Here is a 121,896-nt window from a genome sequence, read left to right as displayed (position 1 = left end):
TGAATTATGAATATTATCCAGCGTGTGGTAAAACAAATGTGTTTAAATAACTGCAGATAATACAACATGATTTTTTTGTCAAAGACTGATACATTTTTCAAAGACCTGACTGGTTAACTAGCAGCCATTTTTTGATCATGACATCTGTCAGAACTAGTAAAATGTGAGTCAGTTTGATCTCTGTACCAGTTTAAAACTGGAAATCTGTATCAAGACCACAGTAATATCTTTGTTGAGAAGCTACTTTTATATTTTGTGTTTCAAAAAGTAGTTTCCTAACACAGTGGTATGTACTAGTGATGCACAGTGTGGTAGTGTCTCTAGTGACATGCTGTCATACATATACTCAGAGGAAAACCACTATTAAGTGTTTAGTGATTGGTCTGTGCCCTGCGTTGCTTTTGTAGATTAACTTCACCTTAACACACTGTACCTTAGAAAGAAAATTACAGCTGAGATGCTGAATCTTGTCTTCAGATATTAATGCCTTTGCCCATCAGTCCCCCGCCTGACCCTCCAGCATGTATGATGTACAACCTGGCATAAGCTCATGCATTGATTCCTGTAAAGAACAGAGATCAAGCTGCCTTCTTGACTTTTTATTGCAAGTTCATAGCAAACAGGCCTGATTATGAATGCAGAGCTGAGTCTGCCGGGGCATCAACTGAAAGTATAAGGGGAAGCTTTAAGGGAGGGCAGAGGCTGAGGCAGCTTGAGGATGTGAGCCTCCACAGAGCAGCTGGCAAGTAGAGTGGCCAGTGAGACAACTTTTGTTAGTGATTAAGAGTAAATACAAACAAGAGAAGTAAGGGATAGAAGGTGCTAACTAAAGACAGAGCAGAGGAGAATATTTTATTTCTGACAGCTAGTCAGTATTTACAAAATAAAAAGCAAATGGCAGAGTAAACAGTTCTTCTGTAAGGCCTTGTTTTCCTACTAGAATAGGGTTTGGGTTACTTTAAAGGCACCTATTACATGTGAAGTAAAAACACAGAGAAGACAAGACATATTGGTCTTAAACCACCACAATTCCCCTGAAGCTTACCTTGCTGAAAAGCTCATCTTTTCTGTGTTTGTACTTCAGCACAATCCATACACATTATTTCTCCTCAAGTAAAAAACTGCATCCTTTTGACTGTGAAGACAAGCAATCTGAAAGAATAGGTTTGAGAGCTGACTGTTAGGTGACTGCCTCAGGAGTAACAGACAGACAACCTGAGTGACCCTAAAATATTTTGTAGCTGTGTAGCTTCTGCCTGATTTTATGCATTAAAAGATTCCTCTGCTCCTTATCTTTCTTTAGAAGAAGTGGAACCTGAAGACATGCTAGCCAAGAGAAAAAGTGATCTGCAATGACTAGGTGGATTATGCCTCCTATCAAGCTCTTCACTGATGACTCCTTCGCTGGTATGAAGTCCCTTGCTTCCTAATAAATACAACTAAATTTCACCTGCATGCAAATAATGGGAGGAAGAACCTGGACCTGTTTTAGTATAAGAAAAGGAAGCATTAATTAGCATTAAGTGAAGTCTAACCCCTAACCACAGAGAGAGATTTGTTTCTTTATGATGATTTCCCCCCCTGGTTTTGCTGCAACGATTCATCTGAGAACAGCAAAGTTGTCCTCAATTCCTACGCTTTGCAAACTGAATAGAACTCATCTGAAGTATGATTCAAAGTTACAGATGATTAAGATAGTGAGAGCACACAATAACTTGACAGATACCTGGCATAAAAAAAAAATATTACAAAACAGAATGACTGTATCCTGTTGTAAACAGCTTTACATGAAAAGCAGTTCACAGGTTTTCAGTTTAGCACACTGGTGTGGCATTGCTCAATTTCCAGTCTGCATTGCAACTGGACACATGAGAACATAAATGGCAATGGAGCACTCAGGACTGAAGCATATTTAATATGCCACATATTCAAGGAGTTAAGGGTACTTTTCCTCCTATTATTCTCTGCTACAATCTGATTGTTCCAATCATTAAAAGCCTGTTTCTAATTTCCAGGCACAGTTCATTCATACCCATCCTACACTCTTTGTACTTGTGCCAACCACATCTTTTATGTTAAATAGTTAAAAAAAACCAAAACAGTGCAGAAGCCAGAATCGGAAATCAAGGTTCCCTCTCTGCTGTGTGGAGCTGTCCTAGACTAGTTCATGCCTTTCTAATAGAGTTGGACTGAGTTCACCCTATTCCAGCACTTGTCTAATTATTTAATAGCTGTTGAAGCCATCTCATTCTTGCTGCTGTGCAGGGATGTATATCACCCACCATTACTAATGAATCACATTAGCTGATACATTTTCCCCCCTACACACTCACCTTCTTGACTCAAATTGTGTAAGTAATTGCACTTCGAATACATTAAATGAAAGAAAAGTGGTATAATGATGCTATGCTATCAAGAAATCTGCTTTTTCCCTGTCAGGACTGCTGGGGGTAGAGCGCAGCCCCTGTCACAGCCCAGAACTGTGTCTGAGGAAGCACAGGACTAGCCAGCAGAAAGGAGAGAGGCAGGAGAGCCTGGCAACTCTGGACCACCTCCTGCCCATGAGGTGCCCCTTGCTGGCCCAGCCCAGCAGCTGTGGCCTTGCAGAGATTTCTCAGCCCTGCCTGCATCCCAGGAAGGAGTCAACGCCACCCGGCTGCTGGCCACCCCACACCAGGGACACAGAGAACAAGGTAGGCACATGTCCTGAAGATGGTTAACCTGTCGTTAGTAGTTGTACTGAGGAGAAGGAGAAGGGGAGGGAGACAGCTTGGAGTTTAGTGGGAAGCTGGAACCTCGTCTCCTGCAGCTGGTGAAAAAAGCAGCAGGCAAAATCACATTTCCTAACTGTGATAGTTGGACACACACACACTCACATGAAGGGACCCCGAAGCCCACAGTCTGGTATCGTAAACCAACCTCATGAATATGAACATGCATGTTGTCATGTACCTACTGTAGGCTGTGCACTTCTGTTTGGGTAGAGGAGGGAGAGAGGGTGACTCACAAGTGCTGAACTTCTGAGGAAAGCACAACTGTAATCCCAGACCCCAAGACTGAGGAGATGGCTCTGACCAGTGCTTACTTATGTAGTGCTTCCCCTTCATCCTCTTCCATTTTTGTATTGCCTTACAAAGCAGAAGAGAAAAGATTTCCAGGAATAAAATTAGTGTTTTAAGCAAAAGCACTCATCAGTCCCATTACTATGTATCCTACAAAAGGGTGAGATCTTGTGCAGAACAGAAGTGGGCAGGTAAGATACTTTGGAAGATGATGACCCTGCAGTTGACACAGGAAGCTGGTTACTTCGTATGGTGCCACCTTTCCTAGCTCCCTTGCCTCAGATCAACCACTGTACGTTATAGGACTCCTGTTCACTTTTCCTTGTGGAAAAAAGCCCTGCAAAAATCTGTGTGTGGTGGTTTGGCTACAAGAGTGTATACTGCTATCTCCTCTACATCTTACGTTTGTAATGACATAAGGATGTGCTTTGCCTGGTACCTAAAGTTGGAAAGAATCAGAAAGAATTCAGTGCTGAAGCTAGCTTAAAAAAAACAAAACCAAAAAACACCAGACACACACAAAAAGAAAAAAACACTGAAAACCTGTGGTTTATTATCAGCTGAGAAAATTGTGCACAGATGAAAGCATTGCTTTCCTCTGATGGGGTGCTGGGTGAAGACAGCTCTTTTGGTCATAACATCTTTCAGTGATTCTTGTGTTCCTATTAAAGTCCGTGCAACTACCTGAGAGCTTGTCCTCGTTCCTGTCCTGTCCTGCCTCAAGTTGTCTTGCTGCAGCTTCCACTTCAGGCCCTGCTGTGGCAGCTCTCGTTCCTGCAGGCGATGGCAAGCACGTGTGAGTGATGCTGCTGCTACTACGGGGCACACGGGTGTGCTTCCGCATCAGTGTGCACCACAGGTCAGTTCCTCAGCCTTCCTCATTGCAAAATTCGAGAAAACACACCAGGATTATCCCTGTAACTTCAACTTGGTTTACAGAGCTCTCTGACTGCATCACCCCACTCTAACACCATTGTCACCTCGCTATTGCGACAGACGGGCTCGGGGCCGAGCACGCTGCTCTTCCGCGGCTCCACTTCCCGAGCCGGGGCTGTGCTGGCCTCGGGGCGGGGCGGGGCGGAGCGGGCCCGGCCCACCCGCTTTATAGCGCGGGGCGCTCCGCGACGGCACTAGCGCCGCCCGCCAGCACGGCCCGCAGCAGGGCCGCCACAGCCCGCCCGGACCAGGTGAGCGGCTCGGGCCTGCCCGGAGGGAGCGGGAGGGGACGTTCGACTGCGGCTCGGACAGCCCGTCTCGGGCTGAACGCGTCGCCGCGGAGGGAGCCGGGTGGGGTGCGGCTGCGGGAGGTGCGGAGAGCTGTGCCCGTCGGCTCCCTGTCCCCGGATCGATTTCACTTCAGGTAGTAGGGCTTGTCTGCCGCTTCCTTTTCTGTTCTTCCTCTTATTGTCTTTTTTCTTTATTTTCTTTTTTCTTTTTTTTTTTTTTTTAGATTTAAACAGTTATTTGTGCCTTTTTTTGCACTCAGGACCGGGGATGTGGTGTTGTTACGCTCTGAATTGCTGATTTTATAAACCGCGAGAAAGACAAAGCGTCCTAAGAGTTGTCTCCCACTAGGAATCGAAAGGTCTAACAGCACTGGTTGCTTAAAGGGGTAGATACTTCAGAACTCACGAAGTCTGTTCCTGTGTCGTGAACAGTTCGCACCTGTATTTATTAGAAGTGGGGAGAATAGCCTTTTTTCCATGTTCTCTTTGCAAGCTGGATGTGTACGCGTGTCACTCGTCTTTGTAGAGAAGCCTCTCAGCTTGGTTTTTGGATCTGTGCTTCTGAATTCAGGTTTTAGGGATGGGATCTGAAGTTCTCTTCTGGCACTGTTATTGCTGGAACTGCAGGGCTACTTCTGGGGAATGTTTGCCAGCCCTTCTGTGGTGCTGGATTTGGTTTCTTGGAGATTCTGAGAAAGTTGTAAGGCTGCTTTGACGTGAGTGTCCTGATTGTTATGTTTTGTGAGGTTGAGAAGGGTTTTTTGACTGCTATTCTTAACCTTGTGACGTTTGGCAAAGATATTTGTTTCCTTCCCTTGATTATCAATGGAAGATAGCAAGTCCCATGAATGCAGCTGCAGAGGGCTTGTGCTTTCACAAATGCAGTTTAGTAGCTTGTTAAATCTAGAGAGACTTAACTAACATGTAGAAAGGATATTTCTATTTTTTTAAAAGTATGCATGTTTGAATACTTTGTGTTTTTACAGAAAAAAGTGTCTTGTGCCAAAGAAAATGTAGAAAGATGTGACTGTTGTCTGGCAATAGGTTTGTTTTTACATGCTATGTGAAGATCTAAAAGGAGAGAAAGCATGTTTCTTGTGAGTGGCTCTTTGCAGGAGCAGAGCTGAGGCTGAAGCTCATCCCACAGCTCTCTGTGCATCGTGACATGCCTGGTTGTACTGCCTCTGTTCCCCTTGTCCTGTGTACCTGCTGCTGGTTACAGCTACCCTCTCCGCTGCTCTGAGCGTACACTGAGGTTTGACCGTGGTGTAAATACTTGTACCAGCAGCATCCACTCCTCTATTTGCATGCTTGTAAGCACAGAAATATTTGCATACAAGTAATCTGAAAGTAGCCAGGTAACATTGATCTCTGTCATCTCTTAAGACTGTTGCTTTTTGGGTAGTGGTATACTTCTGGTGAATCCAGTCTTTATGTATACTTGAAGAATTAACCACACTATGATTGTGAATGTATCTACTGCTGGTAAAGCTCCCTTACAGAAAACTGCTACTGTGTTGGTATTACACTACATGAAATGTGGTTCTTTGGATGCAGTGCAGTGTGGGAGGTTATTTCTAGTTGATATGACCAGCAAGCAATGTCCAAGGTTATTCTTCATGCTCAGCCTGGCAGTGGCAGAAGTGAAGAAATCCTCCCCCTGCTTACATTTCACCCTGAGTGGACCATGGCAAAGCAGCTGAGTCCTGGTGTTTGTGGCTAGGGTGGCTTCAGGGTGAAAGCTGTTACTGTTTTCATCTATTTTTGTCTCAAGTTTCTATCAAGGGCCATTTTTGGATCACTGCCCATAGGGTTGACTTGGCAGGGTTTTATCGTAACTGCTTGAAACTTGGAAGAAGACTGCTGAGGATCAGCATTAGCAAAATGTAATGAGATTGTAGATGTTCAAGTCTATGTGGATTAATATTCTGGATGTTGGTAGCGAGAGTTGATGGTTAATTTGCTCCTCGTCTGGAAGGTTTCTGATTAAGGCTAAGGAGAGGAATTGAGTTTGAAAAGTGCAAAGCATATCAACTTCCACCTTGGAGCAGGGGAGAGGAGCAAGTCAGTGTGATCACATCCCTTTGCAGGCATCAGGGCTAGGAACAGCACTCTGCACAACACAGGGTGGCAACCTTTGAGGAGGTTCATTCGCTTTTGGGGGGAATGAAATGACATGTTTTGTTTTTTTGTTTTTTTTTTTTTTCTCTGCACAACAGCGCTGTGGGGTTTTTGTTTTTGTTTTTGTTTTTTTTTTTTTTTTTAAAAAAAAACCCCTCAAATTCTGCATTTTGCGACAAGTTAATGTGCGGATGCAAAAAGGAACACTATAGAGGAGCAAGCCATGAGAGTGATGGTTTGGGTTTGCATAATAACTCCTGGCGTAGTTTGGGTAAAATAACAGAAAGCATTCATCTCAGTAACCGCTTTCTCTTTTCTCTTGGGGGAAGGTAGAGGCAGTTGTTTTGCTTTCTTCTATCTCAGTCTAATACTGCTTTTTCCTCACGTCGGAGGCAGCCTCCGAACAGCTCAGTGATCTTCATTTCCTCTGCCTCTCGTACTGATCTCTGCTCGCTTCCGCTCCCCGCTGCTGTCTGGATGGTCTCTGGAGGCTGCAGGGGGTAACTCCGAGCCTCAGGAAGCGAATGAACCTTGCTGTGCTGTGCTCTGCTCTCTGCTCTTTCAGTTCTGCAGTGTTGTTCCCATGAGCTGACCTCTGCTAGCGAGGTAGCGCTTTCAGGATTTTTCTTTGTGCCTGTTCTTCTTTTTCCTGACATGTCTGTGGATGTAGCTCATATGATACAGTCCCCGTTACCAGGAAGAGCCCCGAACGAGGCAGTGAGTGGTGTCTGTGCTGCTAACAAAACAGTGCTGCCTACATGGCATTTGAACTCTCCCTGTTACAGCATTGCCTCCTGCACAGGCTCCCCTTTCTGAGAATATACAGCTGCTTCTTGGGTTTTGTAAACAGGCACGAGTGAGATCACTTTGGAGGAAGACTTTGCTTTTATTCCCTTCAGCTAGTTACCAAGAACAAACGACATTAAGGAACATAAGATGCAGAAACAAGGACCACTCTGTTATGAGGTTGCACCTCAAGCGCCATCCCCACCTTAGTGGCAGCTGTGAGGTGCATCTGGGAGAGGAACTGAACTGATGCTTTCTTTGTCTCTGCGTGGTGCAGAAACACACTTGGCATTCATTTGTCACTTTTGGGGCACTTGGAGTACATTAAAGTGGTGCTTCTGTTGCTTGCTCTCCCCCAGGGAATCTGTGAAATACCATGTGAGTCAAATCACATCTTCTCAGGCTTGGCTGTAGGGCTTAGAGGTAAATGGGGCGTGGGTTCAGCCCTGGGAGCTTGACCTTGTGCTAATGACGGGGCTTCAGCAGCCTGGAAACCTCCCTTCCACTTCAGTTAAATCAGGCTTCATTTGTGTGACTCTGATGCTACAATCTCACTGACTGATCACAGAGGCTTGCAGGTGCTTTATCTGCTGTTGGTTTGAGGCTGTTGCACAGCTGCTTTTTTTCATTGGGTCAGTTTTAAATATAGATAAATAATCAAGTAAACCAAGAAATCCTTTTTAAATAATTATTATCTTGGGGGTAATGACACTTGGATCAGGAGGTTGTTGCTTTATTAGTGCAATTTGGAAAGTGAATAGTACTCTAAAGGAAACAAACACAACATTTTTGACCAAGGTGCGAATGTTGGGCTCCTTGGGCTAATCTAGCACTTGTCTTGAATTATGCATTTCTTCAGGGAGGAGGTGGAGATAAGGTGAAGTTCTGGACAGATGGTTAAACACTAGTGTTTCAAGCAGATGTGAATTTGGTCTTTGGGTCCTTGCTGTTTGTGCAAGGATTCTGTGTGGTGTGCTGTGGCCACATACCTCACTAAGCAACAGGGCCTGGGAGGGGAACTGGGGGTTGCGCTGCAGCCTCCTCTTGAAAGGTGATCAGATAGGAGGGATACAGGCACAGAGGAAACAAAATAACCTGCAGTTTAATTCCTGGGTGGTTTTCCACTTCCAGCAGCGCTGCAGGGAAGGGCTCTGTTACGGGTTTCTGGAAAAAGCAAGTGAGCTGTGTGTGCCACTGTGTTGTTCCTTGTGCCCATGGCTCTGTGCCTGATCTGATCACAGACTGCTTTGTGTGGGACGAAGGAAAACAGAGAACCTTGACCTGGTAATTTCTCTTGAATATTAAACCACACTGGTCCTTTGCCATGCCTCGTGAGCAGTGTGTGACTTTGGCAGCGGTGGAACACTACCAGCTAAGGCTGATCCGAAGAAGGAAAGCAAAGTATGCGTTGGTGCTACCCTGAGTGGGAGCTTGTGAGCCAACACTGTGGGGACTGCTGCAAACCTGGTGTGGGAAGCCAGGCTGGATGGAGCTGCAGCTGTGAGACACCAGTAGAGTGTGGCCTGTGCTCCCACACTGTGCTGTAGGAGCCTGGAGCAGTGGGTCTCTGTCGTGCTCAGGGGTGTGTGGTGTGTTCCGTGTCCCATCTGCATCAGTGTATTTGTCCCATGGGGGGGACAAGCTGCTGCTGCAACTGCAGCTTTTGGATGGCCAACAGTAACAAAATACTAATGTTCCTGAGAGTGTGAACCTCTGCTACTAAAGGGGAATTTATTCTGTTGATTATTAGGGTGAGGAGTAAGGAGGTTTGTAGCCAGCTCAATGTCTGATGCTTAATGAATGTTTCATCTTGCTTGGCGAGTTAGGGAGGAATTTTCTTTCTGTGTTAGAACTCGTTTAGTGTTTGGTTTGTTTACATGGCACAGCCAGACAGGTTGACCAAGGCACTCTAGAGATATGGACTGTGGTGTTTTATTAGCTCCTGCTTCTCAGTGTCTATCGTTCGGTGGCTTTGTCTTCACCATATGATTTCAGAAGGCTGGCCAAAGGCATTTACTTGTTTTCAGTTACTTGATTAAAGTAAACCACAGTCATAACTGCAACTTATTGACAGTTACCTAAGAGGGTAAATGAAGCTGCCAGAAAGCAAAGGAAAAGAATTTCCTGTTTACAAAGTTTACACCTGTTACTGAGGTGTAAATAAATGTGGATTTTTTTCACCCAGCGCAGCAAGGCAGTGCCTGTCTGTGCAGTGGCATGTCCAGACCAGGAGCTCTGCTGGCAGCAGCCAGGAAAGGCAGGATTTACTCAGCTATGTAGATTGTGACTCTTATCCGGTATTTGGAGAAACTCTAGCAATGGGGATTATGAAATGTGGTGATAGCCTTTTCCTAGAGCTTCTTTGTGATGGAGACTGGCAGGAGGAGTTCTTAAAGTGTTTCACGTGGTAGGTTTTTCATTTTAATGGTAGGGGAGAGGGTAAATAGAGTGAATATTTGTATTAACTTTCTGCTTTGTGGTGTTACAGTAAGAATGTCTGAAAAGTGATCTTGCACAGGTCTCAGTTTCTGAATAAACATGAGGTTTGTTTCCATGTTGAAAGGCTGCTTTTTCCTATCCCAGGAACTCTGACAGTGTCCTAAAAATTCTCACCAATGTTTAGAACAGAGGTTTCTAGAAGAGAAAATATGCCTTTATCTGTATCCGTGCAGCCCCACGGTCGTCTGATGCACTATTTTATTTATTTTCTTTTTTCAATTAAATTTCTTTTTTTCTTTTCTCCAGTGCTAGCTTCAGGCAGGAAAGGTCTCTCTCCCGGTGATGTGAGGTGGTGCACTGCAGTTCTTTTACCCACAGCAGGGACTTCAGGAAAGCACGTCCCTGCTGGAGTCAGGCCAGGCTGAATCTGGCCAAGCTGCTGCACAGGTAGTGCTGGCATGGTGGTCACGGTGTCACCACACTGCTGCCTGCACTTTCAGGTTTTCACATGCTGACCGTTCCCACCCTTCCGTCCCTCAGACTCTTCATGTAGACAAATGTCTAGTGAAAACCCTCTCAGAGCACTAAAATAAGAAACAAAACTAGTGCAGAGCTGACTTGGCATTTATCCCTACCTGGTGGGGAGAAAAATACTTTGCTTTTTGGCAGCTTCATTTACCCTTTTTGCTGGACACTCTCTAGGCTGCTATAATTAGGACCCAAATCATATCTGGTTTTAAATATATTAGTGAGGCTGGGCTGCAGTGCCACCCCTTCCCTGGCACAGATCCTGAGGATGCACTCTGTCTCTGGTACCCCTCCGATGTGGAGCCATGCAGCCTCAGATCTCCTCGCCACCAAGACCAGGGTGACCCCACCAGACATGCGTGCACCTGGTTTCCCAGTGCTGTGACAAGACTTGTTCTGGAATTACAGCTTGCTCCAAGGCAGGCAGATGTGCAAGCTTACCTGAAGTTTCTTAGATATGTAGCACCAGGTTTCATGCAAAATATCAGTCTAGGTAAAAAAGCATTTCCATGCCTTCATTTTTTCGCTGGTCTTGAATCTCTCTTGGTTGTGGGTCTGTTCCTGCTTCATGTCACTCCTGTGCAGGCCCTTTGTGTGTTGCATCAAACCCCTGTGGGAAGGACTGCTCCCAGTGCTGTGTGCATGGGGCTGCTATAAGACAGAGTAATCAGCAGCCCTTTCCTCCTGGCTGCAAATGTGACTCCTGCCTGATCATGGCAGGAGAGCCTGTGTATCCCAGAGTGGAAGCTAGGGTGTTGTGCTGTGTGTCTTGGATATCACCATCATCACCAAAGAGCCTTGTGTGAGAAGATGCCTTGAAAATGCATCTCCATCCTTGGCATTTCCTATAGTGTGTGTGCAGCGCTTGTTCCCTGCCAGGCCCGTGCCCTGTGTGTGTGTGCGTGCCAGGCAGAAGCCCAGTTTGTTCTTGGGTTTCATCCATGGCTGTCAAGACTGCCTGCTGGCTGTCAGTGCTCCCTGCTCGCCTGCACCCTGCCCTCACTACACATGGTTTTCTAGGTTTGGCTGGTTTTTTTTTGTCTCCTTCCACCAAGCTTGTTACAGGATCCCTGGCGCTAGCTAGCAGGTCTGGTTACCCTCCTGTGCTGCTGGTGTGTGGCTGCATGTACATGGGAGGCTGCTGTCAGCTCCCAGTGAGCAAATCTGGAAAATGGTCACTTCTTAAGGTCGTGTAACTGTTAGCCTGTGACCAACCAGGTAAATTGAATCAAAATACTCTTTCGTAACAGCAGTCACTGCCTTTGCTGTATGCAGTGTTTGCTTGGCTGCTGTGTCCTGTTCCTTCTGTTTGCAGAGCATGGTACTATGTAACCTGTGTATTTGCATGAGCATGGTAAGCATGAAGCTGAATGCAAAACCTTTAGAATTATGATAGTATCACAGACTGGTTTGGGTTGTAAGGGACCTTAAAGCTCATCCAGTTCCACCCCCCTGCCACAGGCAGGGACACCTTCCACTAGACCAGGTTGCTCCAAGCCCCGTCCAACCTGGCCTTGAACACTGCCAGGGATGGGGCAGCCACAGTTTCTCTGGGCATAGGGAAGAACTTCTGCCTAAGAGCTCATCTCAGTCTCTCCTCTGTCAGTTTGAAACTGTTACCTCTTGTCTTATCACTACATGCCCTGAAGTAGGTACAGGTTCTTAAGGTAGTGACTATTGTAGTATGATGCAATATTATCTTCAACATGTGCTTCTATATCAAGTTTTAGTTTTATACCTGAAGAACATGCATGTCTCAAGATTCATCTGCCTTTTTTCAACTACAACAGTTGATTTTTTTTTTCCCTTTCCTGAACAGCTGTGTTGCCTGTTCCCTCACTTTGGTCTGCATTGGCTTTTGAGCGTTATCACAGTAGACATAAACAACAGCAACAGATCTGTGATTCTGGACAGCTCTACCCTATTCAGTACACTTCCAGCACATCACTGGAGCCATGGCTCTCACAATCACAGCATGTTAAATAGTTTTGTTGACGTGTAAGTCGGCACGAAATCCAGCCTCACACACGTGCCTGTACTGGTGGTGTGGTTTTGCAGGCAGTAAAACACAATATGACTCCTTTTGCCATTTAACTGGCTCTCAACGCAGAGAGTGGATGTGCTGAGCAAGACAGACTGGTTTGTGCACACATGATAGTTGGGGAAAGCAATCAAACTCTCTGTGGGTCAATTTTCTCATTAGTTGGTTGACAACAATGCATTGCCTACAGTAGACTTGCTGGACTGTTGGTATTGTAAGGCTTTTTGAGACTTTTTCCTCAAAGTCTAAAGTGTATTTTCCAAACTGCCATCCAAGAGGATCTGATGGAGGATTTGTATGGTGTGTGGTTTCCAAAGAGTTCAGGGTGTTTATTGAGATGGCTGCTGTCCCTGAAGCAGCTGTGGAGGCTGTGAGCTGTGGGTGTGAGCTTTGACTGCATTACTGTTCATGCAATCACAGATTTGATTACACCATATGGGGACTACCTGTTTGTCAGTGCAGTAGGTCACACAGTTCTAGCAAAAGCAGCAGCTCGCAGTGGAGATAGTTGTGCTGCCAAGACTGAGCTGAGGAGATGTAAGGTAACAGGGCAAAGCTCTCTGGTTTGCAAGTAGTCTGATTGTGTGTGTTTGCTTCTGTGTTCTGTTTGGCAAATAGCTTATGTAAGAAAAACACACACACTGCACAGATCTGTTCTATGTAGTGCTTGTCCTATGGACTTTAGCCAAACAAATTCAGACAATTACAGCTTGACAGTCGGGAACTAACCATGCGTTTTATAGTGTTATGAAGCACTTGTCTCCCAGTGGAGCACAAGTGTGACTTTTGCTTGTGAGTGGTGTTCATGAATAATGTAGAGTGTGAAGATCCTTTGCCTCAGTCTCCTCTTCACCCTAAGCAGAATGGAGTTAATTGCAGGGAGGATTTTTCTGGTCACAAGCAGGCACCTTGGCAGTGGGTGTGCTATGTCCCACTTGCTGATGCAGGACATGGACATTGGGCTCAGGATGGGCAGGTGCTGTGATGGGCTTAGCAGGAATGAAGCCTTGCTGCAACTGGGATGTGGAGGCACAGTTGCTCACTGGCAGGGAAAGCAAGTGAGCATTATCTCCCTATATTAAGCTGCTTTGCAAGAAGTCTGTTCCTCTCCAGCACTATGATCCAGATGGGAGTGAGACAGACTCTGGATTGAAGCAGGGAACCAGGGCTGGCTACTGGCAGCCTGATGAACCTCTGTGTCTCAGTCAGGGCTTTGCATGCAGAGGTATGGACACAGCTGATCCTCACCATGCTACTGCAAAAGAGGTTGTTATCTTCACTTTAGAGCCAGGGGAAGGAGGATGCTGAGAGGAGTCTCAGGGTCACAAGCGCAAGGTTGATTGCAGCATGGTGAGATATACTGTAAATTGAGTTCAGAAATATGGTGAAGAGAAGAGGCAAGACAGAAATGCAGTTGCTAAATGGGCCAGTGTTTCTATAAACATATATTTATGAATTTCCTCTATTAAAATTTAGGTGTCATCCCATCTCCTGTCTTTAAATGTGTGTGTATGTGTAAAATATTCCCTTTTGCTTTATTTTAATGGAATGTGCATTTCTGTACCTTTGAGTGCTTTGTCAATTAGCACAAGCTGAATGTGTTTCATCAAGCTGTCTTTGTTGGACTGATAAAGGCAGTCACTAACTGTTCATTCAGGTGCAATATAGTATTTCAGTAAATTGTATATCTGTCGGACATTAATTGATATTGATGCAGCTTCCTAATGATATCTTGATCACAAACCTTTTAATTGATTTCTGAAAGATCTAATTGGAATATATTCAGGTTATTAGACTAGGATGCTTAAAAATAAAAATATGCATAGCAGATGTCAGGAGGTGAGACTGGGAGATGGCCAGTGCATTGGGATAACCAGAAAATAGAGCCAGGCCTGGCAAAAAGGAGGTGGTTCAGTGGGTGCCTCGTAGTACCGGTCTGAGGATCAAGTTATTTGTGGGGGGCTTCTGATGCTGTACCCTGACATCTGCATCTTGCTGTAATGCTGGCAAATTAAAAGTCCTCAGAGGGTTATTTTTTCCTTTGTCAATACTCGTATGCCTCAAATTTCCATGGTTATAGGTCTCTGTAATATGAACTGTTTTCCCCTATTCAAAATGTTGATTAGGGAGGAAACACAGTTAGCTAATTGTTCTGAGTAACACTTGAGCCACATAAATATTTTAGGGCATTTTAGGATTCATAAAAAGCTCAACATTGCACATGAACAAACTTCCCCATAATCCTGGCTGAAGTTTTGAGATGTGAGAGAAGGCTGAGAAAGGAACTTCTCAGAAGTGTCTAGGGATTTACATATGTAGAGCTATTCTTCATAATAGTGTCACGCTATATAAGCCCATTTGCCTTGTAGATGAGCTCTAAGGTGCTTAGACACAAGACACATGAGCTATTTCTCACGTTTTGATATAAATATTTTCTGTCAAAATGCAAAAAATCCTGGAATAAATTCACATGGAATGTGCCAGCGTGGAAGTAATGGCAGAGGGAGAGCTTCAGACCTGCAAAAGCACTGAAGGAAGAGCTGAGTTACAGAGCTCAAGAGCAGGCACTGGAAGAGACAGGTTGGTCCCTGTCCAGTTGTACAAATGTACTTCATCTGGGAAATACATAAGCTTGCTGTGATTGGGCCTGTGTAGCGAGAATAAGATGAAATGTATTCAATGTTGCCTCTGCTATCAAAGAGCAGAGTTCCCAGCCTTGGCTAATGGAGGTGCGATGAAGGGAGCAGGAGTCTGGAGTAGTATAAGGTGTTTCTTTTGTACTTAGAAATTTAAAAAGGGGGTGGTGGTGTGTGGAACACCAGAAAGATGCTTGTAGCTCCTCTTGCTCTCTATCCCATTTATGCGCCTTCTGGTGGAAAATATAAGGTTTGATTTATGAATAAGTCTGCACCCTTCCCTGTGTGCTCCTCTGAGCTAATGCTTCCTTCCTGTTTGGTCGCTTGGATATTATGCCCTTCCCTTTCCTTTTCTTCCCAATTTGCTGTGCTTTGACTTTTGATCTCACTGCCTTTTCTTAATTTCTCTGTAAAAATGGCCACTCCTCACTGTCCACTAAAGGAGATTCATTTGTTTTTTTCACATGACCTTTAAGCTGTGGAACTCCTTGCTTATAGAATACTGTAGGTGCTAAAAGATTGTATGAGCTCAGAAAATGCCCGAAAAAACTTAGTGGAGGTCATTAAATATCACCATACAACCTGTAGTTTGGCATTTATTTAAATTGTACATCCAAAATGCTGGAAAGTGAAGGTAAACACCATTGTGTATTTATTTACCTTGTACTTCACTCTGACCTAGGCAGCCACCACTGGCTTGCCGGCATCAGATGGAGTAAAGTCATGCTGATGTTCCCTCATGTCACTGCAAAAGTCCTTTTGTGATCTCCCTTCATGCTTCTCTGTCATAGAATCATAGAATGGTTTGGGTTGGAAAAGACCTAAAGATTATCTAGTTCCAACCCCCCTGCCATGGCCAGGGACACCTCACACTATTACTACTGTCCCTTTATTACAGCCCATTTGGGACATGTGAAGACTAAATGGGGAAACCAACACTTGCTACTGAAGGTAACATATGGTGTACTTGGCTCCAGGAAAAGAGCGCTTGGAGCAGGACTCTTGGAGTTGCCATATGTGCTTTTGCTCCTGGTGCTGGCAGCACTAGTGTTGCTGGAGTGGTTTTGCAAGCAGCTGGCAGTGCTGTGGCATAGCATCACAGTGCTGCTACAGAAACAACTGGGTTTATAGGCTGGCAGTTCATGCAGAAACCAGTTGGAGACTGAAAGCAGGGCAAGAGTCCTGTTGTCACACCCTGGGCTTGTGCTGACTCAGCAGCATCATCATGCTGGTCCAGGAGTGATAATTCATGACCTCCCTGCAACTCTGCCTTGTCCTGGTGCAGGCCTGGGCCACAGGCTGCTCCAGCAGCACATGGAAGAGGGTAACAGCTCCCAACTGCTCCATGTATGGTTGGTGAGAGACTGCTGCCTCCTGCTGAGGTGCAGGTGGTGAGGTGCAGGGGCTGATGTGTGGGTCCCTGTCCCAGACTTCAAGTGTGGTGCTCTGTAACCTGTGGATTTGCATGAGCAGGAAAATAAAGATGGATGCAAAACCTTTAGAATTATGATAGAATCACAGGATGGTTTAGGTTGGAAGGGATCTTAAAGCTCATATAATTCTAATCCGCTGCCATAGGCAGGGACATCTTCCACTAGAGCAGGTTGTTCCAGGCCCTGTCCAACCTGGCCTTGAACACTGCCAGGGATGGGGCAGCCACAGCTTCTCTGGGCACCCTGTGCAGTGCTTATGAGAATCCCCTCCTTCCTGCTCTCCCTGCCCTGTTGGGGATGTTTTGGTTTGTACTGGAGATAACCAAAGCAGAGTGAACAGCATTGCAAGTGATGGTCATTTAAATACTTGATCGCATTAGCCAGTAATATATGTGCACAGAAACTTAAGTCACCAGGCAATACTTGTGTTTGATTAGCTTGCAGTAATCATTACCATAATCTTCTTCATCTTTATCTTTGCTGGGTAAGAACTCCCATAGGAGGGTGCCTGCCTGGGAGCTGTCATTGCTTGTCCAGGCTTGCCATGAGCTGAGGAGAGTTTTCCATCTCTTTTAATCTGTTGTATAAACAAAAACAGGTAAGTGAGATTTTGTAAGCAGGCTGAAGTCTTGGACTTGTGCTGTGAGAGAGTGTGAGGGGAGGCGGCTGGTCTCAGGGCAGCTCTGTGCCCTTCCCAGCATTGTCTGAGTAAGTGACCTCCCTGCTGGGTGCTCCTGTGTTCTGCTCCCACTGAAATACTTCTTGGCAAGATATAGGATGAAATATGGTCCCCTTCGTATTATTGTGTGTGCTCTTTCTTTTGGCAAATCCTAGTGATGAGGGATGTCACCCTGGCAGCTGACACATTACAGCTGGTGATGGCCTTCTGTGTCAAGTGGAGGCCCCTGGCTAACTCTGTTCTGGACAACTGGGAGCAAGAAGTTCATGCAGGATCAATCAGTCACTGCGGATGCTGGATTTCTAGTGAGAGTCTCTTCTATATTTTTGATAGAATGAGCCACAGGGTATCAACATATATCCTTCAGTATAACCATAAAGCAATCAAACATGTACCTAACCTAACTATCCACTCTGTTCCTTAACTTAAATGCAGTTTAAGTTCATCTAGAAGCTTACATGATCAGTGTAAAACACAGGACTGTAAGAAGTCCTTGTCTTTACCAAGACACTGTAGAGGCTGCTGATGACTTGGTTCCCCTCTCACCTCCTTTCTGTGGTCTCTGCTGTGCAGGGCTGGTGTGTGCTGCTCAGGCAGCATTGATTCAGACACAGCAAACTGCTCACTACAGGAGGAGAAAGGCAGCTGTAGCGTTTTGGAGAAGGGGCTCGCTGCTGAGACTGCTTGGAAATAGCTGTTGCTGCTTAAACTCAACCCTGTGTTAATCCAAACTAACTTAAATGCACAGAGGAGCAATAGGAATTTTCCTTGTAGTGTTTGCTGACCTCATAATTAGGTTTTTACTGGACATGGGGGACAGTTGGGCAGTGTCCTTGTCCCCATTAACTGCCAAATCACTACAGAATGTGGGCATTCCTCTGCAGCCTCAAGAGCATCATGTTTATACTGTAATCCTTTGTGTGGACATGTGACATGCATGTTGCAACTCCTCTGAGTTTCCGTGTTAATTGAAATACCAGTGTTAATTGTGGAAAGTTAGTCATGCCGACTCGGCTGGAAGGGGAAGCTTTTGGAACCAGATCTTTCGTAATTGCATGTGTTCTGTCAGTGCTGATCTTTGCGACGTAGGAGTGCTGTGATGCTCTGTGGTGCTGGGATCCTTGTGTACACTGGGGTCTGAGTACCAGAATGTGCTTTGGACAGAAGCTGAAGGTGGGAGCAGTACCATGGCCGGGTGCTCACAGTCAGTGGGTGCTCAGGTGCCTTGGAAAGGTGCCAGGGAGACAGGAGCTGCTTTAGAATAACTGGGGGCACTGTTGGGAGTCAAGCACCCCCAGTTCCTCTCCTTCATCAAGACACAGGATGCAGAGAGCAGAGGGTCACAGTGCTTTCAGTCTTTCAGTAGATGAGAGCGAGGGACATACTGTTGGGAAAGGGCACTTTGGAGCAGAAATCAGTCTCTCATGCTCACTGTGTGCCATTGAGCCATGTTCTTAGCCTTGCTGAGATCTTGTAGCTGCCAGCAGAAGAGCAGGCAAAGCACAGGGGTTTATCTGCACGGCTTCCTCAGAGAAGGAGAGAAATGCAGGTGTGTAGAATAAATTTGGAAACCAGGACATTTTGAAAGCAAGTGATTTAAAAGTTTGAGTTCTTGACGTTGTTTCTAAATCCAAAGGAAGTCCAGAAAACAAGCATATTTTCAGATATCTTTTACAGGCTGAAATGAAAGAGCTAACTTCCAGGAAAGCTCAGCTGAGCGTGGCTGCTCTCAGGGTTCAGAATGTGGCTCTCCCTTTGAGGAAAGGGCCTTGTTTTCCAGATATGTGTGGCCAATGCTGTCCTCTTCGGAGACAATTGTGCTAACTTCTGAAAGCAGCTCCTGCTGACAGCACTGTTTCCAGGTGAGGAGACTGGGAAGAGCTTTTCCTCTGTGCCAGAGCACTGAAGCATGCTGAGCAACATTTGCTGAGGCTGAGCTCTGTGCCTGCTCACTGGAGGGGTTGCAGTGTCTCTGTGAAAAAGAGACCATTCATAGATGGAGGGATTTCCTGGAGTCTGTTGTGCTGCTATATCTGGTTTGACTTCTTTCCAGGCATTCCCTTTAAATAAAGTGAGACTCGATTTCCATGGTAGTGTTGTGCTGGTCAGAACGGATAACTTCCCCCAGACTGCTAATTTTAGGGTATTTTTAAAGGTATAGGATAGACTTGAAGCATAGAAAAAGAATATGTCAATATAGAGAGAACTGATGGCGGCACCTGTGGACCCCCAACTTGAATTACTTCTGTAGATCTTTCTGAGTAGTGTTTTTTCTAAGAATTTCAGAGATTTCTACTGCATGTATTGTACTCTGTGCTTTGTAGATCACCTGTTGGAGGTGGCATTTTGGGGTCTTTTTGTGTACGGAGTGCCCAATTGTTCTGATAAAAAAGTATGGTAAAAAAATATGTATATATTTGCTTTGAAATGTTAAATGAGTTGTTTTTTTTTTTTTTTTCTCTAATGGTTCTGTGATTTATTTATATTTTAGTTTGGTGCATACCTACAGTGTAAAACAAAAAATACACACACACACACACACACACACAAAAAAAAAAAACAAACCCCACACTGGTCAAAAATAAATGATGTATGTTGAAATATGGGCAGATTTAAGGGTCATGTGGCACGTGGCTGGAGTTTCCTAAAGAGCCTGAATGTACCTTGCGTCATGTTGCCTTCAATCTGTAAATACCTTGAGGGCAAATACTTTGCTGGCTCAAGCAGAAGAAATACACCATCTGCACTGTCCCTTGTCTTTGTTGTAGCTAGAATTGCATGCTGCTGGGCTTTTGTAGCTATGATTTCCTGCTGTGAAGTCCTGGCTGCCTTCACAAAACACAGCAAGCATGATGCTCATGGGGAGCTCTCTTAGCAGAGTCTGGGGTTCATGTGATACCTTCCTTGTCATAGGCAAGTGGAGGATGCTGGCTGGTCTGGAGGGACAGGGAAATTCATGGGAACAGGGTGGGAGCTGGTAGGTTTGAGATGTAAGAAAGTGGGTTTGTTCAGCTAGTCATGAGGAAGGGAAGATATTGCTGGCTGCCGAGGAAGGGCTGTTGGCAGCAGTCTGCATCCCAGGGCTGAGTCTTGATGTGCAGAAGGTCAATTCAGAACCCAGGATAACATCTGAAAAGCAGTCTTTGAAGACTGCCAGTAACTGCATTTGGAAGGCAAAGCTTGCGCAAAGAAGAAGGCTGGGACGTGAGGTTTCAGTTTGAGTGTTTGCTGTAGGCTTCCTGTATAAACACTGCACAGGCTCTGAATGCTTCCAGCTGCGCGTACAAGTGGGGATAGCGTGTCTGCTCCTTTAAGAGTGCTGCCAATGGCAATGAGTTATTCCCTGTAGGAAATGAGTTGATCCCTGTATGACAACGTCAAGACAGCGGCCACACCAGAACAAACTGAAATAGCCAAACTCCACCTTTGTCTCTGAAAAGGCTCAGATGAAGCAATCTTCTGCACTGAGCCGGCTGAGCAGAGGTTTGCAGGGGGCAGGAGCTGCTGTCATCTCACCATATGCAGTGCACACAGTGAAACTTGATCATTCAGTGTGCAGTCCTTTTCAGTGTGTCCCATTTTCACTATTGTCAGAGAAACCCAAGAGGCAAACAGTTGTGCTGGTGCACTTGCACATGCAGTGGCACAACAGACATGCCAACACGGACTGTTGCTGAGCTGTAGTGTAGCCACAGGCTTCCTACTGCTGCTGTTTTCATCCCCTCCTCTTCTGAGTTGTACTCGCTGCAGCGAGTGTGAAGTTGAGCATAGCTGCTCCTGGCTGCTTCCAGCTGCTTACATTTGTGTATCAGCTCTTACTTGAGCTCTCATCACAATTTAGGACTTGGTAATAGACTATGAGAGCCAAGGCCATTCATCTGCTTTGGCCATGGGCAGAGAATAAAAAGGGTATTTGTACAGTGAAATGGCACTGAATGTTCTACATCAGTGTTTTACTTTATGTTTACAGAGCAGAGGGCACAAAAATAACATAAATGGGAACAATAAGGTACATTAGCACACATCTAACTCCATTTAGCCGCCTTTATTTGTAAGTATTTTTGTGGTTGTCTGTGTTGTAAAGGGGGAAAATTCTCCTGCCTCTCTACCCTTGTTTGAGGAAGGTAATGGGCAGTACTTTGTGGCTGGCTCTGCTATATTGCTGTGGATGGGTGGAAAGCTCTGCATTTTGTTTGTCACCTGACAAGCTGGTTTATATTTAAATTAGGAGAGAAAGTGTGTGATTCTGAAAGCTATGTTTTCACTAATGCTAAGGCCAGACCGTGTGTGCTGAGTTCCCAGAATGGAGTTTTATTTGCTATTTGACCTTAGTAGTTACAGTCCTGCCATGTCAAACATGCATTCCTTGAAAGAAAGGCACACAAAGGAGAGGTCTTGTGAAGCCTGAGGAGACTTCCTTAGTACCAGCCAGCACAACAGGGTCTCTTTGGAGGGGCAGGAAGTTTGGGAAATCCTGTTCCTTTTGTGTTACCATCTTGGTCTCAGCTGAACTTTGTCATGGTGTTGGGCAGGGCATCAGCTTGTGATTGGCAAATGCCATCTGTATTTGAAACGCCATCCATAAAGCTGTGGTTTTGTTTCCAGCTAAGTTGTTGCTCTTGAGAACAGTGTGGAAAGCTCAAGCTGGTACATGAGGGAATATGACTATCCATTTCTACCTTCTCAGTACCCTGAGCAATTAAACACAAAAGCCTTTGTTCCCTTGTGATTTCATTCTTAAGAGGCCTCTTTAATTTTAGTCCTTAGTTTCAAGAAGAAATAATGAGAATTTGTCACTGACAAGAAGGCTGCAGTTCTCAAATGTCATGTGAAGGATCCACTCCATAATTCATGTGCTGTGGAGTGTGGGTGTCAAAAGGAGGGTGTGTAATGGAGATGAGAAATTTCAGTTCAATGAAACTATTGGTCTTAAAGTCAACCTTACTTGCCTTCAGGACACTTTCTTAACCTAGATCACCATGCTTTTTGCTAATTTATCCAGGTATCCAAGTAATTTTAGATTTTTGTGAGATTGTGATGGGTTATTGTTTATTTTTGTACAGCTTATTCCTCTTCCAGTGTGGACAGGGACTTGCAGAGTGAAACCAGAGCAGTGCTGACCAATTTCTCTTGTTCCTGTCGCTGCTGCGCCTGAAAGCCATACACTTGTGTGTGTAGAAGTGCTGCTGCTTCTTATCAGCCGTGGGTTCTGTGAGTTGTGCTTGTGTGATGGGATGCATATTGCTGTTGGTGTGCTGATAAAGGGACCTTCTCCTTCCTCTCCTGTAGGACATGAGTAGGAGCAAATCTGACTTGGGCTGTGGGGGTCTGAATGCAGATGGGGACTATTGGCTTCTTAGTTGTTGGACAATTGTAGCAGACACAGGCCTACAGAAGGGGGCTGATTGTTCTGCCAGATCTCTCCAGGCTGGAGGGGTCATCTCCTTGTGGTCAGCCACTACCTCCCTGCTTTGTCCGTTTTCCTGCCCTTGGCAGAGTAAATTAACTGTCTGACTCAGTCTGAAGTGAATTAAGGAGCCACTTGTATGATTTTTCCTCTTGCAGTCAAGCTGAAGGTGTTACGAGCTCTGACAGAGCTGTGCTAATAGCTGAGCAGCAGCAATGAAGTTAGCATTGGTGATGGCACTGCAAAAATAACCTCCAGCAGTGAAGGTGCAACTTTTATTTCAGCATTTCTTCTTTCAGTCTTTCATGTAAAGTGTGCTGATGTGCAGCTGCAGGAAGCTCCTCTGTGCTGTCAATGGTCAAACCCATCTGCCTGGGAGCTGCATGGAGCACACTGGTACTAGGGTGGGCTTAAGCTCTGTTTCGGGAGCCATTGCCTGTGAGTAAGGCAGGAGTAAGCGAATAAACATTAGTTGTTGAATAATCAGTTTTCAGTGGAGCTTCCTAGTACAGCTTACAAAAGCTGTGGGATTGAAAAATAAACAACCTTAATAAAAAATGAACTCAACTGATACAGAGCAGGAGCTTTTGATGCAACTGTGTCCATGTGTACGTCTGCAGGAAATGAGTCATATTCTTACAAAATCATCTTCTGAAGAATTTGTGACTTTTATGACAATTCCCATTTTGGGCTAAGTCAGATCTCTTCTTCTCTCTAGGCTTTTCTCAGGCATCAGGAATGTCTTCTGAGCCAACTTCATCTGCCTCGCAGCAGTCCCCCACCTCTCCACCCTTACCCGGTTCTCTCCATCTCCCTGAAACCCGCAGGGCAAGAGACCGCTCCCCGTCACCCATGAGAGGGTACCTCATTCCCAGCCCGCTGCCCACCCGACGGACCAGGACCTTCTCAGCGTGAGTGTGGCAAACCTGCACTTCATAAACACACATCAAGCAAGTACTGAGGTGAAGGGAGTCAGTGGGGGTAATGGTGGTGGGAGCGGTTCTATCTGGAAGATGCTTTGGTATTTTCCTGTTCTCCAAGAAATTCTGGTGCTGCTAGTCCAGATTGCCTGCAGTTTTTCAATGCTCTGTTTGTGTAAATGATGCTCAAAGTCTTTTCCACTCTTAAGATCATAGTTTTACAGGGAAGGGAAAATACACTGGGATTTTCAAAACGGAATTTCTTGTCTGAAGCTTTGTTTCACTTCAGACACTGGGTTATGGCTCTTGGGACAAGTTCCTGTTGGTGTTTCTTCATCAGCTCCACCTTGTGTTTTGATGTGACCTCTCTTCTCACTGGACCTGACCTCGCTGGAGGTTTTAGTTCTTTCAGTCTTGACACCTGTGCTACTGTGAGACAGGTTCCATTTTAGGGATGGTCCATGACCCTGTCACTTTTCAAAGGGCTTGTTTCCTTTTCCTATTCAGCTTTCGTATCTCCATCTTAAGATTGCTCAAGTAGACCTGTAAAAAGAATAGTTGGCTTTCAATGTATGAACCCTGGTCTCTCATTCTCTGAAACTGTATGAGTTTTTCCATGAAACGAGGTTTGTTGCTATTTGTAGTTATTTGAGATAGGGATCCCACAGCAAAGTCAGCTTTCCCTGAGCTTTCCTGTGGCCCAGGTGGTGCTGTGCAGACTCCTGGGAGCCTCCTGCCCGAAGGGGACTCCTCCACAGCACAGCAGTAGAGGATGATGTTGCAAGGATTGGCCATTGCAAAAAAGTCTCAGTGCCTGCAATGGGCCTCCCAGTGAGATGCTGACCTGCAGAAGGCAATGTGGGCTTCTTTCTTAATTTCAGTGGCCTTTGACTCAGGGTCTGAGAGTAGATTATGAAGCTGTCATCAGTGTGTTGCACAGTCTTGCGATTACTTCTGTGTAAGGGAGGCCTGAGTGAGACACTGTGGAAGTAAGATCTCAAACCCTCAGCTAGCTTATTTTGTGCCCCTTAATGTAGTTGGCATGCTTTTTCCTTTCTGCTTCTTGTGGTGTTACCCAGATCTTTTCTTCAAGAGTTATCCTTGCAGATTTAAATAGCATCTATCTTGATGATGCTTTGTATTATGGCTTCTGTATTCAAAATGAGGCAAAAAAGAACAGCAGCAGCAGCAAAATGTATGTATTGTCAGTTCCAGAAGCCTTCAAATGCCCTAAACTTTGTAATGGAAATACTTTGCTAAAAGGAACATAACTGCCTTGATAATTGGGATTGCCCTTGTAAAGCAGTTCCAAACTAGATTGCCTCAGTGCCATGTTAATAATGAACTCTTTGTAATTCTTCTCAGCTGTTAATCCTAGTCTGAGTCCTACAAAACTAAAGAATTGGTTATTTGACTTCCACAGTTCTTTAATCGTTAATGACTGTAGGAATCTTGCTGCATTTGTTTGCTCTGAAAATCAAAATAACTATAATTTTACTCTTTTTTTTTTTTTTAAAGTGTTCTCTTTATACAAGAGGAGCTCTAAGTAGGCTCTGTCCCCATAGTTGTATTGAAAAGATGAATGTGACAGGCAGTGGCTGCTTATTCAGTGGGATTATTTAATTTGGGCTCATTGCAAGTGTGGGGCCCTTTTCCCCACAGGACTTTATCTCCTTGAAAGCTGCAATTGAACTTTAATGGTTTATTTAGGGCAGTGAGTGCTTTTCTGTGTAACAAGCACTTGTGGAGTCAGGTGCAGCTTTACAGAGATGGAAATGAAATGATTTAATGTAATGGAGACTTCTTTCTTTAGCACTTTCAACTGTATTTCTTTAGTGCTAGTTTGACTTAAGGCACAGAGCTGTTGCCGCATTTTTTTAATGATTTTATTTAGACTTCAGTAAACTTTAAACATTTGGGAAGTGATATCAAAATTGCCATGATGCATGTAACCAGATGGCAACACAATCACTTACTGAGTTTGAAGAATCCTGCTAAAGACCTCTTCTAACCTACTGGATAGTCATGGCATAAGGAGGTCTTGATCTATTAATTCCTTTGTGTAAACCCTATAAGAAGCCTAAAACAGTTGGCTTTATTAATGAAAGTATTTGAGATCACATCTCTGGAGATACAACTCAGCATATTTGATGGGGAGAAGCATTCAATCACACAGTTTTCAGGATGGGTCATGCAAGTTGTTTTTCTTGATTGGTAGCAAGTCATTTTAAAATACAGGTCCTGTGACAGTGGAGAAGATCAATCTTGATCTTGGTGTTTTGCATACCAGCTACACTTTGTAGCCTGATGGAGTCATTTGGAGGTGAAATACTGACTTCACTGAATCCTAATCTGGCAGGGTAACAATAGACATGTATGCAGAAGGGGTGTGTGTATGTGTTTATACATGACATGTGTACGCATTATGTCATTATGCACTGCATTCTCTCTATACTAAGTGCATACCGATACTTCTAAGCTCAGGAAAGGTATAAGATGCTTATATTTAGCATAGTGTCCAGAGGAAAATTTGGCAGGGTGATAGAGCAGATGGATTCAAGATGGCAGCTGATGGATTCTAATGCTGGCAAACATCATCATCTTTATCTCCCTTAAAAAAAGCTACAGGCAAAACATGGGCAATGTATGAAACTGAATCGTAAGCAGTTGCTACAGAGGTGTGTACCCACAGGGAGTATTTGGACCATTGTGCCCAATTGCTTAGCAGGTTCTGGCTTACACCCCCAGAACATGTCGCATCCATGCTCAGCAATGAACCACTCTTTTTGTGCTTTCTTCTGCAGAACCGTGAGAGCATCGGAGGGTCCTATCTACAAAGGTGTCTGTAAATGCTTCTGTCGTTCCAAAGGCCATGGATTTATTACCCCTGCAGATGGAGGGCCTGACATCTTTGTACACATTTCTGAGTAAGCTGTCTGGGGGGCTGAAAAGGCTGGAGCTTTGGTTTGCTTCAATTACTGAATGCTTTTGGTGTTTCAGATACAAGAATGGTTTATAACCTGTCACCTTTACCTCAGCAAAGAGGAGTTCTGGTGCTTATGCAGATGTTACTGGCAGTGATAGATTATGCTGTTCTTTTCCTGCATTACTATAAATCTGTTGAGTTAAAACTGGAAGATGATCCTGTCAAATCTCTTGGAATAAGCTGTGTAGCTTCACCCAGGCCCAGAAACATGCATTTACCTAAAGCAAATAATCTATGCGGTATACAGTTTTAATTTAAAGATTCATAATTTAAAGATCCATAAAACTGAAAATTCACTACTTCTACTTTGCACTGCTTGTACTGTTATTAAACTAAAGGTTAATTACCTTAACTTTTAAGAAACATCATACTTTATTACTTTATACTTTATACTTTATTACTTCCTTGAATTTATCTAGTTTCAGTTTTGAGCAGTTTATAGCTAAAGCTTTCTCTGTTAAAGGGTTCATTAGAACCTCCACTGTTTTGCCTTGAGCACACTGAGAGCCATGACCTCTGAATCTACCTTTTGATAAGCTAAACAGATTAAGCTTTTCAAGTCCCTCGCTGAGAACTCCTTTTTTCCAGTCTAAAACACCTTCCAGTCTCTTTTCTCAGTGTGCTGTAGAACTTAAATATAATTTTTAACCAATACATTGTACATGTACTTCCAGTGTAGGGAGATGAAATCTCCTTCAGACTCCTTCTCTGTTTCTCTTTTTATCCCATAATCACATTAGCCCTCTTGTCCCTAGTCTTTTGCTGAGTTGTTTATTTCTGACCTCAGCATCCTTTGCAGTGTCAGAGTTTGGTGCAGCCCCAGAAACGGGATGGCACCCCCAGCAGTTGTGTTTGCACACAAAAACAACACAAGCAGTTGTGTTTCCTTGTTCTTAGATGTCCAAGTGCCTGTTTAGTTGTACTGCAGCAGCTCTCATTGGAACAGGCTGTGCTGGACCAAGGGGTCCAGATCATGCACTGTGACTGCACTGTCTGTTATTTAATGCTTGTCTGATCTACAGAGTTTAATAGGCAAATTTGTATTTGTTTCTAGATTGAGATATTAACCAGCATTGTGGTTGAAACTGGTCTTTGAGGGCATGTAGTAAGATTGCTCAATGTTTATTCTTTAATAAGCTCTCTTAGACTAAAAACTGGCCATAGATCTATGGTTTACAGTGTTGAAGCTGCATAATACTTATTTGTTGTTTGGAGTGGTTATCCAGTGGTAAGTCAACAAAAGCCTTACTGAAGTTGTTCACATTACCCCAGCTATCTTTCCTGCTTGTGTGTGTAGCACATGTCCTTGGAGGAGCACATTGGCCACCTTGCAGCTTTCTAAAATGTTGCTGTGTGATGGGCGCTGACAGGCCAAAGCTTTTTAGGACTCATAGGTGCAAATGGGCTGAGCAGCCCTACTCATATGTTCAACCCAAGGAAATGTTATTCAGTATCTTCTTTTTCTTGCGTCTAATACAAATGCACAACTTCTGATTTCCTGACTAACTTAAAAGTAACATTTCTTATGCCACAATTAAAAATTTAACTGTGAACACCTAGTCTGACCTATATGGTTACTGATCAGTAAGGGCTTAGTTAAAACAGAGCTCTCATGGAAACATGAATTTTCAGCCTTCTGATGAATTCTTTTTAAAGAACTGTCTATTTTCAGTCCTGGTTTTTTTTCCCCTACATTTTCTCTTCCAATTAGTTGAGTAAAATTCTCTTTATTCATGTGAAATTAGCCCTTTTAAAACCCTAGAGATAGATTGGTTCACATCTTGTATAGACAAACAAAGGGGCATACCCAATTATTCAGGTGTTCTCCAGTTCCTGTCCTGTGGCCCAACACATCTTTCTCTCTGGGCCCAAACCCTGGTACTTGGTTCTGAATATACTAACTACTTCTATCCTCAATCCCCCTCCAACCAGCTAGAACTCTTAGTGAAAATCACACTCCAGTGATCTTTGGCTATGTGAGACTCCCATTGTCTCCTATGGTGATACCCTGTATGACATTAGGAAAATGATTTTTTCTTTTTGTCTACTGTGATTTTTGGTGGTCTAAGAGACCCCCTTTCACAGGAGTCCCCTCTTGTGGGCTGTGCTAGTTGGTGTATAGATCTTGAGCTTTCAAAAGGCTTTGACTGTGAGCCATCAGTAGGCTAGATTGGAGTAATTGTGCCCTGAGTGTGGTGTGCTGCTGTTCCCTTTTCTTTCACTCACCCCATCTATCCCAAGACACTATTGAATGAGTCACCAAGGTTGTAAAAGCTCCTGGGCAACCACATTTGTGGTTTGTTTTTTTTTTCTTGATGTATTTTCAGCATGTTTATTTTGCTGAAGCACATCAAGTTCTCTGCTTGCTGTCACCCTCACCCACCTGTGCCCTCAGGCTGCCCCTGCATGAGAAAGCTGGAACAGATAAAGGATGAGGGGGAGAGTCACTGCATGAGCAGGAGGTCATGGGCTCTGGCCCACAGAGGTACAACCTGTGGTACAATGAAGTGGCTTCATTTCAACCTAATGCTCACACTGGTGGGGAGCTGTTTCCATACACTGTGACACAGTGCACCCAGACTTTCTCCAGTACAGCAGATCTCGCATGTTAACTGTAGATGAGAAGATTGGAGGGGACTTCTACTCCATCTACTGCTGGAATGCAGCCATGCCTTTGGCAGATGCTTTACCCAGCCCACTCTTAACAGTTTGAGTTCTGGGTATCCACTGCCTCCCTGGGCAATCTCTTCCTGTCATCAGCAGACCTGGCTCTTAGTTGTTTCTGATGTTTAACTGACATCTCCCCTTGCTTTCAGTATGGCACTTCACTACTTCTGTCTCTGCAGTTGGTAAATGATACCTTTCTTCTTTAAAGCTATCATTTTTGCGTTCAAAGACTGTTTTTCTTGCTCTTTCAGAAACATTTTGGTGAGGTTAGTTCATATGAATTTTGTAGGACTGAAGGATGTGCTTTACGCAACTCTGTAGGCAGAGTTCTGCCCTTCTGAAGCCAACAGGACTTCTTTTCTACTGAACCAGGACTGAGCCACTTCTTTAAATGTTTCTTATTCAGGTACCATCTCAGAACTCAAATTCAAAAATAGCTGATGTTTCTGCCTCAACCTGTTAGTAAAAGGTGCTATTATTGAAGTACTGAAGGTTTCAGAACATTGTGTCCTTTAATTAGTCTGATTGTATTGGAATTGTTGGAAACAGCTTTTAGTGCTAGAGGGTGGTGGTATCGCTGTCTCAATTCTGATGCAAGGCAGCACTGGAAAGATGACTTTAATAATGCCTTCCATTTCAGTTTATTTCACAGTGAATTAGAAACATTGCTCTTTATTAATGGGAGTTGCTTGTTGCAGCAGCATTCTATAACCATCACTGTGGCTTCAGGGACTTTAATGCCTCTGGTTTTCACAGTGTGAGTTTTGAGATACTGCTTATGTTTATCACATGATTCTTTTCTGCCTATATTACTCAGTTAAACCTGGATGTGAGACAGACATCAGTCTGTTCTCTCGTGTGGCGTAGGCATCTACTTGTGAGGTGAAAGAGGGTTGTTTCTCCTAAATCAGTTCTTCCTGAAAGCTAGGATTTCAGGAACGTGGATAAAATGGTTTGCTGGTTTGGATTCAGCAAGTTCCTCTGTGTTCAGCACTGAGCTGTGATGATTCGTGAAGGTTTCGAGCATTGGGACCAGGTGCAGATTATCTTGCAGGACCTATTTTGCAGATGAATATGATTTTAAACATAAAATTTTATGTTTATATTTTTCTTCCCTGTGCTTTGGGGGAGATGTAAGGTTACTCTTCAATGAAAATATCTTCCATAAAATGGGATGTTTTTTTCCCGTAAGTTTCCATTTAGTTTTGTAAGATAATAAAACTTAGCATGGCATTTCCATTTCTGTAAGTGAGCAGTGGTCTAAAAATAAGATCAAACGTGTGTCATTCGAAAGCTTCTTCACTTGGCATCCACAAAAGTTTCAATTTCAGTACCTGTGCAAGACTTTAAGCTGAATGTGGACATGTAGGCTTGTTTTATGAGTGGAACCTGCAGCAAAGCTGCCTTACTTTGAAGTAAATAGATAAGCATAAGAAATGCCAGGTGGAAATGCAGGTTTTAAAGGTATGTTTTGTCTCTGTGGCTTTGTTTGTTTTACCAAATGGTGTGATCTGGTGGACAGGTAAGAGCCAGCTCGTGAATTCTGGCCTGGAGATGCACAGCCTGGCACCAGGCGTGGGCTCACTGCTGCTCCCTGCATTGCATGCACAGCAAGTCCTGGTCCCTCGTGTTGATTGGAAACAGTTCTCAAGCTGGTATCAAGAACTGTACTAGGAAAATGTCACGGCTCAAGTGTGGTGAGATTTTTGTTGTTCTCTGTTTCATTCCTCACCCTTCTCCAGAGCAGAAAACATAATGTGCTTGCTAGTAGTGATGTAAAACCTGAGCTAGCAAGCAAGGGGATGGAGGAGTTGCTGAGATGGTGATTCCCAATAATGTCTCTGGAATGCTGGAAGCAAGGCAATTTCATGTGCCCGGAGTGAAAATTTTAAAAAGCCCTTTATGACACTTGTAGCAGTGACATGAGCTGGTAATGTTTTCATTCCCACCAGCCTGTGTTGTGAGCCACTACACCTAGCTGATGGTGTTATTGTAGCATCAGTGCTGAGAACTGTATCCTCCCGGATATCTGATTCCTCTGCTGCCATTCCATAGTGGGACTGAGTCAGCTCTTGCAAATAGCAGCCAGGCTGGTTGTTGCTGAAACTGATTGCTCTGGAGGCTTCAGTTTCACTCTCTTGCCACTCTTCCTGTGGACGTGGGATGTTTCCAGAGAGAAGATGGATAACCCCTGCAGTGCTGACTGTGGAGGCCTTGCATTGTGCTGCCTGTACAGGCTCATATCAGCTGCATTCCAAACAGGGTCCTGAGGGCACGGACTAAGGTGGGTGAGTTGAGGTGGGGTGCGGGTGCCTGTAGGGCCAATCAAATGATGCATTTTAGAGCACTTCATAGGAATCCCATTCTTCTGCCTTCCCAGTGTATTTGGGAGTGGGCAAATGACGGATATTTCTTTACTCTCCAGGCTTTTGTGCTTGGCTGGGGCTTGGCCTGAAGCCTGTGCACCTGCAAGGGCAAGCAGGGAGGGTAGTGCACCAGAGAGCAGTGACAAATGGATGACCACACTCTTGGTTTTTAAAGATTTTATTTTGCAAAAGCAGCTGATCTAATGGAACAGAAAAATCACGTGCAGTGCTTGCGGGTTTTCTGCAGTACTTGGCTCCAAAGGGGAAAATGCTGCATTGCAGAGGCCCTCAGGCTGGATTCCCAATCCCATGCTTAATGATGGCTTTGGAGATTTGACATTATACTTCGCCTGGGACACTGGCATGCAGTGCCTTTGGGTCCCTGGAGAGATTTGGAGTTTGATGTGCGTTGCTTTTGTGTTGTGATTGTGAGGGATTATGCTTATAGTGGAAATGAATAGAACAAGGATAGCCTTTTCATAAGGGCTTCCCACACCCGCTGGTTGGCTCAGAAAACTCACATTGCACTGGTGCTTGCAGGAAATCCAGCTTGCTGTGGTCATAGCAAAACCTTCCCAGGATCTCCACCTAAATCATATGAACTGTAATAGGTCAAAGCCAAGAGTTATGCTCTACCTGCTAGCCAGGCAGGGGGCATTCAAGAAGACTGTGGCCACCTGAAGATGGAGGTTCTTCGTGGTTAGTGAGCACAGAACATAACTGCCCTGGGCTTTGGTTTCCAGATGCAAAAGCAGGTATTATTGTGACAGGATCCAGGTCAGATGCTTGCGGGAACAGGCATTTTCTGTGCCTCTGAGTCCATGTAGGCATCTTTGGAATGCTCTGCCTCTTGTGATTGCCAGTTTCTTCCTCATAGTGCGTGATGTGCTGAACTAGCTGCTGAAAATACATATAGAGCTGTAAATATCCCTGAAGATGGATTCAGAAGGCACATCTAGAGATCTTAGCAGAGCTGACCAACAAGATGATGCATGCCCTGTGCTGGGAGGGTAGCACAGCTCCTGCCCTAGCAGGAGATCTGGGAAGATCTCTGCAACAGCACAAAGACCAGGAGGCAATCACATGGCAGAGACCTTGAATATTAACAACTGGGTTTCTTCAGTATTTGGATCTCTTTACACTTGTCTGTCCCCATTATGAGTGTGACTGGTGGGTGAGAGGCAGCCCTGCTTCTGCTTTGCCTGATGGCCGGCTTGATAAGGTCATGGCCTCTCCTTGCTGATGCATGCTTACCCCAGCACTGCATTCAGGATTAGTAACTCTTAATAGTTCATTATTCTGTTATGTCTTGCTGTTTAATAGAACTATGGGTTTCCTGGGCAGTGTGTTAAATCAGCTTTAAGAAGCCCACAAGATAAGACAGCCCATTGATCCATGGGACCCATGCAGATCCAGCTGCATGGTCTGATCCATGGCAGGCTTGTTGACCAGCAAGGCTCTGAATTCACTGCAAACTCTTATTCAAAAATGTTTCCATGTGACTTAAGTCTTTGTCCCAAGAGGTTTAACTAGAGCCCTGGAATATGAATAGCAGCTGTGAGAAGGAAGAACTAGAACATTCCTTATTTAGGTAATTTCCTAATAACCTCCCAGTTCCCTAAAAATAGTGCATGATAAAAAGCTCCCCTGTACCACACTGGCACGGAGATGGGAAATGGGAGTTGCTGGATAATCTAAACCTCACTCTATTGTGTCTCACTCTGACACTAACATCAGGAAAGCATTTCCTATTTTTAGCTTAATTTGTTGAAGTATCTGAAAGTTCCTGAATACATAAATATCCATTATTTTGAATAGAAGATGCATATGAATCTCTTAAACAGCAATGAAAATCTCCATCTTCTAGGTCAACATTTAATATATAGCTAGGGTAAAAGTAAAAAAAAAAGCAAACCAAACAAACATCTAAAAATATTTACTCAGTCTATAACATCAGAAAAGTCCATGTTTAACTTCCTCTACCAAATTATCCAGGTAGCTTATATTATATAGTGAGTGGCTATTGTAGGCTGAATCTGTTCTAAGATCTCTGTTTACTTTCTCTGATCTTTTCCAGTTCATTCCCCTCCCAGACTTAAGGCAATTGCTTCCTGATGGAAGATCTTCCTGAAGCTTTGTGTAGGGCTCTGCCTCCAGTGCCACACCCCCTCACCACCTTTCAGTGCTATTGTATTGTTCTTTCTTGACACCACCAGTACTGCACAATCTGGATGTTGTTTGTTCCTGCTCCTAAGCCTCGGGTAGTGATAACAATGCTGGACTCAGTCTGCGTCTATCCCAGAAACAGCATTTGGTGGGCAAACACTGTACTGGGTACACCATTCACAAACAGGTTTACTCAGGCTGCAAATTAAGACCTTTGTCCTCTCACTTTTCACATGAACTGGGGGCAATGAGTTAAGAATCTTGTATTCAGTAGCTACCAAGAATAACTGGTAATCAGAAAGCTGAAGGAAACAAAAGAATATTTGATCTGTGGGAGGAAAGTTTAAAGACCAAAGGCATGAAATGAAATTCGAGCTTTTTGTGGCCACAACCTTTTTGTGCTGAATAAGGACAGGCCTGGTCTTGATGGGGTAAAGTCACCTCTACAAACTTGAAATAAGACAAACTGGGGGATGAGAAGAAGCTATGTTGGGGTTGAATCAGGTTTTATTACAAGCTTCAGCCTCCTGTAGTGTCAGCTTGGATAAGGAAAAAGCCAAGAAAGGATCTTGATGCTGTCAGTGTAATGCTTGGTCCTGTAAGAAGCGCTTCCTGATGGAGAAAAGTGTACCTTCTGGGTAATGCTGTGCAGATTTGGGGGCTGATGTGAGCTATTTAGAAGGAATGGGAATAATTAACCTCATGATTCAAGCTTCAGAAATTCGTGTAAGCAAATGTTTGCTTTATTTTCTCCTGTGCAGACCAGGGGCCGTAGAAAGTACCCCAAACAGTCACATAGTAAGTGCTGAGGGGTGCAGCAGCTTTCACTGATAGCTGAGAGTGCATCAGCCAGTCCGGCCTGGTCCCTTTGCTTCTGCTTTCCCTCACTGCAGGCTGTCAGATGTTAGGCATCCCATTTCTGTGTGTGTATTGATTCACTTGTTCTTACTTTCTTGGAAAAACCAGACCATTTTGGTTACAAGTACACCTATAACCTCTTTCTTAACAGAACCCATCCTGGTATGTATTCATACTTAAATTTTAAAACAAAGTGACCCCAACAAAACACCTGTCTGTGTTAGCACTCAAGCTGTATTTCTTCCTCACTAGACTTCAAAGATTTAAGTGATATCTAATTTACCTCTATTTTTCAAGGAGCGTAAAGCCCTGCCTTTGTGTATTGGCACGTGTTTGGTGCTTCAGGAAACAGTGAGAGTCCACTTTAGAAAGAAACCAAACCTACATTAACCAGACCTACTGATACCTTTTGCAGATTTCGGGTATTTATGTTGCTAACTGCTTCTCATCCTGTTTTGCAGGAGCTTTTAAAGAACAAGTAAGGTTCCTGTTCATTAAAAAAGCTTTTCAACCAAACATCAGATCCCTTCCTGGGCAGGGCATCCATTTCATTTGATGCTTGCAAAGTGGTGACTCTCAGCTCACTACTTGCTGTGCATGTGCATCCCCTGTGCAGCAATCAAAGGCAGTGCTTGGGGCTGTGAAATGAGTGGCTGTAATACCCAGAGGAGATGCTGCTTTAGTTCCAGGCCTATGTTAACTGCTCTGTCTGTGCTCTTTGAAACACGGTCCATAGCTGGCCTCTGTGCTCAAAGCAACATGAAGAAACATGTTTCATTACAGCTTGTTCCAGTGGCTCAGCTGCACTGGACTCAGTATAGACTTTCCACTTCAGCTCATGTTGTCTACCTTCATTACGTCTGAGCTGGGAAATGTTTCTGCTGACTGTTTTGCTAGTACCATGTTTCTTTGTACAGATAAAATGCCTGTGCTGTATTGCCTTCCACTGAAAGATGCTGTCTTGCTCAGATGGGACTGACATCCTGCATGGGTTGTCGTGTGAGTTACTGTTCATGGTAAAGTGGTTTTAGCTCAATAACAACTATTCTTTTGGCAACCACGGATCTTTGAAGAGATTCAAGTGGGAAAGATGGTGTCATTCTTTAATGGCGTTCCTATTTTCACTCATAGCTTGACCTTCTCCTGTGTCTCTTCCTGGGGCTTCACATCTGCTTTTCAGGCTTTGAGACAGCACAGGTAGCATCTTCTCATCCTTGCTTGAAATCCTCTGTTTAAAGTTGAGGTAAACTGCAAAGAATTTGGTGGCAGATTCCTTTGGTAGTAAGAAAAGATAAGCTAATGTCTGACAGTGAGTACTGGGTGTGCAACCCCTCCACACCTGAAGAAATCTTAAACCTGTTAGAAATGGGGAAAGTGGGGTATAACGAAGGCAATAATTAAAGAGTGCAGCTACAGCAAGATCTGACATGTGGGAGCTTCAGCACAGCCTGTCCAGTGTGATACAGGGCTGGGCTGACAGCTTGGCCTGGAGACTTTGGAAGTAAGTAAAGGTCAGTGGTGTCAGCCTGCATGGGGAAGAAAGGGCTGTCAGGTCTGGTGAAGGAGGCTTGAGCATCTTGGGTTTTCTGCCTTCAATTTAGTGCCACTTTCCCAGACACTGCTCTGAAGAGTTCAGCTTAGGACGTGCCCTCTTGAGTCTGATTCCTGCAGTCACAGGCAGCTCAGGAGTAAGGGTGTTTATCCCAGGGAAATCAAGTCTGAAGGACTTGTGTTACAAGCCACAGGCCTTGGGAATGCCTTTAACTTCCTATAGTGGGTTTTAGATCCATATTTAGATACAGCAGCAAACAGTAACTTTTCTTCCGAATTTCCCATGGGAGAAGTTACACTTTATGGGTCAGTTTTTGCTTCCCTTGTGCATGCCTGCTTACCCTGTCTCATCCCTGAGTACAGGCTGCTTCTGCTCAGCCACAGCCCGATGCACCAGCTCCCTGAGCAGCAGTGCACAGCAGATGCATAGGTCAGAGGGGAGCAGAAATAGAGGCAGCCCTTAAAGGGAGAACGTGTTGGAGAGGCAGTGCGGGAGATGGAGCTGAAGAAGTTTTGCAGACAGCAGGGAGAAGCAAAATCTGATGTGAAGTTAATACAGGCAGTGAGGGCCAGTATAGTTATCTCCTCTCAGTCCTGCCAGTCTTTCCTGCAATAGAAAAGCTGTAACAAGAATGGGTCATAAGGCAAGAGTGGATTGAAGGGCACTGGTGTAGTCTTAGATTCCAGAAATAGTTGTGGGGTAAAATTCCTGGTGGTGTGAGTATGCTTCCAGCCTGCTCCCAGTGAAGGCAGATAACATACCCAGTGGTGTCTGCCCCATTTCTGACCTAGAAGACTTGCTTTCTTATTTTGCCCTTACCCCATATCTTGCTCCCAGTGTGATGGAGAGTACACGAGCAAGTCAGACCAGTTGGGCACCCGGTATAATTTACAATTAGTGTTTATCTGTGCACATATACAAATGCTGCTGAAAACCACAAGCAATCTAGAGCCTACATTGTCAGAGAAGGGAACCTGAGCGTGGGATGGTGTAGGTCTGTTGAAGGGAAGGTGAAGCATTCCTTTCTGCTGTTGGAGAATCTGGTTGGAAGGCATCTCTGCCTGTCTGTTTTCATTGGCACATGCTGGGATCTGTATTAAAAAGCTCTGATCTTGACTGCAGGGGTGGAGGGGAAGCAGGATGTTACCCTTGGCAGTTGTGTCTTGTCAGTACGTTTGCATTTCCCCCTGTCTCTCCAGTTAAAGGCTCACACACGGTAAGGAATGCAGGGTGTGAGTCCTGCAGCATTGCATGTCCTCATGCTGGAAGAGGCTGGGTAGGAGTGAGCGACCCCTGAACCTCCTCCGGAGTGCTGGGGGGCAGTTCCTGTGGTGCAGTGTATCACCCGGCTCTTTTCAACATTACTTGCTGTGAAAAACCCCCGTTTGAGAAGACCCAAACAGTTTTGTTGTCATCCTCCAGACAAACTGTGTTGTGGTGTAACCTAAAGGAAAAGTAATGCCTGGCATGGTGCAGTCCGTCTGTACCATGGAACAAGACAAAGAAGGGAGGGAACCCCAAACAAGCCAAACTTCGAAAGCTTATGTGAGAGAATAAAATAAACCCCACACCAACTTCTCTAGTTTAAAACACAAGCCTCAAACGGAGCGCCGAACAGTGTCAGCCCTGCCCTCTAGTGCTGCTGGCGAGGAAAAGGCGGCTGCAGGGTTCCCCGCAGCGCTCTCCAAGGCTCGTTGTTTTTAAGCCGTATTAAATGGGGAGATAGTTGTGTGTGGTGGTGGTGTGGTCATAGTGTTCTCATAGGATTTTGCTGCAAGACGACAAAAATCAACCTCTGGCTGCGGTGAAAGGTGGGCTCTATAGAAGCCCCTGAAATATCTTGATAATAATTGACATAAAAGATATTGTGATAAAAAAATAAGCGGCAAAAGAGCATTGATGTGCTTTATGGTTAACTGAAGCTTCCCCTCCACAGCATTGAAGGCGAGTATGTTCCTGTGGCAGGCGATGAAGTCACCTACAAGATGTGCACCATCCCCCCGAAGAACGAGAAGCTGCAGGCAGTGGAGGTGGTGATCACCCACCTAGCTCCTGGAACCAAGCACGAGACCTGGTCGGGGCACGTCATCAGCTCCTGAGGCGCCCCAGAGGGAGCACAGGCACTGCTCAACACCTGGCTGCAGTGGGCCTGTGCTAAGAATACCTTGTGTGTTGTGCAGGAGGAAATACTGCCTTGTCAATAAAGCAGCAGCAGGCCAGAATTAGTGGTGTTACAGCTGAAAAACAAAACAAAAAAAAAGGCAATTCAGATGCTAATGAAAAAAAAATTTAGCGCAATGTGTTTACAAAACTGTGTTTTAAAGAGAGCTGGTGTGTGCTTGGTGGAGGAGGGGAAGCTTGGGGTTTCTCTTTTATCTGGTGAGCTGGTGCCAGGAAATGCCCAGGGGACTCAAGGAGAGGTTTGGAGGAGAGCTTTGGCCATGGCAAAGGCACCACTCTGAGGCCCTAGAGGTGTGTGAGCACTGTGTTCCCTTGAGCTGCTCTTCCGTAAGGCTTGGAGTATGCTTCCTGCTGGGACAGTGCCTTCACACCTTGGCTTGGGCAAGGGAGAGGTGTTCACTGCTGCTACTGCTTTGCCTTATGGAAGGAAGCTCACAAAAAAGCAGCTACAGCAGAGTGAGAGTTTTCCATCTGGTGGTTACACTCCCATGGCCCCGGCTGGGTGCCCTTCAGGTGCTCCCTTTGCAAGTGGCATGCCTGCATATGAGTGGAATATTGTGGTTTTAAAGCCTGGATTGTTTGTGAATCTATTTAGGTGCCTTGATGGTTGATTAGCAACAGATTTTATAGGCCAGTATTTAAAAAACACACCTACAAAAAAAATCAACCCAAAATTCAAAAATTTTGCTTCAAGGGAAGTGGTAGAAAACTGTAAAGTAGTGGGTGCTTCACAGCCTCTGTGTCTGTATTTAGACAAAGCTGAAGATTACCTTCTTGATGGCATATAGTTGAATGCCTGCCACAGTATTGCTCTGGGCAGGCAGAGTAACTGTACCTCTGGAAAGCAAGTTGTATGCTGTTCGGTATCACAGTGTATGCTGTTCAGGTGCAAGTGTGTAAACTGCTGTGGGAGTTCCTGAACAGGCTCAGTGGCATGTCTGGGTGAAGCAGATTCTGCAGCTGCTCCATGGAGCAGCCCAGTAGGATGTGATATGATCACCCTTGCCCTGACTCTTCTCTGCCTGCAAGATTTCATGTAGTTGTAGTGCAACTTAGGTCTGTCCCTGTTTGCCTTCCATTCTTTTATTTTCCAAATGAAGCATTTTTCTCTGTTATGTTCCTAACAGTGGATTTTTATTGACTTTGCAAATAAAGAAATAGAAAAGATGGCATCACACTCTCCTGTTAGTTGTGTGACAGGGTAACTCCAGCTGCCTAGTGCAGTTTTAGCAGCCACTTGCTGTCATGAAATGTCTCAAGACATTTAAGGTGCCTGGAGACATCTCCAGGTGTCCAGAGGTTAGTAACTACTGTGGTGGTTGTTCTACTGTGGCTGTACCTGCATTACACTGTAGTGTGAAATAATGACTCACCTGCAGTCGGGTTTGGGAGTTCTACTAAGACTCTGTAGTGATGGATTTAACACTGGTTAGCTTGTTGGAGTAACACAGGCTGCTTCCTTTACAATAAATGTGACCATTGTAATGCTTCAACATATGTCTTCAGTCTGCTCTCTGCGTAGTTGGTCTTGAGGTAGTGTTAGAGAACACAGGTGCTGCATATGCACTCCTGCATGATGATAGTTTGAAATGCTTTAAAAAGCACTGTAGTATCAGCTGACTGGCATTACCAGAACAATTAGGGAGTATTTTAGCAACTTTTCTAGCTGCTTAATTGGTTAGTGTATGATATATACAACTACTTCTGTAAATACATTTATTTCCATTGTATAATATTTAATATTAGCTCTTATTTATATTAACATACAGTAGGGGGGAACAAGGAGCTACAGCACAGCCTGGCCATTTGAATGAGGACGTGGGGGAGGAAGGCAGGCCAGAACACTTCAGAAGGGGCTCCCAGGACAGAGCGGCCAGTGTTCCACAATGGTGCAGCAGCTTTAGCCAGGCTTCAGAGGACATGACCCCAGCTTGGGCCTGCCCTGCTTTTTTGAACTCACACTAGGAAAGGTTAGATGGAGACAAGGGATGAGACATCATGGGATGCTGTGCTTTGCTTTCTGTTTTTTTTTTTCTCCTCTCAGAGACACAATGTTTGCTTCTCATCTGCTGGCCTCAGAGACAAAAGATAAACCTCAGCTATTGGCAATGGCTGTGCAAGACCCACTAGCGAGCTTTTACCATTCAAGTATGTGCAGGTATGTGCACACAGGTGATGGTATTTGAGGCTGTGTTCCTGCACAGGGTATTTTGCATAGGTAACATCCTACAAATACAGGACACAACCATGCAGCAGCATAATCAAACCATCAGATACTTCCCAAGTGCATGCACACAAAGCAACAGCTGCTAAAATCTGGCCACCTTTACAGAGCCTCTGGGCACTACAGGTGGTTATGGCCTGAAGTCTGCTCCCATGGAAATGGTTGAGACTCAATTACTCTGGAGGCAGGCACATGAAAAGGGTGTTAGAAGACAGATAGTTCCCATGCAGAAGGGCAACACAGCTCCCCCACCTGTTCTGTAAGCCCTGTGGGGATTATAGTTTGTACACAAACATGGTGTTCTCCCCTTTTTTACTGCTTAAGTACCACGTAAACTTGGAAAGATTCAAGTCAATCATTTCTCTGTACAGACAAACAGCACACAGCAGGTCTGCTTTACATATTTTGTTTACCAAAATGACAAATAGAAATAGTAATTTTTCATTATGAGATTTTTATTCTTCTTTACTAAACTGTTTTAAACGAGATTGCTTTCCTAATGCCAGATGTGACAAGTAGTATTAACAGTTACAGATTGTCACGCTTCAACTTGAAATTTAATAGAGTTTACATCTCTGTTCTTAGCACTAAAATCTCACCTACCCTTAATGTTCTATCGGGAATGTTATCAGTGACAGAAATGTATTTTTCTGTGGAGCTCAAGATTTAATTTTTATAATTTTTAGATTTAAAAACAGTCTGCAGATAGTATAAGTACCAACAGCTGTACTGTGCAGTGGCACCGCCGCTGTACTGAGGAGTAACTTCAGCAGCAACTGGCCCAGCTATTTTAGTGGTGGTAGAACTGATGCACGTTCCGACCACGCAATTCGGCCTTCCCAGCCCCAGAGAGAAAGAACACCTCTCTTTTACTCATCTTCCAGTTTTAAACAAGCAAATCACATCTGCCTTGTAATTCATGATTTTATAGCAAAAGGTAGTATTTAAAAAAACCCCAACCAACTCTAAAACATTCATCTTTTAAATAGCAGCTTAATAAAAACAAGGGATAAAGCCTTGCCGGCTAATTTTGAGATCATAAATCAGATTATTTCCCCCCCCAACGTAATTAGTTTGCTAAGGAAGTTTACTGATGTCTTAAGACCCAGCCCAAACTCCACAATCAACAAGAAAGAAAACAAAGTACCTGTGTGAATGGGCACAGGGAAAGGATGGTATGCAATGAGCTCTGCTGTATTCTACCACTGAGCAACAAAGTACTTCCCTTCAGTAATGACTGACCTGCACAGCACTTGCTACTCATGACCAATTACAAAAAACCATACAGCAGGAAGACAGTTTTGAGTTAGTAGGGTGTCTTAACCATTTTATCAGTGTGAATCCTAAAAGTCTTTTATTTAAAAAAACAGCTCTTCACAGATTCTTCTTGTATCCTGTGGGGATGTGACGCTGTGGCCTTCTGTTCTGGAGTCTGTGTAAATTTCATAGTCATTCCCTCCCTGAAAACAGAAGAGGAAAAGAGCAGAGGAGGATTTAATTGTATTTAACTTAATGTACAGTCACAGACTTGGGTTGGAAAAGGGACACACAAAGGAAGTTATGGAAAGAAGGGGCTTTTTACAAGGGGGAATGGCTCTAAACTGACAAGAGTGGAGATCTAGATTAGATACTGGAAAAAACTTCTCTGTGAGGGTGCTGAGGCGCTGGCACAGGATGCCCAGAGAAGCTGTGGCTGCCCTATCCCTGGCAGTGTTCAAGACCAGGTTGGACAGGGCTTGGAGCAACCTGGTCTAGTGGAAGGTGCTCCTGCCCGTGGCAGGGGGTTGGAACTGGATGAGCTTTAAAGGTCCCTTCCAACCCAAACCGTTCTATGCTAACACTGTCACGTCTGAGATGTCTTCCAGAAAGCTAAAAACCTGCAAACCTCCAGTGTGAGATTTTTGATGATGTATTTATAGCACAGCTCTGCCAAACCTTCAGCTGAACATTACACACTTGCCTGAGAACTTCCTGGCCTGCACATTAGCACTGGTAAAGAAAGAGTAGAGCTTTACCTCTGTTTATAGTTTGGTGTAATTGACCTTTAGAAACTGTTTGCTTGTTAATACCAGGGTGTAAAGCTTGTTACAGGACACTATACCAGCACATGGTATTTGTAACTTCTTTTGCATTATCCTCTTCCTTCCAACTTGGTCTTCTTTCCTTTTAGTTATACATCATTGTTAAGACTTGAACTTTTGCTATTGCAGTAATGTTTTGGCCTTGTGGCTACTGGTCTGATGTGACATTTGTAACTGGTTTCAGATCACAGAATCCATTAACGGTCCTTTCACAGCTGGTGCAAGGGGCAAAGGCAGAGCCACTTGCATGAGCAGAGCCCCATGAAAGTTGCAGCTTCATGCGCTACAGGAAGCAGTTTCCTAATGTTTATAAGTTGTTTGCCACATGGCTTCCCAGTGAGGCAGCAGCAGCTCTGGCTACTTCCAAACTTAAGATACTGCACTGCCACTTACAAGGGTTTAAAATGACCTGTCCGTAGCTCTATGCCAGAGGGACAGGTGATACTTTTGCAGCTCGTTTCAAGGGGGGAAAACCCTTTAAAGCTTCTTTTTCTTGTAAAATTTGGCCTTTTTATGCTTATAAAGCTATAAAGTTCTTTGTAACTTAGAAAACTGTAAGTTCCTGTAAAACTAAGACTTTTCTGCTAAATCTTAGGCTGACACCATCCCTCAGCCATGCTCAGACAATCTTCATTTCACCCTTGTGCTTGCTGTTGCACTCACTGGCTCTAGACAGGTCTCTCTGCTCACTGTTTAGAAAAGCCTCTAACTTGCCCTGCAGAGGTGTTTAGCTCAGCCCAACGCCTAGGGACAGGGGTTATGTGTAATTTCAGCTCCTCAATGTGGAGACAGAGTGGTTAGCAAAGGAATGGTATTAAATTAAATGGAAAAATCAATGTTTAATAAACACCAGCCAACAAGAACCATCAATCTACAATAACCAAATGTGATAATGTTTTACACAGTCATGTCACCTAGGTTTTTAACAGAATTACAGAAGTTCAATTTAAAACCAAACTCTATTAAGTCTGTCAAGAACATGGTGTTCACTTCAGGAAGCAGAAGTGACACAGCTGTGTCCCAGCACTGCGCTGACCAGTAAGCCAAAATGAGGTAAACAGAGACATATGTTTATATTCTGATTTCAGTTCCTGTCAGTTGGTTAGAACCCACAGTGCTTGTGCTTCAAAAGAAAAGCTCTGAAATACACGCACAAAACAGTATACTCACTGGCATAGTCTTATCTCCGAAGAAATAAATGGTCTTGTATCCATCATTGGCAACGATTCCTAAGCAGTACCGCTTATCCCAGCCATCTGGGAACACATCAAAGCTTATCTGGCCTCCTAGGACAGACATGAACCAAGCTGTTGTTAATGGTTTGTTATAATTTGTTTGTTTTGTTAATGTTTTACTATAAGAACACATTCCTGAGGGAAGAGTAAGTGAAAAAACCTAAACTGGGTCAGATTTTTGGTAGAGGGAGCTCTGCAGAAGTCAGAGATGTTGTAAGACCCTGCAGTTAAGTCTTACAGCAAGTGTTCTGTAGGGTATCAGTTATTAGTTGTGATTTACAGATTACTGCTTACCCATTAAACAAATATGAAGGTCTTAGCATGTTCCCAAGCACTCATGGCTCTCAAAATGGAACCTTTGTTTAAAAATTACATTTAATCTTTTTAACTTTAGAAAGAAACTACATGACTGAATACAGCCATTGGTCTGTGTACAGCCACAAGAAACACATGGAAAAGTAATTCCCCATTACATCACTTTTATCTTTAAGACTGCACTTGCTTTTGGATTTTCTTTCCTTCCTCACACAAAGCTACAGTGCTGAAGAACCAAGGGCTATAGGAACAGTACTGATGGAGCATTTCTGATCAAAATTGGTTTGCAGAAACAACTCAGACTAATCAGAAGCACGTAATATGCTTCAAAATGGGCAGAATCAGTCACCCAACTGACAATAAAAGACAACGAGCTGATGACAAGCAATGATGTTATCTCTGTTGATGGATTTCAATTAAAATCTACCACATGAAAGTCTAAGAGGAAAAAGAGGCTTAGTCTTGCATTCAGTGCCTGCAGCCACCCCCAGAGAGAGATCTGTCATACACAAGGTAAGTCATATCCTCTTATGGCTATGACATATCCTAAGTGACATTTAAATTAAATGACATTTTAAATTACATTCTTTTAATATGATACCTATAGAAAACGTGAGGCCTTTTCCTGCAAATTCTCTTCGTAAATCAGCTACAAATTTCTCTCTTATATGTTCCTTCTGTTAAAAAAATAAATGCACAACAAAACCAAACATCTGTATTAATTCATCAATAAAAAGATAACCCAAAAAACCACCCCCAAAACATCCAAAGGTCTGAGTAATCAGGATTGGTGTGCTAGAGCCATGTTTTTATTATCACTGAAAGCACACTGAGAATATTTCCACTTTAATTGGTTACCAGCCTGTCAAAAATGAGAGCTAAACTTCATTTAGATGCTGTGTTATGTACTTTTCTAGCTGAAAATCTTAGGATGCCAAGGAAGTATGCTTTAACTCCTGGTAAAATTCAGTTTTACACATCGGTAGACAGGGGCATAGGAAGTCTCAAAACTGGTATTAATCTTCTGATGCCATATAGTGCAAAAATGGGAGTATATGGGTATTTTCGGAATGCTTTGGGCTTGAGTATCTTTCAGCATCCATTAACTGAGATCCAGGCAAAGTCTTCTTTTGAGGATCTGAATCTCACTTTTTGTTTTGGGTCAGAAACAGTTGTGACAGTGTAGCAGGGAACAGAACTCTGATACCACGGCTCAGATTCATTTAGCTGTGTGCAAAGGAAAATAAATGGTGAAGAGTTTGACCTCAGCTTTTAAATTCTGCTTTAAAAGGCTTTAAAGAGTTGACAAGAAACAGAATAGTTTAATTGATTTGCATGGATACAGGGTGGTATCCTAAAGCTCCACATAAGTATGGTTTTATCTCTTTGTAATCATTGTTCACTAGTGCAACAAACAAAGTATTGTTGATTTCCTGAAATCTGAACAGAGAAGTTGGTTAAACCACATGGAAAGGGTTAAAATGAAAAGAAAAATTAGAAAGGCACAAAGTATAAAAGCTTTTTAAAACTCATAAGCTGGCCATAACTGCCTCTTCCAGAAGAGCTGGATAGTTGTCAAGAGTTGTAACTCACTTTATCAAGTTCATAGAACTCAACTCGTTCTTCCTGGCTGCAGCTTCTTCCAATGGGAGACACATTTAACATCCCGTTCCGGAACTCAATAAAAGTGCCCCTGAAAAAGAATTGGTTGAGACAGAAAATAGATGAAAAATTGGTCGAAATACTGAGTATTACAATGAACTTGAACAATGAATTTTGGTTTAATTCCAAAACCAACAAGATCATTAGTTTTTTGCCAAGCAGCCTGCTTTACACATGGATGTTCAACACTATAGCACACAGAACATGGTGACACTGGTGTGTGTACACACGTACCTTTTCTTTGGCAGTTTAATCTTTGCAATGTAACTCAGGCAGTAGTTGATCAGATCCTGAAGTATGTCCTCGCCCAGGTACCCCTGAATGCTCTAACCAAATAAACACCAATCAAGGTCCAGAATTAGAGATTCTAAAAACACGTCATGTGGAAAACACAGATACTGTATAATTGGGCACAGTTAATACCACAAAGGAACATGCCTTCAGTAAGTAGCTCTCAGTTGATTCACACATGGTGCTAACTGAAGGCTCTCATTTTTCTCTTTGTTTACCTCCCTTTTTTAAACCATAGCACCAAACTCTTATTCAATATGAATAAAGAATAAAGCTGGAGGTGCAGACTGTCATTACATGAATCAGAGTGCCAAATGAAAGCCAGATGACCAGAGAGCTGGAGCACGTCTGCTCTGGAGACAGGCTGAGAGAGCTGGGCTTGTTCAGCCTGGAGAAGAGAAGGCTCTAGGGAGACCTGAGTGCCTTTTTTTGTAGCCTAGGGGGGCTACAAGAAAGTTGGAAGGGGCTTTTGACAAGGGTCTGTAGGGACAGGACAAGGGGGAATGGCTTTAACCTGACAGAGGGGAGACTGAGATGAGCTCTTAGGCAGAAGTTCTTCCCTGTGAGGGTGCTGAGGCGCTGGCACAGGATGCCCAGAGAAGCTGTGGCTGCCCCATCCCTGGCAGTGTTCAAGGCCAGGTTGGACGGGGCTTGGAGCAACCTGGTCTAGTGGAAGGTGTCCCTGCCTGTGGCTGGGAGTTGGAACTGGAAACTGGATGAGCTTTAAGGTCCCTTCCAATTCAAACCATTCTGTCATTCTGTGATCTGTTACAGAGGTGACACGTGAAAACAGCAGGCACACTGGCCTTAGTTAGAAGGATGATTATAAGGGACTGCACTGTAGCCACAAAGCAAAGTTTTGTTTAGAAAATGTCTCTTCCATGTCACTGGTAAGTTCCCTTACCTGCTTGCACAAGAATTTCCCATCTTTGTAGGCTACAAGACCATTTTCTGGAAAAACGTAGTCAAATTTTTCAACCACTACAACCAAACAAAAAGACAGTAACTTATCACTTCCCCTGTATGTTTAATGCTGAATTGTATTACACATTATTGCTGGTTAAAATCCAGCAAACATTAGATCACACAGAATGAAAGACTCAGCAACATAACACTGAACAAGAGATCTCATTTCACTCCATGATTAGCACACACCTCAAATCACATGAAGCCTGTGGGTTTGCTTAAAGGCTGTTCCTCTTCTGCAAATATGCCTCTTTGCATCACATGATAAGGAAGTGAGTGACTTAACACCTCAAACATTACAAAAGCCTGGCATACAGCCTGGCTAGAGAGCAAGTCAAGTACTACCCTCTGAGGTTTGTTTTCTCAGTGTTACTAATTTGCAGCAGATGTCAGACTTGTGAGGGTCTTACTATGATGCAAGGCCAGGCTGGAAAGGGCCTGGCACAATCTGGTCTAATGGAGGGTGTTCCTGCCCATGGCAGGGGGCTGGATCTGGGTGAGCTTTAAGGTCCCTTCCAACCCAAACCGTCCTGAGTCTGATGATTCTATGATGATATGGCTTACTGGAGAGCACTTGTAAATCAAACAAGTTCTGCATTACTTGGGCATTACCAAAGGCATATTTGTGTCATCAGTTAAATAAAGACCATTAAAGGCCACCTTATATACAGAAAAGGAAATGCCTCTCAAAGGACTGAAGCCGAGAGCCCATCTCTGCATCAGAACCCTGCAGTTAACAAACCCAGATCCTCAGGGAAGCGCTCCACAGCTGAGCAGCCTGCACCTGTACATGTTCTGTAAGGAATTCCACGGTGGTCAAACGCCCTCCCACGGTACTGTCACCGAGTCAGGATGTCACTGTTGGTAACAACCCCTGAACAAGATACCGAGGTACCTGCAAACGCAATCACAGGCTGCGCTAACGGCTTGTAAGTGGCTCTTCAAAGACCGAGTGTGACACAGCAAAGCCAGGCAGCGCTAGCAGCGCGGCGGGACCATGGACAGGGTTAACTACGCTCAACCTCCGCAGCCTCCCGCGCCCGGGCTGCCGCCGCTCTCCTCACCGTCATCCCCGAGCTGTTCCTTGATCTTCTCGAAGTCGGAGCCTCCCACGACTCCGACCTTCACCCTCCGCCGCAGCTCCTGCAGGAACGCCGCCATCTCCGCCGTGATTTTCTAAGTGCCAAAACAAAGCAAGCTCTCTGTAGGCGTTCTTACCGTGACACCGGCACCTCCAGTTCGCAACAACGATTAAACCAGCCGCGCCGTGCGGATCTTTAAAAAGGGTAAGGTGTTTCGCCTTAAACGGCCGTGAGCACATCGAGCACCGCGGACAGCGGATGCAGCTGGCAGCCCCTGAGGAGCGGCCCGTGCCCACCGGGAGCGGAAGCGGTCTCGGTGCCCAGGTCCGGTGTGCCCGCCCCAGCGCGCCCCTCACGGCCCCGGCGCGGAGCACTCGCCTGTCGCGGCGCGGTGAGGGTGCCATCCACGTCGAACAGGCACAGCGCGGACCGCTCTGCCGCCGACATGGCTCCGGCCCGGCCCGGCCCGCCACACGCGGGGCACGACGGGAAGCGGGGACACGCTCCGCCCGTGGACGCTGTGGCGCAGGCGCATGTGGGACGCTGGAGCAATGGCAATGGTGAGCGGGGTGGTACCTTAACCCTTTCCCCTTCCCTTTTCCCTTTCCCCTTCTCTTGTCCCTCTCATTTCCTTTTCGCTTTCCTTTCCTTTTCTCCCTCCCTTTCCCGGGCGCGGGCTGAGCGGTGCCGCCTGTGAGGCGCCGGCAACGGGTCTGGGCCGCCTCAGTGAGGAGTGGAGCCGCGGTGTCTGCCGCCGGCCTCCCGCCCTCGAGGTGCAGGCGGGCTCTGGAGCGGTACCCTCGGCCCGGGGCCGTGCCCGTTGCTGTCTGCTTGGTTTCGCGTCCTTGCAGGAACGGTAGGGAGCGTGTGCCAGCGTGAGGGCAGCGCGGGAGTTCCCTCTCTTGCCTTTATCTTCTGTAGTCCCGCACGTTCCTCGTGTTCCTCAGGGCGCTCTTGCGGCGCGGCCCTTGCTCTCCTCCATTGTGGTTAGTTAACTCTTTTCTGTTGCCCTAACATTGTTATTGAAGTGATTATTTAACACACCGCTGGCTAGCAGCCCCACGTTCTTTTACTCTCTTTGCTTAGAAGGCAGCCTGTGGTGCTGATGCTTTTACTTCGATGTCGCTCAAAGTGAGGCAGTGATGCCGTGAGGCTGTGTTCAGGAAGCTGGCTCTGGTATCAGCTATGTTACCAAAAGTGTTTTCCCTTCTCAGCTGCAGGCATGAATACCAGCTTCCTAACATAACGCTGGTTTTAAGTACAGTCAGCTGGGGCTGCTGCTTGCGGTCCTTGGGTGCCTGAGGAGCAGACTCTGAGCTGAAGGGGATTTGGTCATAAAGACAACTCAAATGATGACCTGTGGGAATGTTTCCCTATAGGCTAGGCTCTGCAGAATTAGGACTAAGACCTGCATGGCACCAGCTTTCGGGAGATGTCTACAAAAGGAGCTCTGGACAAAGTCATGGAAAAAGGAGGATGCTCACCCACCCTGGTTGTGTGCTTCATGGGTGCATTTGCAGTCACAATTGTGTGGTCCAGGAGTGCGTTTGCAGTCACAAAATCAGCACGTTAACGGAGTTAATAATTATCCCAGGAGACAGCGAGAGCTGTCTGCGTGTCTGTGCCACTCGGCCCCCACTGCTATGGTCAGGCAAAAGGCAGCAGATGGGAAACCAGAAGAGTTCAAGCTGGTGTACAGGTTCCCAGGGATCAAGTACTGCCGGATGCTGTCCCGACTGAAGCTGCTGCAGACCGGCACCACCCTGCTCATGCTGCCGCCTGTCTGCTACCTCTACCTGCAAGGCCATGTTTCTCAGGGTGTCTTCTTGTATACAGCTGGCATTGCATTCTTTGCTGGTACAGTGCTGTATGGTATGAGCTACTTTTTCAGACGAATTATTGGATTAATGTACTTAAGTGAAACTGGCCGTACAGTTAAAGTGGCCCACTTGACGTTTTGGGGAAGACGGAATGACATTTACTGTCCCCTAGAGACAGTGATACCTCTGGATGAAGTTGGAGATAGCAAAGGGGAGCTGCTTCTCCAGTTCAAACGCTATAACAGTACAGATGTTTTATATTTTACACTTAGGTTTGGCCAGATTGTAGACAGACAGAAGTTTATGCAAATATTTGGAGAACCTGAGTGATACAGCAGCTAATTTCCAGTGATTTTCCTTGTTGCATGTTCATTGTGCTTATTCTTCTGTGAAGTTTCACTACCAAAGTGACATACTTCTGTCATTTTCCTGTGCAAAGCTAGCTGGTAAGTGCACTCGGTTTAGAAAGTAGCAATGGTAAAGAGCAATCCACTGGATTAAGCAGCTTTGTAGCTTGTTTAAGGTATGAGCAGTGTCTCTTCCATGTCAGATAGTGACGTGCCTGGTGCACTGCCACCAGCAGTTCAGTCTAAAGTGTCCTACTTGGAAGGTACAGTGGGAGGCTGTATTAATTACTGCTGCTGACCCCAGCTGTTCCTGCTGGCCTCTCAAGTGGGCCTGAAACAGGGAAAACTCTTGAAGTGCCTCCAGGACAGCCTCAATTCATTGTTTCTTTCAGCACATTTCAGTTTGTCTAGGAAGCCTCTTGAAATTAAAACTCATATGTACATACATACAACAATGCTGGATGTCAGGGAGCTACATGCTCATGCATTAATGAAATTGGGGTGACTGGGAGGAGAATTATGCAATGCTGGATGCAGTGTGTTGGGTCCCTTGGCAAAGTCTTCCAGGACGTGAACGTAACGGGGCAAAACATGTTGCAAGACACATGGCCAGTTCAGGTGAAAGGGTGAGGTACTGATTGGGATGGTATTTCAGGAGCTTCTCATAGAAACCAAGGGAAAACATACCTAAACTGTAAACTGTGATGCTGTGGATTACAAGGACAGCCTGAGAACCTTTATTCACTTTGGATCCTCATGATCATCTGAAATTTGGACCTGCTTTGCACATACTCATGTTTGTGTTTGTTTTGTGAGTGACATTTAATCAATGCTGTAACAAGAGCTGCAAAAACTTCAGTAAATGTTACCAAAATTATTGTACTATGAATGAAGCTGTCTTCTGTGAAGGTTACTATATAGCCTTGATGCGTTCACCCATTTGGGCATATTTTAACATCAAAAGCTCCTTTGCCAAATACTCTTTCCACACCCTAGTCCCCAGTCTGAGTTTACCTGAAAGGAAACAAAAAGAAGTATGACATCTATGATCTGAAAGCAATGTTGAATTAAGGCTGGAAATGTGTGCTTTGTATTCCATTGTGCTTGCAGGGCTGAGTACCTGTGTCTGTGACACCGTACACTGTGGCAGTGGTCTAATTCCATAGTTGTTGGCATGATTCCTCCTTTTGCAAAACCAAAACAGTAGAAATGAGGAGCAGGATGTAAAGCCGTATCCGCTCACTCATTGAGCTGTCAGAAGCCAATGAACTCCATACGCTGCTCTTCTAGCTGTTAATTCACAGCAAATAAGCCAACCCTTGGAGTGTTCTTTTCCCTGTGAATTCCTCATGCATATTGAAACTTGCATCTCTTGGTGGATCAGCAGATGCAGGTAAGTAAAAACGCCATGTCACTGCATGGGCTAACTCTGATTTACTATTGATTTGTGTTGAACTTTTCCTAATGGAAACTCCATTCTTTTAAATTTTGGCTGACACTGTATGGTAAAGTAATAGCAAAAGGAGAAATGTTCCATGGCTAAAACACCATGGCAGCAAAATACAGTGGACTGTATGCATGCATCATGTTTTTTTAAGGCTTATCTTCATTAGAATATATTTAATATGTACCAGTGATTCAGTTTAGGCAGGTACTAGGTGTAAAATGAAAAGCCTGGAGAAGTTCCATTATAAATACTTTATTTAAGAATATTGATTACACGAGATGTCATTTGTTACGAATCTGTGTACAGTTACTAGTTACACCATGAAGTGTAGTTAAGTATTTGTTTCAACATCTATTTGGCACTGTCCACAGAATGCTGTAAACAATAGTAACTTTATATGCTTCAGCTGCAGTGCTTCTTAAGTTATTCTCTAACATGATTTCATTAACATCTTGTACACAATTATACAGTTACTGAGTGTCAGTAAAAATTATAAAAACACCTAGAGTATTCATAATAAAAGTGAAGATGTGGTAAGACTTCAAATTACTGGACCCGTGCTTCTGTAAAAGACTTGCTACAGACATTTACTAAAACTACTGCACTGATATGTTAAACAAACTAATTCCCAAAATGCTGTCAAATACAGTTTTCAGTTTGACTTTCATCTTGTTGGTAATACAAGGACAGTGATGACAACGAGGTTGTGCTGAACACCAGTTTCCAAGTCCTTCCCCCAGATTTCTACAACCTCTGTTCAAAAATCTGCTCAGGTTCTGACCAGCTGGTACCTAAATTCCTGTTTCTGCAGAGGTTTACAGAAATACCATTGTTTTTAGGCTAGCAGAAGTGAGTGTACGGGGGTTTCCCAGTACCAGTACTCAAGAAATAAAATGGGAAACCCACAATTAATACTTCTTAAAGCAGGTAAGAAACCTCTAACATTTTGGTAGTTGTATTAAACGTGTAGATATTTTAATGCTCTGTCTCATTATGTACTTAAAAATTGTGGCCAGATCCTAATAGGGCAGCTTTAAAGTCCACTGTGGTCCCTGTTTTTTGGTGCACAACATAAAGTTAAACTTATTAAGCAAAATCCAGATGTTTGCTAGCCAAGAAAAGGGGGGAAAAAAAGGCACTAGACCTAGTTCAGGTCAGCCTTAAGCAAACAACAAAGAGCACATAGTAAAGAGACATCCAAAACAATTCTGAGGAGAAATGTATTGACAAACAACACTTTTTGATCTGTGGCCTTCTAGAAGATCTCTTAAGTATCAATGACAGGATAAACTCTTAGAACAAACACAGAATTACTTTGCATCACAGATGTGCAGTTAGGACTAGGACTTCACTGTAGTGGCTCCCACGTCAGGTAATTGGCAAGATCAAGCAATTCTGCTTAGTAGTTCTCCAAAATGCCTCAAGTATTTGTGTAGAATGTGTAATAGATAAATGAATGCCTATTGTGTGGTTCGGGGTAAATGGTAGCAAATCATTCTGGGTTGCTGAGAGGTGGGAATAATGTGCTTCAAACAATTCTCTAAGCTTTCTCAAACTAGATACCTCGAGGTGTAGTCTTCTTTGCACAAGTCTGATTGTAAGAGAAGTCAAAAGTTTTAAAATCTAGGACAAGGGAAGAAGCATGAGTACTTGAGTTCCATGTACAGCACTGCACATGTGGCTGAGTGCATTAGTGCCTCTGAAATGATGTGTGTGCAGGCTGAAAGCTGGGCAGAGAGTAGCTGATGGTGTCCTGATCCAGTTGGTATTGCAGGAGTTCAGGTGCATAAAACTGTAAAACATTGTGTTTGGCAGTGGGGGAAGGCAGAGTTTTCCTTAAAACACTGGGTTTATTCCAGCTACCATTAGAGAATGGCACTTTCTGTATGGCAGGCTTGTGGCTGTTTCTGGATACAGGAGTAAATGTGCCGGGATTACCTGTGCAAACAGACTGTACCAGGTCATATTTAGACTAGCAAATAGTCAGGACCATGAATGTAGAGAGAACTCTGCAATTAGTATGACCCAAGCCAGAAGATGGAGGGCCACAGCACCTACGAACGCACAGTGCGGGACAGCTGCATGTACCTGCTGGTGCCCAGTACCAATGCTCTGCCTGGGTCGAGTTTGCATGTAGCAGCTTGCCTTGTTCAGGATTACAGACAGAACACAAACCTTAGTTTATGACTTTACACTTATCTCGTAAGTAGAGAAGACATGAATTAATGCAAACTAATTTCATAGTCAGCGTTCAGTGCAAGGGAACTGCTTTTACTTGAAGTTTGCTAAGATGTCACTGAAAATGTTGAGGAAGAGGTGTGCATGGTGATCCTTGAAGATCAATGTTGGACGGAAACGAATCGATCTGTCGCCACAGCCTCCCAGCACAACACCTAAACCAAGCATAGAACAGGTCCTCTGGTCATTTCCATCCTTGCCAAATACCCAGAAAATGAGGTTCACCTCACTGCAGGGGCTGGGAGAACTCCCAAATCACTGCGAACCACACAGCAATACAGCACGCAGTCAGGGGTTCACAAGGGTCTCAAACTGCACAGCAACTTAGAACACAGTGGGTGCCTGTAGCTAAAACACCTGGAATGCTGGGACTAATCTAAACAGCAGTGGAAAGTGCTCCAACAGCATCTGAGCCTTCAAAGCTGCCATGCTGTACTAGTTAAGTACTGCAGTGCCACAAAATGACACAATAGGTTTCTTCAAAACAAAATTGCAAGCTACTTCATTTTTAATGACAAAAATTTAAAATAACTCAGTGCTGGCAAACCACTTCCTGCAGTACTTCAAGTGCATGGTATTGTTTTTACCCCAGAATCAATTAATTCTTTGAAAACTCCATGCCACAGAGCTGAGCTTGCCTTGCCTTTAGTCATAGCCTTGGTTACCATGAAACAAACCACTTGCCTTCTCTCCCTGCTGTCTTAGTTTCCAAGAATAAAAAAATACCAGTCTTTAAAATTGTGCTTTCACAATAGTTTAGATGCATCGTGCCCGCTTCAAGAGATATGAGTAACAGCAAAAACTGACAGCAGCAAACCCAGGGCCCACACACAGTTAAATTCAAAGGGCATGTTGGGCTTCAGATATCTGGGCTGGTTATGAATTCTGTAGCAAGAGAGGGATGTAGTTGTAGATCTGTGCCCATTTTAAGCAACACATTGCATTCCATTATTGGGTATTCCATAAAATTCCTTTTTCCTCCCTTTCTCCTGAGTGACACATTAGCTTTCTTCTCATTTTCCTGATCTGTGTCTAGAAGTAATATGTGCCTTGGTGCACCTAGGGTCACTGCAGAGGAATGTGAAAGGCATGTCACAAAAACTCTTGCCCTACACAGAGCTCTTCAGCAATGTTAGACCTATACAGAAAGGTAAACACGCACCATGGAACAGACTGGTCTGATGTCTCTAGAAAATACAAGTATTTCCAGAAAAGTTAAATACAGTTCTGTTCGTAACTGTAGTACACATACCCCATAGGAAAAAGGAAAATTTAAAACATTACATACGCTACTGCTTGTCACTTGAAGCTAATCCACAAGCAAGCGTTCTTACCTTTGTTTCTGGCTATTGTAATTAACTTGTTTCTAGTTGCATCATTTGGAGTGTCAAACGAACAAAATGTTCCTCTTCCTCTCACTCTGCTGATAAGATGTGGGTAACGAGCCTGCAAAGAGAGGTGAGGAAGTAGGGAGGGCAGCTGCTGCCACAGAGGGGACCTGGTGGCAAGCTCTGCTCTGCCAGCATCCTCCTATGGAAACCTGCTGCCTCTGCCACTCTGGTGGAGCAGACCTATTGCAGGGGCTCAATGTCTCACCCAACCCGCAAGCTCTTCTCCCCATTCTCCTCTTACAAGAGTAACCTTTTTTGGGTAGTATCAGTTGTATTCTGGCCCTCCAAAGGACGAAGATTATAATTTTTTGTGTTCTCCTGCCTGCTATGCCTTGAGTTGTGGAGAGAGCAGAGACAGTATGTGGGTTTATCCTGTGCAAGCATCTGTGAGCCTACCCTTAAATGCCTGTCTTGATTTTCCTTCTCACGTAGGCCTCCAGAGTTGAAGCTGGAGTTCCTCAGTCCAAGAGTCTGAAGTGGATGATGTCAGGTCCTACCTGATGATTAAATTTCAACTTCTTATCTCTGATCCTTCCAGGTGTTTACCTGTAAATCCAGCAGCCCGGTCAGTAGTGCTTTCCCGGCATGGGTCGCATTGTTTAGAAGGTCTTCTCTTTTAATAACCTTGATGACTTCAGCAAGCAAAAGGTTCTTGGATGGGTCTCCAAGCCAGGTATTAAAAATCCGATAGGGCTTGGGAAAGAGAGTTGTAAAACATTAACGGGCAGATCACTACAATAAAGAAAAGCAAGCTGTCAAACTGGTAATGCAAACATCTGGTGTATGAAAAAGCATGCACTCATCTCACCAACCCCCTTTTTATGTTGTAAAAGCAAAATACAGCTGCCCTGCTGAGCAGAAACAAAGGGCAACTACTTTATGCCACAAACTCAGGTCATTCTGTCTTGCTGCTCTAACATCTCACTGAATCATGGCTAAAGATGACAGGGAAATCAGCATCCTCTATACAGGTTTTACATTCAAGCTTTATGCTCTCCCACCTGCCCCGTTTTTTTTATTTTTTTAATTTATTGCATCTAAAGGGCCATTAATGCAAAGAAGAAGTCTTACCGACAGAATGCAAAATGCTGGCATACAAGCTCTGAAGATAACAAGTTGCCCTACTGAAAATGGTGTCAGTTTGTGGTTGGATTTTGTACTGAAGGTTAGTTCATTAGGCTAAACCCAGTTCTCTCCCTCCCACCAGCTTTATGACTTTTGTGACTGACAGCAACTGGAATAAAAGCGAAGACACAACAACTTTTGTAGAAGCACAAAGCGAGTGTCTATGAAATAGCAGCTCCATCCAGCTGAACCTGTGTTACTGAAGGAAAGCTTGTCTGTTCCATGGCCACTACAGTTACTTGTGAATGGGTCTTCAGCTAGCACGAAGTTCAAGTTCCATTGAAAAATCTTACAGCATTTGGCCTGAACTCCTCTTTGTAGAAAAAACCTCCTGTCATCATCTTCTTACTGAAGGATACCACATCGGCTGGGTCATCCAGGCCCCAGTGTTCATGCGCCCAGAATTTTCCTGTGCAGCCACATCCTGTCTGCACCTCATCCACCAAGAAGGCACAGCCATGCTGTAGACAGATGTAAAGAGCAGGGAATGAGCCCTCGTTTCCAAACGAAAAATGCCTCCCTTAGTGAACAGATAAATATAAGCCAGTTACAACAGCCCTCCTGCCTCCCCCTTCACAGCTCCAAATCTCCCTTCCTCACCCCCCATCCCAACACCACTCCCTGCACTAGATTTCACAATTAAAAATTCAGCTGTTTGTCTCCGAACAGCACTAGAAACATATTTTCTACCTAAATTCACAAAGTACATGGTTTTATATAGCCTTCAACATTTTCTAGAGACCTGAAAACATCTGGGAAGAGCCTGGGTGGCATTTTCAAATCCCTGAAGGAAGCAGAATGTCATTTCTAGGAGGTTTGTTTATTTTAAATAAGAATTCTCTGCTTCCAGTCTGAGTCAGGCATTTGCACATAAAGGCAATACCAGCAGCATGATCCATTCAGTCCAAGGGTCTAACCTGATTTTGGAAGATCTGCCTTTTCAGATGTGTCTGCTGAAAGAGCTGCCCATTTTAGCCAGCAACGTGGTTTTTTATGTGAAGTACCATTCTGCTGAAACTTTGAGATAGGGAGATCAAGCTATGTCATGATATTGTAATGAAAAACAATAGGTGAATACTTTTGGCAGCATCTTGTTTTAGAGAAGGCAAACCTTTTCACTTCACCTCATTTACTTTATCCCTCCAGCATGAGTAATTGTTAACTACAGGAAAAGCTGCTTTTTCTCATAGCAGAACAGAATTTTCTAAACATCACCTGTACCCCTTTCTGTAAGCACACAAATGTTTTGAGAGTAAAAAAAGCACTGAGTCGGTCTTACTGAGTATCATCACTTCTAAGTCACTTCAATTTCCAAGTATCAAGACATCTGCGTTGATTTACTGCAACATCTGCATCATAGCTGGACTCAGATTTGCATTTCAGCTTTTTTTTTTTGCAATTAAAAACAAGTCTGTCCACAAAAAATCATCCTTTTCCAAACCTGCCTCTTCTGAAATTGTTTGAATCCCCTCAACAAATTTCTATTATAATTCAGAGAACACTACTGTGAAATCCATAGTTAATGAATCAGAGCAATTTCTCTCTCAGACATTAGAAGAAAGCACTAGGTGTGCATCCAATGGAAAGAGAATGTGCCGTGCTGATAAGGGGCTGCCTGTATCTGAACACACAAACATAACTACGCCAACTGCTGTGAGGAGACCTGGAGGCTCTCAGGTTGCCTGGGGCAGGGGAGAGGGCCTCTGGAGACACCAAGAAGTATTTGCATGTTTAGCTACCACTGAGTGAACAGTGAAATATTTGATTACCTTTCTGGCAATATCCCGTAGCTTTCTGAAGAAGTCATCAGAAGCATGATTGTCCCCACCCTCTGACTGTATTGGTTCTACAATGATTCCGGCCACAATCTTCTTCTTTTTCCTGTACTTTACAATCAGGTCTTCCACCTGTAAATCAAACATTTATGGTACATTCACCATTCAGGAATTTGTACATTTCCTCCTAGAAAGGTTAAGTCTCAGCAACACAACTTCAACATTTCAGAGGCATTCCTGGCTATAAAGGTGTTAGGAACCCTGAGGTTCGGCACATTGGCATAAGAAAAACGTGCCTCCAGCACACCACAGCCGCTCTGTAGTTTGTGTGGTGCTTCAAACTGTGCCCTATTTCAGTTCCAGTCCTAGGGTACACCATGCCTTGCTCCCCACCACCACCTCAAAAGAGATCCCTTGGAAGCGGCAGATCCTGGATCCCAGTAAGCCCAACAGGGAATCATACAGTTCTGCTACCTGGAGACAGTTTTCCTCCCTTAAACGCTGTTCTGGCCACCTTTCTTCTCTCTGGGGCTAGAGAAGGCACAAAGTCCCTGCCCGCTCCCTCCCTGCAGCCATAGGTAGAACCACAACTTGATGCCAGAAGGCTACCACAGAAAAGCTGAAAAACCCGAAAATACTGTTCCAGGTTCTCTTTGCAGAGGATTATACACACTGTGCTCGCTCTTTGTGAGTGTCCCTTTGCAAGATCTGGCAGACAGGTTCACTGTGATACAAGGAACTTCTCCTGCATGTGGTATTTCACTTTGGTAGGGTTCATGTAGACCTCCAACTCACAGTAAGCTTGGCTGTTCCTCTGAAAGGCAGGGACAAACTTCGGACCGTAAACAACAGTGAATGCTGCTTTAATCACATGCTGTTCCAACCCCTGAAAACATTCTTCTAGTGAAAACCAGCTAATCCTACTAACACTGTTCATTGTTTCAAAAAAGAAAAAAACAACTAAAAAGCTGCCAGGCAATTTTTTTACCTCCTCTAAACAACGGGCTTCTTCCTGTTGATTCTCTTTCACAAAGTCTTCCAGAGGATACTTTAGCCTTGGAAATGGAGCAATAGGCCAGTCCAGCGACGGAATGTCCAATTTGTGAATTGCTTTAGAGTGAGTTGTAGCTAAGCAACCTAAACCCAGAAAAGCAAAAATTGAAGTAATACCTGTCTAGGAACAATACCAGGAAAATGCTGCCCAAAGGTGGAAAACTGCCTCACACCAGGACTGCAGAATTCTCTAATTGCTCTGGGTTTACTTTAGTTTCTGAAATACTGGGTAATTTGATTTAGCTAAGCTTAGTGAGTTGCTCCAGCTTTTAAGTGTCAGTTTCCACACACACTGTTGCCAAAGAACAGGAGAACCTCTGTCAGTGTGAACAGGGTGCTTAGATGAGATGAGTTTCACCTGACCAAATACAACTGCTTGCAAAGCTCAGAATGGATAATGTGTTTACAACAGGGATCGAGCCAATATAAGATGGCAAAAATTAGTGACTTCTTGTGTGCATGTTGTGGTGATTTTACCCAGGAGTTACTTTTTTACTAGTATAGACAGGAAACCTCAGATTCAGAATGAACATAAGAGATCTTCTGAAAATAATTATAATATATATATATAACATTAATTCCCACTGCCACTCAAACACTGTTTCAGTACTAGCGTGGCTTGCAAGGTTCTTCACCTCCCTAGTGGAAAACAGGAGACTAAGGAAAATAAAACACTTCTCAGGAACTACGGTGAGAGGACAGTGCAGCAATGAGAGGAGGCAAAGGGAGGAGGAGGAGGTGTGCCCGTGCTTGTCTTACCCAGTGTCCTCCCGTGGAAGCTACCCATGAAGGAGAGCATGGCATAGTCGGGGCAGCCGGGGGGCTGGAAGCAGAGCAGACAGGCAGCAGTCAGGGACACGGACACACGGCAGCACTGCTGCCTCCCTCAGCACTCCCAGTGGAGGCCGCCACCGTCAGGCACTGTGCAGCATTAGTCACCCATTTAAAGACATAACATTTGTCATCCCCTAATAACCGCCCAGCCTCCTCAAATACATCATTAATACTAATGAATACTTGGCAGCTTACACTGTATCATAGTAACTCTTCACACATGAGGTCACACAAAGGCTGAACATTCAGTAGGATCAGCCCTTTTTGTACAAACTGTGAGCATGTGTATGGGATGCTCAGGGATGGTGATCACCAGAAATGATCATCAGTTTTACATGTCCTACGCTATCTTATAAAATTCCTGCTCCTTCAGGCCATGATGTGCCATGTTATTTGTACTGGACAGCCATCTGTCTGACCAGGCTGTGAGCAGCATCAAGAACTTCATAATTCTGAACACAAACAAAGCCCAACAAAACCCTAGAAGAACCCTCCTCATTTTTAAAGCCAAATGAGTTCCCTAATCTCACGTGAATGCATTGAATGCTTGTCACTACAGAAGTGCCATAGATCAGGGTGGGACCAGCAGGTTATTCATTTCTAACCCATTTATCTCAGAGAAGAGATCAAATACTGTCTTCTGCTGTTGCATGTTCAAATTTGTGATTGGCAAGAGCCAGATCACCATCCATCATGTAGGCTCCTCAGGCGATGTTTAGTTTGGATATTAGGAAAGAACATCTTCACCAAGAGAGTGGTCAGGCATTGGAACAGCCTGCCCAGGGCAGTGGTGGAATCTCCATCCCTGTGTGTGTTCACAAACCATGTGGACAAGGCCCTTACTGACATGGTTTAGTAGTGGCCTTAGCAGTGCTGGGGTAATGGTTGGACTTCATGATCTTAAAGGTCTTTTCCAACCTCATTCAGTCTATGATTCTATGATGCCATGAAAAAAGGGATATCTTCCCAAGATTTACAGCTGGGAAGGATGCAAGAATACAAGCAGCAGGTCTTGATATTTGTTGGGAGCAGTTTGTATTTCACCATTTCCTACATTTACAAGCCCGAGACTCCACTTTAAAGATAAAGCTGATATTTCTTCCCAATCTTCCATTATAAATCCAAGCCAATGGTACCTCTGAGGTGTGAAAAAGAGCAAACATTACCTGGTTAATTACACAGGATTCCAGTTCCTCCTTTGTGACGTTGTTATGACCCCTCTCCTTGTTCTGCAAAAAAACCCCAAAGAACCCAATGATAGTTTTTCTGTAGCTTTAACCAAAGGAGTTATGGCTGAACCACAAATTAGTAATGCCAGTATGACAAATTAGAGCCAATGAACACATTGACAGTGGCTCCTAGATAGTGACTGCAATCTGCATGTTCTTTATTTCCTTTTCTTTGTAATTTCTAAAGTTGTATCAATACAAAGTGAAAACTCAGATGAAGACTTTTAAATAAAGATTTTATACTAGATTGAATATAATTAACACCACAACAAGACAACCTCCAAGCCTTACTTTGGTTTACAGTAACAGTTCCAAGAATGAATAAATATTCATTTTACATTGAAGCCTACAAAAATATCTTAATAGTTTACTCACTCTGTACCACAGAAATATTGCTTTAAAGGCATTTTCATTAGAGCAGGATCCGCAAGCCATGGTGATCACCTGTGACAGGCCCTTAGGAGCCACCTGTCAATGAAGACAGAAAATTACTCCAAAATATTACACATAATATGACATAGTGCAAAGTGCTGATAACACTGCTCAGTCGTTAACATCATAAGCTTCAGCATAATGGGAGACTAGCCGAGTCTAGGATGAGGAAAGACAATTTCCTATCAAGGTCCATAACATCCTTTGATTTGCCCGTGCCCAGAAGCACAGAACATGGTAACTCATCACTGCTATCTCAAACTTACTGATAACAAAGATTCCTTCAGTCTTTCTGCAAAGTTCTCTGGAGGCAAAATCCCTAGGGCAGGTCTGTTGACAAAAGTGCTCTAAAAAGACAAAGAAAGACAAATTGTTAGGTTTTACTATCACATAAAAAGGATCATGTTGATATCAAGGCAGTTACATTTTATTCTCATTACAAATACTTAGCCAGAAATTTGTATCGGGGCAGAAGGGGTTTTAAAACCAGAGGACAATACTCATGTCTTAGAAAATGTTTTCCTGCCTAACTCTTAATACTTCATTCTTGCAGGACACCTTAGAGAAGGGACACGCTAACTGATACTGACATCTCCTCTTCCATATTGCCATTTTAGTTGCTCAATCTCATTTTCCCTTATATACAGGGAATACACTTCAAAATCTTAATTATTTGCCTTTAGTTTGTACAGCTAAATCTAAATACAATTAGCATAGCAGCATTTTCTTCCTTACTGAGCCTCAAGACAGACCATTTCACAACACTGTTGTTATAAACATCCTCCAGATACTATTACAATGGGAACCAGGGCAACAAGCTAAAAATGAACTTAAAGGATAGGGGCTACATCTGAGAAAGATAACACACATGCAAGGATCAGCAACACAACACTACAAAAAAATAGATTCTTGACAAAAATTTGTGCTCATTGGCATGCTGTCTCCCTTCCAGACTCCTCAGGCATGTACAGTAATGGGCAGTGCAGCACAGAGATGGTGAGAAGCTCCCCTGTGTGTTATTACCCCGGTACTCAACAACATGCCTTTAATCAAGCTCCAGAACATTGACTGTGATATATCCAGAGAGAGGTGCAGATTTGGGTACACGGAAAAGCTTTGTCACCAACAGTGAAGCCATGGAACGGGTTGCCTCAAGAGGCCGTACAGCCTCCCTCCTTTCAGACTGCACGATCCAGATAAAGGCCGGAGCAACCTGGTCTGACTCACACCTTTGAGAAAGGTACTTCTGGTGTCAGAAGGTATGGTGGGAATGCTCAGCCACTGGACCACAAAGGCAGCTCTGAAACACCCTCAGTCTCCCCAGTTCACTAACAGAGATGCATGTCATGTTTATGCAGTTAATGTAAATTAAGTGTCATGGATTAAAACTGACTCATCATTGCTCTTGGTCTTTGTAGCTAACCTTGTTTGAGTCACAATGTGCTACTTCTTATTTTAAATTAAACTTGCTCAGGAAAAGACAAGCTCAATAAGTTTGCCACCTGCAAAGCAGCATTATTTGCCCTTATTTTTGTTACTCTTCTTGTTATAACAAGTCATCGTTGAAATGAAAGGCTGAGCTTCAATGACTTATATCTTTATGGGTCTCCAGAGGGGACACGCTGTATTTTCACTGCAACTCAGACTCAAAGCTTGCACATTTATGAACATCCTTCAATCTTTTTCCTCAATTTGTACTCATTTATTCAGATGTGTAGACCACAGCAAGGGGCATGAGTGGTTACTGTGCCTGCAAGAACACTTCATCAGAATCCTTAGGGAAAAACAAAGATCACACAAGATGTAACAGAGTGTGAGCTAGGACTTTGTAACTTGAACAAGCGTCTCACTTCCAAAACATCATTTCAACAGACTCAAGCTTAAAAAATCCCCACAACCTGAGCAAGGATGTTATGGACAGATTAACACAAAACTTTTGTTTAGTGTGTAAGACAAATCTTACTTGACTTTTTATCTCAGCTTAGAAGTAAATTTTCATCTCAAGTCAGACAAGAGACCATAAATTTGTTGTGAATTCGATTATGGGCTGTCACAGTCAATTGGCAACATTTGCCACTGAGCAGAAAGTTGTGTTTTTCTTTTGTTGTTAATGAGATGCTCAGCACTGAGAAGAACAGAACATTGACATCAAGCTGCTGTAGTCCCAGATGAACAGATGCACATTCTGTTCTCTATACCTGGCTACAGAGACGGTAAGTGGAGCATTACAATCAACCGAATAAGAAAGCACTGATCCCATCATGAACATTAATCAAGGGCCCTCCCCTCAGTGTGTACTGCTCAAAAGAAGCACTTTCACAATAAAGCTGGTGCTTTATCTGCAGGCAGAGCCTGGCACACACTCCTGTCTGCAGTGGATTTGCCAGCACAACTTCACCAAGGGCAAGTCCTGCCTGACCTACCTGGTGGCCTTCTATTATGGAGTTACTACCTCAGTGGACAAAGGAAGGGCTACGGATGTTGCCTATATGGTCTTCTGTAAAGCCTTTGACACGGTCCCCCACAACATCGTTCCCTCTAAATTGGAGAGATATGGATTTGATGGGTGGACTGTTCAGTGGATGAGGAATTGGCTGGATGGTCGCATCCAGAGGGTAGTGGTCAATGGCTCTATGTCTGGATGGACAAGAGTGACAAGTGGTGTCCCTCAGGGGTCCATACTGGGACCAGTACTCTTTAATATCTTCATCAACAACAGACAGTGGGATTGAGTGTGCTGTCAGCAAGTTTGCAGATGATGCCAAGCTGAGTGCTGCAGCTGACATGCCTGAGGGACAGGAAGCCATCCAGAGGGCCTTGGACAGGCTCAACAGGTGGGTCCATGCGAACCTGATAAGGTTCAACAGGGCCAAGTGCAGGGTCCTGCACCAGGGTCAGGGCAACCCTTGGTATCAATACAAGCTGGGGGATGAAGGCATTGAGAGTAGGCCTGAGAAGAAGGACCTGGGGGTACTGGTGGATGAAAGATTGGAGATGACCCAGTAGTGTGTACTTGCAGCCCTGAAGGTCAATTGTATCTTGGGCTGCATTCCAAGGAGCATGGCCACCAGGTCAAGGGAGGTGATTCTGCCCCTCTGCTCTGCTCTGGTGAGACCCCACCTGGAGCTCTGTGTTCAACTCTGGAGTCCTCAGTACAGGAAAAACATGGAGCTGTTGGAGAGAGTCCAGAGGAGGCCACAGAATGATCAGTGACGGAGCACCTCCGCTATGAGGAATGACTGAGAGAGTTGGGGTTGTTCAGCCTGGAGAAGACAAGACTCTGGGGACACCTTGCTGCAGCATTTCAGTTCTTAAAAGGAGGCTATAAGAAAGACGGGGAGAGACTTTTTAGCAAGTCCTACTGCAATAGGACGAGGGGTAAATGGGTGTAAACTAAAAGAGGGGAGATTCAGGCTGGACATGAGGAAGAAATTCTTTACAATGAGGGTGGTAAAATACTGGCACAGGTTGCCCAGAGAGGTTGTGGATGCACCGTCCCTGGAGACATTCAAGGCCAGGCTGGATGTGGTAATGAGTGACCTGGTCTAGTTGAAGATGACAGCCTGCCCAGGCTAAAGCCTGCTGGATACCCAAACTGCGCAGGAAGGTGCAGACTGATGGGGCTCAGTGCTGCCCTCCTGGTGGATTGGGGCAGGTTTCAGAAATAGGAGTAGGGGACCAACAACAGCTTTGATGCTCATATGTGGGACAGAGGGGTCCTGGCTGCACTATTCACTCTGGGCTTTGGAGGCAGTTCCTTTGGAGGCAGCAGATCCCATCATACTTTAAATTGAGTCATTAAGCATTATCAGTTTAAGAAAAAAGTCAGAATGCAAGCCACAAGGAGGAGGGGATGCCTTCAAGTACTTCATGTTTTAATTCACTTACCAAGTTCTGTGGCTGCTGCAGAAGCTTTATCAGAGAGGGATGGCTGTAACCTAATAAAAAAGAAAATAGAAAGAAAATAGTTATTTCCATCTGGTTTCAAGAAACTGATATGAACAGTAACCTAGACAATAACCTTAACTTAATGCTTGACTGCTTCTATGTAACTTGTGTATGTTTTAGCTAATAGTAACAGAACTTCTTTTGAAGTTAATATATTTTAGCTTCAAATAACCTTTTACAAAATATATTATCTGGAACTTTGGTACAAATTTTGTGTCAGGAAACAGCAAAACTTATGTAAGTACTGAAAGTTAAAAACTGAACACAAAAATAAATGAACACGACATGGGTCTTTTGCCTGACAAGGCCTAATTGAAGCATTATAGTTCCTACGTAGTTACTGTAGAACTGACACTACTAACCACTTGCTTGCTCTCCTTTCTAGGTTTCCCACATGTACTTGGTTTCTGTACAGTGCAACATGTGAACCTCTCCTCTTCCTCTGTTAACAGCAGCTTTGCATTCTGCCAATGCAGCCCACAAGCTGTTGTTTCTGTAGGTCACCATTTACCTCTGGTATAGAAGCATCTCCATTCTCTCCTCCCTGAAGCAGGCTGCTTGCTATTCTCACTCACCACAATCCTGATCTGCTAGACTTGTGTGGCTCTCACCATGCAGTGACCACCCAACACTGTGGAGGGAAGTTCCCCATGCAGCTCTGTCCATTACAGTAGCTGGAGCTATGCCTTCATAGCAATCTTTATCATTCTTGAGTATCAGGCTGATTATTCCGAACACAGTGACAGAGCTTCCCCCCTCCCTTCCCACCCTGCGCTTTTTAACTGATTGGATTTTTCTTCATTGCAAAATCGACATTCCCCCCATTTCTTCCATGCCGTTCCTCAGTATTTAGCAGCTGACCATACAAAACAGACATGCAAAAATCCACATTTACTGTTTTCCCAAAGAAAACTCACTTAGCAATTGTAATTTCACTGCATTACAGCGTGCTAACAAAACATCAGCAAGGGCTTTTTATCCTTCAGCAGCTCCAGCCAGGCAGCGCAGGGTAACCTTACTAGCACAGCCACGGTGTTCTCAGAGCTGGCTGTTGGTTGCTGAAGAGGACATGCTGTGGCAGACTCAACAGGGACAAGCCCTGGGACCCCAGCAGAACTTTGCCACCAGCTTTACAGCGCTCCTTGACATCAGTCGCAGTTGGGCAGCGTTCACCACACCACCCTCTACAGTGCTACCCCCACACCACGTGCAGAGTGCTGCCAAAACTGGGTTCGAGGTGTGCCTCCATGCTGTCCAGACTGTCAGGTATTCATACACTGGCATTTATCTGCATGCATGAAGATGCGCATTCCAGCCAGGCACACTGCAGATGTTCATGTGTGATCATTAACAGTCCTACAAGAAGGAAGAGGCTCTCTACACAGACAGTCATGCACTTGGACCTCGTGGGCTGTGATAAACACTCAAATCTAACCCGCCACAACCCATTCATCATTCCAAGACGCCTGCCTGAAAATCTGTGTTTCTTATTGTCCTGGGTTCAGCAGTAGCAGTCATTTTTTCTCCTTCTTAGTAGCTGTTGCAGCACTGTGTTTTTGACTTTCGGCCTGGGAATGGAGCTGATAACACTGATGTTTAGACTGACCAAGGACTTTGTGAGTCTCATGCTCTGCCAGGGAGGAGGAGAAGGTGGGAGGAAGCAGGGACAGGACACCTGACCCAAACCAGCCAAAGAGGTATTCCATACCACAGCACGTCATGCCCAGGAGGTAGAACTGAGAGTTCCCGGAAGGGCTAGAATGCTGCAGGGTGGGGGTGAGGTACCGGTTGGTGAGCGGTTGTATTCTCTTCCTTGTTATTTCCTTTATCATTATTACTATTAGTGGTAGCAGTAGTGATTTGTGTTATACCTTAGGTATTAAACTGTTCTTATCTCAACCCGTGGGAGCTGCATTCTTTTGATTCTCCTCCCCGTCCCTCCAGGAGCGGAGGGAAGAAAGGTGGGGGGGGAAGTGGACTTCGTGGTTCTGATTTACGGCCTGGGCTTAAACCACGACAGTTCTTTTTGGCGCCCAACGTGGGGCACGAACCCACGACCCTGAGATTAAGAGTCTCATGCTCTACCGACTGAGCTAGCCGGGCCTTGTTCAACACTATCCAGCACCTTCAAAAGGGAAAAAATGTCCCTGGATCTGAGGGCAAAGATTTTGGTCAACACCAGAGGATCTGCCAACAGAATGTACACAAGAGAAAAAGCAAAAAAGAAACACAAGCTTTCTTGGGTGCTGTGGGGTTCTGGAGAATGCACATCCCAAATTACAGTTCTTTTTTGGCGCCAACGTGGGGCGTGAAGGGCACGTTCTCTTTTCTGTCGGGCTCTCTTTGCCGGCGGGCGGTATCGTATTCAAAAGAACTGTCGTGGTTTAAGCCCAGGCCGTAAATCAGAACCACGCAGTCCACTTCCCCCCCCACCTTTCTTCCCTCCGCTTCTGGAGGGACGGGGAGGAGAATCAGAAGAATGCAGCTCCCACGGGTTGAGATAAGAACAGTTTAATACCTAAGGTATAACACAAATCACTACTGCTACCACTAATAGTAATAATGACAAAGGAAATAACAAGGAAGAGAATACAACCGCTCACCAACTGGTACCTCGCCCCCACCCCGCAGTGATCTAGCCCTTCCGGGAACTCTCAGTTCTACATCCTGGGCATGACGTGCTGTGGTATGGAATACCTCTTTGGTTAGTTTGGGTCAGGTGTCCTGTCCCTGCTTCCTCCCACCTTCTCCTCCTCCCTGGCAGAGCATGAGACTCACAAAGTCCTTGGTCAGTCTAAACATCAGTGTTATCAGCTCTGTTCCCAGGCTGAAAGTCAAAAACACAGTGCTGCAACAGCTACTGAGAAGGAGGAAAAATGACTGCTACTGCTGAACCCAGGACACTTATACATTCATATACCTCAGCTATGCATCACCATAAAAAAAACCTGTTTGCTAAACTGCTGTCTCATATTGAAGCAGCAGATTCTGCTCTTTTCACTTTCTTTCATGACCAGTTTTTTGTTCCTTCTGGTTTTCCTTACTTTGACAAAGTGTTACTTGGGAAAAGATGCAACAATGTGTCCTTTTTGCCCAGAAACATCAAGATACTAAGGATGCTTTGGATCTGAGGCAAGGATTGATGTGCAACTGTGCAACTTGCTTGCTTACCAGTAAACCAACCTATCTGATATAAAAAAATCCCAACAAAGGAGCCCACAAAATTTCATTTGAAGCCCGATTTCTAATGTATGAAGTGCCAAATCCAGAGATTAACATCATCTTTTATATAGCCTTGTGGAAACAGTTGGAAACTTCATCTTCCCTACTGCTCAAGAAGTCAGTCCCCTCTAATTTTATCGCAAAAGCTTATCAAGCCAGTGCAGCTGAATGACAACAGCCCTGATTATCCTGGCTGAGCAATGGAGCTTTAGGCTACTGCATTAACAAATCAATTATAAATCCTGTTTTGAGTATTTTAGTTCAAAACAAGGAAATATCCAGATTGTTTTAGCTGCATGTCATGCTGCAAAGAATCTGTTGAAATTATTATCTAGAGAATCCAAGCAGTTATTTGTGAGACAGGCAACTAAATCTGCATTGCACCTGCTGTCATGGGAAGAGCTGTTGCTAGGCTGAAAGCTGTGTCACTGTGAGCTGTAGCTGTGCTACTGCTGAGAGCACCTTTGAGAGTATACCTGGTATTTTAGAAGTCTCCAAACTAAACTCACAGAACTTTGTTATAAATAGTTACCACTGCATAGGAGCCTAACCATTAACTCTGCTATTGCTGGTAAAGACATGTAACACTGCTGCTGCTGTCAAGATGCATGAAGAATGCAGAGATGTTTGCATCTTCTCTTAAGTAACACAAATTCAAGGCTTCTATTACCCATAATTTACCCCTTCCCACCCACACAAGGTGTGTTTCCCGTTCTCTTCAGGCCGAGCAGCCCTCCTAACACTCCCTATTCAGCTGGTGCATCCTCAAACAGGCCAGGAGGAGAAGAGAGAATCCTTAGAGCCCAGCTGTTTCTGAAAGATGCTGAGCTGGTACATGGGTTCATAGTCATAAAGTAACACCAGGAAGAACTAAGTGGTTCAATAACTATTACACAACCGTGGCAGACAAAGTCAGGAAGCTCTAGGCTGAGATGTCAAACGGTAGCATGCTTCACTGCCATAACCAATGTGAGGGTTTGTAGCTTTAGGAATCCACTCTCACATACACTCCTTCCAGAAGTGACAGGGCTGGCTCTTAAGAGGACACCTGCTTCATCACTCTTGCTGTGTGTCTAGATCAATGTGACAGGACAGTACATGTCCTCAGGCTCATGAACGTGCCTCTCTGCAAGAGGAAAAAACTGGAGGCTGCTAAAACAATGAGATGGAGAAAGCCCAAAGAATCCATCTGATCCAAGCAGCAGGCTGCTGTCAATAGTATCCAACTACACCTCTCCATATCGTCCCAAACAAAACAGGCCTTCTCAGCACTGAAACCTGTGTTTCATTTAACAATTTCAGGATGTTCGCTAGTAAACATGCTGATAGAATCTCCTCTTGTATTTAGCTCCATGGCGTTTCTAACTCCAGACAGGCTAGATACAGGTTTAAAGGAGTATATTGTGCCACAGCTTCCCAAAAAATATGAAAAATATGGTTTTAATTTTTGGTTTTCAGCAAGAAACAGCCCAGAACATCTTTGCCTGGAGGATTTTTATACTTTAACTCTTATCTCACCACACAGGCACTTATTATCTCTCAAGCTCTGCTGATAAATATATTCTAGGTGGCAGACCATTATTAAATCTCAGGGCATCTTGACAGATTAATAAAAGATTTTATTGGATTTACTTGCAGAGAGATAAGCACAGATGACTCGCAAGCACACTGTGATCTTGTTTTGGTGTCCCAGTCTAGAACCTAATGCTGTCACCAAGAAGGATGTTATTAGTAACCTCTGCAGCTTCAGATAGCCAGTCTTGTCATACAATGCAACTTTAAAAAAACCAAATGAATGCTGTGTGGTCAATTAGATTTAGGTCAGTCTGTAAATATTCTGTTTCCATTTACCCTTTGTTGCTACAAAGGGTATCACAGCCATTATCTGAGAAGGTATATGAAGAACTGCACTATAGTTCCTTTGTTACTGAGGAACATGTCGTCTAGGACAAAAAACCCAGTTTATTCTCACGAGAGAATTGCCACAGATGAGAGAGGAACTAGACGACTTAGCTGATATAGGTGGCTTATCAGTTATAGGTACTAGAGTCTTATATCTATGTCACCAGTTTCAATCAACCAGAAAAAGTAAACTGCAGAAGCCGCTACCCATTTCTGCCTGTTAAGAAAATATTTCCACCTAAAACTTGAACATTTTATACACAAAAACTGTATTAAAAGAGGTGTGCTTGCACCATCAAGCATTAGAAAGTCAGAAAGGCTCAGTGTACCATGTGAACAACCTTCATTTCATTATTTTGGAGTATGCACGGACTTCCCTTCAAATGCATGACCATGCGCTAGCTTCTCAAATCAGTATTTCTTGTGTGAAGAACGGGAGGTCTTGAACACTAAATGCACTTCCTTTCCTAGACCCCTACTTTCCAATCCCACTCAAGTTAGATGAGCATTGGCACACAAGCATTGTGCTCCTTTGTCTCACCCCTGTTTCTACATTAGCAGTGACAAAGTTTACTCAGTGCAGCATCTAGCTAAAAGATAAAAATTATCTAGAACTTCTGTTAATGAAAATAAGCTGCAAAAATTGAAGAGCTCTGGATTGATTACACATTTACTGAAGTGCTACATGAGAGCGACAATATTAACTGTCTGCAAAGAAGACTGGGATAACAACAAACTCACTGCCGTAAGACCCACAAGGTCTTCGGTAACAGAATTTTGGTAATGACCTGAACAGCACTAAATTCTGTTTCCCAATAACGGAGGCCTGTAGGGATGATTTTGAGTCATCACAGTTTCTATACATAGCACAACATCTACCTTTTAAATTACCCCAGCACTTCTGCTCTTTTTGCTTTTGCAGAAATGTATGTTTTAAGCAACTGATAGGAACCACGGATTAGGAACAAACTGGACACCTACTGAAACCTGTATTCCTTGCAGCTGGAGCCTACATCTCTGCCTTGCTGCTTTTCCTTCTTGAAATGCTTCATGAAAAAATAAAATCAACTGTCTTTCCCAAGCAGTTGATACATCCCATTGCTTGGTTCCTCAGCTCGGCTGGCCTGCCTTTGCTTCCACCCAGCACCACAGTTTAGTGTTCGGTCTTCTTTCATCCTATTGGAGTCCGTATGGAAAACTCCTTTTTTCAGTTCTTTTGAGATAGAAGTGTTAACTAAAGCATATAATTTACTGTTAAAATGTTCAAGTCATGTTTGTTAACATTTAAAAGAGTAACATACTGTTACAGAATCACAAAGTAACAAATCCAAGCAAAGACCACCTAAACCGTGGAACTTGCATATTCAAGTTAAGATTAATACTAGAGCACCTTCCACATATCACTATGCATTTCCAGTGAGTTGTCAGTATTCAATTTGTAGTTTCTTCAGCTGTTCAAAACCACCATGCGTAATAAACAGCATTGAGGAGTACCCTGACTGCAACAAGGCATACCATATGTCTGCTTTGTTTTTCTGTCCAACCGTCCTCCCTGGTAGCAGCCAAGATAGATAAGAAAATGACAACTTGAGGACAAAGCAAGAAGTTTTGGTACAACTGCTTCCTACCTATTGGGATGGATGAAATCTGAGAGTAGAGATCAAGCATGCGATTGCCATCTACATCTACGAGGTAGTTCCCTCGGCTCTCTTCATAGTTGCAAAAGAAATGTACAGCATCTGCATTCTTAAAGGAGAAAACAAACAATTAATGCTTTAAAATGTAGCAGTGTGTAGGTAGGTTCAACTAATGGCTCTACAGCAAAATCTGATAATATCTAGCTGTAAGATACAAAGGCACATTATATTAATTGCATAGGAATTAACTGTATAGCCTTTTTTATAAAGAGGGACTGTGAGAAGGGCAAGTATGCACTTCTTCTACAGAAACAAAGTACAGGCTTTAAGGAACTGCTCATCTTGGCAAGGCTGACATACTTTTAGGCTCAGGCCCAAATTTACCTATGCTTTCATTGGCCACTTCATATCAACTTAAAAGGCATGTACAGTGTTTAAGGAAAAATCACTGTTCCCAGCAAAATAACCGCAGTATTCAAAATATACTAGAAAAGATTTTATTCAGATGTCCATTCATTCAGTGTGAAAACTCAAAGTCAAGTGTTTTACCTTTTTTTTTTGGTATGGAATTAAACATACACAACAGGATCTCAAAACAAGTTCCAAAATCACCGTATTAACACCCCTCAAAACTCAGAAAACTTGATAAGTTACCTGAATGCCACTCAGCTGCTTCATTAATTCCTGTAAAAAAAACAAAAGCAAACAGAAGAGTCTCAAATATGTAATTACCACATACTGAAGGAGAATGTATGCTTCTTTTTTACGATCACATCAATCATATGCAAAACTTGCAGTCCTGTGTGCACCTAACAACTCTACTTGCCACATGGACTTCCACAGTGCATCTTGCAAATATTACAATCAAAACTATGAACTGTGCCATGCAAAGCTACAGGGGCTGTAAACACAGTTTAATTGTAAATCTTCCTAAAGGGAAAGCTGCCTCTTCTATATTGATCAACTGAGAACAAGAGAGAAATCAGAAAATAAGAGAAGCCATAGTCCTGCAAATTGGAACTCTTTCTTCACTTTCAAACCCGAAACATTATTTCATGTCATATAAAACCAGCTGAGTTTCTGTTTCAGCAGCAACACAAGTGAGCAAGTCTCATGAGATGTTTCATCAAACTGATGCTCTTTTGCTTTCAGTTACTTTATACAGGAAGTTGGCAGTTGAGATTCAGATCTCTCTCTCAGAGAGAGGGCATTTCATTCATGAGCTTTTCACTCTCAGCCTCTTGATAAAAGTGGCTGTAGACTGTTGTGAATTGATGTTTATTCATATCAGATTTAAGGGTTGGAATTAAATTTGTTTTCTAACAAGTTAAACACAGCTAAAGAAAAAAGAAAAAAGGAAAACCAAACCCCACAAAATCCAATCTACTGTGCTTTGGTAACTTACTCTAGATCGTGGTCCAGGAACTTCTGTCTTCATTAGAGGTCCATCATAATCAAAATCCACATCAATTTTAGCTGCAGCTTGACTGATATATCTGTGTCCTGTAAGAAATAATGAAAACCTGAGTACAGACCGTATTATCTGTGCTCTCCTCTCAGAATAAATATCCATACCTTACCCGACTGAGAACACTTGACAGATGAAACCCACTACATTGTACTGTATGAAGTGAACTAAGTATCTTTGACAAGTGCTAAAACTAATACAAGGGAGGTAGCTTTAAAATAAATAAAAAACCCAAGTGAAATGACAAGGCAACTCTAAAGAAACACAGACAAATCCTGCTGTAAAGGACAGGGGCACTTAGAGCACCTCTCTTTCCATCTCTGTTGTTGAGTCTGTCCATTACATCTTTGCCATAAATTCCCCACTCCTGTGCAGAGTTGGCTTCATTCACTAATAATTCATTCAGTAATAACCAAAAAGCCTGCCGGAGTCCACAGGTAAAAGCCCTTGTGATGTTCTGCAATAGCTCAAAAGAAACCATCTGGGAAAGATTTGTCTCAGAAAGGTAAATGGCTATGTTTAAAATAAATTCAAAATCTCACATGAATGCAGCATCTTGCAGTACAGCTCTGAAATCTGGGTCAGAAATAGTGACAGTTTTTCCTCTGATCCTGCCTCTGACCTTGCTGCTCTTTATCCACATGTGTAATTGGGGAATCATAATAAACTTGACATCTTAATGTAACCAAAAGGCAAAAATCCCCTGTGCTTCATCAGTAACAGGCTCTGCTTCCATTTCTGAAGTAACTGTTTCAAAATCCAGGGTTTCGGCATACTTCATATGACAGAGACAGTTCTGGTGAGCACATATTCCAAATATGTGCATATTCCATTAAAGGGATTACAGGATAATATGCGAACTGTACATTTGCAACAAAGGAAGTAGACTCAAGAGCTCTACTAAAGTGATCAGTAAGAGACCATGAGCTTGCTCCGAATCCTGTGGTTAAGTGTTGAACTGAAATAAGGCTCTTAACAATTGCATTTTCGTCAGGGAGCACTTGCAAACCTCTACCCAGCACAATGTCAACAACAAATTAATCTTCATATGCTTAACTTAGGGGTATTACACTTGGATCAGAACACCACTTGAAAGATATGGGCATAACTTTAATCTGTGATAGGCATTTTTAAGTTGGTGCAATTTAGATAGCCCAAATGTTTGCATAGCCCAAATGGCTTGCCTCAGTTTGTCAGCCCACGTTAAGATGTCTCAGACAAGCTTGACTTTGAGAAACTATCTAAAAAATTACAGCCCTTTGGGAAAGTCTCTAACTGAGCACTTAAATTCACTGCTCATTTTGGGAAAACTTTGTCTGCAAAGATGATTATTCTCAGCTTTAATTCTAAGCCCTTATATCTGAGATGCGTCAGTGCCTCTCTGCAAAGCTATTAATAGATTTCGTTACAGCAACACCACTTCATTTTGGTGCCATTCTGTTTAGTGTTCATGTAAATTGGAGACCACATGACAACTGCTCCACTGGAAAAAAAGCAACTGCATATAAAAGATAAAAAGCCACACAATTCATAGCCAATAAAGCTGCGGATTTAGTAAACATACCATGAAGTCTAAAAGGGGAAAAGAGACCAAACTAAGCCTTTTGTGCACCCTGCTTCTCCCTGATGGAGATCACAGTAAAGCAGTGATAAATGTTTCTCCTTGTGTGTCCTCTTCTCTCCCTCCCCCCAGGCTCTGGGTGCTAGTTGAGACGAAATAGGGGAAAGCACCAAGAGATGCACAACTTATATATCAGGCATTTTGAAACTCAGCAGTAACAGGAATGATAGAGACCCTGTGCCACTGTGTCCCCTGTCCATCTCCCAGGGTTCTCCCACCCAGAGCAGCAGTTGACAGGCACACTGCCTGCCTCAATCTTTCTGAGTCCTCATAAAACTACACTTGTTGGGACAGTGATTAAAGGTTTCCTCCCAGCTAACAATCAAGCTACTCCTGCAAACATCCAAGGCGCCTGACTGCCAGGCTCTGGACCTCAGGCCAACAGTGAAAGACTTCCTGGCTGTCACCTGTAAGATGTGGATGACATCTTCCCTCTTCTACTTCCCTAAAGGACAATCTGTGAAGTATTTTAACAGGTGACGATTCCGAGTTAAACACAGACTTAATTATTCCTCTAACAAAATTCCATTGTGGATATTGCAAAGGGCAATCTCCCCTGCAAAACCACACATACTTACTGAGCTGCACAACAGCGAATTAATTTAGAGAGTATTTTACTGCTGTCTTAACTTGTTTAACACCACATGTCAAGAAGAATGTGCTGTTAAACCATACTTCCATCAGTCAGGCTGTGTACCAAAGACCAAAACCCGTCAGCCTGCTTTGCAGATCATTATCATCACCTTTTTGCTACTGTTTATGTCTCTTTTGCATGGGTCTGTTGAACTAGGTATTTACTGAAGGCACACATAAATGATTAAAACCAAACAGTATTTTGCTGTGCAGTGCTACACTAATTCTACCAACAGACAGGTTTTCACACACAAAGACGGTCAAGTGAAACTAAAACATACAGGTCTTCCCTGAAGAAGAGTTGACTTAAAGATCATTTTTATCAAATCAGTAGCGTTGGTCCATTTGTGAGACCGTATTTTTTTAAACAGCTTCAGGAGCAGCTTATCCAAACCACAACCATTTCCTGCAAACCAGAGCCATCTGAAAAATTAGCAACACGAGTGACAGGTTTCCCTTCATTCTCTTGTTATCTCCTAGAAAGCATGCTGCACGCCATCAGGTGCTACAAGCGACTTCTAGGCTGACTCAGTGATACAAATTTGATTGTATATACTTGTTTTCAGGAGCCCACAGGCATCTAATTTTATTAATGCCAGCATTATGGCAGCTCTGCTGATTTACTGATCCTTACACTTGCCACAGAGTTGTTCCACTTCCTAGCTCTGGCAAACACTATGGTTTGAATCTGAAGGAATAACATGCCATAAATATATTGAAAATGCCTGTGTTATCAGATCAAAGGACTTGAAAAGGTTTGGGGTTTTTTCTTCCCCTTAGGTAGAAGATGAAGAATACAGGCTAGAACAAAACCCTCAACATACAAGCAAAGCTTCTGATAGCAAAAACTAAAACTGAAGTGGAGTTAATCCTCAAACTTTTTATTTTTAAATGAAGCTCTTCTCCCTTTAAGAGTATAACATAAATGATTGGCACAAGCTCACACAGTTTCTAGCAAGGTCAACAGTTTCATTCCCAATAGGCCACTTCACTACGCATCACACTGACATACTTGTTCACAGGGTTGGTTAAAAATAAACAAAACAACCCAAATTTTAAGAATACAAAACTGTGGTTCCCCTGCTTCCCCCTTTTAGCTCTGGGTTTTCTTCTTCCCCTACTCTTCCTCAAGTAAATCAGGATGCTGATTGGAAATCTTCATGACAGTATAAACAGCCAGCTCCTGCAAAGAGCTTGGCCTCTGTGTGACCTGCACTGGCACACATGGGCTGTGCAAGCCTCTGGTACTCACATGTAAATAGCTCTCCTAAAAGAGCATTGTAACAGCAAGAAAAGAAGCTGTCTTACTGCCACACAGTGGATACATGACTCTTAAAGCCTAATGCTACCTCAGGGCTCAGAGACCTGTCCAAACGCTCCTGACAAAGACAAAAGGAAGCACAGCAGTTTTTATTAGCTAAGGCTTCCATTCATCTTGACCCTGCAGAGTTCAGTGAGGTATTGCCACAGCACTGCCCTCAGAGGCCTGTTTCATCAGGGTCTCACAGGCTGTCCTTATTGTACAGGCAAAGCTTGGAGCTCAGACTGCTCTCAACAGGCACTGATGCCAGAGCCCTGCTGAAAGACAGTCTGGCCACCCCCTGCGTGAAGACTCACCAGCTTTTTGGCATTCCTTGCTCCGGATACTGTGCCACACTTTGTCCTCCAGGCCCCGAGTAACGGCAGGGCACACGGGTGCTGCCTCTCGCTCCCCGGCCCCAAGGCCCTGCACACACAGCACAGCTCTGCGAGGTGGCTCACCCTCCTGCCAAGGCTTTTCCATGCACTTGGACACTGTGTGATCGCTGGCCACATCAATACCTGCTTTGTTTTGCTTGAAGGAGGATTTCAAACCAGAGACCGTCTCTCTTGCTTCCCCTCACACCAAGTGTCAGTATTGCATTCTCCTAATGAGACAAGTAAATGCAAGTAAACTGGATCACTCACTGTAGTGTTCTGTCCCCTAGTAAACTACAGTGTGCTCTGCTCAGCTGGCATTTCTCTCTTGAAGGTACTCACTGTACTTCACAACTTAGCCCAAGTTATTCCTGTTTAACTTTTTATATCAACTGATCCTGCAAGAGAGCTCTGGAGTCACTCCGTAACTCAGGCTACTCCAATTTCATACTTAGATGAGTTTAGACGTTTGCATGTCAGGTCTTGGTTTGAACACTGCACTCTGCCTTTCCAAAAGACAGCAGAGATGAGACACATGAAAACTGAGATTCTCAGTATGTCCAAGCAAGGTACTTTCAGTCTGATGGGTGTCTGACTTCATTAGTTTAAAAGAAAAGTTTTTTCTTCAAAAGAAAAGATGGAAGCCCAACAGAAATGTATTACTGGCCTAAACATCTTCACAGATTATTATTTTTTAAACCAATATAATTTTATGTTAATATGCTTAAGTACATATTACACTATAACTTGTATGTAAATCAGTACCTAGATGTTCAAAGATACGCTCTTGAGCTAATGGACCAAGTCAATTCACTGACTTTCTGCTGAGGTCTATGATCAAACTGCAACAGGGAAAGAGTTTCTTGTGTTGTACGAGCTTAACTGAAGAGCAGGACCAAATGGCATGACCTCAGCTCTCACCTTAAAAGTGTGTAGAGGTAATGGGCTACAGCAAGTGTCCATCTGAAGCAGCATTAGGAAAAGCTCTTCAATTACGTTTAACTAATACGACTGAGAACAGCATCCTCTTTTCCCTGGTAAACAAAGCTGTTTTTTCATATCATGGCGAAAGTCAAACCCCCAAAGTATGTACTATTAATGAACCCAGTCATCAGACAGCACATCAGCTGAGTGATTTGCAGAGTGTTCTACCCATCTTATTTAAAAAGAGTGGGTACAATAAGTTAAATTCTATTTTACTTGCATCTTGCAGACTTGTCAAAGCTCTATGCAACACACATCATCTTCCTAAACACTTGGATAACATCAGCAAATAATCACATCCCTCCTTTTCATCTAAGAGGATGTAATGATTTGCTGGCAGACGAAAAGCTCATTTTCCTACTTCTCTTTTCTATGCTACCCTCATCCCTCACCAGGTGTCTCACTACACAATTTTTAACAAAGTACCACATTGCTATAGCAACATAATTGCTGTAAGTACACCCTCCTAGCACCTTATGATGTTGGTAGTCACAAAGAGCACTACTGTTAGCATGGCTCTGTGCTAAGTAGTGATCTCTGATAACAAGAGCCAAGTTCAGCACAGGGTTAGAAAGAAAGTGCTTAAATCTCTGATATGTTTGACCACAAATAACACTCCTGTAACAGTTCCCGAGCATACAGCAACTGGGGATTGCCTGGGAGAAACTCCAGTGGAAGCACTGAAATTACATCAGTGTAATTAAGAGAAGGATCTAATGCAAGGAAAAAAAGGAAAGAAAAGAAGATAGGTGAAAATAAATGCTGGCAGAGCAGATCTCTAAAATGCAAGTGTTTTGATGTGAGAGAGCGTGGAGTGAGAGCTCTTTAGTCCCCAAGGAGGCACATTACACGTGCCATAGAGCAGCTGCCCTATGCAAGTGCAGAACAGCAATCTCCCTGGCATGCCTTCAACTTCCACTCCCTGGCGTCTATCAAACCACCTTACAGACAGAATTTCTAGAGTGTGGAGGCCCTGACAGCCAGAAGTAGGAGGACTGTGATTTCCCCCAAGTCCTCTTTTAGGTGTTGCAAGTAGAATCTGTTACAAACAGATCTTGAGATGGAATGGCAAAAGGCCAGGCTAGCTAGAGATGTTTGGGAAAACGAACATCACTATTGCATAATATTGTGAAAACTGAGATTGCTATTTACAGAGTGCTTCGCTGTACGATCAGAAGCTCTTCCTCATGAGATTGTCTGTGTTTCAGTACTCCCACACTGGAGATTTTATTGGAAGAGGATTCTTCAGAGACGAATTAAAAAATCCGGTACCCAACAGGCTGTACAGAAGTGGAAGCTCCCATAAGAAAGATTAAGAATATTCCCCTTCCCCATGAGGGAGGGGGAGAGACTGAGACAGTATTTAGACAAACTGAGAAAGATGAAGTCTTGGGAGAGGTAATAGGTTGCAAATATATAAAAGGCTACTACAAAGAAAAAAACCGCATTCCAGCTTCCAGGTCCTTTGAGGGCAGAGCAAATTTTTTTCCCGTTTTGAAACTTAGCTAAACATTAGAAAAAAGTTTTCAAGGTAAGGTCAGTTCAGCAATACAGCAGATTGCCTGGGAAGGCTGCAGAAGCCACACTGCTGGGAGCCTTTAGGAACAGCATCCTAGAAGGGCATGGGCATGCAGTAATGCAAATTGATGCTAACTTAAGGCAGAAGACTGACCTTTTGGCATGCTTTACAGCTCGAGATTCAGAGACCAATTCAACCCCTTATGGTAATCAGTAGGAAACTGAACTTAGATCTCTGGAGTCCCAGCCTGCCTTTACAATTTTGTACTACCCTACCAGCTGACAAACAACCGCATCTTTACCTGCCTCCAAAGCACGGAACGAAACAGCTTTTCCTATTACAGTGGCATGGCTGATAAAACCCGAGCTGTCGTGTTCACCTTGCAGCACAGTGGGCTGAGAGCAACAGTAGAACTCAGTTCAGGTAAAGTGTTAACACCGAGGCACATTGTCGTGTCTCCAACGCTTGCCTGGCTGTTAGTGTACTGACAGCAGTATACAGGAGTCTTTCTCAGAAAAGATCAGGCAGCTACTCAGCCTACTGGCATTCTTCTGCCACCCTTCAAATTCCAGTGAGCTTTATCTTTGAGGCCAGACTGTTAAGTACAAATCAAATACCTAAGGAAAGTAAAACTGTATGTGACTAAGGCTTATTTTTAATAAAGGAGTAAGGACTCCACATACTCATAGGCTTCACAATTTTGGGGAAGATTTAAGTTGCGTAGTACTTTCATATTTTTGCCTAGCTTTTGCAATTTGATCAATTTAACTGATTTACATTTTCCCTTTCTAGTTAGCTTGCCACAGACCAGCACTGTGTTAATAATGAGAACACTATAAGCAATGGCTAAGTAAAAAAGATTCTGCAAACAGATGTTTATCTCTTGCTCATGTTCCGTAGAAGACTGAAGGGCTTGAAATCCATCTTAATTAAACATATCCCCTCATGTACAACTAGAGAAAAGGTTCCTAACACTATTTTGATTAATATAAAGCTTAGTTACCTTTGTTCCCACCTGTTTTACAACTGAATGCAAACTTGCCAACATCCTTCCCTTCCACTTGCCCCCTTTTTTTGTCAGTAACTGGTTTATTTCAGTCTCAGGGTCAGCACAATACTAACTCCCACATTTGCTCTAAAAATCAGAAATAATCAAGGGTGAAAAAATTTCTTTCTGTAAATAAATTTATCAGATTTAAGACGAACTGGATTATTGTGCTTAATGCACACACACAACTGAAACATGACAGCCCACAGACACAGAGACTTCTACCAAGAGGCAATCTATTCTCTCCTCCTCTTCACCTCCATCCCTCTTTGCAAACCCTGTCATTTCAGTACCCACAGAAAATAAATCAGCAAACCAAATGGCACTGCAGGGTTTTTTGTGGGAGTAATGTACAAGTCTCTCTTTCAGTCTGCAAAGCTCTGAACTTGAGTGCTCAAAAATACCTCAGAGGAAAGCACCCTGGAGCAGAGAGCTCCTGGATGTTAGCCTCAGGATTTCCCCAAAAGCCAGCAGAGACCAGCAGCATGGCACCCTTAGCTGGAGCTCACTACAAAAATGGCCCAGAACTCCAATTTTTGCTACAAGAATCAGAGCCTCCTGCCTATTATGTCAGCCAGGAATGTTGCAGGCTAAAAAGCTGCCAGGATACAGATCCCTCTGGTGAAGGGTTCTCCACTTGCTCCGTCTTCTCTAATGTCTGGACACAACACAGAGCAGTCAGCCCCAAAGGCCACAGGTCTGTGATACACACTGCAGCCAAGGCCCTCTATTCTTTGCTTCAAAATTTTAGCACTTTTCCATTTACAAGTTTCCCGAAAGCAAGGATGCATTAACGGAGCCTGGAGGTGCTTTCCTTTCTTATTGCAGAACTACACCCCTCCACTGGAATGGTGAGAAAGGAAGAGTGAGTTGGTGCATCTGCCCTCCAGTGACTTCACATATCTTGCATAGCTGCAATATATCTGTCTTGTGGTTGGGAAGCAGCATGGAAGTGTGAAAGACACGTGGAGGGACCAGGAGCAGTAGTAATACTGAGATAACAAATTAGCTCAAAGGACTGACAACTAACGAAGGCCTAGTTGCTGCAAGCATTTTCCATAGTCCACTATCGACCAAACTATCCCTACTCTTGCTCAGCACAATGAGTGGTGTCACCCCCATAAATAGAAACACATTCTGTACTGAAACACTGACCTAATACTTTTCCAATAGTTATCAGACCAGACTTTGTGTTCTTTAGCCAAAGGTCAGTTGCTCCCCAAAGTGTATTATCTAAAAGGAAATCAATCATGTTTAAGTTTTTGAGCAAATAGAAGGGTTCTCTGTTTGCCTGGCAGTGGCAGAAGGAGCACAATGGCACTGGAAGAAGGGCTGGAGGAGAGAACAAGCATTTATATTTACTCAGTCACAGAAAAAGCCATTCAGCCATACTGTATTGAGTGTAACAGCACACGAAATGGATGGCAGCCAGACCTCAGATTCTACACTGCTTTGTCCAAAAAAGCCAACAGAATTTAGTTTTCATATCTATTTCACAAAGATTGCAGGTTTAATATACACATACACAAGCAAAATTACAAGCCCAAGCCAAGCAAAAACTTGCTGTCATACACTTATGAGACAATAGTTTGATGCCACTTGGTAGGTTTTTATTTCACACTAGAGCTAGCCCAGGCAGAAGTACTCATCCCCAGTGAGGGCCACCTCTTCACATCAGTCACACAAACCCTCTCACAAGGGAAGACGGGCAGGGTCACACTACACAGCACAAAGACAAGAACCAGCTGATTCTGATGGATGATCATTTTATCTCTGCACCATGGAGCATCAGAAAGTAAGAGAAGAGTTCCAAGGGGCGAAGAGCTTTGTTTCAGTTAGCATGTTTACAGTGCAAGTTATGAACTGAGTTTTGCTTGCAGAATAACAAGTGAAAAAAACCAACAAAGCTACCGCACCTCTATGGGCCACTTCTGGCCTACAGCTGCATCACTATCCAAGATGCAGAACATCATATTCTTAAAGATTCAACACCACCAGACTAATCTCAGCAATGTTCAAACTGGCATTTTGTCTACTAGCATGAGTGAGTACTTACCAAATACAAACCAATATAGTACAAAAAATCCGCTTACCAAATATAAGCAATCTGGAATTTTGCTGCAGGCAACAGGTCAGCTGTCGACTCAGCAACATTGACGCCATATTTTCTTTACTCAAAAGACCAGGTCTTGAGAGATTTTTTTTCTGGCTGAAGCTCTGAAAAAAAAAAGAAAAACGAACACTTATTCACATTCCTACAGATGCAGCCGCTATTCCTGTGCCATTCATTTCAATTTCCCCTTTCACTAATTTCAATCCAAAGAAACTGACAGCATGCTTTGATGGATTAATGCAAATGTTCAGAGCAGTCTCAGAACTAAGCCCCAAGTCTGATGCTAGGTCTTGTTGAAGCACATGACTTCTAGGCTAAATCTGTATCTCCCAGCTTTAGCAGGGACCAGGGGTAAAAATCATTACCTGTTTCCCCTTGCTCTTCTTTTCTACTTTATGTATGCAACTATATTGAACTTTTAAACCCAATGTTTCCAGTCAGTCTCTCAAGCCAATCCATTACTTCCATTCAACCTAAGCTTATGAGAAAAATCTCATGCAAAAAACCCCAAACCAACCAAACAGCAGGACAAGCATTAGGAAATAAAAGCAAGCAAATCCCCTGAAATAAGAGGTTCTACCAATTAATCACATCTCTATGAAGAGCCTGTGAGAGCTGGGATTGTTCAGCCTGAAGAAGGCTCAGGTTGCATCCCATCAGTGTGTAATAAATACCTGACAGGAGGGAGTAAGAAGGAGCCAGGGTCCTCTCAGGGGTGTCCAGTGACTGTGTAAGAGGAAATGGGCACAAACCAAAATACAGCAAGCTCCATCTAAACACAGAAAAACCCCAGACAGGTCACCCAGAGAGGGGATGGAGTTACCATGCTTGGAGATATACAAAACCCAACTGGACATAGTCCTGAGCAGCCTGCTTTAGGTGACGCTGCCCAAGCAGAAGGTTAGACCAGATGGGCTTAAGAGGTCCCTTCCAACCTCAGCTGTTTTGTGATTCTGCCTCAGCTAGTTAAATATAAATGACTTTGTAAAGTCAAGTACCATGAATAGTAATGACTCCTTTTTCACTCTGGATTACCTCTGAAGAAAGCCTGGCTGGAAGTCATAAATAGATAAAACAGGTCATTGAATTATTACCTAGGATACAGGTTAAATTAAAACTTTGCACTTAGAAGCTTTGGTACCCCGTGTATGTAGGGCACTAGATGTCGTCTTCGCCTGTATAGAGACTGAGCCAGCATTTTTCACCTCACTGAATGTCTCTCTACCCTCAGAAGGTGTAGGCCATCAGCAGCAACTGGCCAAGGCCAAATGAAATGTGGCTATTACCTGTAAGGCTCCTGGAAAGAACTGTATTTAACAAATATGCTCCAAGAACAGAGCTGAGCTTCCAGTAGAAAGAGATTACACCTTACCAATTACATCAATGCCATCAATAAAATATGCAGCATCATGACTAAAGGCAGGGAAGCAGTTGATCTATTGCTACCACAGTAAGTACCACCTCTTACTCAACACTAATATATCAGAAACTTAACTACTGTATTGTTTTTAACCAAGATCCCATTTGTTTTCCTTCACACTTGAGCTTTTTCAAAACTGGCAAAAGAAAACAAAAACCTCCTTGCCTATGGAGATCTATGAATGCACGGACCTGTTAATACTCAGGTACAAAGAAATTCCCCTGTGGCTTCCCAGACAGTTGACACAGCATTTGGTTTCACTTGGTTTGCTCTGAGCTCAATTTAAAATCCAAGGTATTTTGAAATCTGCCACGGTGAGCAAACACTTGCACAATGTTTGAGAGCATGCTGGAAAAGCTGGATGAGCTTTGTTAGGTTTTGCGTCAGAAGTGCACAGGGAACTAGCTAATTTTTTTCAAAAAAGAGTAGCTTCATTTATAAGACAAGATTCATTCATTCAGCATTTTTTCCACTCTTGTCTCTTTTCTTTATTGTGCTAACTTTTGCATAATCAGTGTACAAATGCCCCAATACCATAAATTTCTTCTCATGACTATTTTCTAGCAAAAAACAAGTGCAGGTCTAAGTCAGTGGGACTCCTGCTGTGGAAAAACACTGTTAAAGGGTGAATCAGCCCAGCAGCACCTCTCACAATGATTAAACACCTTGACTGATGTCCTCTGCTCAGAGTTATTTACCTGATCTGTACTTCTGCAATCAGAAGGCTAAAACAACCCACCAAGGTTTGCTTCATTGTTCTAAACCCCTCAGTCATCTCCCATGGGTGGTTTGGTACCAACTGACTAATCCACCTTCCTCGCAGTGATAAGATGCCTCTTCTCATACAAGTCACAAACACCTTCCAGTCACACCACATGGTTGTACCCACCGGAGTCCAGGTCTCCCTTCAGCAGTTCCTACTCTTCCTTCCCTTGGGTGAACCACTCCTACCTCTCTTCTTCCAGAACATTATTTTAGATTTATATTCACTGCTTATCTTAAATTCTTTTATTGTTAAAATACTGTATTCATAAAAGGCTAAAAAATATATTTGGAAATGGTATTGGCTTTCTGAAAAACTCATAGAAAAAATTATTACAAGAGGTTTAAAAATAAAGTAGCTTAGCCCTAATTTTCCTTGACAGTTGTTATATAAAAAGTCTTACCAGGGTCAGAATAAATCATGTAATATCACATGATTTATACTAAAATCAAGCTTCTTTTCCATCTCCATTACGTACACGAGTTCTCACAGGAGATCAGCTGATGCAACTGCTATGTCTCTAAGCATGTGCTACTTGGTTATCATAATAACCAATTGAATTGTGCCTCCATAATCCACCTCTTGATCTATTTCCACCAGCCCAGCTTGTTCGAGCACTGCAAGCAGCAGTGGCACAGATTGCAAGCCAGTAGAAATCAGTTCTCGGTCACACATCAAACCAGGAGCAAAGCCACGCTGCGTCGCCTCTGCTGCTGCTTTAAAATCCGGGCAAAACGCATCCCCCAGTTCCAGACTAGAAAAGGGATGTGATGAACAGCGTTTAGATGAGATCTGTGGTTAAATGCTAGCTACCTTAGACAAGTGAGGCTCTTCCAGAAAAAGAGATTCATAAAGGTCTCCTCTAAATACTTTTCCTCTAATGGCAACAGTCTAAGTCAGTGAAGGCCATTGTCAAAACCAGCTTTTCTGAATGTTCAGGACATTAATTTTGCAGATACATTTACATAGATTTGTGTAAGGAATTTTGCATTACATAAACTTTATTTGCCAATGCATGTGTTTAAGTCGCAGACACATTCTTTCAGTAAGAAAACTGATTTTCCAAGAGGAAGCTCAGCACAGTTTGCTGAGCACACGAAGCACAAGGATTTGAGGAGTTTTTAAATGCACACTGCGAAACTGGAGGGCTTTTAGTTTTTTTAACAGCAGCTCTTAAAAATCTGTACTGAGTGATTATTTCTGATAGGCAGAATTTGTTACTAGGAGCAACAGCAGCCATTCAGCAGCACTAGCATTGACTACTGTGGACACAGAAAGATGTGTTGGTTTTGAGCTAACAAGATTATGTTTCTAAAGGGGACCTCCTGGAGAAATAAAAAATATTTAGAGGGACCCCTAACCTTGATCAAGATACAAGAGCAAGAATAGCCAAACTAGGAGATCATATAACTTTCTGGCTCGCTCGTAGAAAAGTTAATGCAGCATGACGGCTATGTTCAGACTGCAGCTTGCAAAAACCTGCCTCTGAAAGAAAGCAGAGTAAGAGGTGAAACACAGACCAGCAAAACATGGATGAGAAGTCAGCACTGCAGATTTGCATCTCTTTCTTACAACTCATGCCAAAGACACAGAAGCCTGTTTTAAATTCATGGGGGCACATTAATCTGTCCCTTGGCTGCTAAAAACCCATTTAACCAGGAACAATTAAGTGCTTTAGGAATAGCAGCACAAGTCTTTACAATATGTATTTGGAGAGAAGGGAGGTAAAGGCAAATTCATTCCTTTTTCCCTGTTTTCCTTCACGTGACTTTTCTATGGTGCAAAGCAGTGAGGGTATCATCACGCTACATTTAATTACTGTGAAGTTCAAAACATCTTAAACTACCTTTAGTCCTGCTTGCTTGGATCCATCTCAATGTGAAAACAGCTCATTCTCTTTAGGAGCTGTGCAGGGTGTGCTGGTGGGTGCAGGGGCAGCAGCCCCAGGTCCTAAAGCTCTGCCATCCATCCCACAGATGGCTGCAGACACTCAGCATGATTTGATGCTGCATTTTCTGCATCTGTTTTTTAACAGTGAAAGAAACTGCAAATGGAGACACCAACTTAGCTAAGGTTCCTGTGACTTAAACAAAAGAACAGTGTTCAAAAGCTTGGCAGTACTCAGGTAGCCATGCTGGAAGTGAGAAAACACTGCAAAGCTGATTTTCCTTGGAATTAATAGTTAATTTCCTTGGCTTCACAAGATAGCGAGTCCAACTACTGTTACAAAGACCCACAGCATGATAAAGTGTTAGTGGTTCAGGTTTTTCATGTTGTTTATCTTCCATAAACTCGTTTCTCCTTTTTTAACCCCTACAATGCTCCCATACCTGTACTTCACGGCCCTTCAAACAGCTTTTGCGGAAGAGAATCAGACTGGAATGTATCACAGGCAAACTTTCGGAAAGAGTTTGGACAATGGGGCCAGGACATGGGCACCAAGAAGAGGGAGTCACAGACCCCATCACATAGGCAGTGACTGTTGCATGGTAAGTGAGAGATGAGATATGCAGTTCTGAAAGCAAGGAAAGATATAAAGGCTTCCAAAAGGAAGTACCTTAACTGGTCCTACATTCTGCACCCCATAAACTCCCCAAAATCCCTTGTTTCTTTTTCTTTTTATTATCTTCATCAGCTCGTGGCAGATAACTTTCTGTGTCTGCGGCTCACACAGCAGAGAGTTGAAGGGTCCTGTCTTAAAAGAATAATAAAAATCTGTTTGTTAAAGGGGGGAAAGTCTCCTGATTCATGAACAAGCATCTTTCATGACTTAGGTGATGCAGCTCAAGCATTTTACTTCTAAAACCAGCTCAAGATGATTTCAGAGTCTGGAATTTCACAAAGAAATGTAAGTATGGGTGAGGTGGAAGACAGTTGAGTCTGTCATCCATTAAACATAAGCACATCCTTTCTTAGTCTGTATTTGAGGAAGAACAGGGCAACCCAATATTATCTCAGTATCTATGTAGAGCAGTCACTGCTCGAAAATGCATGGCCATCACCAAGTACTGCTCCACCTTCCTTTGAGGAGACAGGGAATGTCCACAGGCAACAGATTAATAGAGGAGAAAACTGAATGACTTTACCAGTTTTATTGACAAAGGATAGGGTAACATCAGAAATCCTGACTTACTGCTTTAGCCACTTAAATGTAGTAAACAACAAAGTAAATAAAGAAGCCTGCCAGCATATTGATGTATTGAACTGTATTTTACTTGGTCCCAGAGGCAGAGTTAAGAGTTCAATATAAACTATGTGGTTATGAAAGCCTGAGTGCACACAATGAGATGCAACAGGTTCTTTTGCTTCAACGAGGTTTTTTTCTCAAAGGTGCAGTTCTGAAAAATATTTTAATTAGCTTACAACAGCATTTGCAAGAGAAGTTTGTTAGAATAGTACCAAGAATTTCTAATAACAGCTAGAGTAAGGACCATGGAAATGAGACAGTCCTGTTAAGAGTTAGTTGCAAGAAAATTTACATCTAGTATTCACATAAGGCTGACATTAGATTTTCCATCCAGCACCTATATAAACCCAGCTCAAAGCAGAGCTGAACCTCTGATTTCAGAAAGAACAGTACCTAGCACCACCCTCATGAGGTGGCACAGGAAAGAGAAACAAGCTATTCCTCACCCAGCCTGGTCAACCAAAACCACAGCCTCATATCAAAAAAGCAAAGGTGGTTAACAAGCACTCCACAACATCAAGGCCACATACCAGGATCACTACAGAGACAAGCTGAGGAAGAGGTCTGCTGGGTCTGTGCGTAAACCAGCACATCAGAGAGACCCCTAAGTGAAGCTCAACACTTATCTGGGGCAATTTCACAGGCAGCAGCCAAAAAAGTCAGCGCAAAGAGTGACTCTCACCAAAGAATGGTGAGCTTGTCCTGGGAGCTCACCGAGGCACTTTCTACCAGGCAACACTGACACCAAAACACGCGACAGCAATCTGCAAATGGAAGCATGTATCTACCACCAAAATGGATTTTACCAGTAAACACTTCACAAGCTGATAGTTGCTTTTGGTGTTTATGCCTCTAATAACCTTAACGGCTTTGTGTAGAACAGGATGTAATTGGAACCTCTGTGATTGTACTTAAGTTGTCAAGGACACAGTCGTCATAGTTACAAGTGAAGCTCAAGTGTCTGTTATTCACGGTTGCTTATTTATTTATTGATACCGACAGGCTCAAACAGTCCCGCTACTGTTCAGAGGACAGAAATGGGGAGACTGGCTTTGTCAGTCAAGCCTTGACAAAACAGTAAATATTGCACACGACTGTATTAAGTCTTCCCTAATAAACCGGCATTTTTCACAGCTACCTTCTCTCACTCATATTCAGCTGGCGTTCAAGTCAGGCTGATCTGAACACTGCTGCAAAAGCCCAGAGCAAGACACAACACGCAAAACAAAACCCTCTTGTCTGTAGCTTGGAAGTACAGCACAGTATCCATCCTGACATGGCAACAACTGTCTAGGCGAGATCAACCATCAGGTCAGAGCTGAACCCATAGCAAAGCTAGAACAGAAACCTTCAGTCCTTCCACCAAATTTTACAACTCATTTACAGGCAGAAGTGTCATTACACTCATGTGTCCAGGTTGTCTTCCTCAGATGTCCCCTAAGCAGTGTTTGGTGGCCAGATATGAATACATCTGGGTTTGTTTTCTTGAAAAAAAACCAGAACACAAAACAACAAAAAATTCTGTCCTTGTCTCTGTTTTCCCTCTCTCCAACAAATATTGGACCAAGCAAAGACTTCTGGTCCATGATCCAATGAATAAAAACAGGTGGGAATGTCATGATTATAGCACACTAGGAATCAGGTGACCCACTAAACTTTTCAGCAGCGCATTTTTGATTCAAGAACTCATTGCAACAGCTAAGCTGGGATGAGATGTGCCTACATCTTCCCTGAGAGAAATACATTCTCACAGGGAAAGAAACAATGGGGTCAGAAAAGTCATCTGTTAGAAACTGGGCAAGTTCCAGATCCAAACTATGTAAGTGGCATACCTGTACATAAACGTTAGTAAAAACCAAGCACAACCAAATAAATGTTAGCTGAAAACATATTATTTATTTTTTTTTTAGTCATTCCTTAATAGTTCCCAGTGAAAAGAATTGCACTTTGGTATTTCAGGAAACTTAACTAGTGAGCTACACATGAGAACCTCTCTTCAAGCCTGCATATTTTGAATCCATTATTTTAAATGCAAATGGGAACAACATATCCAAACCATGCCTGTTAATTTCCACACATTTCCCACACCAAAACAGTCCAGCTCTCAGAGGGTTAAATAGCTTATATTAAGACACAGCCCTGCTTTTCAGATCAGTTACTCTACAAGCTTTCTGTAGTTCTGGAAAAACTGAAGTATTGCAAAATACCCTCAAGTGGAGCTTCATCAAAGGAAATTCAGTTATATTCCTTGTCAGATTTTATTCCTCAGCATCCTACCACTGCCTCCTCAGAGGTCATGAAATCAGATAAATAGCATCAAATAAAATGCACTGTAAAAGCACAAAATATTCTTCTGCTTCCTGAAGTCATAAAAGAGCTCACTTGGAGGCAGCCTGCACTAAAGCAACGGAAACATCTTAAATGGGAGCGACTGCTCTGGCTTCTCAAGGTGACCCCCACTTCAGCTGAGGACACGCAAGAGCAGACACATGCAGGAGATTCCTTTTACAAAGGGTCTAGCAAAAACCCCAGGGAACAGCTAAGAGTGTGTATCCGTGACAAGGACATGTCAGCATCACATCTGGCTGCACAAACACAGAGACACACATTCCCCGTGGCATAGAAAGCTCGGCCGGGGTCTGTGCTAACCCCTACCACACACAGGCACAAGGTAAAGGCACTTACGGGTCTTGGATGCAAACTTCCCAGCCAGTTCGCAGGTGGAAAACGCGGCTCTCTCCTTCATCTCAGGGTAGGCTGCTGCTGGCTGTGTCCATGAGAAATGCCATTGCTGTCAGCTCCCTCCAGCAGCCACCCGCGACTGCTGGCAGCAAGGACGAGCATCACCCAAAGGAAACACCAAGCTGTGACCCTGCAGCTTCACTGGGCGAATGCCCCAGTTAATGAAGGTTAATGAAACCAGCTCCAGCAAGCTATATCCTGTGCTCCGCCAAACCGAGTGGGGAGCAATACCCAACTTGCCTCAAACTGAGATCACCTGGCTTTGCTCGATGCCACTCCAGTACCTCTGGCACGTGGGTGTAGCCCATCAGCTTGGGCCCCTGGGAGTCTGAGTTCACCTGAATACCTTCTCAGCAGGGCTCTGAAAACTGAGCTGCAGAGCCAGGCTGTATTCATGTATGAAACAGACCCTCTGTTTTCAAGAACTGAGGGAGCTGAAGAACAGGTTTTATCCCTAAAACCCTTCGTTTTACTCTGGTTTGCAAATATCCCAAGGGTGACACCCGGGCACACAACTGCCATAAAATAACCTTGGTTTGTCTCAGCTCCTTCAGGTCATGCACAGGCAGCACAACAGCCAGCACACATCCCAGCGCCACTTCCCACTGCACACTGCTCCAGATGGGAACAGAGAGGTGCAGGCATGCACAGAGCACAGCAGCAGCATCCCTTCAGGCTCGGGATGCCATCACCAGGTTGCCATGGTGCTGTGGGCAGGAGGGAAGATGCGCCAGAGCACAGCAAAAGGCTGAGCCGCTTCAGATTTAAATCCCTGTGACAGCATTCCAGCCCAGGCACTGCACGGTTGCTGTGGCAACCGATGAGTGAAAAATCAGAGAGGAAATCTGTAATTATTACAGGCGAAGGGGTGACTTACCCACTTCGGTAATCAGGGCATTAAAACGATTTGAGCAGAGGAGGAGATGCTCCATGCCCCCCAACTTGCACAGCTGTGTCCTAGCTGTAGGACCTGCCTTACATCTATCTTCTGTAAGCTCCAGCTGTGGGATGCAATGTTTTGGCAGGATGCTTTCCTAAGCACAGGGTTTGAAGCCTGCCCGAGGGGCTGCAACTGAAGCACCTGCACCCAATATGCTGCAAGGAGGAAGACAAGGGAGCAGCCTGGTCCTCAGTCAACCTGAGCAAACCTAAGACTTGGGCTGCCTTTTTTCAGCACAAGCACAGTGAGGCGTAAAGAAGGGTCTAAGTCAACAGAGAGAAGGACGGATATCAGCTGCAAGCAACAAAGACAGAATATGCAGTGCTGATAGGAAGCAGTTAAGGTCCCTGGCATTTGAGTGACTCCAATTTGTGCTGCTATCACAGCACCACACTTCCTTCTTCCACCTTCTCTCAGTGCAACAACAGCAGCAGTATTTATTCAGTTGGGATGGATATTGTGATCATCACTGTGCTAATACAGAAATGATGAGGGGCAGAGAGTTGTTCAGGTAGACTAAACACACTCTGCAGTCTCTCTCCATTATAACATTACCCTGACACAGATAATTTACATACCAACAGACACTATGCCAGCATCCACACAACCAATTTATATCCATTACAGGAGTACATGGTTTAAAGTCATCATATTGTTCTCCAGAGGTCTTCTACATGAAACAGACAACTGATCAGCATCCAGACAAACTGCTAATGAAAACAACGTTCACATCATAAAGGAAGTGAACAGGACACGGCTAACCCTGTTTTGGCTCCCTTCTCCTCTGCCCTAAGATGGTGGGCTGGGATCCCACATCAGTACTAGCAGCTCTCAAGAAAGGAGCCCAGACTGCAGTCATTTGTAAGACAGATACCATAGTACTCCTAAGTAAGAAGCTGTTGATTTGATCCAAATCAAAGACTGAAGCTGATTCCGTACCTTCTTCATAATTTAAAGTCTGTTATTAATTACATACCCAGACTGTAAGTGACATATTTAAACTGGCCTGTACTGGTGGTCAGACAGTAAAACAAACTGCTAACTCAACTGAACTTGTTAACTAGCTATCTACCACAGAAAGTGCAATTATGCTATTCAGACAGATGGCTAGTGCAGGGACACGTCATAAAGCACAGGTGGAAGGACTGAGAGAAATTATAGGTATTTACATAGAACACATATAAAACATTGGATTCAGAGGCAATGCTTTGTATCAGTAATTTATTGCTACACTTACTCCGTGAATAATCAGGTTATAAGCTCCCAAGTGTGTGTTCTGGAGAGAATCAAAGTATGACAAAGAAATTCTTGTGCCTCTGTTGAGTACTACTTTACATGATGTGAGGCTAAACTCATTAAAAAAAATTATCCTGGTGAAAAATACTCTTTATTGTGAGGTGGTGCTAACAATTGATATGACATCATCTAGAGATCACCAACAGCACTGTGCTAAGTCATGTCCAATTGCTTGGAAACTCATCCTCCAGAGACAGACTAATTCAGACTTCATTTGTAGTGGATTAGGTTTTGTTTAACCCTCACATCGCATGGCTTGACACTGAACTGTCACTCCCCAGGTAGGACAGAAGTTCTTGCTGTTACAATGGCTGCTTTCAGCCCCTTGGCTCACAGCACAGCCCCTCCATATCTGTAAGTACCCTGCCTGACAGGCTGGAGGCACAAAGAGGATAACAGTGACTGGTAAGTCCTGCTGCAAGGAAAAGAATACAGAAGTCCCAATCATGTCAGTGATTTGAAGCCACTATAACTGCAACTGCAAAACATTTAAGATACATTGAAAATGTGCAGTTCACAAAAACTGTGGGCTGTAACAAGAAAGCAATGATTCTCATTTGGTTTAATCAAGAGAACATTGGTAACAATGTCTAGTTTAGGTTTAACTATGTTATCAGCTGTTGGATTTCACTGCAAATGATGGCAAATTCCTCCAGAAGCAACTCTATAGCCATCCTTAATCCCTGCCTCCCACTCTAGAAAGCATCTGCTTTCCTAACAATTTGTTAGGACAAACCAAGCATTTCAAACAACACAGAGCTACAGTTCTTGAGAAAAATTCAGTATCCATAGATAGCAGCTCTACAGTAGAGACAAGATGTCAGAATACTAAATGTCACATACACATGCAAGAGAGAACAAACACATGTCCTGGGTGCAGCTGTAGCAGTCATTTTTTCTCCTTCTTAGTAGCAGGTGCAGTGCTGTGGTTTTGACTTTCAGCCTGGGAACAGCGCTGATAACACCAATGGTTTTAGTTGTTGCTAAGTGATGCTTACTCCGATCAAGGCCTCTTTCAGTCTTGTGCTCTGCCAGTGAGGAGAGGCATGGGAAGCCAGGAGGAAGCAGAGACAGGACACCTGACCCAAAGAGGTATTCTATACCACAGCACGTCATGCCCAGTACAGAAACTGGGGGGAGTTACCCAGAAGGCCCAGATTGCTGCTCGGGTCAGGCTGGGTATCAGTTGGCGGGTGGAGAGTGGTTGTATTCTCTTCCCTTGTTATTTCCCTTATCATTATTATTATTGCTGGTAGCAGTAGTGGTTTGTGTTATACCTTAGTTACTGGACTGTTCTTATCTCAACCCATGGGAGTTATATTCTTTCCATTCTCCTCCCAAAGCAGGGTCTCAGGACCTGAAACTCACATGAAGAGGAAAAGCAACACCCCTCTTAAGGGCTTGCCATGTTCAGAGAAGGAATAAAGCACTCACTGGTGTCTCAAATCAACTTTTAGGTACTATGAACAGTAACAGTAATTAGTAGGTTCACTTCAAAATATATTAAAAAAAATCTTTTAATACAGTTGGAAGAAAATATAAAGTAAGGCTATATAAATGCTGACCCCCAAGTTAATTATCAAATCTGAGCAAATAATTTGCAGGCACAAGGATAAGACTCTTATTTGGACAACGAGGATTATCATGAAAGGCAAAACAGAATATAAAAGACTAGGATTGCTTAGCCTTTTGAAAGAAGTAAGAAGTTTAATGAACAGATTGGAATTCACAGCAATCAATACCACTGACATTCAGGAAACACACCTGAACTGCACCTGCATTACTCACATACCAGTAACTGGTGTAAGTTACAGGGACACAGGGAGAGTGGGATCACTCCCCTCTGGTTTTCAGATGCCAACTACTTTAATTCCCATTAAACGTTACAACTTCACATTTGTAAGGAAGAGATGGAAAGGAATATAGGAATTTACCACAATTACAATGAATATCTACTATTCAAAAGTCCTATTATTGCCTGTTTATTCACATAACAGGCTAAAAAGAATAGCAGTTGGGCAGTTTTCAGAACAGTTCAGGGAACACGGATATGTATGCAGTGTTAATCAACAGACTCTGTGGTTAAATTCCCTAGTATGTTTTGAAAGTTATTTTTGGGCTCCAGATGGACAAAGAAACCAGTGCCAATCTGATTCAGCAAGACACATATTTCTCAAGTGGTCCCTTTTACTTCACTAGGCCCATTCACAAAACCATAGTTGTGAATGAGCCGAAGCACTCTGCTGAATTAAAAGCAAGGTAGAAAAACTGGTAACTGGAAGACTCACTGAAGGTTATCACCATCTGAAAGTTATCCACTAAGGAAAAAAAACCACAAGGCCACTGCATAAATTGTGCTTATTTACTCCTTCTATATTGCCTACCTGAGAAAACTCACAGAGCTGCTGCATGAAAACATTCCACACAAGCACTAAATACCTGGACACAAATTGGAGGAGGTAAATTAGACCTTACTAAGTAAGCTAATGGCTAAACTCACGAGTAAGGTCTCATTGAGGTACATCTACTCTGCATCCACTTCTCTCACAATAACACTGACACCCACACAATAGACTGAGGGCTGCGTTTTCAGTCTGGTACATACAAGCTATGAATCACATGAACAAGAAGATTCTGTACATCACATCTAGGTAGTTAAAAAGCACTGGACAGCTTTGGGAAGGGTGCTAGTACCATGCAAATCAGTATCAGGAGTTGATTCAGCTTACGGGGTCAAAGAGGAGCCTGGGATCAAGAAATTGCTGAATGAACCCTCATGATGCTCAGAGAGGCTGTACAAATTGGGAGCAGGGACACAAACCAGGATATTATGTCAGTTGTTTCTGGAATCACAGAAGATACCCACTATTTCCATCTCATGATGGAGAAGGCCCACTGGACCAGAATTACAGATAAGCTAAAAGCAGGAATGGAAAACAAATAATTTTTAAGGATTTGGGTGCCGCACACCTCACCTCCCACACCAACTGTGTGGGCAGCTCTGTGCTGGCTCTATTCATTTCCAGCAACCAAGAGAGCCACTGGATGTCCTGCACCTCCACAATATCCCATGAGGAACATCCATGGGTGCTGCAACAAAATATCTTGCAAATATAGGCTGCAATTATGAATTGTTTAGTAACAAGTCAGCTGGCAATACCACCAGCCATAGTGCGGCAGGACAGGTAGGAGACTGCTTTCTATCAAATACCACAAAAGTACTGCAACAAGGGCAGAGAAAGGCATTTGTCTGGTGGCATGGGGCAGCAGCTAACCCCCCTTTATTCACTGCCAGACAAGCCTGCCTCTGTAACTACAATATTGCCACAAAGGTGCTAATAAACACTAGGAATGACTGATCTCAAAAAGAGACCAACATAAGTCTATTGCCAGTGTAATTTTAATCAGCAACCCTAAGTTACCCCAGGATGAATACAATCAGTATGGAATAAGGAGCTAGAAGTTAGGTTAAACAAAAGAAAAAAATAAACTAAACAAATAAAATAAAATAAAATAGTATAAAATAAAGCAAATTTATTGAACAAAAATCTGTTCAGGGAAATGTTTATCTTTCTAAAGATACCTCATCAATGTAAGAAGCATTAGCACAATGGGACAGTGGAGCACTTCCCTTCAGAGAGCTGCTCTCCATCCTCCTTAAGTGGTACTTAACCTCTCCCTCTCAAGAGGCCCCCAAGAGAGCACTACCATAACAACTAAGAAAAAACAACTGTTTCTTCTCCTTCATACAATCAGGGTTCATCAAATGGATGCAAGCGCAGGGCTTATCAGTAATCAGCTATTTCTCCATAGAAGTTACTAAATCATGTGCTTTGTCAGCCTTTAGAAGCACTGTGTCAGTATTATCTCAAGTTGCCCCTTTTTGCCTTTTCACTGTTAACTAGTGACAGTAGCTGAAAGACAAACCAGAGGTTGAAGTTTCACAACAGATGAGAGGAATGCGGCTGCAAACCTGGCTTACCAGCCAGAGCACACATCAGTTATGCAAGGCTGCATATAGATTTTGACCAGATGTAACAAACAGTCCCTTTCTCCTCTTTTCCATTTCGAACAATGAGACTGGACCCAGGAACTATTTCATGTCTTTAATCAGATAGCTCTGGAACATGATTTTCCCTGCACATTTTCTGCAAAACCCCCACAACTTCATGCAAGTGTTGTGTTCAGAAATTAATTATGGCATTACCCAGCCAACCTTGGCTTTGCAATGGTAGCATCTTTTTAGCCTCTTTTCTGAAGAACTCCACTTTCACCTAGCTCTCCGGTCACCTGCATGGCTCAGACTCCCATCCACACCAGAAAGATTCCCAGTTCAGAGAAGAGACATCACCAAACCCTTCACAGCACTCAGTGTAGTCACAAGTTCAGCTCAGAGAAAACGAGGTATACCAATGAAAGGAAAGAACTGAACAGCACGAGGAATAAGAGGTCAAACCAGAGTGGCCGCCACGCTTGACTCCCTGTTGAACTCATGTTCATCAGTCCTACCATTCTAATGGAACAAAGTCCTACTACACTAAAATCTACTGAGAAGCAAAAGAACAAACTCTGAGCTCATTCATGATCATTGTAATGATCCAATTTTTATGTATAAATTAATACCAGGAATCTTACAGGTTGCATCAGAAGCGATACATTCCAATCACCTTCTTGGCTAAGGAAAAATAAAGATTAGTGATGAATCCAGCCCCTTGTCATTATGCACTGCTTGTTATTATCTCTATTTGCCTCTACTCTCTCTCTTCAAAACACAAGCTAGCCCTTTTTATGTTTTTCCTCAGCTGCTTTTTACCGCAGCCAAGGCAGAAGCATCACATTACAGCAGTTACACCAGCCCCTTTCAATGCCCACTGCACAAACCATGGAACAAACTGGGGAATTTCACCCCCGATCTCCATTAGCCGGTAAAACTGGACTGCAAACAAGGAGCACGGAGAACATCTGAGTCAAGCTCATCTCTGCTTTCCTACCTTCACCAGTACTCTCTGATTGTGTAATCCTATTTCCCTCTCCAGGAAGCTGCATTGCAGCAATAGCTGTGGAGCAAAAAACAAGGTTTGCTTTATGCTGGAGCTGGGATGAGTGAACACTAAGGTGGATGGCAGCATGGTCCACAGAGGAAAAACCCACTCCTCATGCCTGGCCCAGGGTCCACCGCTGTCAGCACACTCAGCAACGTGCTCTGCTCGAAATGATGGAATGGGAGAGGACTCAGAAGCCTCCAGCCCGGCTGCAGCACTGTGTGCCAGGATCACACTCTAGGCCACTGCCAGCAAGCGTCTTAAATTTGAAATCTGTTCTGTCATGCCAGAACAGTCTGGTCTGGTTTCTAAACAGCTTTTTAACCTGTCATCTTCTCCAATTCCCACCAAGGCAATCATTTATATGCTCAGATTTATATAGTGAGCTGTTAAAAATGCCTCAATACAAACTTGCTCCCTCTGTCCCACTCCCAATGTCCTGATTTATTTTTTTTTGGGATACATCACAACACTGGTATCAAGCAAGCACCTGGCAAAATATGTGTCATTCATGTTAGATGTGGAAAGAGAGGTGATAGAGAAGAACAAGATGGCTGGCACCCATTATTTGGCATCTAACATGAAGAAAGTCTGACAGACAGATTTGGAAGAAACATAATAAAAAAAAAAAAAAAAAAGTTACATCAAGCTTATTCAGCTTATTTAAAATACTTAATGTTTACATTATTTGTATTACTTATTCACATTTTTGCATTATTGCCAGACCAATTTAAAACATACAAGTTGATTTCAGTTGTATTTAATATCCAGGGATGCTGCCAAGAACCTCTGCACACACTATCCTTCACTAAAAGAGGAAGCCAAAATTGGCATGCTGTTGTGATGTTCAAAGTGCTTAATCGAGATTGAGCCTGATGCAGTATAAATACAAATGAGGAATATTCTTTCCTTTCTCTGCAAATTGCTTTCCGCTCTCTTCCTCTGTTTTCCTCAGTAGCTTCTGCAAAACCACATTCGTGCATTACTTCATTCAGAAAGAAAAAGTGCTGGAAGAGCAAGAGATCATATCTCTTGTGAAAAAAAATCTGAAGGGTTGTTCATTTGCTGGGTAGGAAGGAGGAAGAGGAAGGGATGATTTAATACCAAGGTTACAGTAACAAGAAAGCTAGCGTGAATCATCCACTAGGGCACAGAATTCAATGAAGAGTTTTCTGCTTTGTGCTTTGTCTTGGTACAAGGCTTATAGATGGAAGCTGGATACTTTCAAATTGAGCCAAACATCAAAAATAGGACATCATGAAAACATCATCACTAATTTATGTCTTTTCCCAACACTCACTGTTTTCTTCTGTGAGAAACCAGTGATGAAACCAAGGTTACAAGGGGAGAAAAAAACCAACAACAGAAACACTCAACCTCATCCTCAACAAACAATTTGAACGAAAACCTTGTGCTAGAAATCCACACTCTTTGATAATACTCTTCCACTCCCATAAATACATCACAGTGCTTTCTAGCCACCCAGCCAACACACAAGTAACCTGTGTACTCCAGGCTGAGATGCCCACTAACATCGCTGGCAGGACAGCTCCTCTCCTCACTTTTTCTTTCAGCTTACCCTGTCCATCCTTCCAGTTTCCCTTTCCATGCAAACAGGTCAGCATATGTTCTGCTGTACCTTCTACAGACCTATAACGGTCTTCTAGTCAAAAGCATTTATTTTAGAGCTGACAGGCTCTTAAAACAGATCCAAGACAGTGAAAACACAAGGGCTGGAAGGCTAAGTGGGAAAACCAGCAGAAACAGAGTACATCATGCTGACACTGCAGGCAGGCTAAAAGGCTTCAGGAAGGAAAATTCAGTGCTCATGATATGAAGATGGCAGAAGAGATGAAAGGAAATGTGAGAAAGACATTCTGATCCTGATGCCAGCATGCTTACAAACATGGCTGATACAGCTGTGAAAGCAGCACTGTCAGTGGGGAACAGAGAACAGATTTTGACAGGGGAACCGGAATCCAAACCTCTCAGCTTAAGCAGCAAAAAGCACCATGGGGGAATCAGCACAAAATATTAATATGCTATAAGGCAAGGCTAAATTGGATTCTACTTGTGTGTTTTAGCAGGTGCCAGGTAAGGACTGCTCAGTGATTACTCGGTCCTTTTGCTAATATCCAGCCAATTTTCTGCCCCATATCTAGCTAGGAAAGTATTAAAATAAATTAAAATCCACCAAACCCCAAATCAAACAAAAACCAGGAAGTACTTGAGCTATGCCAGGTTTCAAACTCAGGGCATTTTGAGGACATTGCTAAAAAATTCCTACATAAAATAGAACTATAAATGAGTAGAACAGTTGCAAAGCAACGTATTTTCACTTGTGAAATTAAAACTGAACTTTGCTTGGGGATGGCAAGGAAAATTCCATCTGCGATAAGGAATATTTTTAAGTGTTCAAAATAAGGAAACCTGCAGACAGGTTCAGAAGTTGTTTTACCCTCTGTACAGCTGAGCCAGTACTTTGGCACTTTATCCTGTCACCAGAAATACACTTGAGATATACTGACTTTTTAACAGTAAATCTTTAGCAAGCTGAATTACTCTAAACTGCCCCTAGAAACACCATCAGAATTCATTTCATTTGTAAACTACTGAGTTTCAGAAGAGTCCCAAGAAGATAAACACTTCCTAGAGAGCTCCACTCCCTGAGTTTCACAAGAGTCCCAGGAAGATAAACACTTCCTGGACAGCTCCACTCCCCGGCAATGCCAAGTTGTATTTCAGTGAAATCATAAAATCTAAATGGGAAACTCATCAAGTTTGAAGATTTATTGCCTTCAAAGTGCCTTATACCTTGCCACAGAAAGTTAGACAGTACTCTGCCTTTCAGCCAGAGGCCAGAATAAGAATTTGATGCAGTACAGTACAAAGACTCATCTACACAAATGGTTTTTTCCAATTACAATAGACAATATAAAGGGGAATCACCTAAGTCTGAATAACTAAAATTCACATTCCTGGCCCTTTTTTTCAAGCTGGCAGTGCTCACATACTAAAAGCAGTACTTCAGCTGCATGGTTCTCATGCTTTCTCACATCAACCAGTGCAGCTTTATCATTTCTTTTAAAAAGGAGGTTCATGTCCTGTGGTCCTTGACACTGCAGGTGTCCAGCTTTCAGAAGTACAGCTTCAGAAGCAACTGCAATATCCCTTCCTAAAGGCAGATAGTGAGATCAGCTGCTGGCTGGTGCAGTAAAATAACTGACTATCCAGACTGAGCTAGAACATGTATTCATTTCCTCAACAGAATTTACAGCTGTACAAGCTGCTATGCACAAAACTCAAAAATAGTCCATATCTACAAACTAGGATGGAAGAACACAAAATCCATGCTGCAAAAAGTGAGATTTCTTTTCAAAAGAAAATCATACTCTCTGAAAATGTTCTCTCCAGTGCAAACAGAAATGCTTCCGCTGGACAGCAAGAGACAACCTTCTTCTTCCATAGAAGCAAGAACTGCAATACATAACCAAAGTTCCTAGCAGATTCTTCTGCTGAGTTTCTAGTATCTGGCTAAGAGATGGAAAATGAACAGTAAAATATTTTGCAAAAGGAAAGACAATCTAATACAATGATGCGCTATAAACCCCTACTCCCACAGATCAGAAAAGAGTCTGAGAGCCACAGAAACAGTTTATAACAATATTCTCTGTTTTAAAGACTTTGCATGCTTTGGAAAACACCCAGAATACTGTTATTTTTGCACAAACACCATATGGCTAAGAAAATGTCACTTTCCGTGTTTTCCTGGCCCATAGCCGTCACTTCAAGAAGCAGGACTGTGATCTGATAAAACAGATCACAAAATTCAGAAGCAAATGGGGACAGGGATGTTATGGCTTTCAAGCCACAGAGCTGGTAGAATTACCTACTTTAAGTTCCTGGCCTCTAAGGTAACCTATTCTGTTCATGAAGAAAAGGAATTTGAAAGCAGATCAGTTTGGAGCAAGAACAGGGAGTTTTCAGCCTCCCAAAAGATACAGCTGCTACGTAAGGCTTACAGCATATCCATCCTTCCATAGGTGACAGGCCCACACTGATAATTACCTGTGTGTTGTATTCATGGTCTTTAAGCTGCAGTGTTCCTGATGTGTCATTTTTGCCTTACTTACCTGTACTTTCACAGCTTCGTACACATCAGCACTCGCTATTCTCCTGATGGAATCCAGCTCTTTTCTGTTAGTTACTCTTTCAAATGGGATAAGATTCCTCACCATTTGATTCAGACTTACCATTATGCCTGAAAAATTCTTAAGAGCTTATGAAGAACTGTAAAAGAATAGGAGGCACTACTGGAAAAGCCTCCTTGAACAAAAATGGCACATACAGATTGACATACAAGGAGGAATCAAATAGTCTTTGAAAGCAATGCAGAGGAGAAGTGTATTACATGAAATCTGAGAACTGCCCCATGAAGACATATTCTTTCCTTCTCCCTGCTTCTTCTGGCAAAAGCAAAGCCAAGAGCAAAAGAGATTCATTTGAGTTCAAAGAGTCACCATTTGATTAAAAGTTTCCAGTATACAGTCAATATAGTAATATTTTAAGATACAACAGGGTTGTATATTAACAACAGGGATACAACGTGAATACGATACTTTTCATACAGTACACACATGTACCACCACTAAACAGCCCTTTTTTTCCAAAACATTTCCACAAGCTCTTTCCATTTGGATGAGAAAGAAAAGGAATCTTAATTTGTACTTGAAACAGCTAGAATTTTTTTAAAGTGGTTCTGGAAAGGACTCTCAATCCATGAAGTCATAAAACAGAGCTGGGAAGCCAAGAATCAGATCAAATTTGGCTTGGACCAGCTGGGACATCTTCCAAATACAGTGAACCCTGATGTTACAATCACCGTAAGTATGAAGCTAAGCAATAGTAGCTGTGTATGTCATAAGGTAACTTGAACTGCTTTAATTCAGGCCCAGTGATCAGAGCACAAACCAGGAGACACACTCTGCAGCTCCAACGGCAGCATACCTGGCCAGGCTGAGATCTGTGCGGTTGTACCTCAACACACAGGCAGCTTCGCTGGACTGCTGATGAATCCAGCTGTGGGGTATACAAGGCATTGTACAAACTGTTCCGAAACTCCACTGTTAAGCACCACACAAACCAAACAGGGCAAGGGAACACCTGGAGACCTCTAAGCTGCTGGCAGGTGAACTGGTTTGGATGTGTATACACACAGCCTATGCACATTCTAATTCCTCTCTGCTTCTGAGAAAATCCAGATCAGGACATTTTCCTTTTCCAATGACAACACAGCTGCCAGCAGTATACCTACTGATCTGCTTGGTGTTTATTTGCATGCTGTGTTTGCTTACTGCCTCCTGGGCATAAATATCCCATTTTAACCACTTATTTCAGTTTACTCTGTATCTGAATGCATAAGGCACCTCACTGCACGGCATGATGCTAAGCCTGTTACTCCTCACAAGACTAAAGGGCTGGACTTCGGAGAAAGCAGTTCTATTACAATTTTTAACCCTGCATTTTATAAGTGGTCAGCTTGTCTAATAACACCATGCATGTACAGACTCAGGTCTCCATTGTCTGAAGATGTCTGCATCACAGCCTTTTGCACTCCAAGTTGCCCAAGAAGTACAATGCAGTGTAATGGCAGAGCAGTGGCTGACTGCAGACACAGAAGACCTGAACACCGACTCCAAGTCCAAAAGGCTACCTAGCAGGTTACTTGCAGTAACAGATTTCTTTCCCTGCATCTGTCTCAGTTTCTCCATCTGTACAGTCCATCCAGTGAGGTTTATCTCATTGTGAAGTGCTCTGAACAGTGAGGATAAGAAACACTATGACATGCAGATATTATCCTTTGCATTTACTATGCCTTAATACTGCAAGTTGTGATCCAGTATTTGAACCACTGTAACTGCAGTTAGAGAAGATAAACTTAACCCAGACATAATTTGCCCAACACACTACTCAAGTACATATAAAGACCAATTACAGTAAAAAAAAAAACCAAAAACCAAAACAAACCAAACCCCTACAATGTAACAAGAGCTGTAAAAAATATCCTCAATTCAATTTATCCTAAAATAATCAGACTAAAAAAGATTCAGTAGGTAACTTCCTTACTGTAGAACTTCCAGAAGGTAAGCACCCTCCTTTCACACCAGTTGGCTTTCACCCTTTACTGAACTCCCTGCCTGAAACTACGTGCCCATGAGCCATGCCTTTGAACTGCAGGGCAAAATCCAATTTTTGTACGCCTGTACATTCATTACCGATTACAAAATTACTTGGAAAACAAGACTTCAGTTTCTTTGCATATCACTCCCTTCACTGTATTTTATAAACAGAGAAGGAGAATCACAGAGGCAAAAGCCAAGCTAGGCAACGGCAAAGCTCTAGGTAAACAGCCACACACTACTTCAAAGCAGGTAAGGGAAGTGAAGCCAGAGAGGTTCCAAGGTAAAGCCTAAGACAGGAGCCTGGGTTTTGCATCACAAGCTGGAGAACAGGAAACTGAAGAGACTCTCAGCTGGAAGTGCAGCAGTAGGCCTCCATAAACACCATTACTCAGCTGGCTGCAACATATTAAGAAGGGGAGAGCTATCTGAAAAGCCAATAGGGTTTTCTCCACGGTATGCATGTATTTTCTGCCAGGTTTTGTGCTCTCTCGTTCCCTTTTCCCCTGCGCAAGTCTGTGGCAGGGTCCGCCCGCCCGCTGGGCTCGATCTCTTCAGACACGGCGCGGCTGCAGAGCTGTGTACACACCACAGCAAACGTCTGCTCATGCGGCGGAACCCACGGGTGACAACACCACCGCTGCTCAGAAAGGTCCCCGAATCCATGGGGAACCACTGCCCCGTGCCGTGCCTGGCACCCGCAGGCCCCGGAGCCACGCTCGGGTCTGACAACCCAAGGACTACAGCGGATGTCAGCGCACCGGTAGCTCCCGGAACGCAGACAGCCCCGTGGATCTCCGCGCCTGAGCCGCCCTCCCAGCGACATCAGAGAGGAGAGCGGCACGGTGGATGCCCAGGGAGTCCCGGCGTGACGGGCACTGCAGCGCTGCCCTCGGAGGCGCACGGCGAGGGAAGGGCACCGGAGAGGGGCCGGCGCGGGCAGCCCTCCCTCCTCCCCCACCCGCGGGGCCATGAGGAGAACCGCTCGCAGGGAAGCAGCCACCAGGCCCCCCGCCCCGAGCGGCCAGCGTCCCGCTCGGTTCCGCCGCTCACCCGGAGGTGCAGGGCTGCGTCTCCTCCAGCCGCCGCGCACAGTGGCACCGGGCTGCGCCGGGCCGGACCGGGCACTCACCACCGCAGCCCCCACGATCACCGCCCACTGCCTGAGCGGCCCCGCCGCCGCTGTGCGGCCAACCCCGCGTTCTGCAGCCAATCCACGCTGCCGCGCGTAACCCCGCGCGGCCAATGGGGAGACAGCGCGGGGAGGTGGTGGGCGGGGCCGCGCTGAGGGGAGGGATGTAGCGGGAGGGCTGGGGGTGGGCTGTACCCACACCTCGCTGAGGAGCCGATCCGGCTTGCATCGCTGCCACCGCGCGGTCCGTCAGAGCAGGGGTGCCTTCCGGTCGCACCTGCCAGGGAAAATGGGGGTGAGAACCCCAAATCCCCCTCCGGGCTTCCGCAGCTAACGTTCTCCTGAAAGGGTTGCTGCCAGCCTTCCGCCTGGGCTGCTCTGCTCCGCTCCGTCCGCCCCGCAGGCCGGAATGCACTGACAGGAGTCCGTTTGCTAACCGTGATGGAGGTCTGGGTCTGCACTACTGCAGCTCACACAGGCTGTTCTGTCGTAATTCCTAATGTTTACCTCCAGCCACTTGGGACATACTGAATTTAGCAGACACGGCAACAAGGAAAAGTCCTTTGGGCTTTCAACTCTGATTAGAAATTCAAATGAAACCTAGTCTTGATATCACACTCCAAATTTAAAATCCAAGTCTTCGCTTATATGTCTGACCTAGAACAAACACCTTTTCCTTGCCTCCTGTTCTGAACGGATCCTGTTCTTTCAGAATCATCATTAGGTATTAAAAACCCGGTGAGAACAAAATCCCTCAAATAGAATTTTTATAGAGTACAATTTGCCTTCGCTACCCCCTTACAAAAAAACACCCCTCATCAAAGGAAGCAGGAGCTTAGCAAATGCACTCGCCTTGCTGAAGAAGCCTGGAACGTTCCTTCGCACCTCCTCTTCCCGACAGCCCGGGGACTGGCTCGGGTAAGTAATCTGTAAACACACACTCTTGTTTGTATGTTATGTTCCTTCATTCGGGTGCTGGTATTGTTAAAGAAACTCCACATGCCATCTGCTGGAAGAAACCTCGGAGGCAGCGCACTGTACCCACACCTTTGACCGCAAGCTGCTGGCAGGATTATTCAAGATGAAGTGTTACCCTCTTAATGCATCAGCCTTCTGCACAGACATAGCACATAGATCCGTGAGGATCAGGAGGAGTGAGACAATAGCAGGATGAAGTCCATAAGAAAATATAAGCCTCTGGACCTATGTTCCTCGCCAAAGCACAAGACAGCCTGGTGGCAGAAGTAGCGTGCTACTGGACTTGAACCCCCAAGGACTTTTTGTGCCCTTCCATTGCTTTTTTTAGCTACACACACCACACTGTGGTTACCTGCTCCGTCTGGTGCAACTCTCTAGGTAACAGCACATTAGTCAATAATTTATACTTTGTCCTATGGAAAACACTGCATAATCTTCTCTGTGGAGAGTAGGGGAAAATGAACAAGGGGCAGGATGCAGAAGAATCTGAAAAGAAACAGCTTCTTTCCGGCAGCTGTGGCAGATCCCATTCAAGACTAAAACCTGTTTGGCCTTGGTAATGATAATTAGTTTCTCTTTGACAATGATGTCTTCAAATAAATGAAAACAAGTTGCAGAATGCAGGAAGAAGTGAAGAATTATTACTCTCTAACTCTGTTCCTTCCCCATTTTGTATTTCTTGTTTGGATCTTAAAGTTTTCAGTCCCTAACATCTGGGATTAATCTACAGGAAAGCTCTTCCTTGCCAACTGTATTTTTCAGGTTGCAAACACTACAACCACTTTCAGGAGGTGAACTGCGTTTTAAAGACATGTTGCTACACATTAAGCAAATAATTTCAATTTACTTTCAGATTTAAACACCTCTACAAGTTTATGAGGCAGGCAGCTATCCTTGACACTTTACAACTGGCAGATACACAAGAATTTACCATACACTTTTTAGAAGCAGTCTTTAGTTTTCTGTACCCAACACTCAGCACCAACAACTGCCTTTAAAATCAACACCAGCATCTGGCCTTAACACTTCTGGCAATCTTACCACAGGGAATCGTGGTCACACAACTGATATATATCAGCCTGCTAAAATGCCATACACACTGCCATGTGCATTAAGAGTACAGTCTCATATAACCCCAGAGTGGACCCAAATAGCAAGTGCCATCAAAATAGCTGGTCTGCTCTCTCTGTACTGGTGGCCTTTTATCACCAGTACAAGTTCTGATCACAGGAATCAGTTGGATGAGTTCTCATTGATCCAATGGAGCAATACGCTTGCAATTAGATTTCCTTGGAGTAAAAAAAAAACAAAATAAATCTGGCTCAGATTGCAAAATTGCTATAACCAACACTTACAGAAGGGGAAAATATACAACTAGAATGTAAAATAAGCACAGAAGACTGAAAGCAGGACTGCTTCTACAGCAGCTGCCTATTCTTTTATCAAAATGAAGCATAAGACAAAATGATACCATTCACCTGTAGCCCACATAAAGAAAAACATACTATATATGCTTCAGTATCATGGTTCAGATGGACAGACACAGCACAGCTACATTTCAGCTACATCACAGTAACCCATGAACTTGCCTCAGACTTTTAGGGCTCTTCAAAGACAGGCAGCCAACACTCAGACCACATAAAAGGCTGCTTCTGAAAACACATTCTGCAAGATACAGGAAAACAGCACAGATGTAATAAAACTGACGACCTGCTTCCTCATTCTGTCCGCAATAATTTATTTCTCCATGAGCCTTGTAACTTGCATCTTCATCTTTTGACAGGCCAGGATCTCTACATAAAAGGACATAAAAGAGAAAAAAAAACCCAACATGATGATAAAGCTTACTTGTATGTATCATCTAAACATTTGGGCTCCTGAATTTCCCTTACTGCTTTCCAGTTCTCCAATTAGTTCCCAAGAACTAATTCCCACCCTTCAGTAATTTTCTGGAGTTTCCTTCTTGCTGCTCCCTGACAATCACCACAATGGAGGACTGCACCTCCCTGCAATTCCTGGCTTTCCAGGAAAACTGTAACACTACTTTCTAGGATTTCCCTCAGTTTTGTAGGAATCCCCCTCTACCCTAAATTCCTCTGCGTCTCCATGAATTCCTTGTGCTGCTTTCTAGGACCACTATGGGTGACTTCCCATCATTTCCAGGGAATCTCATTTTCTGTCCAGGGTTTCTCCCTTTTCTATTTTTGAATTAATATGATTTGCTTGCATAGCACCAGGAGAAGTACAATAATTTCCTTTGCTATTTTTTAACCTGTTATGCTATGTAAGGCCTCTAGCAAGATGAGGGTCTGTGCTTCAGAAACAGTGTAATGAATGTTCATAAAATCATATAATACTGGAAGGGCATTGGTAAAGTACATTTAAGCCTTTCCAAAATTGGCTCTAGTCACTTTTATTGTTGCAAAATAATCCATTTCATAATGTACTTTAAGTGCATTGTAGATCCCACTTGGGACAGGCAAGTATTATATTAGATCCTTAACAAAAGATGCGGGTCCATTGGCTTATTGATCTTTACATGAAAGAGAGTAGAAATCTCAAACACACAAAACTATTTCTTCAAGTTTCAAGATTACATCCACCAGAATGAAAAAACAAAAGACATAAACAAGACCCCCCAGAAATGCAACCACCAGAGAAAAAGCCCTTAATTCTCTGGGGAAAACAAAAAAGGACCGGAGCTTCTGGTGTATCTACAAGTTCATGAGAACAGTAGAGTCAAAGAACAGACAAACTCATGAGATTTATCTCCTATAAAGCTTTGAGATCAAATTTATCATGACCTTCTAATGAATGAGAAGCCTCTAGCACACACACACACAGCTGCATCCACTTCTTCCTTGAATGTTTCTTGAAAATCCAAACTGCTGGAGGCAGCCTCCTAAAGGTACCATTAACGGGCAGGTAATTAAACATCACCTTTTTTAAGATTACTTCCATGGTTACTTCATCCCCAATACACCCAAGTCTAGGTGAGAAATGCAGAACTCAGTATTCAACCGAAACTGTTACTCCAAAATGTGATATTGTTAAAACAGAACAGAACAGGGTGTTCAACAAACTAAAATGTTTTGACTCAAAGTGTCGTACAGCAGATGGAGCTAAAACTATGGTCTATGAATAGCCACCCACACGAGAACACAGAGAGATAATAAATACCCATCATGTATCCCATCAAGTGACTATCTTAAACAACTTTTCTACTGCAAAATGACACACAGTTCATTTTTGTGAAGAGAAGTTCACATCAAAGCAGCTCTACAAATTTCACATCAACAAAGATTAAAAAGAAATGTAATCAGCTTGCAATGCTCATGCCAATGTCACATAAAAGTTCAAGTTCTTCCCTTGAACAGCATCTGCAGTTATGTCATTCATGTTCATAAGAGGAGGTAAAACGACAGGGAGGCTTGCCATCTTCACCATACATGTGGGGATTGAGAAAGGACGTTCTATTTCACCACACACCAGTGACAGGTGAAAAATCAGTTGTTTCAAACAAGATTCCTCCTGGAAGATCACGTCCATCCATTACCACACTTCCCAAGAAAACTACGACACTCCTCCCCTTTATCAGAAATAAATGCATTGCAAGAGTTCCACAGGTTCCCCTCCACCTCCTCTGTTCCCAACTGCCCAGGACAATCCATCTGGCTAACCAACCAGACTATGCCAACTACATCCAGAAACACTCCGAAGTGCAGAATGACTTAATTTAGCAGAGGTGAAAGTTTTCCAAATGAAATCCTCCCAACCTCAGCTCCACAGCACAGTAAAACATTAATCAATTTTAGATAAAGCACCTACCTTCTCTTCCTTCTCCTACTCAGAAATAAAGGGCTTGCAGGAATGGGCAATACTGATTCCCCTTTTTTCCCTACTAGCCATGAGGTGACCAAAAGACCTATATGAACAGGCCAGCAGAGTTCCTAGGGGTTTTTTCAATGAAATACACAAACTCTTTCCCAGTAGCTCACAAATCCAACATCATCTAACCTGATGTTGAATCGCCTGACTTCTCTGTATGTTCTTGGTAGTCATGTCTTGTACCTGTTTTTAGAGCTGTTACAGTTTTTCAAATTGAGATAACATCACCACAGGGGCATACAATCTTTTAATCCATGTTTTATTTGGAAAAAAGTCCTTCTTGATTACATAAACACAGATAATGTGCTTGAGGCATTACCATTTTAGGCACTAACTTGATTTGCAATCATAATCTGTATGCTCAGTTCCCCACTTGGATATCTTAATAAACAATGAACTGCTAAAGGTGTAAATTGACATGATGAGTTCTGGAAACAACTGTCATGTATGCCATATTTAAAGTATGATTAAAGTCAAAATTGAGAAGGCCGTATCCAAGAACTGTTGCCTACTTTTGGCTATTCCTTATCATCAGAGAAAAGAGTCATATCCAAATTTGTGATTTGGCCTCAGTCACCGAAACCTCAAAGCTGTTTCCCCTCAACAGAAAGATTAACTTTGTTCTTTTAGGTGGAAATTCAACTTGCTTCCCAAGCAGCCACAATGTTTACCCAGCTGAAGATACAAGTATGAAAATATTTTTCAGATGTTAATTTAAGTCAACTCTGGTAAAATGGCTGAATTCTGTATTTAAAAGATCTACAGTATCCCTCTACCTGGATGAGTTTCTATTGACAATTCCAAAGACTTTCAGAAGTCCTGTGCAAGTAAAAATCTTCCCTAACTGCACACACTATTTCACATCAGTTTAAATAAGTTCCTTGCTACAGCCTTCAAAAAATTACTACTTAAATAAGCATCTACATTCAAAACCAATTGTTTTCAATCAACCCACCAAAGTCAGTACCATTACAAAACAGACAAAAGAACAACAGTTTGGGATTCTCTGGATTAAAATACAGTTTTGTATCTTTGAAGTTCAAATGAAGGTTCTGAGAGAGAAATTCTGTCTATCTAGGCAGCTACCTGCCATGATAATTTTTACTTTGACTATACTCAACAGGAACCTTTCACCTAAGAACCTTTCATCTCATCAAAGAACATGAAATATGTCTTCATAAATATAAGCAGTTTATGAAATAACTCACCTAAACCAACTGAACTAAACCAAACGTAAAACAGGTTTTCAAGAAGTCAACCAGATGCTTCTAATGCAGTGTATGCATTAGAAGTCACAAGTCACACGCCGCAACAGCTTCATCACTGATACTCACCTAACTTTAAAGAATCCAGAAGCTGGCACAAGAGCTTCCGTGACAGTGTACATATGGCAAGTGATACAAACATAACAGTACACACAAGATTTATTAAAAGTACAAGCAGATCTTGTTTTTATTAATAACACAGGAGAGATGTGACCAGTATGTTGTACTTTAATGCAAAAGCTAAGATACTGAAGGCCCCATTCATATGGGCAAGACATCGCTGGTCACCTCCTTCTCCCCAGCCTCACACTGAGGGTAGAATTCCAAACATTTAAAGAGCGGTAGCGTATCACTTCACCCTTATCCTGGGTGGGAAGAGCTTAAAAGTTCCAGCAGGACAATACACCTCCAAGACCTCTGTGGAGTATTTTTAGAGGCTCAAACAAAATGCATCTCATGTCCTTTCAGTTCAGAAAGTAGCCTTGAACTAGAATGATTTAGATAGGACAAACTGAAAATTAAAGTTTCATAAAGAGATTGTTTAAAGAAAAGTCTATGAAAGACAGGTCTTTGCCCAGACCACTGTTTCACGAATGTCCATAATGACAAAATAATGTGGAACCTGGAAGAGACCAAGAGCAGTGTCCATGTTTAGAAAACTAAAAAGGAAAATGCATGACATCTGCAAATCAGGCACATGGAAAAGGTCAAGTGCCTCTTTGTGAGAATCTAAAGCTTATGTCATCGATTCCAAAGAGCAAGTCACTGTGTCACTGCCACTGTTCGGCATCCAGCACGTACTCTGAAGATCAGCATCAAACAGTTTTGTAAAAGAAATGTCAAAGAAACCATATCCTAAAAGCCAAACTCCAAACTTACTGAAGTAAAGCAAATCTGTGTAACAACACTTTCTGAGAGCACAGTCCCATCAGGAAAATGCTTTTCTTGGGATGAAAATCCTTTTTTAACAAAACATCAGAAAAAATCTTTATCCTCAGATAAAGATCTTCAGTTTTCTCATGTCCCTGTCATGTCAGCTGTTCAGCAATGATCTTCCACAATTCCTATAGGAGTGGAAAAAATACACGCAGGTATTTTCTCAGGTCAGTAGATTCAACATGCCCACTTGAAGACAAGTTTTAAGACACACCTTCCATCTGTAGATAATATCCATCTGTGGATGGATACCAAGTCCATGTGTATTATTCTAGAACAACCACCAAAGTATCTTTGAGACAGCATCAGAATTGGTTTCTTTACTCTTGTAGCAAGGTTTTTTAGAATAAAAGATTAGTATCAAATTAAATAATTTGTTTTAAAATAATTTCATTGCTCTGCATGACCTTCTGCAGTATTCTGACTGATTATCTTGCTCTTTTGCTTAGCCTGTGCTGACAAACGCTTTTGATAATGCTAGTAGAAATACAACTGAAAAAATACTCAATTTAGTCAGAAATCATGGTCTCACAAATGCATTTCTTATGCGCTCACCCCCTCGTTCTCAATCTGTTGGACAACAAAGATGAAAAACAGACCATCTGAATAAATTAAGTAAAATAAATTACTATACACTTTGCTATACCAGTCATTAATCAGACTATCACATATTCTTCACCATGGCATCTTGAATTGTGGCAATATACTTCATGATAAATAAACTTAGGCATTTTAAATATGCATATATTTCAAAGACCAGTAGCCTTCTGCAAAAAGGCTAGGGAATGAGTTTACACATTTAGGTATAATCCAGGTTACACTTACATACTTGTAAAACTTGCTTTTAAGTTTTGCATGCACGTTTTATGCCTGAAGGTATCAGCATTAAGTAAAATAAATCTGTCTCATGAAGTAACTGTGGCCCCCATAATCTTACTACATAGATAAACTGCAGAAGATGGAACAATAGTACTGACTACAGGAACATCGTTTCTTGTAAGAGATGTGCAATCCAGTAAAAGACTTGCAGATTCTTTAAACAGATCTGTTAGACTGTATTGTTCTAGAAATTAGCAAGTTTTAGCTAGCCTGCCCATGATATTCCTAACAGCAGACAACTGGAAAAAAAATAGAGAACCCTATGTGCTTGGGAGGTAATTAGATAACTACAAATACTGTATCTGTCATGTTTTTGAATAACAGAAGCTGACAGCTCATCAACTTCACAGATATTAGAACATTATTTCCTGAACTCTGAACTGGAAAAGGAATTACTAAAACTATGGAATGAAAGCTCTTCTACAAGCAAAGAAATGAGAAGAGATATTGGTCCCATTTTCTAGTCAATGGTGAAATTGTATTTTAACAAGTAATGGAGTCTGTTTCTTAACCTGTGAGGAAATTACTGCAATCTAAGCCACTATGCTGCTGGTGATAGAAAAGGGGGTGTTACATCAATCCACTATAATTATGTAAGCGCAAACCAGAATAATTTTGAAACAACAAAAAGCTAACTGGAAATAAATGGAAAAGTAATGTTTATTCACCTGTTCTTACTTCATGTTAAGTAAATACCTGAAAACTAACTTGAGATGTTTAGCGCAACACATCACCTTATTTTAACGAATGTCACTTACCAACTGCTCCATTCGTTCATAAACAAGAAACTGGCAGAAATCAAGCTTAACGGGCTCCACAACATATTTAATTTTTCTATCTTGGAGGCTCTCCAAATCATTTAGAGTATTTCTAAAATGACTGTAGGCTTCACATGTAACATCCATATGTCTTAAAGTGAAGTTCAGCCTGGCAAGAGAATATTTGATTTAAGATGTCTCTCCTATACTGGCATCTTAAGTAGCTACTTTACTTCAAGTAATGGAAAATGTGGGTCTTCTCCGTGTAATTAACTAACTTTGACAGCCAAAAAAAGTAACTCCCCTGCTATTCCTGAAAAGCAGGCAAGACTTAGGTTAGCATCAATATGCAGTAACTCTCGGATGAATTTTTCCATTGATTTTAAGGCACTCTGCCATAACAGAATCATTAGCTTGGCTTCCTGGACAAACACCTGACAACAAATCTTATTAATAGATATTGCTTACTTATCTCCAGAGATTTAAGCAAGCCTTTTTACATGTTAGTTTATGAATGGACTGCAAGACATGACTACTTAAAAACATTCAACAATTCCTTGAAAGAAAACATAAGAGAAATTGTTATAAAGGTACTCAAGCTCGGAAACATAAACCCTAATTCTAAGCCCCTTCATTCCACTCTGTGACCTCAAAAATAGATAGCAAATGTTGTCAGGCATTACAGAAACACCAGTAATGCCACCTATTTATCCTTGTTTGCTCAGAGGCTGTCACATGCAAGACAAAGGTAGGGCAACAAAAGCTGAACTCTTGTGGAAGTCGAATTCTGAACTGCTAAAAATTAAGCATGTATAAAAACAAATACCTGTCCTGAGCATATACTGCTGCCTGTAGTCAACTAATATAGTGACAATCAGGAGTTGACCTTCAATCAAGTCAGATGTTTCTTCCAAATAAAGAAAGCACATAAAGTTTTCAGTGCTTTTTATTTTAAGTTCTCCATGATACTTACCTCTTTTCTAAAGCTAGGTAAACTGTGCAAGAATTTCTCAAGTTGTGTGTGATTCTATACAGCGTTCTGAACAAGGCATCTGTCAGGTCATCATCATAGAACACTGCAAAAAAAGATTAACAGCACAAAATACGTATGTTTAAGTGTATTATTTACTTAAGTCTCAGGTATGAAACAACAAGCCTGTTGTGGTTTAAGCCCAGCTGGTAACTCAGAACCACGCAGACGCTCCCTCACTCCCTGCCATTTTTCCTCCCCCTGCTCCCGGAGGGATGGGGAGGAGAATCAAAAAAGTGTAACTCCCATGGGTTGAGATAAGAACAGTCCAGTAACTAAGGTATAACACAAATCACTACTGCTGCCACAAATAATAACGATAAGGGAAATAACAAGGGAAGATAATAAAACCCCTCACCACCCGCCGACTGATACCCAGCCCGACCCGAGCAGTGATCTAGCCCTTCTGGGTAACTCCCCAAGTTTATAAAGTGGGCATGACGTGCTGTGGTATAGAATACCCCTTTGGTTAGTTTGGGTCAGGTGTCCTGTCTCTGCTTCCTCCCGGCTTCCCGTGCCTCTCCTCATTGGCAAAGCATAAGACTGAAAAGTCCCTGATCAGGGTAAACATTACTTAGCAACAACTAAAACATTGGTGTTATCAGTATTGTTATCAGACTAAAGTCAAAACTGCAGCACTGCACTGGACACTGTTGTAGGCGATTCCCTTCTGAGAGGAACAGAGGGCCCGATATGCAGAGTTGACCCTCATCATAGGGAAGTGCGTAGTCTGCCTGGAGCCCGGATCAGGGATACCACCAAGGCGCTCCCCAGCCTGGTGCACCCGACAGACTACTACCCGCTGCTGGTCTTCCAGACAGGTGGGGGGGAAGCTGCTTCCCGCAGTCTGAGGGGGATGAAGAAAGACTACAGGGCCTTGGGGCGGATGGTGAAAGAGTCTGGGGCTCAAGTGATCTTCTCCTCACTTCTTCCATCCTCCAGTGATGATGTGGGATTGAATGGGGAAATTCAGTCCGTAAACAATTGGCTACAAGGCTGGTGCTTTAGGCAGGGCTTTGGGTTCTTTGATAACAGCTGGTTTTATAAGGCTCCAGTCCAGATGATGGCACGTGGGAAAGGTTTAACTCACAGAGGCAAAAGGATGCTGGGGCATGAATTAACAGGGCTCATTTGGAGAGCTTTAAACTAGATTCGAAGGGGGATGGGGTTGTAACTGGGCTTGCCCCAGTGGGGCAGCACTCTAGGACTGATGAAGACTGGGAGGCCTCCTATAATCCTAGGGTGAAATTGGTGAGCTCAGCTCCCTCCTTGAAATGCCTATACACCAATGCGCGCAGCATGGGAAATAAGCAGGAGGAGTTGGAGACCTGTGTTAAGTCAGAGATTATGATCTGGTGGCAATTACAGAGACGTGGTGGGACAGCTCACATGACTGGAATATAGTCATGGAGGGCTATGTCCTTTTCAGGAAAGACAGGCCAGCCAGGCGGGGTGGTGGGGTTGCTCTTTATGTGCGAGAGCAGCTGCAATGTACTGAGTTCTGTCCAGGAACAGGGGATGAGCGAGTTGAGAGTCTGTGGGTGAGAATTAAGGGGCAGGCTGGCAGGGGCGATACTGTTGTGGGTGTCTGTTACAGGCCACCAGATCAGGGTGAGGAAGTTGACGAGGCCTTCTACAGGCAGCTGAGAGCGGCCTCACAGTCACAGGACGTGGTCGTCGTGGGGGATTTTAATTTCCCTGATGTTTGCTGGAAGGACTACTCAGCAACCCAGCCACAGTCCAGGAGGTTCCTCCAGTGTATGGATGATAACTTCCTCATCCAAATGGTGGAAGAGCCAACCAGGAGAGGAGCGCTGCTGGATCTCATCCTCACTAACAAGGAGGGTCTGGTCGAAGCAGTAAAGGTTGAGGGCTGCCTTGGTTGCAGCGACCACGAGATGGTGGAATTCAGGATCTTGTGTGGTAGGACCAGTACAATAGCAAGTAGAATTGCAACCCTGGACTTTAGCAGGGCAAACTTTGGCCTTTTCAAGCAATTGCTAGGGGAAGTCCCATGGGCAAGGCTGCTTGAAGGTAAAGGGGCCCAAGATAGTTGGTTGACATTCAAGAATTGCTTATTCCAAGCTCAAGAGCAGAGCATCCCGACACGTAGGAAGTCAAGGAAGAGGGCCAAGAGACCTGCGTGGCTAAATAAGGAACTGCTGGGTATGCTCAAGTGGAAGAGGAGAGTGTACAGGTCATGGAAGGAGGGGCTGGCCACTCGAGAGGAATATAAGGCTGCTGCTAGAGGATGTAGGAAGGCAGCTAGGATGGCTAAGGCCTCCTTAGAATTAAATCTGGCGAGAGGGGTCAAGGACAACAGAAAGAGCTTTTTCAAATACATAGCTGATAAAACTAACACCAGAGGCAAGGTTGGCCCACTGGTGAATGGGATGGGTGCCCTGGTGACAGAAGATACTGAGATGGCAGAGTTATTGAATGCCGCCTTTGTCTCAGTCTACTCTGCCGGAGGCAGTCCTGAAGAGCCCTGTACTCCTGAGACCTCAGATGAAGTCAGGTCACTGGAGCGGTTTGCCTTAGTCCATGAGGAATGGGTTAGGGACCAGTTGAGCAATCTGGACATCCATAAATCCATGGGTCCAGATGGGATGCACCCACGGGTGCTGAGGGAACTGGCGGAAGTCATTGCTAGACCACTCTCCATCATCTTTACCAAGTCTTGGGAAACGGGAGAGGTGCCTGAGGACTGGAGGAAAGCAAATGTCACTCCAGTCTTCAAAAAGGGCAAGAAGGAGGACCCGGGTAACTATAGACCGGTCAGCCTCACCTCCATCCCTGGGAAAGTGATGGAACACCTTATCCTTGATGCCATCTTAAGGCATGTCAAGGATAAGAGGGTTATGAGGGGCAGTCAACATGGCTTTACCAAGGGGAAGTCATGCTTGACCAACCTCATAGCCTTTTATGAGGAAATAACATTGTGGATGGATGATGGCAGAGTGGTGGATGTGGTCTACCTTGACTTCAGCAAAGCATTTGACACAGTCTCCCACAGCATCCTCATAGCTAAATTGAGGAAGTGTGGTCTGGATGATCAGGTAGTGAGGTGGACTGCGAACTGGCTGAAGGAGAGAAGCCAGAGAGTTGTAGTCTCTGGGGCGGAGTCCAGTTGGAGGCCTGTATCTAGTGGAGTGCCTCAAGGGTCAGTACTGGGACCAGTATTATTTAATATATTCATCAAGGATTTAGATGAGGGAATTGAGTGTACTGTCAGCAAGTTTGCTGATGACACTAAGCTGGGAGGAGTGGCTGACACGCCAGAAGGCTGTGCTGCCATCCAGCGAGACCTGGACAGGATGGAGAGTTGGGCAGGGAGAAACTTGATGAAATATAACAAGGGAAAGTGTAGAGTCCTGCATCTGGGCAGGAACAACCCCAGGTTCCAATATAGGTTGGGGAACGACCTGTTAGAGAGCAGTGTAGGGGACAGGGACCTGGGGGTCCTAGTGGATGGCAGGATGACCATGAGCCAACACTGTGCCCTTGTGGCCAAGAAGGCCAATGGCATCCTGGGGTGTATTAGAAGGGGGGTGGTCAGTAGGTCGAGAGAGGTCCTCCTTCCCCTCTACTCTGCCCTGGTGAGACCGCATCTGGAATATTGTGTCCAGTTCTAGGCCCCTCAGTTCAAGAAGGACAGGGACCTGCTGGAGAGAGTCCAGCGCAGGGCGACAAAGATGATTAAGGGAGTGAAGCATCTCCCTTATGAGGAAAGGCTGAGGGAGCTGGGTCTCTATAGTTTGGAGAAGAGGAGACTGCGGGGGGACCTTATTAGTGTATATAAATATATAAAGGGGGAGTGTCATGAGGATGGAGCCAGGCTCTTCTCAATGGCAAACAATGATAAGACAAGGGGTAATGGGTACAAACTGGAACACAAGAGGTTCACTTAAACTTGAGAAGAAACTTCTTCTCAGTGAGGGTGACAGAACACTGGAACAGGCTGCCCAGGGAGGTTGTGGAGTCTCCTTCTCTGGAAACATTCAAAACCCGCCTGGACACATTCCTGTGTAACCTTATCTAGGTGTTCCTGCTCTGGCAGGGGGATTGGACTAGATGATCTTTTGAGGTCCCTTCCAATCTCTAACATACTGTGATACTGTGATACTGTGTGATACTAGGAAGGAGAAAAATGACTATTACAGCTGAACCCAGGACAAAGCCTTAGTTTGATTATTCTGATGAAACAAGTCACTATTTTAACTAAATCCAAAAGTGCATTTTTAATGTCTACAACTGATCTTCTAACAGTATTCACTGTTACTACTTATGTCAGACTTTCTTTAAGATTTCTCTCATCAATGGCAATCACTTTTGTCAGACAGCTTACTAAACATTAACAAGATTTCTCTGAGCCTGGAAACATTGCAAAGCTAAAAAAACCAGGATACCACAATGTATAGGGCCTCATTTCTTACAACAAAGGCAGTAACTAATATACCACTATAACCTTATCTCCCTGGAAAGCAGTCTTGCAACACCTTTCAATATCATAACTAAAACCAGTGCTCCTTTATTTATATACCATAACAACAATGGTTTTCCTATAGAGATAAGTTAGCCTGCCATTTTTCAGTCTCTCCCTTCAGCAATAAAAAGAGCAGAAAAAAAAAGACGACAGAGATATCCAAAGGCATAGACTCTATGGGCAAGTGCAGCGCTGGAAACGCTTTTTCACATTACAGAATATATTAGTCTAACCACCTATTTATGAGAGGCTATCTGATGCAAGACAAAGGTAGCATTACAAAACTCTTCATCAATTGCTTGTGCTTATGTTGAGTAATTTATTTAGTCACAAATAATTACCATAGCAAAGGAAAGCAAAAGGTAATAGTTTTCAACATCTGTTCTCCTATTTCTGATTCAGAATGTAAATACAACTGTTTAAAAAAAAAAAAATCAGGCAGGAACACTTAAGGCAACTCTTTGACAAATTAGGTTAAGTATCTGACCTACTGGATTTAAAAGCAAACTAGGTATGTTTAAGTTACTACTCATAATGCTCAAGTGTTTGACTTAAAAGCTTGCAGTTTATATTATCCTACCATCAGCTGCTATTATCACAGTACAGTGGTCATGCAGATCAGCAATCTCTTCTTCAGACCAGCTGTAAGGAGCTTCAGGATCTGTAACAAAGAATATAGCTTTGGTGTACATGATTAAACATCTAAAATGACTCACAGCTGGAAAAACAAAACTTCTTAACTCCTGTGATCATCTGATACTCCATGAATAGAGCATGCCACTGAAGGTAAATCAAACCCTCCTTCTATTCCCTCTCTGAACTTCCCTGCAGTCATTTGCTTTCTCTGCAAGGCTGACTGGCAAGAGTAAGTTTTTTTTCACTTTAGAATTTACAACCAATTACTACCCTGTAGAAAGACCACAGATTTAACTAGATTAAAATAAATACTCCTTTAAATAAAAAACCAAATGTATCTGTGTAAGTTTTGATTAAGCTTCCTACTTCATCATGCTTTTTAAAATTTAGACTTTGCAAAATATAGACACTTTCTCTGAAAGTCAAAAAAACCCCAAACCTTTTCAACTGGCAGTATCAAATATTTTCATTAACCAGAATTTGTTGAGGTTCAAGAGAGGCTTTTGAATGTCTAAAGGATGTTTCCACTTGCTTAAACAGTTGTTCTTTTTTAGAAGCATTATATCAAATCCAACTAACGATATAAAAATCTATAAAGTAGGTTTCATGTAACCTAGTCCTACAATTTTGTGTTGACCTTGTAATCACTAGAAAGACAGTTTTAATAATCTGATTTATTATCATTAATTGCACTTCGAATTTTACTTGTCAGTTGCTTTTATTTTGGTAAAACTAGCAGAATACATTCCCTTGGCCAATATTTTATATATAACACATTCACCACTTCATTTGAATGAACATTTATACATTTTCAAGTCATACCCTCCCTGCCACCTTTTACAGTTCTGTATTCATGCAGTAACAAGCCACAAAATACCATCACATGAAAATCCGGATTACTGAACTCAAGTCCAAGTCATCATGCCTGGATTCCATTATCCCCATAATAAAATAGACACCTTGTTT

General features: G+C 43.4%; 5 protein-coding genes across 9 annotated transcripts in view; 2 read left to right on the top strand and 3 right to left on the bottom strand.

Annotated features, from left to right (window-relative positions):
* The first annotated feature begins 3,286 nt into the window (after window positions 1-3,286).
* Window positions 3,287-38,542, top strand: CARHSP1 (calcium regulated heat stable protein 1). The gene is made up of 4 exons (XM_080617387.1): window positions 3,287-4,249; window positions 23,077-23,269; window positions 26,083-26,205; window positions 37,810-38,542. The coding sequence occupies exons 2-4, from the start codon at window positions 23,097-23,099 to the stop codon at window positions 37,970-37,972; spliced, it is 459 nt and encodes a 152-aa protein (XP_080473513.1). The 5' UTR covers window positions 3,287-4,249; window positions 23,077-23,096; the 3' UTR covers window positions 37,973-38,542.
* A 2,057-nt stretch (window positions 38,543-40,599) lies between these two features.
* Window positions 40,600-48,370, bottom strand: PMM2 (phosphomannomutase 2). Of its 2 annotated transcripts, XM_080619190.1 has the most exons (8): window positions 48,289-48,370; window positions 47,893-48,004; window positions 46,767-46,843; window positions 45,806-45,897; window positions 45,503-45,602; window positions 44,511-44,586; window positions 43,530-43,645; window positions 40,600-41,738 (listed from the first exon to the last, which is right to left on the bottom strand). In XM_080619190.1, the coding sequence occupies exons 1-8, from the start codon at window positions 48,355-48,357 to the stop codon at window positions 41,637-41,639; spliced, it is 744 nt and encodes a 247-aa protein (XP_080475316.1). In that variant the 5' UTR covers window positions 48,358-48,370; the 3' UTR covers window positions 40,600-41,636. The 2 variants fall into 2 exon arrangements, with proteins under 2 accessions (XP_080475316.1, XP_080475315.1); XM_080619189.1 differs by lacking the exon at window positions 47,893-48,004 and having other exon boundaries at window positions 48,047-48,363.
* Window positions 48,371-49,262: 892 nt separating this feature from the next.
* Window positions 49,263-50,785, top strand: TMEM186 (transmembrane protein 186; the record flags this gene model as incomplete). Its single annotated transcript, XM_080619118.1, is given in 2 exon segments — window positions 49,263-49,286; window positions 49,290-50,785. Coding segments are annotated over 2 exon segments (795 nt in total). The 3' UTR covers window positions 50,061-50,785.
* Window positions 50,786-53,784: 2,999 nt separating this feature from the next.
* ABAT (4-aminobutyrate aminotransferase) lies at window positions 53,785-73,763 on the bottom strand. Of its 4 annotated transcripts, none has more exons than XM_080618755.1 (14): window positions 73,716-73,763; window positions 72,965-72,994; window positions 72,302-72,419; window positions 65,490-65,539; window positions 61,868-61,948; window positions 61,545-61,637; window positions 61,107-61,169; window positions 59,866-59,929; window positions 59,042-59,190; window positions 58,048-58,185; window positions 56,572-56,739; window positions 55,700-55,846; window positions 55,097-55,208; window positions 53,785-53,917 (listed from the first exon to the last, which is right to left on the bottom strand). In XM_080618755.1, the coding sequence occupies exons 1-14, from the start codon at window positions 73,746-73,748 to the stop codon at window positions 53,796-53,798; spliced, it is 1,368 nt and encodes a 455-aa protein (XP_080474881.1). In that variant the 5' UTR covers window positions 73,749-73,763; the 3' UTR covers window positions 53,785-53,795. The 4 variants fall into 4 exon arrangements, with proteins under 4 accessions (XP_080474881.1, XP_080474882.1, XP_080474883.1 ...); XM_080618756.1 differs by having other exon boundaries at window positions 58,048-58,146; XM_080618757.1 differs by lacking the exon at window positions 61,107-61,169.
* Window positions 73,764-113,233: 39,470 nt separating this feature from the next.
* The window catches only part of METTL22 (methyltransferase 22, Kin17 lysine), a gene marked incomplete at both ends in the record, with an annotated part of 13,660 nt that continues 4,997 nt past the window's right edge, over window positions 113,234-121,896 (bottom strand). Inside the window, 4 exons of the mRNA XM_080619571.1 lie at window positions 113,234-113,269; window positions 114,779-114,947; window positions 115,752-115,854; window positions 120,875-120,955. Of these exons, the coding sequence (XP_080475697.1) occupies window positions 113,234-113,269; window positions 114,779-114,947; window positions 115,752-115,854; window positions 120,875-120,955 (389 nt within the window). The remainder of the gene's footprint in view (window positions 113,270-114,778; window positions 114,948-115,751; window positions 115,855-120,874; window positions 120,956-121,896) is intronic.

Source organism: Psittacula echo (genome assembly GCF_963264785.1).
Source record: "Psittacula echo genome assembly, chromosome: 5".
NCBI classification, from domain to species: Eukaryota; Metazoa; Chordata; class Aves; order Psittaciformes; family Psittacidae; genus Psittacula; species Psittacula echo.
This window is presented reverse-complemented; position numbering and strand designations above follow the sequence as displayed.

What these genes read in the sequence shown, in the direction of transcription:
- PMM2 (XM_080619189.1), bottom strand. Translation starts at nt 48,314, where the DNA reads ATGGCACCCTCACCGCGCCGCGACAGGCGAGTGCTCCGCGCCGGGGCC. An exon ending in GGAAATTCTTGTGCAAGCAG is followed by an intron (nt 45,898 to 46,766) that starts GTAAGGGAACTT and finishes TTATTTGGTTAG; the next exon opens with AGCATTCAGGGGTACCTGGG. An exon ending in TCGGAGATAAGACTATGCCA is followed by an intron (nt 41,739 to 43,529) that starts GTGAGTATACTG and finishes TTCTGTTTTCAG; the next exon opens with GGAGGGAATGACTATGAAAT.
- CARHSP1 (XM_080617387.1), top strand. Translation starts at nt 23,097, where the DNA reads ATGTCTTCTGAGCCAACTTCATCTGCCTCGCAGCAGTCCCCCACCTCT. An exon ending in CGGACCAGGACCTTCTCAGC is followed by an intron (nt 23,270 to 26,082) that starts GTGAGTGTGGCA and finishes TTTCTTCTGCAG; the next exon opens with AACCGTGAGAGCATCGGAGG. An exon ending in ATCTTTGTACACATTTCTGA is followed by an intron (nt 26,206 to 37,809) that starts GTAAGCTGTCTG and finishes TCCCCTCCACAG; the next exon opens with CATTGAAGGCGAGTATGTTC.
- ABAT (XM_080618755.1), bottom strand. Translation starts at nt 73,748, where the DNA reads ATGAAGACAGAAGTTCCTGGACCACGATCTAGA. An exon ending in CAATATTTCTGTGGTACAGA is followed by an intron (nt 61,170 to 61,544) that starts GTGAGTAAACTA and finishes GTTTTTTTGCAG; the next exon opens with AACAAGGAGAGGGGTCATAA. An exon ending in CTTCCACGGGAGGACACTGG is followed by an intron (nt 59,191 to 59,865) that starts GTAAGACAAGCA and finishes TTCTGGGTTTAG; the next exon opens with GTTGCTTAGCTACAACTCAC.